Genomic DNA, 143,838 nt, shown 5'->3' with positions numbered 1-143,838 from the left:
ACTCCATAGCTCGGTTTTGTAACTAACTTGCTGACATGTAAATTATTAATTAGTTTAGTTTTCTGTTGTATTTATACCACCTGACACTAGTTAGTTATAAGCTACTAGCATTATTACTATATAATATATATTGTAGTAGCCGTAATTTAACTAAGTGAGATTCACCATTATAAATTTTCAGCTTTAAAAATCACAAGTTTTCCTTCCTCACTGTTCTTACTGTTTTGAGTTCTTCTCTTGCTGCTTATAGCTTGAATGTTTTTCACACAATTAATGTAGCATTACCCGACCAATATAATGCAAGATTGAATGGCTTGTGAATTGGGTGTCTAATTTCATGCGAATTCAAAGTGTACAGAGAATATAGAAAAAACAAAAATGAACAATAAGTTTTGTGAGTTCCATCACTTTTTCTTAAATCACCAAATATGCCAACACTATGTATATATTTGTTCTGTAGTGAGTATTGCCTTGTGAATTGAAGTTGTGATGCTTAAACTTATTTTGGTGAAGTTTTCAGTTTTTAAAAATAATTTATAAAAACTAATTTTTAAAATATAATTTTTTAAAAATTATTGTATTTATGTTTGATAAATTAAATTAATTTTTTTCAATAAATACAAGCAATAATAATTAAAAATATTATAATAGACATAAATGTAACAGTTAAATTTATAAATTAATTAAATATATAAAATTATATTAGACTTTTTAATTTTTTATAACTACAAGTCAATTTAAAAGTTTTATCTTTGATACTTTTAAAAGTACTTTATCTCTTAAAATATACAAACATTAGAATATAGTATTTTTTATTTGACAAATACAAAATAAGAAACTACTTATGCTTTTGAAAATGTACTTTCAAAAGATTTTACCAAATTGAACCTTAGGCTATATGGCGAATAAAATTCATCTCCTCTAATAGTTTGGTAATAAGATTTTTTTGGTTCTCTTCCATTTTTATAAAAATATGAAAAAATATTGAGAAATAACTTTTTGTAATTAGTCTATATTATTAGCCAACTTAGGGTCATGTTTATAATTTAAATTTTAAAATTAAAAATTTATGATTTAAGATCTAAAATTTAAAACAAATAAAATATTTTTTTTAAAAAATTGACTAATGTTAGCATAAAAAAGTTAGTTCTTTAATATATTATGATTAATTAATATTCATTAAAATTATTTAGCATTTTAGAGATTTATTATAAGATATTACATTTTTATAAAATCAAGCATGAAAAGATCAGAGAAAAAATCTAGATTGAAGATTAAACAAAAAGATGTAAAAGAAATCTATTATTGTTAATCACAAATATGAAAACAAAAAATGTATTTAAACAAGAGTCTAAAAGAAGTGCTACTAGCAAAATCTGTACTCTAACTACTACACTAGGATCACTTATAAACATTGTTAAGGGGATCAGTTGTGTGTGAAATTCCAGGTGAGTCGACCATGAATCGTAAAAGCTCTGATACCATATAAAATGAAGCACGAAGAGAGAGAAAATTTAAATTGAAGATTGAATAAAAAGATACAAAAATAATTCTATTATTGTTAATCACAAATATGGAAACAAATAAGACAACAGGAGATGTATTTATACAAGAATCTAAAAGAAGTGCTATTAGCAAATTCTGTACTCTAACTACTACACTAGGATCACTTATAAATATTGTTAATAGGATCATTGTGTGTGAAGTTTTAAGTGAGTCAACCATAAATCGTAAAAGCTCTGATACCATATGAAATGAAGCACGAAGAGAGAGAAAATCTATATTGAAGATTGAATAAAAAAGATGCAAAAATAATTCTATTACTATTAATTACAAATATGGAGCAAATATGACAACAGGGGATGCATTTATATAAGAGTCTAAAAGAAGTGCTACTCGTACAATCTACACTTTAGCTACTACATTAGGATATTTTAGTGATTCTTGCTCAATTAATTACATCTGTTATACCTTCCCCCTAAACTCATGGTGGCCTAAAATATCGTCTGGATTTGTTTCAAAAATTGTCGAACAACTGGGTTAAAATTGGTTTAATAAACACGTTTGTTATTTGTTCAAAAACAAGGAATGCATTTATAAGAATCTAAAAAAAACACTACTAACACAATATGCACTCTGACTACTACACTAGAATCACTTGTAAATATTGTTAATGGGATCACTTGTGTGTAAAATTTCAGGTGAATCGGCCATGGATCGTGAATGCTCTGATACCATATGAAATGAAGCACGAAGAGAGTGAAAATCTAAATTAGAGATTGAACGAAAAGATGCAAAAGTAATTCTATTATTATTAATAACAAATATGGAAACATAGAATGTATTTATACAATAGTCTAAAAGAAGTGTTACTAGCACAATTTGCACTCTAGCTACTATATTAGGATATTTTAGTATTTTTGCACACTAGTTAATTACATTTTTTATACCCTCCCCCAAACTCACAAGCCGCCTAAAATGCAGCCTGAGTTTGTTATGAAACTTGTCAAACAGGTGGATCAAAATTGGTTTTGTAAACACGTCTGCTATTTGTTCAGAAATAGAGAAAATATTTATACAAGAATCTAAAAGAAGTATTACTAGCACAATCTGTGTTCTAATAACTATCACACTAAGATCACTTATAAACATTATTAATGGGATTACTTGTGTATGAAATTTCAGGTGAGTCGGTCATGAATCGTAAATGTTCTGATACCATATGAAATGAAGCACGAAAAGAGAGAAAATATAAATTGGAGATTGCACAAAAAGATGCAAAAATAATTCTATTATTGTTAATCACAAATATAGAAACAGAGGATGTATTCATACAAAGTCTAAAAAAGTATTTCTAGCACAATCTACATTCTAGTTATTACATTAGAATATTTTAGTAATTTTGCTCACTAGTTAATTACATATATTATACCTTTTCCGGTCCAAACTCATGACGGCCTAAAATGCAGTCTGAGTTTGTTTTGAAATTTGTCAAATAACTGGATCGAAATTGGCTTAATATACACGTCTCTGCTATTTGTTCCAAAACAGGGAATATATTTATACAAAAATCTAAAAGAAGTGTTACTAGCACAATCTGTATTCTAACTACCACATTAGGATCATTTATAAACATTGTTAATGGGATCACATGTATATAAAATTTCAAGTGATTTGGCCATAGATCGTAAATAATCTGATACCATATGAAATGAAGCATGAAGAGAGAAAAATTTAAATTAGAAATTGAACAAAAATATATAAAAATCGTTCTATTATTGTTAATCACAAATATAAAAATAGAAGATGTATTTATATAAGAGTAGGAAAGAAGTGCTACTAGCACCATCTACACTCTAATTACTATACTAAAATATTTTAGTAATTTTTACTTACTAATTAATAATATTTATTATAATTTTTATTATTTTAATTCTCTTAACATCTATAAATATTTTTATATATTATCTCATTCTCACACAATTTAATTATACATACAATTTTTTTTATTACTCTTTTCTACTTTTCTAACAAATTTTATTAGTTATATAATATTATTCTTTATTTTTAGCCAATAATTAGTTAATGTTAATTGTTCTCATGTTAGTTGTTATCGCTTTGTCAATGTCACTACTTACAATTTGGCAATAGGAGTACAAATATCATAAAAGAAATAAAGAATACAATTCCTAATTTATATATAATTTCCAGAATTAATATATAAGAAGCCAATAATCAAGCTGTGACCGTTATTAATTAGCAATAGGGCTCTCCAACTGTTTTGAACAAGAGACGCAAGCTACCATTCATTGCATATGCAGCTAGCAATATAAATCTTTGTCTTAATTGTTAACTCCTTTAAGCATAAAGATATTTCTTTCCCTACAAGTATTTGTCATATATTTTTTAGATGACATTGGCTAGAAGATACACTGATTATATTATAGATCCATGTAGACAATACACTCGTTAGAATTTAAATTCTCTAAATTTTGAATTTTTATTTTAGAGAATAAAATATAATTTTTTATTTTTAAATAATTTTTTTATATATTTTTTTATCTCATCTACAAAATAAATAATAAAAAATCACATTTGACCTTCTAAAATAAATTTCAAAATTTAAAAAATATAAATCCATTAGATTATTATTAGTTGCTTGACAATTGTGTTTAGCATTTATTTTGAACATTTTCTCTTTTGGAAAATAGAATCTAAATAAAACATTTGGACCGTTAATTTACGCACAAATATATATATATATATATATATATATATATATATATATATATATATATATATATTCTGAAATTTTTTTTGTTATTAATTTTTAATAGTTAAAAAGTATTTTACTCTCAAAGATCATCAGATGAAACATCATAATAACTATAAAAGCTTAATTATAACACAGCTTTTAAGATGTTTCACTATACTAAAGATGAAGGTTGAGGCAAATTTTTTAAGGTCTAGCGGCAATTTTCAACATAATTAGAATAACCGCCTCAAAACTAATAAATTTAGGGTTATGTTAGGTAATTAATGATTTTTTTAACAATATGAACAACCATCAATTAAATAAAAATACACTACATCTTTAAATTATTCACCTAAATTTTTATATTAAAATAACTATCCGTACACCTAGTGAAATGAACATTCAATATATCTATTGTTCACATTGTTTAATATTTTCATTGTCTACTTATATTTTTTCATAAATTTATTTGTGACGGTTGACAACTAATATCTGATTAAAGCTAACTATATATATTAAAAAGAAAAAAGAAAAAAGAAGCAGCTAGCAAAAACTGCCGTAGACGCTTCTTCATTCCTTCTCATGAGTTTGTGCTTCATTTGATCCCGCCAGCTCTTTTGGGCTAATTCTCTTTCGTTGTTTGATATGCAATTGGTGCATCCATGACACTACCACATTATTTTTAGGATTTGATAGGAATTTAACACTAATCATGATTCATGAGAACAGTTTTTTGGCCTTGCTTTGCTTTCTTGAACTTCCTTATTAATAATAATTGATTATATTTAATTTCGGTTAATTCTTGAAATGGAAAGTCTTTTGTAGCGCAATTTTGTTCGGTTTTGTTTAATTAACACACGCCGTTACACATCAACCTCATAATTAATCACAACAATAATGTTAGTAGCTCCAAGATATTTTTGGGTTTTACTTGAACTTTATATATGAAAGTAACTCCATAACGACACATTGCATGTGCCATATCCTTGTATATTGTTGTGGTTACTTGACGGCCATATATACTTTTGTTAACAAGAATAATTTTCTTTATTTATATTTTAAACGTGAATATGTTAGTGGATACAATTAGGGAAAGACTCAATATTTATTATTTGTGATAAATATTTATTTATTCAATAAGGATTTCAACACAAAATGTGGATTTAGATGGTAAAAAATCATTCTTCTATTCGTAATATGAATATATGATCAAGCAAGTGATGCAATCAATTATACATTATATATCAATAAAGTTTTATTAAGTAAATAATTTAGTAAAATATATATCAATTTAGCAGGCAAGATATTACTCTATCGTGGATTGAGTTTTTTTTAGGAGTTTATCGTTAATTAATGAATAGTTATATATATAAAATGAAATTCAAACTCCTAAATTTTGTTTATTAGACAAATAAAATGACAACTCAATCTAGTTAATAGTTCTTTAATTTACGATAAGGGTGTATATCGGATTGGGTGAAAATTGAGTTTGCATTGATCTGGATCTGACTTTAAATAATGACTTTCAATCTATTTTTGAGATTCTTATTCAATCATAAATCCAACGAAATCACACTACTTTCAGATCATACTAAAATCGGATCTCAATCGAGTAAAGTCCGAATCTTAATAAATTTTATGTCAAAAAATTATGATTCACTCATTTATAAAGAAGAAAAAAAATACTTATTCTAAAAGAAGCTGACAATCATACTTAAACTTGAATTTGTCTATATTCTAATTTCATGCTTCTTTGATCTATTTCTTAATTCAACAAATATGATTAAAAATAAAATAATAAACTTATAATTAATATAACATAATATTAAAATTAATTTAAAATATATATACATTTTTTAGTCTCTCCAAGATGCACATGGATCGGGTGAAGCCGAATTCACCTTGACTTAAACTCAATCTTAAATAATAACCGGACCTATTTTTAAGCTTCTTATTCAATCTTAATCCAGTAAATTCACACTAAATTAATCTCAAAATATTTGAATCTAAAGCATATCTTCAAACCAAATCGAATCATGTACACCTCTAATTTACGAGGTGTCAAATAAGGTCCCAACAGCTTGAGGGGATATCGATTATTAGGTCAACATATATTCATATATAATCAATTTTCAATATTATGCTCAATCGGTGCTATGCATTATTGTTCCCCACTAGGGGAAGAAATAACTTCCAATTCTAAACCCCTTAGCTTGTTTAATTTTTGTCGAGGAATTTAATAATTAAGCATATATATGCCGAATATTGGAATCATATCCCTATAATAATAGAGCTAAAGATATTACAACAAACAAAATCATAGCAGAAAAATGTGATTATACATATATATGTATGTTTATTATTTATTCTCGGGAATATTGCACTATTCATCCATTTTATTGTGATTCTTGTGAGCTCACTCTAAGTAAGCACATACATCTCACACACACACATAATATATATATTATTCGTATTAGGCATGTAAGCTACAAACGGATAAATAATATTAACCCTAGATACCTGGAATAATACAAATAACCATTAGAATTTTTTTTCTTTTATTTTGTGGTGGAAAAAATTTGTTTAATTAAATATATATGACAAACTTGCTAGATCAATATTCGCATGAAATATATTCTCTTGGTTTGATTATTATTCCATACTCCTTGAATTTATATTGCACCAGATACTTATTAATGATGTTTATATGTATGGTTAATTAATGAGTACATCAAGCTTCAAATTAAAAATGTGAAAATGAAGCTGTTGAAAACTATCAAGAATATCAAATTAGCGAACATATGCATCCTACATCACAATTCTGAATTCTCTCACCTACTAGCTTGCATCATGATTTGATTATTATGGAGAAGATATAAAGAGAATGACCGATGAATAAAAATGAAAAGAAAAATTAAAGATGGTGTATTTTTTGTGTTTTTCACTATATAGACCAAGAACTTATTAATTAAGAAAATAATAAATCAATCCCCTGTGTATATATATATCAAAACCAAATAAATTTCATCTCCAATTCTCCATTGATAGGTTTTATTATCGGTTGGTTGGTTCACATTTTTTTCAATTATATATATATAGACCTAGCTAGGTTAGGGATAATGCAAGATCATGTCAACATATTTTATTCTTAAAAAAAAATTGAAAGAAGACGTTACATCAAGTACTAAAATTATCATAACTTAGTATTTCTATTGGGGCATGAAAACAAAAATAATTTGTCTAATTGCAAATCAGATAAAAAAAGTTTACGGAGTTTTGGATGATTATATATTGATAATATTATGAAGACAATATTTAAATTTGTTTTAATATAACATCCATAATTTTATAATATTATATTTATTATATTTAAAAGGTTTAATTATTCTATTGGTCTCTATAATTTTGCAAAATTTTCAATTAGGTCCCGATACTTTTTTTTCTTTTAATTGGGTTTCTGCACTAATTTTTTTCAATTAGGTCCCTCTTGGTAGTAATTAGAAACCCAATTAAACAAAAAATTGGTGCAGAGACTCAAATAAAAAGAAAAAAATGTAGAGACTCAATTGAAAAAAAATGGTACAGATATCCAATTAAAAAAAAGTATAAAAACTTAATTAAAAATTTTACAAAATTATAAAAACTAACAGAATAATTAAACCTATTTAAAATTATACATATTATTTTAACAAATAATTTTAGACCGTTTGAACCAAATTTTTTTATTGTTATATGTTCCATGTGATTGTGTAGAGTGGATGTCCCCACTGTATCACAACACGAAATCTGGGCCGTCCATGAGATCCATACTTCCCCTATTTATAGCATCACACTCTTTCATTTTCTTATGTAACATTACTACAATCAACTAATACCATACCTTCCTCCCTGCCCCCTCACTCTTCATTCCCCTGCATTTTTTTTTTAATCAAACTAAACTTGTTTGTGATCATCATATCAATCATATCAATGGCTTGCTTAGAGTTAGAGGTGAGTCTAAGTTTCATATAGAAAAAGCATAACATTATTTCAATTGATTCTTAAGAAACTTAATTAAAAGGTGTGTCTATATATTAAGGGAAAGTTGAATGATGATGAGGAGCAAGAAGAATTGACTCTTGATGGGAGTGTGGATTTGCATGGCCGTCCTGCTATCAGAACCAAATCTGGAACATGGCTTGCTGGAATTATCATTCTCTGTAAGCTTCACATTTATTTCATTATTTCTTCTTAATTAATTACTATTATTTAATTTGTTGAGAGGTAAATAATAATTAAAAAGCTACTTCCGACACATACAGTATAGTACACATGCAAATACAAATACATAACACGTATATGATAATAGTTTGTGATAAACGGATAAACCTTTATGCATATATAGATGAAGATACTTTTATATAAAGAGATCTTTATTTAAAAATGATAATTAAGATGATATATATTATGTTAGTAGTTTAATTAAATATGTTAAAATTTTTTAACAACTTTCAACTCATATAATTATGTTTATGTTTAGTTTAGTAAGAAAAGATGATAGTTGAAATATTAGTACATATTATATTAATTTAATTAAATATATTATAGATATGTTATCAGAAAATAAACAAGGGCTTAAGTGATCTTATCAGTTAGTGATAAGTACACTGTACTGAACATACTCATCATGGATGAGGAAGAGGATGAATGCAAAATCCAAAAGAACGTAACTGAGGGGGAGCGTGAGGCGAAGGAAGAAAGAGTAGTGATGTATTAAGTTAATTGATGGAGGCTTTTGTCTCCACGCTAAGTTTATGTGTTATTATAAACGATACAAATTAAAATAAGAGCAATACCATGAGTATGTTACTGACACGTAACCTTTGCCTGTCACCACGACTTTGCATGGGTTGTGTCCTTGCCACGTGTCTCGATGCATATGTGCACACTTATATTAGAAGCATACTCGAAAGGAGCACGTGAGTAACACTCAGATTATTATTACTATAGTGGCTAAGTAGTTTTGCTTTTTTATATAAGCCGTCCTTCTATATATCTACATGCAAGGATTCAAGGAAAATTGGCACAGGTCACAATCCTGCAACTAATGAATCCTAATTTTGGGTTAATTTTTACATTTTTTTTTTTACAATTGCTATTGCACGTCAGAAATCATTGCCTCTTGGGTTTATATTGATACTTTAATAAAATTGAATATTTATACAGATTTTAAATATATGATTCTTTTTTATTATATACCATTAGATAATAATGTAGAGAGACAAATCAATTAGGTACCTATGCCGGCAATTAATGTTCAAAATGATTTTTGGGTTTAGAAAATAGAAAGATTATGCACAAACGTGTTCTACTAGGAACAAGGTGACACATTCGTCGTCCACGACAGAAAGTAGGTTCATGAATCATAATATGAATATAACTTATAAAAGCACATATATCTTTTTGTAAAAGAAATTATTTCTTTTCACAAAACCAGCCTTCGAAGTGTTATATCGTCCATGAAGCGGTGAAGCCATTCATCACTAAGAACAAAGGCATGAGACTGCGTTTGGTTATAGATATAGGATATTAAATTATGAATATAAAAATATAAAATTATGTTTAGTAAATAAAATAAAAATAGAGATATTATATTTAAAAATATTAAATTAATATATTTTATATTTATTTTAACAAAAAATATAAATATATTAATAAAAAATATATTTTATTTTTTTATTATTTTTATCAAATTTTTATAATTATATTTTTATTATTATATATATATTTAAATTTTTTGTATAAAAAATAAAAATAAATTAAATTTTTATAATTTATTTTAATTTATTATCAAACAAAATATAAAAATTTTAATTTTTGTACTTCTAATTTTTGTATTTTATTTTTAGTGTTTTGTTTTGTCTTTAAAATCCAATGCAACCTAAAAGTGTCTGCTCTATAAAGACGAACCCTATATAACCCAAAATTATTATTATTTTATTATAATAAAATAATGTAATTTCTAATATACATTAACATGTTTGGCGGTGCTATATAATGCTTTATTGGTGGCAATGCAATAATCCTAGGAAAAGCTGATAGAGGTGCTAATGTGTTATCACAGTTGTTCTTGATCCATTTTAGAATAAGATTTCACGTGCACAGGATCAACTTCCCTGTTGCTATATACTGATGTGAAGTGATTCACGTTTCAGGAATCTTTACACATCATTTTCCACCATCTGTGAAGGGTCCTCACTCCAGTTGATTATTTATAACACACACTTTCAAATAACTATTAATTAAGTGAAACACTGAAACAGAACATCTAAATGGAGACAAAAATAAAAGTAATATCACTTTGGATTGAAATGTTAAAAAAAAAAATTAAAATAGAAGTGATAAACATGAATGTCAACTCAAAGTACAATTAATATTTAGAAAATCATGGTAAGGCATAACGATGTTATCTAAAAATGGGAAAGAAAAAAAAAACAATTTATATGTGCTGTGCAGGCTTTAATTATCAAAAGGAACTTCAGCTATTAGTGATCTTAAGTGATTTGATTCACTGCCTTTGTAGAAGTCCGTCGCTTTCGTGATAAGTTACACGAGAATCGAGGATACTGCCATAGATACTTATCATGAGTTTATATAATGCATGTACATAAGCATATAATTTGAAGGAATATGACCGTGACTGAGATTGTTGTATGTATCAGTGAACCAAGGTCTGGCAACCCTTGCATTCTTTGGAGTTGGAGTGAACCTGGTGCTGTTCCTGACAAGGGTGGTAGGACAAAACAATGCTGAAGCAGCAAACAATGTGAGCAAGTGGACTGGGACTGTTTACATCTTCTCTCTCGTGGGTGCTTTCCTAAGTGATTCTTACTGGGGAAGATACAAAACTTGTGCTGTTTTTCAAGTCATCTTTGTACTCGTAAGTATACCTACAAACTCTCTCTTGTTTTTCCTCTTCCTAGATATTAGTACATTCCTTGATCACAAAAAGAAAAATCTTCTTCTGGCTTGTTATAGGGTCTATCATCCTTATCCCTATCATCATACCTCTTCTTGGTTAAGCCTAAAGGTTGTGGGAATGAATTGGTTCAATGTGGGAAACATTCAAGGTTGGAGATGGGGATGTTCTACCTTTCAATCTATCTCATCGCCCTGGGCAATGGAGGCTATCAACCCAATATTGCCACATTTGGGGCAGATCAGTTTGATGAGGAGCACTCAAAGGAGGGTCCCTCAAAGGTGGCATTTTTTAGCTATTTCTACCTGGCTTTGAACCTTGGCTCCCTCTTCTCAAACACCATTCTAGGCTATTTTGAAGATGAAGGAATGTGGGCACTTGGGTTCTGGGTATCTGCAGGCTCTGCCTTAGCCGCACTTATTTTGTTCCTTGTAGGCACACCAAGGTATAGGCACTTCAAGCCCAGTGGCAACCCTCTCTCCAGATTTTGCCAAGTTCTTGTTGCTGCATCAAGGAAATGGAAAGTCCAAATGCCATCAAATGAAGAGGAGTTATATGATAAGCATACAATAGATTCTGCCACCAACAGCAACAGAAAGATTCTCTACACTCACGGGTTCAAGTAAGTAGTAGACTAGTACATTAGATACTATTGTTCATGGGTAGATGCTCATACTTTATACTTCGAATCTCCAAGTTTGCATGAATTCTTTTCCTGCATTCATGTAACCATTTTGCTAAGACCATGGCATAGGTTACTAAATAAAAAAGACTGTCAGTATGTCGTTCATGATTCTATTGAGAAATGACGATTTGATAAATTTGTCATTTCTCTGTATTGCAGGTTCTTGGATAGGGCAGCATATATATCCTCAAGAGATCTAGAGGACCAAAAGAATTCCCTTTACAACCCTTGGCACCTCTGTCCTATAAGTCAGGTTGAAGAAGTTAAATGCATACTGAGACTTCTTCCAATTTGGCTTTGCACCATAATATACTCAGTGGTTTTCACACAAATGGCTTCTCTTTTTGTGGAACAAGGTGCAGCCATGAAAACCACTATTTCTCATTTCAGAATACCACCGGCTAGCATGTCAAGCTTTGATATCCTCAGTGTAGCTGTCTTCATTTTCTTTTACCGTCGAGTTCTTGATCCGTTTGTGGGAAAACTTAAGAAGTCAGACTCTAAGGGTCTTACTGAACTTCAAAGAATGGGAGTCGGACTCGTCATAGCTGTACTAGCAATGGTTTCTGCCGGGTTAGTTGAATGCTATAGGCTTAGGTATGCCAAACCAGGATGCATCCACTGCAATGGCACAAGCTCTCTAAGCATCTTCTGGCAAATCCCTCAGTATGCATTTATAGGAGCTTCTGAAGTGTTTATGTATGTAGGCCAGTTAGAGTTCTTCAATGCTCAAACACCCGATGGCTTAAAGAGCTTTGGAAGTGCACTTTGCATGACATCCATCTCCCTTGGGAACTATGTCAGCAGCTTACTTGTAAGCATGGTTATGAAGATATCCACTGAGGATCACATGCCTGGGTGGATCCCTGGAAACCTCAACAGAGGCCACCTAGATAGGTTTTACTTTCTCTTAGCGGTCTTGACATCTATGGACTTGATCGCTTATATTGCATGTGCAAAGTGGTACAAGTGTATCCAACTGGAAGGGAAATGTGAAGAGCATGATGAGGCAAGTAGTTTCAAAGTCTAATTTTCCAGGGACATAATTCAAAGGCAATGGTAACAATATATGTTAATAAGAGAAAGAATGGAGAAACTAGTCTATATAACCTTGGTTATAGTTGCTACTTGCTACTGGAAGAAAAGTTTTGCTTGTTTGCAGTAAGAGAAGCCCTTCTAATCAGCACGCGAGTCTCCGACTCTAATACAATGGGAACTCGCTCTTTTATTGAACCCTACTGATTTTCAGTTCACTTTCTTGAAGCCATAGTTGTGTACAAACTAAACTTTTATGAGGCAATAGAGTGTTTTTGGGTCCTCAAAAGCTTCCCTTCTTTCTCATTTATATGTTCCATTGCTAAAGATGTAGTGACATGTATAATCTCAATTTTTGTCCTTAATGTCTGGAACTCGACTTTCAAACAATGGATAATCCACTAATTAAGGCAATAAAAAAGTTCAAAAGAGAGAAATTCCGTAAGGGCCTTCTAATACATTATAATTAGGCTAATTGAATGTACATGCATTATTTCAGGTTTGAACCATTTGGTACTGTACACAGCTCTTTCTAGATCATTTACAAAGAACAGAATAAAGCAACTTGTATTACTGGCTACAAATTTGACATATGCATAACCTATGATTCAAAGTAAACAGAACTAGATACAACTTACAAGATAGCCAAAACTTTTTGTCCAGTCTTGAGAACGAAAGAACCTGCAAAGAAAAATCTTATCCTTGAACCTTACGAACTTGTATGTGGTGCGTGGATTCCTCACGCCAGATTGGTTGTGCTCCACTTTGAACAAGGGTAACATGCTGTCCCTCGAGCAAATGACCCTTACTCTGAAACATGGAGATTTTTCAGCAACATTTGCAAGAAAACCTATCAATTATCATACATAAATGTGAGTGCAAATGATGGAGATATTCCTCACCAGGAGAAGCTTAATGGCTCTAGAGAAGGTCTCCTCTGCATCATTTGAAAATTGCATGAATATGGGCATGACCCCATGATAAAGTGCCAACCTCTGCTTAATCCGTTCTCTATGAATAACAGCAACCCCCCAAATACTCAATAAGTAGATAATTATTTTATCGGGGATTGAACAAGATTGATTGAACACTAAAAGAATATCATGGCAGATGAAAATTATACAAGATAAAACCTGGACCAAAATATTATCCTTATTTGTCATACAATGAAAATATGATATAACGCTTAGACTGAATGATATGTTCAGTACTTGAGAATTGAGATTGGGAAACAAGGATAGAGAGATGCTTGACCATTCTATTTTCAAAATCATTGAAAATTACTATCACTCCTGAAAGGACATCATGAATGCAACAGCAGAGTTCAACAAAAAATGAGCTCTGGTTATACGTATATATATGAAGTCCATATATTTTACCTATTTGAAATGGGGACAAAAAATTAAAATTAAATAAAGCAACATACACATGCTACTATTCTGTAATTACTCACTGATTTGTGAACGCAAAGATTGTCGAGTAAGGCCTATAATGGCTCAAAAGAATAGCCATGGATCCTGTTCTGGTAAAAACAATGATAGGAGCATTAAGAGTATTAGACATAGTTGTCGAGTGGAAAGCAAACATTTCTCCCATATGGCTCTGCAAAAAATTAAACATACATTAATTAAGAGTTAAGACTTTTGGACATGATTGATAAAATCTATAGCAATAAATCTTCTACAATATATGAAACTAAGCTCCAACTGTGCACACATAATTTACGAGGAGACTAATTTTTTTCCCCCGAAGAAAGCACATACTTTATGCGGACTTAAGTTTCCTGGATAAGCTTCACTATTCTGAATACTTGATTCAGTCCTTAAAGCCACCGAGTGCATAACTTTAACAGCTTTCAATGGATATCTGAAACAGCAGCAATCATCTTAAAACAGACATTATTAGACTAAAAATTTTGGACAACACAGGTACATCAAATGAAAAATGTTCAGCACAAAAGACAAAGAGCAATACCTTGTCATAAAATTTTAAAGACTTATGGGGGGAAAATCTTGATACAGAAAGGAGTTCTATAATATTTCCATAATCTACAAACATATAAACTGGATGAAAAGCATGGTTTTGTAGCCATCAAAGGTATTTTTCACATTCGAGGGCAGGGCTTAGCTTTTAGTATTGCCTTCCTAGTCTCTACAACCATTACACTTCACAAATGAATATTGAAATAAGTTCTAATAGCCAATCAAAAAAAATCAAGGAACCAAGATCAACAAAGGAATAGCACACTCACTTTCCATGAGCAGTTTCTCCAGAAAGCATGATGGCATCTGTACCTTCTCTTACAGCAATTGCAATGTCTGACACTTCTGCCCTTGTTGGTGTAGGATGAGCAATCATGCTTTCAAGCATATTTGTTGCCACAATAACCGGCTTTTGCATACCATGACATCTTCTTATGATATCCTCCTGTTTTATTGGCAAATAGGAATGAACAACATGGAAATCAGAAATAAACATAATCTTCACTTCCTAAATCAATAAAAAGAGAAAAATGTGGTCATTCTAGCAAAATATAGCCATATAGAACTTCCAAGCAGCAGCAGAAAGGCTTTCCTAATTGAAGCAAATGGCTAAAACTATTAGCATGAACAAACTGAAACTCGTAACACCTAGTGAAGTTGGTTTAATTTTATTAGGCTTTCCCACTTCCACTAAACACTGCATCTCTGAATAGATATATCATGCAACAAAGCAATAACTATTGTCATAGACAATATCCAGAAAAGCTAATGTACATCTCACAAACTTTGAGCAAAATGGCGTAAATATCATCTTTTTACCTGCAGTAAAGGAACTTCCTCAATTGGAAGTTCAGCTCCAAGGTCACCACGAGCAACCATGGCCTACAAAATAAAAATCATCGAAGATATTACACACACAAACAACATGGACAAAAAAAAAACAATAAATAAAAAGTGCAGGCAAATAAATGATCTCCAACATCACATAGATTTCAGTCCTTTTATCCGGAAGATATTATTAAAGATACGAAATCTCCACAATGGAAGTTCAGCCTTCAAGAAACAAACCCCATCTGAAGCTGAAAGTATTGAATGAAGATTTGGTATAGAATCCGCACTTTCAATTTTTACAATCACATGTATATCAGCATTATGACCTATACAAAAGGTTAAACAGTGATTTAGCTCATAAAGAGAAGCAATGCTACGCAGAGAAAGACAAAATGCATACACATAAATGCTCACACCTAGAGACAGGAGATAAGACAGGCAAGAAAAAGAAAAAATTACTTTTGAGGTAGTCTTTTAACTCATGAACCACTCTTGCATCCTTGACAAATGAGACAGCATAAAAGTCTACTTGATTGTCTACCCCAAACTTGATATCTTCCCAATCCTTCTCTGATGTTAAAGCACATGGCAAAGCAACATAAAATTTTGAAATGCATCCATCTTGTGAGTATCTACAAGTGAATAATAGAACAACTGAATTGTACCAGTTATGGAAGGAAGTGTTGCACTTTTTCCCCGGACATTCAAATGACGCCTAGATTTCAATTCTCCACCATCAATCACTTCACATTTAACAGAGTCATTTGTCTTTGACTTAACAGCAAGAGACATCATTCCCCCTAAAATTACAACCTGATGAGATCATAATCTTCTACGCAGTAACACTGACATATTGAAATAGGCAACCGGACTTGACTTACCATCAACGAGTAATATGTCTCCAACCTCAACATCATTGACAAAGTCATCATAATTGACACTGACAGTGTCTTCAGTGGAGACACCCCTCCTAATGGTGAAATTGAATGTTTGACCTTCCTTGAGTAAAATTGGCTGAGGTACATCCCCACTCCTAACTTCAGGACCCTGCTAACAAAAATCAGTTTGAGGGTTTGTTCCAAATTCAAAAACTAAATCCAATACACAAAAAAGCAATAACCTTGGTGTCAAGCATGATAGCTATAACATTGTCTTGAAACTGAGCATTGTATTCTTTAACGAAATCAATGGTCTTCTGGTGCGATGCATAGTCCCCATGGGACATATTCAATCGCGCCACGTTCATTCCAGTTTCGGCAAGCTTCCATATCATGTCACGGGAGCTGGTAGCGGGACCTATCGTGCACACTATCTTAGTTTTCCTGCGTGAATCGGAAGTCACCGCTCCCACGTGGACACCGTAATCAGCAGGGAGAACCTCAAAGGGAGAGTTTGACCTGTCGCTGTCTTCCTATTAAAAAAATAAATAAGTGGAAATGAATTAGTTGGTGATTTAGTAAGTGAATGAATGATTGAGAGGAATTGATTCGTAACAAGAGGTGGAAAGCCATTGGAGGAGGAAATTTGAGTGAAGCTCATTGATGCGGGTTGGTGGCAGAGTGGTCGCGATTTCCATATTGTTGGAGGCTTGGCGTGAAGGAGCACCACGTCGGCGATGTGTTTGGAAGAACACAGATCGGATTTGAAGACGGAGATGGAAGTTGAAAGATTAATAAAACTTCCCATTTGAATTTTGATGAGGAATTTGTGATTCAGTGAGCGAGTCAGAGAGGGAGAGGGATGGAACTTGGAAAGGTTGAAACCTGCTGAGAATATGCTGCGGTGTCAGTTTGTTACGAGAGGAAAAGTCTTCTTTGCCCCTGATACCAGATTCGTAACCGTAAGGCCCATACTCACCAACCTCATCATCTTTCTCAGTTTCTCTCTCCAACGGCACGGTGGTTGTGGTTCACCGTTAACTCTTTTGGTCTCAGCTCAGTCAACCATGAAGCTGTCCCTCAAGTTTCAGGGTCAAGATGAAAACCACCACCACATGACGGCCAAGTTACCCATCACCATCTTCAACCACCCATTCCTTTCTACCATCACCGCCTCCTCCTCCGCAACCGCCTCGGGTTCCGACTTTTGCTTCTCGCTCTCCACCAACTTCCCGTCAGGCCCGTCCCTCAAGGTCTCTTACTTCCCCACCGCCACCTCCACCGCCACGGCTTCCCTCCCGTTCTCTCTTTCCCTGAAATCCGGGTTGGGGCTGATGGGGTGCCCTCGCCACTCCCCTCTGGTGTTCTCTGCCAGCTTCACCCTCTCCCCTTCCTACGCCCCTCTTCCCTCTTTCTTCCTCCACCTCAAGCCCCAATTCGGTCATTTCTCCCTCAACAAAACCGTCTTCTCCGATGCTATTCCCCCTCCCGAACCTACCAAACCCTATTTCGCCACTGCTTCCCTCGATCGTAATGGTTCTTCTTCCGGTTGGCAAGAGATGAAACTGGAGCCTTTTGGTGCCAGGGACAACAACAACCACAATGATCGTATTAATGATACCCCTGGAACTGTGTTTGTTCCTGAGAGTGAGAAGAGGAACAACAGAAACGGTGAACGACGCGGCGTTTCAGCTGGTGTTGCGGTTATGGCTAGGACAGTGATGCCTGTGACGAAGGGGCTTCTGTTGAATATGCGTTGGGGAGTGAACTTTCCAGAGGATTTGGGGTTGAAGATGCCGTATTTGACAGTAAACAAGATTGGGTTAGAGAGGGTTGTTGAGGAATCTAAGCAAGAGAATGAATATGATAAGAAGGGAAGGGATTTGCAGATGCTGAAGGAAATGTGTTTGTGGATGAAGAAGGACTTGGAGGATGCAGAGAAGGAGAATAGGGAGATGAAGCAGTTGTTGGATGAGATCAGAGTTAGAAGCAATGGTGGTGGTAACGGTGGGAGGAAGGTGTCGCATTCGCAGCATTCTAGTCCAGGGTCTAGCGAGTTTGAACGTTGGAGAAGCAAGAAGAGTGTTAGAGAATCTAACGAGAAGAAAGAACCACCATCACCGCCACCACCAAAACAGAGTGTAGCGAGTGATGTGGAATCTGAATTGCAGAAAGCCATACAAGCAGCCGCCGCAGCTGCTGCTTCCTCTTAGCAAGAAGGAGGTCATTTACTCATTTTTATTCTGAATTTGCAGTGCTTTCAATGTACATAAATTCTGAGCTTCTGTTTCTTATTTGATATCAACAATTGATAAAATGGTACTACTTCTATATGAACTCTGAAGTCTACAACAACTATCTCTTTGGGTTGATGGAAGGAGAGGTATGGACTGGAATGAAATACATTACCAAAACTTGCATTGTTTGGATTTGAAAATTTTGAGATGCAATGCAAATAGAGATGGATCGGGAGAGGAATTGAATGGAATAGTGATCTTTGATTTTCTTTTATTCATTTACTATCTTTGTTACATTACCAATTTAGGCAATTATATTTGAGGAATGCTAGAAGGTCAAATTTATTATTTAACTATTAATATTTAAAATTATGGGTTAAAAGTATATTTAAAAATGCTAGTCTTTGAGTATTGTTTCGGCCCGGCCCAATTGGCACGATGCTCCGGCTCGGATGGCCGACCCGACGAGCACGTCGAATCCGAATCAGAAGGCCAACCCGACATCTCCATCCCTCCAGCAAGACACCTGACAGCTGGGGGAAAGGAAACTTTCTGGAAGGTGGGTCTGCTCCTGTGGGATCCGTCCTAGACACAGAGTATATAGGGGAGGGCCCTACCCCTCCCCGAGGTACGTCACTACACCCTCACTCTTACTGCCATCTGTACGGATCCTAACATGAGCGTCAGAGTCCCTTTTGCAACCATCCACAGCTCGGGAGTTTGCGAGGCTCCAACCATCCACCTTCAGACACGAACCCGGTGGCACATCCATTCACCAGCAGCCTAGGTCTAGATTCCCTTCACCACTCATGTCCGTTCCGTTCATCCAACCCGTTTGGCACCCGGTCAACTGAACATTGGCACCATCTGTAGAGACTCTGGCCTTAATGGACTTTCTGTTGGGACCAGTGGAACCAAAAGATGGAGGCGAGCCGAGTATGGAGGAATTGGTTCACCAAGCCAATAGGGTAGCCTCGTTGGCTTCCTCCCGCGAACGCACAAGATTCCCTCCTCGGCGAGACGAACATCCCTCTCGCTCCCAGGAAAGGCGTCCCTTTGGAGGAACGAGGAGCGACAGCGCAAGAATAATGCAGGAGCTGTGCTACAGGGTGCAGAACCTGGAGCGAGAGCTAGCACACAGAGAGCGTTACTAGCCCGGTCCGGGTCACTCTCGTTCCCGGTCTCCTCAACGGAGGGGGAAACCAGAGGAAGAAGCCCCCGGAGGGACCACTCCAGGCGCTCACGACCCCCCGAACCCAGTCAGAGGGCCAGGGGAAAAGCAGGGAAGTGCTGAGGAGACGGCAAGACCACATAATCTACACTCGACCTCCAGTGAGACACACAGAGGAGGAAAACCGAGAAAATAGCAGGGAGAGACCAAGAAGGCAACGACACCTCGTAATCATAAGGGCAACCCCTTTCCACCATTCCATTCTCGAAATCCGGCTACCGAAACATTTCGACAAGCCAACGGACATGAGATACGACGGAATTCAGGACCCCTTAGGAACATCTAACGGCCTTTGAGGCCAGGATGAATCTGGAAGGTGTGGGCGATGAAGAAAAATGTCGCGCCTTCCCCGTGACCTTGGCAGGACCGGCAATCCGCTGGTTCAACACCCTCCCCAAAGGCTCTATGACGACCTTTGCAGACATATCCGGCGCTTTTCTGGCTCAGATCACCATGCGCATCGCCAAAGCTAAGCACCCGATCAACTTGCTGGGGGTGACACAAAGAAGCAGGAACCGGCTAGGAAGTATCTGGACAGGTTCAATGACGAATGCCTAGAGATTGACGGCCTGACCGACTCGGTGGCCAGCTTGTGTTTAACAAATGGTTTGTTGATTGAAGACTTCAGGAAACACCTCACCACCAAACCTGTGTAGACAATGCAAGAAATCCAGAATGTGGCGAGAGAGTACATCAATGACGAGGAAGTTAGCTAAGTGGTGGCAGCCAACAAGCGGCAGCCCGCCTATCATCCTACTTGTCAGCCCGACAATGGAGAAAGGCCTAAGGAGCACTCCAAGGATGGAGTGCCGCCTAAAACCTTCAAGCCGTTTTCCCGGGTAGGGAAGTTCACTAACTACTCCCCCCTGATGGCCCCGATTGTTGAGGTGTATCAACAGATAGCCGATAAAGGCATCTTGTCGAAGCCTCGCCAGCTCAAGGATAGGACCGAAGGAAACAAGAACCTCTTCTGCGACTACCAGAAGGGTTTCGGCCATAAAACCCAAGATTGCTTCGATTTGAAGGACGCTCTGGAACAGGCGATTAGGGAACGTAAGCTAGCGGAGTTCTCCCACCTCATTAGAGAACCCAGGAGGCGAGAGCGCGACCAAGCTGACAATGACAGGAGCTGAGCCGTGAAGCCAAGGCAAGAGCCCGAAGAGGACAACGACCGTGGCCTCACCATCGTGAACGTCGTAGTCGAGAGGGATGTCGCACCAAGGTCTAAGTCGGCAACAAATAAGGATGTTAAGGTCCTGGCCATGTCATCAGCCAGCCAAGGGCTTTCCCCCAGGAGAACCCCAACGATGTCATTCAGACCGGAGGACCAATGGTTCCACGACCTGCCGGAGAACCCTCCCACGGTAATTACAGCGAGAGTGGGAACTAGCTTAGTTAGGCGAATCCTTGTCGACACCGGAGCCGACTCAAACATCATGTTCCGAAACGTGTTTGACGCCCTGTGTCTCCGAGAAGCCGGCTTAAGAACTCACCAACACGGTGTGGTCGGCTTAAGGGATAATTTCATCAAGCCTGATGGAATAATCTCCCTCCCGGTGTCTATAGGGGGAAGCCAAGGAAGAAGGTCGCTCTTGGCAGAATTTGTCGTTCTGAGAGACTCCACGGCTTACAACCTTATAACGATCAACGAGTTCGGGGTGGTAATATGTACCAAGATGCTAACAATGAAATTCGTAGCCAACGATGCGTCAGTGGGATCCGTCAGGGGAGATCTGAAAATGGCTGTCGCATGCAACAATGCCAGCTTCTCCCTGAGGAAGAAGTCAAAAGAGACATACGGAGTTTACCTAGCCGACCTGGACGCCATGATTGACGACAAACCAAAGTCAGAGCCTGAAGGAGACCTGGAAAAGTTTAGGGTCGGAGACTCGGAAGATAAGTTCACCTTTGTGAATAGAAACCTCCCCCACAACTTGAAAGAGCCTTTCATGGAGATGATATGGGCAAACAACGATCTGTTCGCCTGGAGATCGAGCCCCAGTTCATGTCACACCACTTGGCCGTGAAGGCAGAGGCCAAGCCTGTAGCCCAAAGACGAAGGAAGATGTCCCAGGAGAGAGCCAACGAAGTGGCAAAGCAGACGGCCAACTTGTTAGAAGCTGGATTCATCCAAGAGCTAGACTACTCGACCTGGTTGTCGAACGTAGTCCTGGTTAAGAAAGCAAACAGGAAGTGAAAGATGTGTGTAGATTACTCCGACCTCAACAAGGTATGCCCTAAGGACTCTTTCTCCCTCCCCAACATTGATGCTCTAGTAGACGGGGCCGCGGGATATCGCTTTTTGAGTTTCATGAACGCATACTCTGGTTATAACCATATCCCGATGCACCGACCAGACAAAGAAAAAACGGCGTTTATAATACCAAGTGGCACCTATTGTTACAAGGTAATGTCGTTCGAATTAAAGAACGCGGGAGCAACCTACCAAAGGCTAATTAGCAAAGTCTTCAGCGAACTTATTGGGAAGTCAGTAGAGGTGTATGTGGACGACATCCTGGTAAAGACTGGCAAGTCGGAAGACCTAATTGGTGACCTAGAGACTGTGTTCGCGTCCCTCCGGCGACACAACATGATACTTAACCCTCTCAAGTGTGCCTTTGCCATGGAGGCCGGAAAGTTCCAGGGATTTATGATAACTCAGAGAGAAATGGAGGCCAATCTTGAGAAAAGCGAAACAATTCTACAAATGAAGAGCCCAAGATGCGTCAAGGACGTACAGAGGCTAGCCGGAAGGCTTACAGCCCTATCCCGCTTCCTCGGAGCGTTGGCAGCTAAGGCCCTTCCATTCTTCAACTTGATGAAAAAAGGAATAGCGTTCGAGTGGACCCCAGCATGCGAAGAGGCATTCCACCATTTCAAAAGAATATTGTCGGCACCCCCCGTTCTCGGCAAACCCAAGGACTCTGAGGCGTTGTATCTGTACCTTGCTATAATCGACGAAGCCCTGGCGGCCGTCTTAATACGGGAAGAAGGGAAAACACAACAGCCGGTATATTTTGTTAGCAAAGCACTACAAGGGTCAGAGATGAGATACAGTAAGTTGGAAAAGTTAGCATATGCGCTATTAACCTCATCTCGAAGGCTACGACAATACTTCCAAGGTCATCGCGTTGTCGTCAGAACAGACCAAGCGATACGTCAAGTCTTGCAAAAACCCGACCTGGCTGGACGGATGATGACCTGTGCAATCGAGCTATCTTAATACGACCTGCAGTATGAGCCCAGACATGCAATCAAGGCCCAGGCCATAGCCGACTTCCTTGTGGAGGTCACGGGAGACCCTCACGAAACCCCGGGCACATAGTGGAAACTCCACGTTGACGGAGCTTCCAACCAAACGTCTGGAGGTGGAGGGATAATCCTCGATATCCAGACAAAGATAATATACGGACAGTCCATCAAGTTCGAGTTCCCAGTCTCCAACAACCAGGAGAAATACGAGGCCCTAATCGGTGGCCTGCTATTGTCAAAAGAAGTGGGGGTAACAAGGGTAGAGGTGAACAACGACTCTCAGGTCGTCACCTCCCAAATCAACGGTATGTATCAAGCCAAGGACCTCCTGCTACAAAAATACCTGGAATAGGTTAAGGGCTTGAGTAAGACGAATAACCATAGAAATACCTCCACAGAGGCTGGCAAATCTAGGTATTTGCAAACCATCTCAAAACACCGGATCGCGGCCCAACTGTTCGGGTGCAGCTCGGACGGAGCCACGTCGCACCGGTTGAGGAGAGCCATTTGGAAAGCGGAGAAGGGGATGCGAACACCCAAGAAGGTAAACATGGCTTTATACATCCAGATCCAGTCGGCAACACGGGGATTCTTAAGGTTAAGCTGGAATATACGCTCGTGGTCGGCGGGGACAAACACCTCATAGCGTCCCTCCTCGGGACCTCCCCCGCACAGTTGGTCGTAAAGGCGGAACTCCGTTAGCTCCTCTAAGGTTATTTGCGAAGGTGTATCCTTCACGTCTGTGGTGACCCAGGCGTATTTGTCAACACAGGACCTCGGAAGAGGAAGTTGTGCCATACCTACAGTGGGAACACCACTCAAGGTCAGACTATAAGGTCGGTAGGTCAGGAAAACAGGAACTAACGCTAAATGCTACAGTGAGCCTATCTACAGTTAAGCCAAGGCTAAATCTACAGCTAAATAAAGACCAAAAATCAGGAACCTAATCCAAATAGGCATGAACAGGGGAAAGCACATAAGCAACATGAGCACGCAACAAAGTTAAGAAGCAGGAAAGAAAGGAAAAACTTACCAAGATAATGATGATGATCGAAAGAAATTGGGGAGTATCGAGGAAAGATTGGACAAGTTAGGAGCGATTAGGAATGACGAGCTTCAGAGAATGTGGAAAGGGAAGGAAGAGTGTGTTATAGCAATTTGGGAGTGCGAAATTGGAACACAAAAGCATTGAAAAATGAACAGGTAACTAACGCCCAGAAGCAAGAAAGACAGAGGTAGAATAGACATTTCACTAAGGGTTCAAATCAGTGATTAAGAGCATTAAATGCCCAGCTCGGAGAACGAGGTGACAAATGACAATCCCTCGAGACGAGGAAACCCATTCGCACGTAGAAGGTACGCCCCAATCACGAGCGGACGACCCCGCGGTGATACCATTGAAGGAGATCAGAACACGCCAACAATGGCACTAACGACCATAGCTGGCGCGTTGGGGGCACTGTTCCGGCCCGGCCTAGCTAGCATGATGCCCCGGCCCGGGCAGCTGACCCGACGGGCACGTCGAACCCGAATCAGGAGGCCAACCCGACATCTCCACCCCTCCAGCAAGACACCTGACAGTTGGGGGAAAGAAAACTTCCTGGAAGGAGGGTCTGCTCTTGTGAGACCCGCCCTAGGTACAGAGTATATAGGGGGAGGGCCCTACCCCTCCCCGAGGTACGTCACTACACCCTCACTCTTACTGTTATCTATACGGATCCTGACTTGGGCGTTGGAGTCTCTTTTGCAGGTGGCTCCCCCCTCTTCAACTCCACAGCTCGGGAGATCGCGAGGCTCCATCCATCCACCTTCAGACATGAACCCGGTGGCACATCCATTCACCAGCAGCCTAGGTCCAGATTCCCTTCTCCACTCATATCTGTTCCGTTCATCCGACCTGTTTGGCAACCGGTCCACTGAACAGTATCTATTTTGGAATCCATTTATTTTATAAGAAGAAAACATATTTTAAATGGAATACTAAATTGGTGATCCAAAAATAATAAGTTTTTTTAATTTCAAATCCTATCGTCCCTATCTCGAACTAATACTTATCGTAGGAGAAATAATAAGGGATCAATTGAGACCAATTCAAATCAGAAATATATATATATATATATATATATATATATATATATATATATATATATATATATATATATATCAATATTTGTATATAGTATATGGTATATGCAAGTAAGATGTATTGGGTCACTTAAATTTTGATAATATTTTATTAATAAAATATTATTATGTTAATAAAAAAATAAATAATAAGCGCTTTTAATTCAGTTCGGTAGTGTGATTCCAAAATTATTGGGTAGAACGTGGGTTTCCAAAATTCTACGGAGTGTGATTCCATTTTTATTATATTGAGAATGATAATGAAATAATTAATCAATAGTTTAAAGGTTGAGTTTGACCTCCTAAATTACCTCGTCAGTATTGTAAAATCCTAGAAAAGAATCGTAGAACTCTAGAAAGTTAAGAATGAATCTAGAGTCATTTAAAACTGACGTGGCATCATGTTAAAAACTTAAGAAATTAAGAATAAATACAATAGTTATATTCAGTTCTATTATAATATATTACTAATTAATAGATAGATAGATTGTGCGAAGATAATGTAATTATTCGAGAAATATTTTTTTGTACCTAATAAAATGTTTCTACTATATTTTTTTGCTTTTATCTATTATTTTTTTCGCTGTACAACTTTTTGGATAAATAGTACACCAAAAACAGTAGAAATAATAGTTATTATGCACCGAAAACGATATTAATTTCTATTATTAATTAGATTATTTGTGAGAATAAAAACAACAAAATTATATGAAAACTTATTTACAATATCTATCCCAAATTATTGATGATTTTATATAAAAAATAGGATAAAAGTAACTTTTAGTTATTTATCTTAAAATCTTTTTTTATTGACCAATTAGAAATGCCTCCCTGGATCTATAATTGTCTCAAAAGGTCCAATATACATACATTATTGGACCTTTTTAATACCAGTCACAAAAACCTTATGAAAATAAAAGATTTTCGGATAGAAGATGTAAAACATATCTTGGACATTTTAAAAATTCAAAATTGAAAGAAAAGCATTTTGCATAAATTGGAAATCCATTAGGTTTTTTTCATCTTTTTTTTTCTTTCTTTTTTATAAAAAAGAAAGAAAAAAAGATAAAAATATGGAGTTTAAATCTTTATCTTTAGAAAAATTTAGAAAAAATCTACATACTGAGAGTAGGTTTAAAATAGGATAAAAGTAACCTTTAGTTATTTATCTCACTCTTGACCGTAATTATTTAACTATCAATTTGAATAAAATATTAAATTAGTTTTTTTTTGTAAAAAAAAAAAGAAGAGAGAGAATTAAAATTTAAAAATTTATCATTTTTATAAGAACAAAACAAAAAGAAAAGTTAACAAAAATGTCTTTCTTTTGATTGAGTTTTTTGTCATAATTTTTGGAGTGATAATTTTTTTTTTTGAGACTTTTGTCTATGTATTTATCTCTCTGTTTCTCATTTTAAGCACTTTTTATCTCTATTTTTTTTAATCTATATCTAAAGATACAATCCAAAAAAAGCCTCAAAAATAATTTTATTATTATTTTTATTAATTGCCATAGCATGTCTATAATTAAACATACAAATATCATGAGTTTAATTTCATTATGTTATTTTATTATTTATATTATTATTTAATTGAATCATTCTTTTTAATATAATTATGTATATTGATATTATATTAATACGATATTATGTAATTAAATATAAAAACAAATAATAGGTTTTTAAATTTTTTTTATGAGAACATATATATATAAATTGGAATTAAAATGAATCATTCATAGATTTTTAACTATTGAAAACTTAAGACAACTTATATACCTTAATTAAAAAACTTATGAATCTAAGGATACTGGATTTGGTGGTCCCAGAACGTTTGGACCATTAAATGGTTCTATAACAAAACATGTTTTTTAAGTTTTTTTAACAACTGCTAAATAGTTCTTTTCAAATTTTAATTACAAATTAATCCTATATATTTTATTTAATTATAAAAACTATTTTTTATTTTATAAATTATTATTTTATCATTCATCTATTATGTTTATTAACAATCAAAATAAAAAACAATAACGAATTAGATCTTCCATTGATCGTAATAAACTTTTTAGTCATTCCAATCGATTAAAAGTTTATATTTGATTTGTGACGTTCGTCAGGGCTGTGAAATCATGTTTATTTGAAAATCAATCGATTGAATTATCAAAATAATCGATTGAATTTCAGGTTTTCATAACTCAATCGATTGGACTACAGGTTATCACAAAACAATCGATTGAAAATTGTAAGGCAGCATGGTTTTTGCAAAAATCAATCGATTGGTCATATTACCCAATCAATTGAACGATGACTAAAATGTTGGTTTTTTAAAATTCAATCGATTTCTTGTACTACCCAATTGATTGAATGCTCCAAAGTAACTTGAGGTCTCACAATTCAATCGATTGGTTGTGTTACCCAATCGATTGAAGTCATCAAAGCAATATGGATTTGCCCAATTCAATCGATTGGTTATGTTACCCAATCGATTGAATTGTGTACTATGCCATTTTCAATTTTCTTGTCGTTTTTATAAATTATTATCTTATTATTCATCTATCTTAACTTTAAAATTCAATCTTCAATTTTTAAGACTTTATTTTGATTTAGATACTCTAATCTTATCTTTTCTTTAATATTAACATTGTAAATTGGTGAATAATCTATCACCAATTATTCAATCCCACCATTAGAATCGTGTATCAATCTCTTTATGTATCATGAGAGAGTGGTGCAGACTTATGACTCGATGCCTGGGTAGTTATAATGTCTTTTGACTTATCCTTTTTTGAAATCATGCATTGGCTGGTAATGAATGTTCTTATTTTTTACAGGGAATTCATTGCTTGAAATGTTCCTCCTTTTTGAGAAATTCATATCAAACACCCCCAACTGGAAATACCGGTGGTGCAGGAAATATCGGCGGTGCAAGAGATATTCAATATTTTCCTGTTTTAACTGCTTTTTATGTCTACTCAAATGTTTTGTATTGAAATTCAATTATCCTTTTGTGCTCTTCATCGTGCAGAATGGCAAATTGCCGAGTGATGCTGGTGTCATCTCCGGAGCTGTGAAATAGATGTTCGATATATTGGAGGCTCAGAATGCAGAGCACAACATGAAAGTAACGTTATTAGAGCTTTACAATGAGAAAATAACGGATTGTGTGCCTCCTACGGAAACTGTAAAATCTGAAGATGATAAGTCTAAAAGTCCTATCGCTCTAATGGAGGATTGGAAAGGGGGCTTTCATTGTTAATCTAGGAAGAATTGATTAAAAATTTGTAATATATATACTTCATATATGTCACTAGCAATATATGAACAGATTATTAAAATACTTTGATATATATTGCATAGTGTTTTTTTTTCTAGTCAAGATTCAATAAAGAGGACAAATCTTGAACAAATGAAAAGAACAAAATAGAATGCAAACAAATAAAAAGATATAGAATTTTTTTACAAATTAATTATATAAAATGAAATATAATTTACAAGACATAAAATTTGTATGACATTGTTGTTGAAATAATAAATGAAAATGACATTACTTCATCATAAAATATGATTTTTTTAAAATAAAATATGTCTATAGTGCATAGAAATAGAGAAAAATTGTAAAAGTCTTCGATCGATTGGGTAACACAACCAATCGATTGAATTGGGCAAATTCATATTGCTTTGAAGCTTTCAGTCGATTGGATAACATAACCAATCGATTGAATTGGACAAATCCATATTGTTTTGATGACTTCAATCGATTGGGTAACACAACCAATCGATTGAATTGTGAGACCTTAGATTGTTTTGAAGTATTCAATTGATTGGGTAGTATAAGCAATCGATTGAATTTTAAAAAAACCTACATTTTAGTCATCGTTCAATCGATTGGATAATATGACCAATCGATTGATTTTTGCAAAAACCATGCTGCCTTGCAATTTTCAATCGATTGTTTTGTGGTAACCTGTAGTCCAATCGATTGAGTTATGGGAACCTGAAATTCAATCGATTGTTTTGATAATCTAATCGATTAATTTTCAAAGAAACACGATTTCACAGTCCTGGACGAACGTTACGAATCAAATATAAACTTTTAATCGATTGGAATGGTCAAAAAATTTATAAAATAAAAAATAGTTTTTATAATTAAATAAAATATATGGGGTTAATTTGTAATTAAAATTAGAAAATGACTATTCAACAATTATTAAAAAAACTTAAAAAACATGTTTTGTTATGGGACCATTTAATGGTCCAAACGTTTTGGGACCATCAAATTCTTAGCCAACAGAGATTTATAGATAATTAAGTTTTGCTACAACATAGGTATCTTGAAATTAAATCAATAACTCATTTCTCATTTATTTTCTTTCTCTCCTTTTATAATCAGATTTTAAAAAAACAAAAATCCAATCAGTGGGCTACGTAAGTCTTCTCTTTGTGAAGATATTAATTTGGTAAAGTTGTAATCTTGAAAAACGGATACCCAATAAAGAGAAGATTGAGATTCTTGTCTTCTTTCTCTTATTTTATTCAATTTTTGTCAGATCTTTTATTTAATTATCATATATTTTATGTGTATCCTTGTAAAGCTAAGTTTTTAAATTAATGGGTGATTAAATAAAATGTTTATTCATATAAACTGCAATTAATTATTATTATTATTATTATTATCAATTTAAATAAATATTACATTTATCAATTTTGATCTTTGCAAAAGTTTGATAATATTTATATTTGTATTTTATTTTATTATTTTTTTACCTATATATGAGTTTAATTTTAATATAAAAAATTTTGTATAATTATCTAATTAATTAAATTCATGCATTTATATGTCTTGTTAAATAATAATTGTGAAAAGTAATTATTTTTATTAATATAATAATATATGATTAGTTATCAATAAATCATTTACACTAAAAAGAATAGAAGGATATAAGATTATATGAGGAGGGATAAAGAAATTGTGTAAAGTGAATGTTGATTTATATATAGAGATATAACAAAGAGTAAATATAAAATGTGAGAATAAATTAAAATTTAAGTCAATTTAAACTTATTAAAATTTTATATAGTAACCTATATAGAATTAAAGAATAAAAAAATATAAAAAATAATATTTAAAAAATCCTATTAATATTGAAAGTATAGAGTAATCTATATAAAATTAAAACACAAATAAAATTGATATATTACGTATCAATAACAATTTAAAAATGTGGATATAGTCGAACCGTTATCCATCCCTACCCTTACTCAAAAGAATCGACCCAATACGCCCCAGTTGTTCCAAAAAAACGCACCTCAAGATAAAAAAAAATTCAAAAAACTCTTTGGAAATGGAAAGATTTTTGGATAGATCTTTTCATAGAGCAATAAAAAATTATATTAGTTACATGACAGTTCCAAAGAAACGCATCTTAAGATCCAAAAAAAATAAAAAAACTCTTTAAAAAAAGAAAGATTTTTGGCTCTTCCAAAGAGACACACTTGATATCAAAAAAAAATTCAAAAAATTCAAGAAAAAGGAAAGGTTTTTTGGACAGATCTTTTTGTAGGGCAATAAAAAATTATATTAGTTGCATGGCAGTTTTAAAAAAACGCACTTCGAGATCGAAAAAAATTCAAAAATCTCTTTGGAAAAGGAAAGGTTTTTGGCAGTTTCAAAGAAACGCATCTCAAGATCCAAAAAAAAAAATAAAAAAAACTCTTTGAAAAAGGAAAGGTTTTTGGTTCTTTAAAAGAGACACACCTTGATATCCAAAAAAAATTCAAAAAACTCTGAAAAAGAAAAGGTTTTTTGGATAGATCTTTTCGTAGGGCAATAAAAAATTATATTAGTTGTATGACAGTTCCAAAGAAGCGCACTTCGAGATTCAAAAAAATTCAAAAAGCTCTTTGAAAAATGACAGAATTTTATTTTCTATACTGGGAGTAATATGGTGTATAACAAGGTTGTGGGGGTGCTAGGTGCTTCACCCGAATGTGACGGCCAGGATCTTCAAATCGGACGGTCCGTTTTCAATCAACTAATCGGACAGTCCGATTTTAAGTTGGGGAGGTACACAAATCAGACCGTCCGATTTGTGTCCCACCAACCACGCGTCGAGCATGCAAGTTGGCCCTCCTTCACTTTGTATACACCCGAAGCAATGGGATATGGTTTCCCTCTTTCACTTTCATTCAACAACACAACCCGATGACCTTCACTTTCACATTCTCCTCCATTGTTAACACCAATCCAAACTTCCAAAAAAGAAAAAAATTTGGACCATTGCCTGTTATGCCAAAAAGAACGAGAGTAAAAGATGTTAATCGTCCCGAATTTTACATTATTAATTATCTTGATCATCCTAATTATGTAAGTTTTATTTTTAAATATTTTAATTAAATAAAAATAATAATTATAATGTTAGAAATTAATAGTTTATTATAGTGATAATGTTAGAGATTAGATTAGTGTAGTAATAATAATTTTTAATAATTTTGATTTAACTAAAATAATAGTGATAATGTTAGATTAGTTGTTTATTAATGTTGATAATTAACGTAGTAATAATTTTTAAATATTTTAATTTAATTAAAATAATAGTGAGATTAGAGATTAGTAGTAAAATTGTAGTGAGATTAAAGTATTGTTTTTGTCCCCAACGTTTGGGGTAAATCTCAAAATTGTCCCTAACGTTTCAATCGTCCTATTTACGTCTCTAACGTTTTAAAATTGACTCAATGTTGTCCTGCCGTTAGGGATCCGTTAATAAAATTAACGGCGGGACAAAATTGAGACGATTTTGAAACGTTAGGGACGTAAATAGGACTAAAACGTTGGGGACAAAAACGATACATAGAAATAAAATTTAATTTTATTCTTCAATAATATCAATTTGTTACTGTACATAGTATTCAATTATTTTTAATCATATTTACACTTAATCACCTTATTTTCATTCTAAATAAATTTATTTTTTTAATTTTACACTTAAAGTAATGTATTTTTTATAAATAAATAAATTTTACACTTTTATTCTAAATAAATAATGTAATGTGATTAGAATGAAAGTGTAAAACTATAAAAAAATACAAGTAATGTGATTAAGTAATGAAAGTAAAATTACATTATTTATTTAGAATAAAAGAGATATAGCCAAATGTTGATTATATGAGAAGGGATAAAAAAAATTATATAAAGCGAATGTTGATTTATACAGTGATATAACCAAAAGTAAATATAAAATTTGAGAATGAATTAGAATTTAACTCAACTTATACCTATTAAAAAGAATTTATTAACATTGAAAGAATATAATAACTTATATAAAATTAAAGAATAAGAAAATATGAAAAGTAATATTTAAAAAATCCTATTAACATTAAAAGTATAGAGTAATCTATATAAAATTAAAACACAAATAAAATTGATATATTACGTATCAAATACAATTTAAAAATGCAAATATAGTCCAATAGTCAAATTTCTCTTTCCCAAGGAAAAGACGCGGATTCCATTCCCACTATCCACCCTTTCTCTTACTCAAAAGAAAATTCTGATTCTTTCTTAAACCCAATAAAAAACTATTTGTTGCATGGCAGTTCCAAAAAATCGAGTTTTCATTCCCAGTATCCACCCTTTCCCTTATTCAAAAAAAAATTCAGACTCTTTCTTAAACCCAATAAAAAACTATTTGTTACATGGAAGTTCTAAAAAATGCACATCGAGATCCAAAAAAATAAACTATATTAGATGCATGACAGTTTTAAAAAAACACACCCCGAAATAAAAAAAATCCAAAAACCTCTTTGGACAGCACAATCACTATCACTATATAGATGCATGACAGTTCCAAAGAAACATACCTCGAGATAAAAAAAATTCAAAAAATTCTTTATAAAAGGAAAGGTTTTTGGATAGCGCAATCACTATCATTATATTAGAAGCATGACAGTTCCAAAGAAATGCACCTTGAGATAAAAAAAAATATCCAAAAAACTCTTTATAAAAGGAAAGGTTTTTCAATAGTGCAACACTATCACTATATTAGATGCATGATAGTTCCAAAGAAATGCACCTCGAAATAAAAAAAAATATCCAAAAGACTGTTTGTAAAAGGAAAAGTTTTTAGACAGCGCAATCACTATCACTATATTAGATGCATGACAGTTCCAAACAAACACACCTCGAGATAACAAAAAAATCCAAAAAACTCTTTGTAAAAGGAAAAGTTTTTGGACAGCATTAAAAGCTTATTTATCAGCGCAATCACTATCACTATATTAGATGTATGATAGTTTCAAATAAACGCACCACGAGATTAAAAAAATCCAAAAAACTCTTTGAAATAGAAAAGGTTTTTGGACAGCATTGAAAGCTTATTCATCAACGCAATCAATTTCTACGAGAAATTTAAAAAGTTTTTTTGTATAAAAAATACAAGCGTTAGAATACTCTTATTTAGTTGGATTCTATTCTCTAAGGTAGCGTTTGGTGGAGAGACAGAGACGGAAAGACTGATACTGAGAGACAGAGACTAAGAGACAGGGATTAAAATAAATTTTAGTATTCTGTTTGGTGTAAAATGAGAGACAGGAATTGAAACAAGAATGAAATTCTAATTTAATTTGCACAAAGGGTGAAATTGGAATTAATTAATTGAAATGAAAGTATTTTAGGTATAAAATGTTATTAAAGTTTCAGTTTTCATCTCTAAAAATTTCAGTCCCCTGTGTCCCTACTTTTTGGAGGTACTGAAATACTGAAATTTTAGAGACAGAGACAGAAATTTTAGTACCAGTCTCTGAACTAACAAACACGATACTGAGTCTCAGTCTCTCAGTCTCTGTCTCAATACTTGAAAACAAATACTACCTAATAGAATATAAAATTTGTATAAATATTAACTAAAATAGTTTCAAATAGTGGTATTTTTTAATAAAATCAAAGAAATAGAATTTTAGAATTCTTTTTATTTAATTTTAAAAGAACCTTTAAATAAAAATAATTTTATTAAATAAAATTTTTTACTTATAACTCATATAAATATCTATTTTAAAATCTATTTATTTTATAAGAAAAATATTTTGAATGAAAACTAAATTAGTGATTCAAAAATAATAAAATTTTGAATTTAAAATTCTATCATCCCTATTTCTTACTAATATGTATGGTAGGAGAAGTAATAAGGGATCAATTGAGATCAATATATATATATATATATATATATATATATATATATATATATATATATATATATATATATATATATATATATATATGTGTGTGTGTGTGTGTGTGTGGGGTATATGCAGGCAAGATGTATTAGGGTCACTTAAAATTTAATAATATTTTATTAATATAATATTATTATGTTATTGAAAAAGATAAATAATAAGCGTTCTTAGTTCAGTTTAGTAGAACGTGGGTCTCCAAAATTCTACAAAACGCGTGATTCTATTCTTGTTATATTAAGAATGACAATGAAATAATTAAGCAACAGTTTAAAGGTTGAATTTGACCTCCTAAATCACTTTGTCGGTATTGTAAAATCCTAAAAAAAAATAGTAAAATTCTAAAAAGTTAAGAATAAATCTAGAGTCACTTAAAACTGACGTAGCATCATGTGAAATTAAAAACAAATATGGAAGTTACCGTTAGCTCTGTTATAATATATTACTAATAGATAAATAGATTGTGAGAAGATAATGTAATTATCCGAGGGATCTTTCTTTGTACCTAATAAAATGTTTTATTATATTTTCTTACTTTTATCTGTTATCTTTTTCTGTTATACAAGTTTTTGGATAAATAGTATACCAAAAACAATAGAGATAATAGTTATTATGCACTGAAAACAGTATTTTCTTTTAAAGTAAAGGGAGATTAACACAACGAAATGGAAATGGAGCAAGAAAAAGAAACCAACAAGCAACATCTGACAAATCAAAGTACAAACCAACTTCTAGTCATCTTCGGCATTGCCATCAATAACCAAAGGGCTCACCACCAATTTATTCATCAGAGAACGTAAATAATCTGTTCATAATTTTCACCATACCTGAGGCATGATTTATGAAGATTCTGTCATTCCTTTTTAATTAAATTGTTCAGATAATAGCAAAGAACCCAATGAAGCAGCTCTTTCTCTCATCCTTCCTAGCTGATATATTTGTTCAGCTTTCAAAGTGTTGCTTTAGTGTACCTGGAAAGGTCCATATCCTTCCAAGGGCGAGCAACCAAGCACACCACACCTGCTAAGTTAGCTCACAACCAACAAACAAATGAAAAGCAGTCTCCACACTTACAACATAAAACACACTTGTCATTCTGATCAATAACACATAATCTAAACAGTCTATCCTTAGTATTCACCCTGCCGACCAACACAAACCAAGAAAATAGCTCAATCTTCGGTGGGATGAAACCTTTTCAAATAGAATTAGTGAAACTATAGCTTGTGATTTCCTCCGATAAAATTTTTGCTTACAACACTTGCACAAAGAAGTTAGTCAAATAAATACCTATTTTATCAAATTTTTAGACTATTCTATCCTCTCTCTTAATTGTGAGTTTGACTGATTATAAGATCTCTCAATCTAACCCCATTTCAAAAATAATACAATCAAACCTAATTAAATCTTGTTCAGACACAATACTAGTATTACCATTCAATTTAAAACAAGAATAAATTACTTTTTTGGCCTTTATTCATTTATTTAAAGGACAAAATATCTTTTTTTTTTAATTTAAAAATCTTTAATTAATTTTCAATTATCCAAGTGACTAGTCTAAACGAATTCGGTAAAAGATGACATACTAATGTGTCAGGATCGCTTAGTCTAGTAATAGAGATTGTTTAGGCCAATTAATTGGATGGTTGGGAAATAGTTATAAAATTCCAAGTTATAAGAAAATGCTTGGTTGGGAAATAGTTATAAAATTCCAAGTTATAAGAAAATGCTTTGTCATTCAAACAAATAATCAAAGACGAAAAACAACATTTACTCTTAAAATAATGACCAGATGAGGCTCTCACCAAACCCACTAATCATGAGAAATAAATTTCAGCTTTGAATTACTGCAAACTCAAGCGTTAAGCTCATTGGCAGTAAATACGAGTAATATTATACTAACAAATTTTATCGAGTAACATCTAGAAAAAAAAAAAAGATCATTTTAAAATAAATCTCCATTTCTAACTACCAAAGATTTAATAACTACAAACAAATTAAATTAATACTATATTTATAAAAGATAAATTTTTTTAACAATATTATCTAATTGTTAAATTTAAAGTTGACTCTGTTAACTCTCATCTTTTCCATCCCATTCTTTTTAACCTCTTCATGCTTAGCTTTCATCCATGGATTTTCAAATATGTTTATTCTGTACAATTAATTAGAACAATTCTAGCATCCAAAAAATGAATAATAACTTAGCAGAAATCACAAAATTTACATATGCAAAAGTTCAATTGTTCAAATTGTTAATTTATATAAGCCACGATGTTCCTAAGGAGTATTTTCCCCCCAAATTATTTTTACGAATAAAACACTTCCAAATCCGTAAACAGAAAATAAAAATCTCAATAATACAAGTAGGGATTTTTTTCATAATAAATTATAAAAAATATTTATTTTCACCAAACTTAGTTTTTAACTTTATTTATCAAAATGCATGTTTTTTTTTGGACAAGTGCGGTCCAACGCGGAACTCTATAAAAATTAGCAAGTTTGCCTTACCTACCGGTGAACTCTATAAATTTTATAGAGTTTGCCTTATCATTCGGCGAACTCCACTTTAAATATATTAAATTGAATTTGAAAAATTAACAATGATAAGTGTTCATACCTGACCTAATACTATGGATCAGGCTCAAGTAAGCCTAAAAGATCCAACCCAAATATTGGCCTTCACCACTTACCCGACCTCATCAAAAGAGATCGGGTCCGACATAGGCTCCTCCCCAAAGAGGTCGGGCTTGACATGAGCTGGCAGATAACACTTACTCAAATAAGTAACTGTCCCCTAAAATCTCTCATCCACTTCCAGAAGTAATATCTCAACAACCCTAAAATAAAAGGACGGTTATCCACCTTCAGAAGTGGAACTATTTCAACGGTGGTTATTGGATCACCGCTATAAATGCACTGACACACTCAGGTAAAACTAAGTTCCAATACATTTTAAACCTGCTTATCCCCTTGCTAACTTAGGCATCGAAGTGTCTTTGCAGGTACCACCCCCATTCCTTCAATCACACAACTCGGACAGCGGCTCCCGAACGCGAACAAGTCGGAGACTACCCTCCATTAACGTTTGGGCCAATTCTTCAAGCCCAACCCACTTATCTCAAGTTACCCACGTAACATTGGCGCCGTCGTCGGGAGCTTGGGAGATCACCTTATAATGGCGGACGACAAGAATGAGGACGGACACACTGCATCAGAATTTGAGCAAGAACAGCAAGATGCAGTTAACAACGACAAGACAATAATCTCTATGCAGAGAGCGGACCAACAACACCGAGAAAGTCTCTCAGGTGTGAAAGACCCAAGGGGAATCTCCTCTGGGGCACACGAATCAAAGAAAGAGGGGCAACCTCATGTTGCCGATTTCATGAGATTGCTCCACAGCCACCAAGGACGGCTGGAGCAACTAGAACAAGAACTAGAGCGACAGTAAGAAGCAGAGAGAAACCTAAGAAGAGAGGTTGAACGACGACAAAAGCTTGAAGAAAAGTTCTTAAGATTGGAGTCCAATCTCCGAGGTAGAGGCCCTTGCGCTAACCGAGAAGATATCCCATTAGGGGGAGAAGATCCGTTTAGTGAAGATATTATGAGGGCAAAAGTTCCGAGGAATTTCAAAAGTTCTGACATGGATCTGTACGATGGGACTACCGACCCAAAGTATCACTTGAGCAACTTTAAAAGTCGGATGTATCTAGTCGACGCCTCTTATGCCACCCGCTGCAAAGCCTTTTCAACGACTTTGACAAAAGCGGTAATGAAGTGGTTCGACAACCTTCCCCCAAGGTCGATCATCAGCTTCGACGACCTCTCGCGCAAGTTCCTCATGCAGTTTTCAATCTAGAAGGACAAAGTCAAGCACGCGCCTAGTCTCTTGGGAGTAAAACAGGAGACCGGAGAACCTCCGAGAGACTATATTAAAAGGTTCAACAAGGCGTGCCTAGAAATTCAAATATCAATTATATTATATATACACTCTAAAATTTAATTACTAAATAAGTTTTTGTTTCCTTAAACAAAAGAGTTCAGCACAATAAAGTGGAGCGAGACAATAAGAAATACAAACACATCAAATAACAACCGAACAACATATCAACACAAAGATTTATCTCATTGTCATCTCCAATATTGTTATCAACAACAAAAGAGATTCACACCTTTCCATTCCTTGTAGTTAAAAAAGGACATGTTAATGATTTTCTCTAATGTTTTCTTTTATTCTGAAATATCCTTCTATTTCTTTTCATCTAGATGTTCCAAATGATTGCAAAAAAATATATCAACCATTTCTTGCGCTCCTTCTTTCTATTTATTACTCCTGTCTAACTTTGAAAATGTTCCTTCAAAGTACCCAAAAAATATCATTGTCTGCCAAAATCAGATATCTGTGCACATTACACTTGCCAAGTAAATTCAGAGCTAAGAAACAAGTGGTGAATACCTTCAACATCCTTATTATATAATACAATATATTATCTTTCTGATTAACCATCCCGATCCGACTCGGCCTTTTCTTTGTATTCACACTGCCTATCAAGACAAACTAAACAAACAGCTCCACTCTTGGTGGAACTAACCCTTTCCAAATAGTCCTAATAAAATTGTAATTTGTTCCGTCTTCCATAAGCATTTTCGCCTATAACAGCTTCTTGTGAATTTTGGGTCTGCATCATCTTGCTTTCATCTTCTGTTTTATCAATCTCTTTTTTTTTGAATAATTTTTTCATTCTGTGCTTAAAAAATTGCCACAATATCATCTTTTTCATTGTACAACATTGTTCTTGACTCCATTACTGATTTTCAAGTCCTTTTGTTTTTCAGTATCTGCTCCTCCAATTTTGAACACTGATTGTCACTGACCCCAACATCATTGTCATCCCCTTCTTCCCTATAACAACCTCTCCAACTCCATCCTCGTCATGCATCGAAGCCTCCCTCCCTCCCTTCGATCCAATTCTTATACCTCCATCAACAAATTCTTGATTGACCCACCATCTGTTTTCAAATTCAATACTATCATTGTTTGCATCATCAGTCCCATCGTTTGCATCATCATCCCGATAGTCCCATCATTCGAGTGCTCAGCGCCATGATCCCCATCATCATGAGCTTCTCTAATCATTCCATCCCCATCACCAACGATTGCATCGAAATATTGTTCCATGATTTTTCGCGTGTTGCTGGACACGTTACGCCGCCGCTTCCATCGTTCCCAACGTCCTCAACATAATCCACATTCTTCACAAATTCAGTGGAGTGTGGTTGGGCTTCAACGTGGTTCAACGGGCACTCTGAATCATCGCTTACACGGTTCGTATCTCGGCCACCTCTAACGTAGTGGTCTCCTTCTCCATGGGACAAATCAACGTCATCTCCTCCGTTATGGCTTGCAAAATGGGTGGGCATACTCTCTCTAAGAATCTTGTTACCCACCCGACCTGGTTATAGCGGACTCGGCCTAGATGCAATGCCTTCTTTAGTGTTGTTCACCCATGTTGTTGATGAACTTGGGCCCATGTGGCCTACTAACCCTTTTTTGTAATTTGTTTATATTACTGGTCCATACATTAGACAGACATTGATTTTTTTTATCCCTTATGGCCTCTTTTTTCAGCCCATTATGCCTACTGCTACAGCTCCATGTCAATGTTTTTCAAATTCTACTTCATTATTTATAACATCACATCCCACAAAATTAGCACTTCCTTCAATATCTCTATAATCTGATTGATATGATTCTATTTTTCTGTGATTATATTTTGAATGGTCATTAATCCGCTCATTTAAAATTAGTTTTGGAATTACCAATCTACCCTTCTCTTCTTCATCCTCCTTTAGCACCTCCATTATCACTTCTGCTGCTTGGTCTCCATAATCTAGCGGATTTGTTAGCCTTATCGACCTTACAACCATATATGTCCATTTACTCGCTGTACCATTCTTTCGTTGTTTGCAGCTTGTGCCACTTTTACCATCATTTTTCAGGTTACAATGCAATCTATATGCTTCACATCCCACCTCTTTTACCAATACATCGAAGTCACTAGTACCTATTGGGATATGAACCTATTCATTGATCACATCCATAACACATGTATCAATTTGCAGATGTCTGACACTGAAGGAGATGCACGATTCCATTACTTTATCACACCCAACTACTTCACCTCATTGACCTTCTATCGTCTTGAAAATATTCACTGACTAAGCATGCAATAGAACTCCAAAACATTCTAATCACACTCTTCGAATTTCACTTCTCTTCAAGTCTATACATCGTGAAACAATTGTAAAAAACTATTCATTTTAAAAGTGTATGTTTTTTCAACATTCAACACACAATCAAAAGTAAGAAGAGTTTTATACGCTCCCAGTTTCGGTACTTAGATGACTTGAGACAAGTTCTTCACAACCATTTCCTTCAAGGAGTTAAAATCAATAGCATTCACCGTATCACCTACTAAACTTCTCCATAGCTACTCCAAATATTCTTTCGACACAACTACTTTTACCTTTTTTGTCCACGCGTTTTCCATATGGATTTTGTTCTTTTTTCTGCTTCTTTAATTCTTTTACGTTTATAAGTGAGTTTATTTGGGCCTCTTCTCGTTGTGGCTGACGAATTATAGTGTTTTGATTGTCACTATTTTCTCTGTGTCCTCTCCATGTCTTTTCTATTCGACATTTTACTATATTTTGTTTCTCCCACAAAATAATCTTGTCTCTTAACTTCATTCATCATTTTTGTTATAGTCTTCAAGACCCTTCATTCACTGTATATTGTACGAACGCAAAAATTTATATATTATCATTTTTTTGTTTTCACGATAAATATATATCATTTATATGTCTAATTTAAAAGACTCATTTTCTAAATACTGATATTCTTTTTTATTTTAAATTCTAGAATCCTTAACCTATTTTTTAGTTCTACTAATATTTTTTGTGTTTCTCATCTACACTCTCTCTCTTTCTTTCTCGTTCTCTAACAATAATACTGTCTTAATTACTAAATAAATTATTCGTATAGAATATCATTCGAAAAAAATATTAATTAATATATACTCTTATAAAGATCATACATTAATAAAATGTCGATGTTTGTATGGATTTTGATGGTTGTTATATAAGACGTTAAAACATAGCATTGTTAGCGCTAACATTTGTAGTAATAATTTGCATATTTTGGAAATAAACTGAAAGAAAGAAAGAAAATAAGAACGGTGCATGAACAATAATATGAATGTACCAGACTACCAGTCAAGTTGTCTAGGTGCATGGAATTTTTTCTTCGCCTTGTATTTAAATCAGCATTAACCACGTTTCCATTTTTCTTATCATCTATTTTTTTTCTTTTTTTTTTTTTAATTCATGCTGCATTTGCTAATTACTAACCCTAATTTGGCAAAGAGCATAAACACCTTTGAAAAAAGAAATTGAAAGCTGGCAAGATAAAGACGAGCGCCTCTTTGAAACGACGTCGTAGAAGAACCCGTGCATGAACCGCACGCGAATACCGAATCCGGTGCTAAAGAAAGAACATAGACACCACCTTGAACACACTTGCACCGATAAGAGAAATATAAACAAAGCTTAGTTCCAAATTCAAAAGGAACTTCCTCTTTCTCCCACTCACAAGCATAAACCCTTAATCGGCGGCAAATGGCGCACACTCTCCTTCAGCCTCCACCGTTGTCGTCGTCTTCTTCTTCTTCTTCGGCCATGTCTTCCTCTTCCTCTCTCTTCCCTCGTGCCTTCGCTCTTCAATCTCTATCCTTTGATCATTCCCGCACTCCAACCTTCTCTCCCTTTACCTCCCTGGTAATTGCATTTACAATTAATAGTTTTAATTTTCTCATTTGTTCTTCCCACACACACTCATTTCCCAGTTTACATTCTTTTAATTTAAAAAATGGTCCTTTGTTGTGTTAGAAATGTGATATGGTCCAACCCCTAAACTGTGTCAAAGGCGAACCGGTAATTCCAGTTCTCAATGAACCCTCGCTTCCTAAGTTCCTTGAATTACCAAAGACTGGGAGAACAGTCAATAGGAACGGTAACAAGTTGAAGCTTTTCTCTGGCTCCGCCAATCCTGCACTTTCTCAGGTTAATTCCATTAACAAAATAAAAGTTTCTAGTTTGTTACTTAGCGTGAGTTATCTCTGAATTGGATAGTGTTGTTGTTTTTACTAATTTGCTATTTCCTTTCATTCTAGGAAATTGCTTGGTATATGGGCCAGCAGCTTGGGAAGATTGCTATAAAGCGATTTGCTGATGGCGAAATCTATATCCAGTTGCAAGAGAGTGTTAGAGGTTGTGATGTTTACCTTATTCAACCAACTTGCCCTCCTGCAAATGAGAATCTAATGGAGCTGCAAATAATGATTGATGCATGTCGTAGAGCTTCTGCCAAGAATATCACTGCTGTGATTCCTTATTTTGGATATGCCAGGGCTGATAGAAAGGCAAGTATTCCTTACCTTGAAGCTTATTCTCTTTGGAAGGATTTCATCTGTGTGGTTTGTGAGGTAGTGAAGCAGCTAGTCAATTGATTGTTCATTTTTCTTCTGTGCACATTGCAATGGAGAAATGATTTGTTTTCTCTTGAGTTTAAACCATCATTGAATCAGATGTTTGTGTTTTTATGTCTTATAAGATAGTGTTAAGCTGTCATTGAATATGATGTTTGTGTTTGTATGTTTATAGGATAGTGGCTGGTTAATATAATTTTTTTTTGTGTGGCAATATTATTGAAGAAGATTTTCAATCGTGGTTTGTTTGATTGATGAAGCAGTTGAAACTAACCAATGATTGGATTTTCTTGCTCTTCCCCATCTCAGACTCAAGGGCGTGAATCCATTGCAGCTAAACTTGTTGCAAATCTTATTACGAAAGCCGGTGCAGATCGTGTTCTTGCTTGTGACCTTCATTCGGGGCAATCCATGGGTTACTTTGATATTCCTGTGGATCATGTACATTGTCAAGTAAGTAAGATTTAAATGGCAGTGGTTAATTTTGACATTTGTTGACAGCTAGATGTTTTTTAACGGTGCCCTTCTATGCCCACTAGCCTGTCGTCCTTGATTATCTTGCCAGCAAGAGAATAAGTTCAAAAGACTTGGTGGTTGTTTCACCTGATGTTGGTGGCGTTGCAAGGGCACGAGCTTTTGCAAAGAAGTTATCTGATGCACCTTTGGCAATTGTCGACAAAAGGCGTCAGGGACATAATATAGCTGAGGTGATTGCTAGAACTAAATATGTGCATTATCAAGGTCATACTAAATTCCTTTTGGAAATGGCAGTTATTTTTTTGTTTCTTATGTTTGAGCTTTACTCTGCAGGTGATGAATCTGATTGGTGATGTAAAAGGAAAAGTTGCAGTTATGGTGGATGATATGATTGACACAGCTGGTATGGGATTAACTTTCACTTCCAATTTCAACATTTGATAGGCAGCAGACTATTGGTCCTGAACTTTTATTTGCTGGTTGTTTTTTCTTTTGGGAATGGCAAAGGGATGTGTAATGCTGCCAAAATGAGTTTTCACTAAATTGCTTCAAAAAAATATTTCTGTCAATTTGTTGGGGTTATACTAGTTTGAGTTCTAATTGTACTGCATTTCAGGGACCATTGCCAAAGGTGCTGCTCTGTTACATGAAGAGGGAGCCAAAGAAGTCTATGCATGCTGCACTCATGCTGTTTTCAGGTATTAAGTTGCTTGTGTCATAGATATTAGGAACTATCAAAAGTTTTGTAGGGTCGGTGTCTAACTGTGCAGTGTTATACCCTAATTGAATCATTAGTGCATCAATTTACACTAGTTGTGATATTTTACTCGGTAGAGCCTAGAGTGATATTTTACTATAGAAAGTTGGAAACCTCACAGCATAATTAGGTGTTATCACTTTAATTAAGTTGCATCTGAATTCTGAAGGAATATTATGTTTATGTTTATTGCTTGTTTTGTTTTATTGAAAAAATTATTACAGCCCTCCTGCAATTGAGAGGTTATCTGGTGGCTTATTTCAAGAAGTGATCATCACAAACACCATCCCAGTTGCAGACAAGAACTATTTCCCGCAGTTAACTATTCTTTCCGTAGCAAACCTGTTGGGTGAAACAATTTGGCGTATTCATGATGATAGTTCTGTCAGTAGCATTTTTCTATGATGAGTTCAGATTATTTATCATAGATGATAGATAGATAGGTAAATTAAATCAATACTTGTCTGGAACCCAAGATTTTCTTATTTTGTATCAATTTTACTGGGTTATCACTCAGTAGTTTTATATATATCCTTTTGGAATGTTCAACTTCATGCATTGTGATTAATCTGCCATGCCTATGACAGCAATTCTTCACAAACCCATACAACACGTTAGGCCTAAATTAACAATGCTTTCTGTTGGGCGAAAAAAAAGGGAATTCTTATTTGTATGGTTGCAACTTGATATATAAGGTGGAGAAAAACTTTGCATCCAAACTATATAGTAAAAGGGTTTGATACCTGATAGTAAATAAAAATTAACTAGAACTTTGATTAAATTCCAAGCAGCGAAATGATGGATCAAAGTCTAAACTTAAGAAGATTAATAGTTTTAAAACATGGGGACAGATAATGTCATATATCAAGTTAAGATTTGAGATCAATTAGACAATTACTAATGCTAATTCGTTTCCAAAAAAAATTCAAAAAAGAAGTAAAATGTAAAATGTGTAATACTCTGGTGAAATTTTTTTTATATCTTTATATTAAATATTCAAACTTTTATATGTGAAACTGTTATATTTTTATCCTTTTAAATATGAGTTTAATTTTGATGCATTGATAGTGTAAAACGTTTTACTTAGATAAATATTTTTACCGATGTGACGTTACGTAATTAGATGTACGTGTATATTACTTTATACTAACAATGCATTAAAATTAAATTCTTTAGATATTCCATTATAAAAAACTAATTAATTAGAATAAAAAATTATTTGATAAATTTAAATAATTTATATAAAATATAATAAATGTATAGTCTATCTATATATTAAGAAGTGCAACATTTTCTTAATTTAATACGCAGGGTAAAGAATATAGCTAAGATTAAAATGCAAAATATTCAAATTATGTATAACAATATTGTGGCTATTAGAATGGAATGGGCCTCAAAGCAAGTCCGGCTCAATCCAAATCAGCTGAAAACCCTAAAACCCTAATTGGTATTCTATAAATTCAGAAGGTTCCTCCATCTACTTCGATAAGGCGTAGCAGGTAAAGTTTCATGGATGAACTCTTCTCTTGCGAACACACCTGAAGTCATTAGAAGGATGAAATTGGTTGAGACTTGAGGCAGTGATGAACAAATAACTGTGCCAGAGGCGAGTTTCTTTCTTGAGCTCGTCGTTGATGGCGCAATCCTCTAAGAAGTTCTGAGCTCTCAACTTCATCGATTACATATCTCCCCTCCTTTTCTGTTACGTTTTTCAAAAAATCTATTCGTATTTTGGATGTGTGAATTTATTTTGGATTTCGAATTACTGATTGAAATTAGGGATAGGGTTTTGGATGAATGAAAGGAGAAAAAAAATGCGATGTGACGAAAGAAATTCATTGTCTGTCAATCCGCTGATACTTGCGTGATGTACACATGAATCTCGACAGGCTCTGATCGCTACTTTTACTTCCTCTTCATCGTCATGTAACACCTTTTTTCTTTTTCTTCTTTCTTCAGATTTTAAATTTTTATGCTCTATAATTTTGAAAACGAAACGATTTTTTTCCGTTATTTGCAAGCAAGGGAAGTAACGTTGGGCATGTGATGAAACTTATTTTGACAAATGGGTAATTTGCGTCTGAATTCTTTCATTGATGCTATACACCTTGGAGACCTGATGCCCTTACCCTTCCCATATCTCTCTGTTTAGATCTAAAAATTATTATGCATATAAGATCATTAATATAAAATATATATTAAAATATAAATTAAATTATCTATATTTAATTAAATTATATATATTTATATATAAATATATTAATAATTAATAATTAATTTTAATATATTAATAATATTTTAAAAAAATTATTGAATAAGGTTGAAATTTAAAAAGTTGTAGTTGTCTTTCTAATTTTTTAATTTACAAACTAAAGAAAACTACATTATTTTATCCCCAGTTCATTCAGCTTGTTATTAGAGATGTATATGGTCCAATCTAATTTGAAGATTTGGTATGGTCTGGTTCTAAATATCTTAATAGTTAATTTGGTGTGATTTTATTATATCTAAGTTTTAAAAATAGACTAAATTATTATTTTGGTCTAAGTCTAGGTCAAGATGAATTTGGTTTTACTCGATTATGTGTACTTTTAAAAAAATTAAAAAGGATATATATATGTTTTAAATTAATTTTAATATTATGTTATAATAATTATATGTTTATTGTTTTATTTTTAATTATACTTATTAAATTAGAAAATAGATTAAATAAGCATCAAATTAGAATTTATGAACAGATTTAAATTCATTTACGGATATTAATTTTTCGATAACAAATCTTTTCTTTATAAATAAGTGAGCATAAATAAGTATTTTTTATAAGTTATTATTAAAGTTTTAAAGAGTTAGTTTTTACTCGATTTGGACATATGAGTAATTTGAAAATGTTTAGGTTTTATCGAATTTAGGTTGGATTTAAAAAGTAAATATAAATTTGGTGTATATTTATTATTTAAGGTTGAGTCTGCATCATACAAACTTGATTTTACTTTACCCATAAACATTCTTATTTGCTATAATAAAATTGAAAGAAAATATTAATGTACGTCAATATTACTTAAATGTTTTAAACTAAATTGAATGTCTCAAACTAGAAAATGCAACTTCAAAGTCTCAAAACACATTTTTATATAAATTGAATTAGTTAAATTTGATTTAACGAAATAATACTAGTGAATCGAATAAAATAGAAAAACTTTATTGAATGAAAATTGAATCAAGGGATTGGATTTGAATTAGATAAAAAACGTTATTAAATAAATATCGAATCAAGTGGATAAATCGATTTATATAAAAATGTACTTTAAAATTTTGATGTTACATTTTTTAGTCTAGGCATTCAAATAATATTAACGTGCATTTGGTTTATTAAAGTGTTTTGTCCTAAAGATAAAATAGAAATTCACAAAGTCAAACTAAACATTGACGAACCTGCAATTTTGCCTAATTTGTCCTTCATTTCCGGTAAGTACATTAATATTCCCCATCTTGATCATGGATTTAGCAAACGACTTAAAGAAAAGGTCTTCATTGGAGGCATAAGCCCAAACCTGCTCCGTTATTCTGCCATCGTAATCTTGACTAATCAACACGTTATCAGAGCCTAACAAGCCATTCCCTTGTAGAATATTAATGAAGTAATGATTGTCAAACCTGTTTGGGGTTTCATAATCCAACGGTGCAAATTTGTTGTCCCTTCCAGTAATGGGGCACACGGACTGTAGGATCCTTCGGAAGCTTGTGTAACGCTTATAGTGATCATAGCCATAGTGATATTCCTGCTTCGGTTCATAGATTCTTTGCCTGAAGCTCACACATCTTGCTCTTCCAATGGTGTGGCTACCTGATAGAGCTACCAAGTCTCCTATGTCGAGTTCCTGCTGTGCAAAGTTGTTGATGAGAGCTTCCAAGGAGGAATTTGGAGCTGGGATCAACAAGTTTGCGCCGCTGAAACTCGATTCTAGAGAGTCTTTTCTTCCAAGCAACACGTCCCATCTCGGTCCCCCTCTCTAATAGTAGTAGATGTGATAATTAGACGATTATGTAAAATATTTTATATTGTTAATGCATAAAAATTATGCTGTACCAGTTGAACTGCATCGCGAGCTGCAAGTGCAAGAATATCAGCACAAGAAACTGTTAGGGGGCATTCCTCTTCAAGCAAGAACTTGATCTTGTCTATGATCTCAAATCCACGCAGTGAATCCTTGTTTGGTCCTGCTTCTTTTTCGCTTGCCATCCCTTCAATGCTGTCCAAAAGCACCGATGCGTCGCACCCCTACAACGCATTCACATGTACAAATATTTCATTGACTTTCTCTATACTTTTGTCTCGTATTTTTAAACATAAATAATTAACTGTTAGTCAAAAACAATAATTTCTGATAGCTATGTAACCTTCAACGTACAAAGAATAATGTATAGAGATGGTTTAGTTTAATTGATTACCATCACAAAACAATCATGAAAGTGTAGTCGCAGTAATGATGCTGCCAGACGAGGATCTTTCAACACTGCTACTTCAACATTGTGTCTCACTATCTCTTCAGCCAAGGGACACTTGTCTTGGTAGTACTCATGAACAAGAACATCATCGACGCTCCGAGTCAGACTTGGTGTGTTGAGCAGAACAGTTATTAAGATCAATAAGAGTTTCATATGCTCCATTGATGAAAAATGTACTGATCCTGTTGTTTCTCAATGTGTTGATTGATACTTAAGTAGCTAGCAACCACTCTGATAAAGATGTTTTCTTGTACCATTTGATTTCAATTTGTTTCTGCATTGTCAAACCAAACTCTTGCACTGCAGAATTTTTTCAGGTGCTTTCGGTTTAACCAAGAGTTGATGCAACTACCATCACCTAATTGCATTTTCTTAACTTCTGTTTTGGAGATTGTTTCTTTCTTTTTGAAACTGCCTTTGGTGAACTGCATATAAAGACAATGGATTTCCCTACTATTATTTGTCCATATAAAATACTTGACATTAATCAAAATTAATCTTTCTTTTGAATATAATCATGTTTCTAATTTCCCAAGCAATGTGGCATTAAGTAATTTTCAAGAACCAAGTCCATTGTATAAATCAATCTTTGGCTTACATAGAATGTGTCTACTAGTGTGTTTCAAAAAGAAAGAAAGAAAAAGGACCAAAACTTTATTGTCCAAGAACCAATAAATGGAGTGATTGTTTACCAAAGATAAAAAGAACCCCTCTTCATATATCAGCCTATTACTATGTACATATTTCTTTTTAGTGTAACAATTATATGGATAATGCTTCCATGTAACTCAGGTTTGCCATAGTGCTCCTTATAAATTTGTCACATGACTTCAAAGACAGCAGAGATCTCACACCCTGTAGAGAAGCAAGAAATCATGTTATCTCCATGCAAGTCAAATATAATTATATAGACACCATGTATACCCTTTCTAAGATATCAGAACACATTTATTTAAAGATGATATTAAAAAAAAAATCCCTTACCAAGTACATTGATATTGCTCCCTTTCTTGAAAGAATGCCTAATGTCTAATAATATGATTCTATTGCACCATCTTCATCAAGAAATATCTCAGGGTGTATTGCTGCACTATTGACATTTAAAACTCTCTTAAGTTTTCGGTGGTCAAATACTTCAACTTCAACCAAGAATATTGAACTAACAGGTCTATGATCTGAGAGCTTAATCTCTGCACGTTCATATTGAAGTTGCTTTATACCTTTTCCTAGCCACAATATACGGTCACACCTGCATAACCATACCCAGAATCAAACTCTGCATAACCATGCATATACCTTGATCCAAACAAAGATTTGGGCTTGTTTGTTTGTAGAATGTTGCACTTACCATGCTGGAGATCTCTTCTTTTCACCTTCTTTTGTGTTCTCACCAACATATCTATCAGAGTTAAATTCATACTTGTAAGTTGGTGGAAAGTTTATCAATCCCTCTCTCCATCCACTAAATACATGCCCCTCTCGCAATTCTTTGCTTAGCTGCAATACAAATTAAGTGGAAAAATTTAGAAATTATCTAAGATAAACCAAATTTGCATCCATTTAATTAGTAGTATATAAACAAACAAGTAAAGTTGAAAGATTTGATGATGATAAAAGGTACTAAGATAGCATTCTTACTTGATCATTATTCTTAAGTTGATCCCACTTCTTTAGAGCCACCAACTTTCGAACCTCGGTATCCAACATGTCAATACGATAATTCAAATCCCCGAACCAGAAAATTTGACTGTTACAGCAGGAAACAAGTCATGAATGACAATGAACACATAATCTGAAAGAACAATCTGCATAAAGCTTGAGGTTAATAAAGGCTTACTCATGAGATGGGATTGTTTGTGGTTGATCTGTATCAAAGATAGAAGAGGAAGAAAAGCAAGTTCTTCTTAGGATTTCGTGAACATCGGAGTTTCGCCTAGCTCCATCCTTTTGGCCGGAAGTAAGGTGGGAGCAAACGAAGCACAGGCGTGACTGATAGAGAGACATACTAACTGAAACAGAACCCTGCATCAGTGAGAATTGTGTTGGTCATAACTTCTACTCATGTTGGTCTAAATGAGCAAGTTTCTATGTGTAAATCCAAAAAAGACTAATGATGATGATCATAGAATGCATGATATTATCAATGATTGCTTACCTTGTTTCCCATGTAGCCCATGAAACCAACACCAACAGGAGAAACTTTCAAATTGTTAATGTGTCTTCTCAACTTCCTCTGCACCCAAACAGAGACATAGATCCCTACCATTTGCTTGCTGACAATCCGAACATACCTCGGCCGCGAATTCAAGGCACTTAATCCATCTTCATTGTCATGAACATGGCTTTCGGGTAACTCAACAAAAGCATCATCTTCCTCAGCTATTAACAGGTCAGTGACTTCATCTAAGGACTCAACTATTTCAGGTATCACTTTCTGCTCTTTCCACAACAATCCCAAGTTTCCAGAGCTATGGTGCGAGCTCTTCAATCCAGCACCATATATCAAAGAACTTTCATTCCTGTTAAATCCAATTCTTGCTGAGCTACTTAGTACTCTCCTCAACTTTGCATCTGAATCAACAATTTGTGGGATTGCATCTAGTGGTCTTTCAGGCCAATCTATTATCTTCTGAAGATCAAGGCCATAGATTTTTCTCAACTCCAAACTCTTGCTTATCCCAATTATATCTTTAGCTTCATTCTGCTGATGCAGATCATAATTGTCAGCTACAGTTCCTACATACTCCTCATTCATCACCATATCTATTGCATTACCATCTATATTCTCTGCTAGAAGAATATCATCAGCAGAAGTAGTTCTTAGCACCGGCGAAGGAGGCGCGCTGTAACTTTTGTGTATTCCATCAGGCTCATAAGACTTGTTTAGTGTTCTTCTAATGATTGCTTCCCATTTTCTGATTGGTGCATTGTCCTCTGCTCCTAGTACATTTCCAGCATTCAATGGAACTACCTCTTGAAACCTGTGGTACCAGAGTTATAATCAACTATGATTCAATAAAAGACAGTTCTTTGATCATAAAGCATTGGAATCTTGAGAAAGTGGTTACCCCAGAATGTAAATATCTGCTGGTTCTTGAGTAGAAAGCCATTCATCAATCCCAAGATCTTCACTTGGAGTTCTTCCAGCAACATTCCAAGTTCCAATTGTCACCCTGCAGAAAAAAAATGAACCATGTTCAAGATGCATATATATTTCATTGATTACTGAACTTGAATGTTGATTATGCAATGCATGATTATCATCACCACATACCTCACTTCCTTAGAATTTATGTACTGAGCGCGAAGTGTTTCTGATTTCCCTCTTCTGTGTCTTGTCTTGTTTCCCTTGCAAGCTGCATCTGAATCACAAATATCAAATCAAAGATTATGATCAATTTCCATGCAAACCATGCCAAGATGCTATAAATTTTTGTAACAAGTAAGAGAATTATTGCCTGATGATAAATGACTTTGGAATATGCATTGGTTCCCTTGAGTTCTAGGTGGATTATCTTGGAGCATTCGAGTTCTTGAATCCTTAACAGAACCTGAAACAAGAAGAGGAAACAATCAAAGATAAAAAATAGAAACAAAAAGCAATGAATACAATAATGAATGTAGTAGTAGTTAAACTCCAAATGCATACCATCATCTTCACTCTCAGTTTCAGTTTCGGTTTCAGTTTCAGCATCAACTTCATCTTCACTAAAATCATTGGCCTTAGGCTTAATATTCAGCCACTTTTTCATCACAATGGAAGGCCAAAAGGCCTGCTACAACAAAATGAAAAACCATGAAATCTAATCACATAATTAAGTGTCAAAGAATGATGTTAATTATCAATTTAATTACCTCTGAACGTTTTCCTCTCTTTGCCTTCATATGCATCTTCTCAGGTCAAAGACTACTACAACAACACAACAACACAAGCTTCTTAAATTAAATATATAGAAATAGAATCAATCACTGACATTCATTTGGTGCTATATGAATTGACATGTAACATATATATATATATATATATATATATATATATATATATATATTTTTTTTTTTAAATATCAGAGGCACTATATCTGACATTGGATTAATGAGAAGGAAGATTCGTACAAGGAGCAATGTTAGAAAATGACAGAAAATGTTAAAATGTGTGTGTGAACATACATTACAATTACATCCACAATCACAACTTGCAAAAGCAAAAATAATAACACTGCTGGTCCTCACAGCAAGACTCTCACCACGTCTCAATTTTCATATAATTAAAAAAACAACCACTATACTTATTCAATTCGAATTCCAAGACACAGAAACCATGTCACTTTCAGATGAAGACTTGTATGTTAATTAATTAATTTCTCATAATAATAAAGCCCCAACAAACACAAGAATGCTGAAAATATTAATGTTGATGACTAATATTTGCTTAGAATTTTGTCATAATCAATTAAGCAGGTAACTAGTTAACAATAATGCAAATAAAAATATCAGATAGAAACAAGTCCAAATTTACCAAGTGCCAGAAAAGTTAAAAGGGTGTAGCAAAAAAACATAAATACATACATATACTGATATACATATATATTTATATTATATGATCACCGTCAAGATGTGCAAAAAGGACCCCACAAAAATGGTAATATGTCTGTAACAAAGCAATGACCTTATGATTAAACAAAGCACTAGTTGACACTTTGACACTTACATTACATAAATTCTATACATAAAATAAGAATAAGAAAATGGTTGGTTCAAATGGACAAGTAGAAACTACACTATACTAAGGAATGCATGATTTAATAGACAGCTGTAGACCCATTGGTTTCTCAATAGATCTTGTATTCTATCTCCTATCTTTTTTCTGGCCCTTCTTTTTTCTCTCTTCACAAACCTACATCTATATATAAATAAATTATAATGAATAAATTAAAAAGGGTAAGACATTGACACAAAAATTGAAATATTATGAGGGATGGCAGATATGTAGGGCCACTACTAGTGAATGAAGATAAGAATTCTGTCATTCTGTGATTTTTCAACCCGGTCAAATGAACAGAACTGGTCTAAAGTTTAATTACTATTATCCATTTTTATATATTATGACGGTTCAGAATCTGGACAAGAAAAAAAAAAATTAATTCTATCTTTCTCACCCTTCTGTTTGAACTTTGAATGTTTGAATAAGATTACAAAAAGAATAATTTTAATAGACAGATAAAATTATTGGAAAAATTTTAAGTGTATTGAAAAATACCAATGTCCCAGTTGTTTTAATGGTTGATCTAAATTATAAAAAAATATATAATATATATTAATTAAAACCAACGGTTATAACAATTGGAACACCAATATTCTCGATACACTTAAAACTCTTCCAAAATTATTTTATATATATATTCAATTATATAACATTGTATTAATAAAAACTTATTTTTATATTAATTACATAAATAATTATCTAAAAAATAATTATAATTATATCTCTGTATAAAATAATTTATATTATCAATATATCAAAATTAAAATTAGATTAAACAAGACTAGACTATACACAAACACCTAAATTACTATTTTTGATGTGTTTATCTTTTCTCAAAGTGGATTAAGCCAGCAAAAGGAAGCTACCTTCTTTGTTTGTAAAAGTTGTAATAATGGCATGTGGACCATTGGGACTTGGTGAGGGACACCCTATCTTATCAGTGACCTATGTTAGCCTTCATAGCCATAAAATATGAGTTAAGACCCAATTCATCAAAAATTTTTTATTTGGTAATTTATAATATATTATTAGTAAGTATGCATGTGACTAATTCATTTTGATCTGATTAAAATTCTCTAAAAAATATAAAGATCTCTCAACAAAGAACTTTCATGTTTCTCAAAAATCTTTTATGTTACTTAGTATTGAAGTGACTTAATTGGAGATAATAATGTTGGTTTAGCCATAGCCAGCCTTAATTACGTGGTTTTATCTTTATGACGGATCTCAAGGAACACGATTCTGTGAAACTTTTTCCCATTAAAAGAAAATCTAAACCAAGAGATTAGTTGTATGTATATATATCAAGCAAGAATAATATTATTTTTGTTATTCAAATGCAATGTCGTCTATGTGATAAAGTACGAATGTACTACTTTAATTTGTGTCACAAAATTCAGGTTTGATGTATATTATTATACAAATAATCTTAGATGTACATAAAAAACATCAATCAAAATTAATTATTAGTGTAACATAAGTATTGAATATAAAATATATATTAAAAACAAATTAAATTATACATATAATTATATAAAAATACATAATAGATGATTTTAATAACTTTTTTTATAGATATCAAAGCATAAAATTAAAAATAATAATAATAAACAAAAATTATATTAAAAAAACAATCCCAATAAAGTCTGCATAAAAACAAAAAAAAAAACAAAAAAAAATGACATTCTAACTAAAATTTATATTTTTGTCATGCTAATTTATCTGTACAAACATTTATTTTTCAAAACTTATGAACGATGTTTTAATTATTTAGCCTATTACAACGATTTTTAATAGCTAAAATTAATAGTACATCTCCATGGTTTTTTGAAGGCAAAAATTTACTTTCTTTAAAATTCATTTTTATATAAATATTTATGTATCCAAAGTTTAAAGCTAACTAACTAAGTCTAACTTCAATAGAATACTTTGGAACTTTACTAAAATTATCGTATACTTACCTAATTTTAGTATATAAATAATATATTTATTTATCATAAAAGTCATTTAATTACAAGATTAATGATCACACGTTAATTTACGCAGAAAGACCTTATCTTTAGTTACTTTTCATTGAAAGGTATATTAAAATTTAAAACTGAACTTTTAAGCTACAAATTAAAAATCATATCTCATAATTTACAAAGGCTGCTTAAATTGATATATATGAAGAATAAGACGAAAAATTAACATAGAATATATATATAATTGCATCATAAGATGGACGGTGCAATTGAATGGTGTTGTTACATCGTATAGTTTGTCCCTATTTACAATCTCATAATACAAAAATGTATTGAACAATCGCATTCCCCGGGTAATGTCTATTAATAATGTGTCATATATAGTTACTTACAACTCACAAAACTTGATCATTAAGGTGGCTATATTCATGAATATATGTTTACGTCATGTGATATTAATAATAATCGGAAAAGTATATGGAACCAACTAATAATCAGTCAAAAATGGAACAACATAATTAATTATAATTAGTTTTATTAATTTATAATTTAATTTGTTTTTTAAATTATTGTTGACCACGTTCAAAACATGAGGGAAGATACCCGAGTGATAGGAGAGAATCACGGAACAGATGCTTTGATCATTCATTAGTTGGTTTCATATAATTAATTATGTTTTATTAATGCATAACACATGAAACATAAAAATCATATCCAAAACCATCCAATTTACAAGAAAAAGAAACATCTGTGTGTCTATCAGTAACAACATCCGGTTAAAGTCACCGGTGTCTCTGGTTTACTAGTTGGCTGATTCTTGACTTATATAGAGTTGGTTCCTAACATTCTTGATAATAATTTAGATATTAAACAGTTTACTTAAATATATTAAATCGTTCAAAAAATTTTAACTATTATATTTACTAAAAGATTTCAAACAAATAAACATGGATAATTAATTAAATCAAATAAAATTTTCATTTATTAACATCATAAAAGATTCTAAGAATAAAGGCATTATTATTAGGAAGCAGCACATGTATGATGCCTTTGCCATATACTTCAATAGTAAGCAAGCTGTCAACAGCAGAGATATATATAATCTCTATCATAATTGTTCTTTAATTTTCTGCCAAGATTCTATTTAATTTGAGAAGTGCAGTAGAAAAAAGATTGTAATCTCAGGAAGTTGCTATCAACTGAAAATTAATTAAACAAGGAAAAGGAAAGCGAAAATTATTTGGGAGTGGCTAAGATATGTCTAGCTACACATCAAGCTATTTGCGGTCGGAGATGTTGACTTCAACTCATGAAATTATTTTCAACTGTTAGCTAGATATATATTACAATTAATTATTAGTAAAAAATAAATGTAATTATTCTGTGGATTTTTATGATTTTATCAAATTTTTAATTAGATTGCTATAGTATAAAATTAGTTTCTAAGTTTAATGAAATATTCTATTAATTTTAATGATTTTGTCACGATAAAAACTTAATTACAAAATCTGATACGATATGATACGATATAAGTTAAAAATTCAATTGAAAAAAAAGTATAAAGATTTAATTAAAAATTCAATAAAATTATAAATAATTAAACCTATAAAATATATTATATATGTGAGAGTATAAAATATACATTAAAAATAAATTAAACAATACATGTAATGTACAACAAAAATATTTAATAACAAAAAAATTTAATCAAAATTAATCAAAATTTATTTTATTTAATATTTATTAATTACTAAATAATTAATAAATATTAAATATTAAATAAGATAAGCTCTAATTATTTTTTTGGATCTCCTTAATAGTATCGAATATATAAATACATTGTAATTAATTTTTGTGATTTTATTTTAATGTATGAATAATATTTTTAAATAATTTTATTCCGAAATTTCGAATCTAGCTCAAAAACCGTGTGCTGCTACCTATATATTCACTTTTTCCTTAGACTAAACGTCTTAACTTATTTTATTTTCCTCATCCAAAAAAAATTAGTATATATCTATATATACAGACCAATGGAGGAATATATTCAAAATACATGCCACCACTTTCAACTCTGCTATATAATATGAACCCGTCATTATTCAACTATAATTAAGTGTATTTCTTCTATTAATGAGTACTAATTGTTAGGTAAACAAGCATAATTAATTAGAATAAGTGACTTGTAATGTTTTTCTACAAAACAACTTGCCATTTGTAAATGTGAAAATGTTAAGCATTCATGTTAATCATTTATGTATTTTTAGTCTGCTATTTATATAATACATAAATTATTTTATATCTAATACCAAAATATAGTGACTAATTATTTCGTTATAAAATAATCTGATTAAAAATAAATAATTAATTATAGAATATTTTTCAGTAATATTAAAAAGACAAAAAAATTAAATTTATTTTAATTAATATTCATTAATTCTAATAATAATTAATAAATATTAAATAAAATAAATTTTAATTTTTTATTATTCTTTTTATTATCAAATATATTCGATGATATACATGATGCTATGCGTTGACATTTTGGTGAATCCCCTTTATCATGTAATAGTTTGACAAAACAGTTCACACTTAATACTGCTGCTGGGTTCCATATGCTGTTTAATTAAACCCGCAGCCAAAATGGAACGAAATTAAAATTGAAAGAAACGTACAAATTAAACTATATCTGCTACGAATATGACACAATATATATTACATTGAAAAGCCCATCAAAGCCAAAAAAATAAATAAATATGACAAGAGGTATTGGTCCCTTGGTATGTTCTTTCAGAAGTACGTCTGGATGCACCCCATGGTATCAGAGCCTAATGAACTAAAGCAAAGAGAAGGTATATTGGAGATAATAGAGAGTAAGAGAGACTTTGAAATATTCATGTCAAACCCTGAATCTAGCCAACCTATCTTTCATAATATAGAGCTTTCTCTTGATCGTTTACCACCATCTGTCCATAAAACCCTATCCAACAAGATAGAAAACCTTGTTGAAATCACCCATGTACCAGAAGACTCAAAAATCCCTGCTACTCAACAACCTCTCATAAATCCATACTCTTTCTACCACCGAAAAAAGCAGTTTAGTATTCGCCACCTCATAAGAAGAGAATCATCACCTCCTGTTAAGGAAGTGATTCAAACTTCCTGTTTACAACAGTGTGGTCTTCAAGCCACCTCTGCAGAACAGTATGTTACGATTGAGATCCCTCAAGAACTCATTCGTGAATACTTGTCACAAGGATATACTCACCTGCACCTTGGAGCTATAAGGATGATTCTGACCTTACATGGCAGAAAAGGACTACCTGTTACCGCAAAGATTGCACTTTTAGATATTACCTTCAAGGAATACCAACATGCACTTATTGGAGCACTTGTATCCACTCTCACTAATGGAAGTGTAATTCTTACAATCTCGCCAGATTTCACTATCAGGCTTACAGATCCGACCCTTTCCCAAAGGATCCGGATACAAATTCAGTTGATTGGTGTTACACAAGACGCCAGTGCTGAAGAGGCAACACTCCATCACCAGGTGTTGTACAGAATCCAAGATCATGCCTTGGATCTGAATCTTCCAAACACCACCCATGATGCTCTTTTGATGTTCACAGACAAGAACCATGGTCCGGCCATAGTTAATATTCCAAGGATGATTCCTCCAGATGAGCTAGCGGCCATAGTGCCACTAGAATGGATTACTAACTATGAGAGAGCTTTTCCACAAAGCACTCCTGATGTCCAAACAACATCACCACCAGTGGTCACGCGAGAGACTGACGGAACAGTCAGAACGGTTTTTCAAAGGCCAGGAACAGAACGACGACCATCCTTTTCTAGGCAGTCGTCCTCCAGGAGGATCTATATGATCTCTCCTCTCACTGTTCAACATACCAGCAATCAAGATGATCCCCCAATTCACTACTATGAGGAAGGAAAGCCAGTCTATGTCTCACACGTCAATGGCCATTTCATATGGGATGTTGATCACAATATGTGTGACTCAGATTGCGACTGTGACGCTTGGGGAGAATCAGAAGATGAGGACTACTACAAAAAGAAGAAGTCCAAGAAGAACAGGAAGCAGAGCTGTACTGCTCCTCCAAAGTTCTATCCACCAGATGAGCCGGAAGAACCACCAAAGTTTTATCTAAGGAAGAAGAAAAAGAAGATCCTTAGGCCCCAGTTCTCAGATCCTATTGCTGTACCATGCATAGCAACTCTCAAGCCTTATGAACAAGAGTTTCCTCCTCTACAGGTTTCCACTGACAGTCAAAGGATTACTCGACGGCCATACATAGCCCCAAGAGGAGTAACTCCACAAGGAGTCCAGTCAACTTCACCTCAAGATGAGGTCCTGAATTGGCAAACGGAAAATGCTGTTAGCCAAAACAAAGTCCTGTTGAGAATCGACCACACTTTGGAAACACTCGTTGAAAAGACAGACAACCTGTCCTCACAAGTGTACTCAGTCCAAACACAAGTTGAGGAGCTAAAAAATAGATTGACCACACAAGCCCAAAAACTCGACCAAGACCTAAAAGCTTACATCCAAACCCATTACTTTGGCCCAGAATTTCAAAAAAAGGACCAAGAGCTTACCCGTATCAAGGCCCAGATCAGACAGATTGAACAAGATCAAGCCAGACAACCCAAGCCACAAGCTTTGGCCACAGATCCATTAGCCTTATATCCACCACAGTATCCCATGTACACACCCACTTACATTCCTCCACAGCAGCCAACCATAAATGAGCCTGACTATGACAACATCTTTAAAACCCATTACCATCTTGCCCGACGACTTCACACAAAGCCTAAGCCACACCCGGTTCAACCTACAGGACCTTCACAAAAAAGGATGCATAATCCACCATGGTCAGAAAGAGAATTTCTCAGAGGAGAAATCTCTGGAGAAAAAACTGAGGCAATTTCCAAAGGAAAAGAAGAAGAGGTACCAGAAAAGAGGACAATCGGAATGATTAATGCAGACGTCACTTCAAGTGACTCGTTTGAAGAAGTAACGTCTGACTCGTCAAATTTTCGGTTGAAGAATCATCTGAAGAAGATCAAATTGCAGATCTTTCTGCAATAGCAATGGTTGATCAGGCTAACCCAACCTCAGAAGAAGAAGGAGAGGGAATAGTCGTAGAAGAAGAAGATGATGATCTCCCACATACTAAGCCCACTCAGACGAAAGCAGGCAACCATTATTTCACTTTCGATAACCTTCCTCCTCACAAATACAGAGAAAGGTTGAATGATTTTGGAGCCTGGATTGATACCAAGATGTCCATCCCTAATGCAGATATCCAGCAAGTACTCTCTGAGTTTGTCACCAGGATGACTGGCAATCTTAGAGAATGGATAAACACGCTAAGTGAGTATGAGCGTATGCAACTCACTGGTGGAAGTGCTGCTCAGTTTCTAGGAAGATTGCATAGAGAATTCCTAGGAGACATTGGGATTATCCAGCAGAGAAATTCCCAAGAATACTATGAGATGAAATGCTGTTCACTTAATAAGAAAGATCTGGAAAAACATTTCAAAAGAATGCAGGCCAAATACTACCCTCTTGGAGGACAGAGCAATTCAACACTTAAGGAAGTGTATCTTGCTTCATTCCCAAAAGAGCTCCTACCAGAGATACGAAGAACAATGGCCATTTACCAGAAGGATATTCCAACGATAACCTTTGGAGAAATCTATCAATTGGCTCTAGCAGCTCTTGACAAGCTCTGCAACCAGCAAGACTTGTTCAAACAGCTAGCCAAGAATTCCCTTAAACTAAAGGGAGCATGTAAAAAGTCTTATCTGCAGATCAAATGCAAGGATAAAGACTCATGTGATTGCCACACAAAAAAGAAGCACCACTACAGAAGAACCAGACGATCAGATTTCGATCAAAGCCATTTCGGCAGAAGAAGAAAGTTCAAAGGAAAGAAACGGTTCTTCAGAAAAAAGACTTTCAAGGACAAGCGAACTAACAAATGCTTTCTTTGTGGACAAACTGGGCACTTTGCCAAGAAATGTCCCAATAAGAAGCAGACAAGCAAAAGAGAAATCAAGATGCTTCAATCTTTACAAGATGCTGTCTTAACCCGAGATGATGAAGATCTTGAATCGATCCTTGAAGAACAGTCAGAAGCAGATGAGTACACGAAGTACATGCTTCATGATCCTGAAGATAGTTCTTCTGATGATGACTACAGACCAATCCACTATATGGCACCTGCTCCGCCTCAACAAAGGATGACAGAAGGAGGATGTCTAGGAAGCTTAGGTTCCAAAAGAATTGATGGAATCCAACGACCCCACTTCAAACTCAAACTTTTGGCATCCAAGTATGATGTGCCAAAAAAGGTCGTAGCACTGCTTGATACAGGATCTTGTGCAACTGTAGTCAGGCCCGATCTGTTACCTGATGAAATTTGGGCTCCTCATGACAAGATCTACACAACAGCCAGCCAAGGAAGATTTACCATTGACCATATTTCTAGAGGAAATGTTGGGCTACAAATATTTCCTGAAATGGTGATTTGGCTGAAGGTTCTGGGAAGCTACCTCCCTGAGAAAGATGTACTGTTTGGTTTTGATGCATATTACCAAACGCAGGAGATGTCAATATGGCCTGAAGGTCTGAAATTCAAAAGGAAGTTCTTGCCATTTCTCGAAAACAGAGGTATTTATGAAATTAGCAAGGCTCCTCCAGACTATGAGGCTATCCAAAACAGGTTACTAAAAGCTTGTTGTGACAGTCATGACAAGTTTGATCACCCTCTTCCTTTATGGAAGAATCAAGAGTTCTTCATTCAATTGCCTTTCAAGAAGAATGAAGATATCAACCCTACCAAGGCAACCCATTCAGGAATGAATCCTGAAGATTTGAAGTTAGCAAAGGAAGAATGCGCTTCGTTACTGAAGCAAGGTTTAATTGAACCAACAACTTCCAACTGGGCATGCCAAGCATTCTATGTGGAAAAGAGGTCTGAACAGATTAGAGGAAAGAAGAGATTGGTGATTGATTACAAACCCTTAAACCTCTTCTTGCAAGATGACAAGTTTCCACTACCAAGGATTGACGCCATAACTCCTCGCCTTAGTGAAGCTAAACTTTTCAGTAAGTTTGACCTTAAAGCAGGATTTTGGCAATTGGGTATTCACCCCAAAGACAGATACAAGACGGGCTTTTGCATACCTGATGCACAGTACCAATGGACTGTCATGCCATTTGGACTAAAGGTAGCCCCATCATTATTCCAAAAAACTATGATCAGAATCTTTGAGCCCATACTCCACTCAGCTCTCATCTACATAGATGACATCCTACTGTTCTCAAAGGACGGCCCAACTCATCAGGCCCTTCTGATTCAGTTTACTGAAATTGTGGAAAAATATGGAATAATGCTATCTCAAAAGAAAAGCCTTATTGGTCAAGCCCAAGTTGATTTTTTGGGAATGACTTTCAATAATGGGTTTTTCCAGCCTGGAGAGCACATCTCAAAGGAACTGTTAAACTTCCCTGATGACCACCTGACAACAAAACAAGTCCAACAGTTCTTAGGCATCATCAATTACATCCGTGACTTTATTCCGGATGTGACAAGACACACAAGCCAATTGTCAAAGCTACTAAAAAAGCAACCCCCACCTTGGGGTCCTGAACAGACGACAGCTGTCAAGCACCTGAAAGAAGTAGCACAGAAACCCCCACCATTAAAGATTCCTAGCAATGGACAACGCATCCTGCAAACTGATGCTAGTGACAACTACTGGGGAGCTGTTCTCCTTGAAGAGATTGATGAAACAAGACACTACTGTGCGCATGCTAGCGGACAGTTCAAGGAGTCAGAAAAACACTACCATGCTACATACAAGGAGATTCTTGCAGTCAAAAGAGGAATCGAGAAGTTCAGCTTTCACTTGAGTGCATATCACTTCATTGTGGAAATGGACAATACGTCTTTTCCATCCATGCTGGATACCAAAGGGAAGATACTACCAAACTCACAACTTCTAAGATGGAAAGATTGGTTTTCACGCTATAAATTCACAGTAAGACACATCAAAGGACACCACAACACCATAGCTGACTACCTTTCCAGACCAACCAAAGAACCTCCACCCAAAGTTCTTCACATCCTAGCCATGGATAGAGCTTCACCACCAACCTTCCCTCTTCCAGACTGCCCTCAAGACCACAAGTTCTATAGAAGAGAACCTGGACCTTTTCCTTTTTCCCTTCGACCTAGGACTGCTGCTGAGGTCAAGACCCTAGCTGAAGAATGCCTGTTTTACTGGTTACACAGGCTCCTTCTTGTTACCCAAATCACAGCAAAACCTCAACACTTTCACCCGAAAACACCTTATCATATCATACCCATCATCAAAGGTGAAATTCCTGAAGAAATGCTGTGGTTCATGTGGGCGCTCACTGTCCAGTATGATTGCGCCATCATAGTTCCTGGAATTGCTATGTACAGGTTTCTCTGTGACAAGAGCTTCTCAGGAACAAATCTTGAGAAACTTCTTAAGATGTTTGCACCTATTCCTTTTTGGAGAGGAAAACTCTTCAGTGCACTAACAGATCATGATGTTTGGAACATCCCTGATAGGCTGAAACACAGGTTTTATTATGCCTTTGTCTTAAGAAGGCTATTTGCCTATCGTAATGAGATCCTCTACACCAGAAATAACTTTAACATTGTTGGTTATTCAAAGATATGGCCAACAGATGAGAAACACTGTCTCAACAATCTGGCCAAACATCTCACCTTCCACAACAATCCTAATGTTGATGTTCTCACAAGAGCCATTGAAGGACTCTCACTTCCATCAGAAGAGGAAGCTTCCTCTTCCAGGACCATACAAGAAGAATTAAGAGAATTCCAATCCAATTTTCTTGCTTCATCTGTGATTTATCCTACCCCGCCACTCCACCAGAATGAACACCCATGGAATTCTCCTCTTGTAGATCAAACCACGTATGGCTATGGAAACATTGACGATGAAGAACCAGGATCAAGGGTCTATCCACTACTGCCAAGCCCTACATATGTGGATGCTGGAATTGAAGATGATGACACTGAGAATCAATACACAGAAGGACCACATAACCTTGTGGATAACATTGATGAACATGAGCCCATTACAAAATACAGTCCGTGAAGAATGGGACCCAGCAACAACTATGATGTCCAAAAATAATTATGGTATTTTGTCTTTTATAATCATGTAAAATATGGTGTGACATAAAGTAAGTTTGTCCTTTTATAATCATAAAAAGGAGTGATGTGAGATAAAGTTGTCATGATGTGACCAAAGATAAGATTCCTTCTTATCTCTTAGTAGTGCAGTCCATGTGTCTGTATTTGAGTAGTTTGCTTAAAGTTGTTTGTCTTGTTGTAATGATAAGATTCTTTCTTATCCTCCACTACCTAAGAGCCTCTATATATAGAGGGCTCTCCCATTGTAAAAATCAGAACTTGATCTTTCAATATAACCATTGTAAGATATTCACCATGAATACTCTCTAAATCTCTCTCTCTCTGAAATCTTGAGTCCCTAATATGCTTATCTTTGCTTACTAGTTTCACGTATGCTCTAGGCTTGCCTCGTTCTTGAGGATCCTGCCTATCAGAAATGAAACTGATCCGATCCATGAGAAGTTCCAGTATTGGAAAGAAAGAACATATCGGCATCCATGACACTCTTGTCATAAGGTCCCTTGAATCCCCAATTGAGATGAGTTTAGTGGGAAATCGGGATAGAGATGACAAGAGGTATTGGTCCCTTGGTATGTTCTTTCAGAAGTACGTCTGGATGCACCCCATGGAAATCGGGATAGAGATGACAAGAGGTATTGGTCCCTTGGTATGTTCTTTCAGAAGTACGTCTGGATGCACCCCATGGTATCAGAGCCTAATGAACTAAAGCAAAGAGAAGGTATATTGGAGATAATAGAGAGTAAGAGAGACTTTGAAATATTCATGTCAAACCCTGAATCTAGCCAACCTATCTTTCATAATATAGAGCTTTCTCTTGATCGTTTACCACCATCTGTCCATAAAACCCTATCCAACAAGATAGAAAACCTTGTTGAAATCACCCATGTACCAGAAGACTCAAAAATCCCTGCTACTCAACAACCTCTCATAAATCCATACTCTTTCTACCACCGAAAAAAGCAGTTTAGTATTCGCCACCTCATAAGAAGAGAATCATCACCTCCTGTTAAGGAAGTGATTCAAACTTCCTGTTTACAACAGTGTGGTCTTCAAGCCACCTCTGCAGAACAGTATGTTACGATTGAGATCCCTCAAGAACTCATTCGTGAATACTTGTCACAAGGATATACTCACCTGCACCTTGGAGCTATAAGGATGATTCTGACCTTACATGGCAGAAAAGGACTACCTGTTACCGCAAAGATTGCACTTTTAGATACTACCTTCAAGGAATACCAACATGCACTTATTGGAGCACTTGTATCCACTCTCACTAATGGAAGTGTAATTCTTACAATCTCGCCAGATTTCACTATCAGGCTTACAGATCCGACCCTTTCCCAAAGGATCCGGATACAAATTCAGTTGATTGGTGTTACACAAGACGCCAGTGCTGAAGAGGCAACACTCCATCACCAGGTGTTGTACAGAATCCAAGATCATGCCTTGGATCTGAATCTTCCAAACACCACCCATGATGCTCTTTTGATGTTCACAGACAAGAACCATGGTCCGGCCATAGTTAATATTCCAAGGATGATTCCTCCAGATGAGCTAGCGGCCATAGTGCCACTAGAATGGATTACTAACTATGAGAGAGCTTTTCCACAAAGCACTCCTGATGTCCAAACAACATCACCACCAGTGGTCACGCGAGAGACTGACGGAACAGTCAGAACGGTTTTTCAAAGGCCAGGAACAGAACGACGACCATCCTTTTCTAGGCAGTCGTCCTCCAGGAGGATCTATATGATCTCTCCTCTCACTGTTCAACATACCAGCAATCAAGATGATCCCCCAATTCACTACTATGAGGAAGGAAAGCCAGTCTATGTCTCACACGTCAATGGCCATTTCATATGGGATGTTGATCACAATATGTGTGACTCAGATTGCGACTGTGACGCTTGGGGAGAATCAGAAGATGAGGACTACTACAAAAAGAAGAAGTCCAAGAAGAACAGGAAGCAGAGCTGTACTGCTCCTCCAAAGTTCTATCCACCAGATGAGCCGGAAGAACCACCAAAGTTTTATCTAAGGAAGAAGAAAAAGAAGATCCTTAGGCCCCAGTTCTCAGATCCTATTGCTGTACCATGCATAGCAACTCTCAAGCCTTATGAACAAGAGTTTCCTCCTCTACAGGTTTCCACTGACAGTCAAAGGATTACTCGACGGCCATACATAGCCCCAAGAGGAGTAACTCCACAAGGAGTCCAGTCAACTTCACCTCAAGATGAGGTCCTGAATTGGCAAACGGAAAATGCTGTTAGCCAAAACAAAGTCCTGTTGAGAATCGACCACACTTTGGAAACACTCGTTGAAAAGACAGACAACCTGTCCTCACAAGTGTACTCAGTCCAAACACAAGTTGAGGAGCTAAAAAATAGATTGACCACACAAGCCCAAAAACTCGACCAAGACCTAAAAGCTTACATCCAAACCCATTACTTTGGCCCAGAATTTCAAAAAAAGGACCAAGAGCTTACCCGTATCAAGGCCCAGATCAGACAGATTGAACAAGATCAAGCCAGACAACCCAAGCCACAAGCTTTGGCCACAGATCCATTAGCCTTATATCCACCACAGTATCCCATGTACACACCCACTTACATTCCTCCACAGCAGCCAACCATAAATGAGCCTGACTATGACAACATCTTTAAAACCCATTACCATCTTGCCCGACGACTTCACACAAAGCCTAAGCCACACCCGGTTCAACCTACAGGACCTTCACAAAAAAGGATGCATAATCCACCATGGTCAGAAAGAGAATTTCTCAGAGGAGAAATCTCTGGAGAAAAAACTGAGGCAATTTCCAAAGGAAAAGAAGAAGAGGTACCAGAAAAGAGGACAATCGGAATGATTAATGCAGACGTCACTTCAAGTGACTCGTTTGAAGAAGTAACGTCTGACTCGTCAAACTTTTCGGTTGAAGAATCATCTGAAGAAGATCAAATTGCAGATCTTTCTGCAATAGCAATGGTTGATCAGGCTAACCCAACCTCAGAAGAAGAAGGAGAGGGAATAGTCGTAGAAGAAGAAGATGATGATCTCCCACAGACTAAGCCCACTCAGACGAAAGCAGGCAACCATTATTTCACTTTCGATAACCTTCCTCCTCACAAATACAGAGAAAGGTTGAATGATTTTGGAGCATGGATTGATACCAAGATGTCCATCCCTAATGCAGATATCCAGCAAGTACTCTCTGAGTTTGTCACCAGGATGACTGGCAATCTTAGAGAATGGATAAACACGCTAAGTGAGTATGAGCGTATGCAACTCACTGGTGGAAGTGCTGCTCAGTTTCTAGGAAGATTGCATAGAGAATTCCTAGGAGACATTGGGATTATCCAGCAGAGAAATTCCCAAGAATACTATGAGATGAAATGCTGTTCACTTAATAAGAAAGATCTGGAAAAACATTTCAAAAGAATGCAGGCCAAATACTACCCTCTTGGAGGACAGAGCAATTCAACACTTAAGGAAGTGTATCTTGCTTCACTCCCAAAAGAGCTCCTACCAGAGATACGAAGAACAATGGCCATTTACCAGAAGGATATTCCAACGATAACCTTTGGAGAAATCTATCAATTGGCTCTAGCAGCTCTTGACAAGCTCTGCAACCAGCAAGACTTGTTCAAACAGCTAGCCAAGAATTCCCTTAAACTAAAGGGAGCATGTAAAAAGTCTTATCTGCAGATCAAATGCAAGGATAAAGACTCATGTGATTGCCACACAAAAAAGAAGCACCACTACAGAAGAACCAGACGATCAGATTTCGATCAAAGCTATTTTGGCAGAAGAAGAAAGTTCAAAGGAAAGAAACGGTTCTTCAGAAAAAAGACTTTCAAGGACAAGCGAACTAACAAATGCTTTCTTTGTGGACAAACTGGGCACTTTGCCAAGAAATGTCCCAATAAGAAGCAGACAAGCAAAAGAGAAATCAAGATGCTTCAATCTTTACAAGATGCTGTCTTAACCCGAGATGATGAAGATCTTGAATCGATCCTTGAAGAACAGTCAGAAGCAGATGAGTACACGAAGTACATGCTTCATGATCCTGAAGATAGTTCTTCTGATGATGACTACAGACCAATCCACTATATGGCACCTGCTCCGCCTCAACAAAGGATGACAGAAGGAGGATGTCTAGGAAGCTTAGGTTCTAAAAGAATTGATGGAATCCAACGACCCCACTTCAAACTCAAACTTTTGGCATCCAAGTATGATGTGCCAAAAAAGGTCGTAGCACTGCTTGATACAGGATCTTGTGCAACTGTAGTCAGGCCCGATCTGTTACCTGATGAAATTTGGGCTCCTCATGACAAGATCTACACAACAGCCAGCCAAGGAAGATTTACCATTGACCATATTTCTAGAGGAAATGTTGGGCTACAAATATTTCCTGAAATGGTGATTTGGCTGAAGGTTCTGGGAAGCTACCTCCCTGAGAAAGATGTACTGTTTGGTTTTGATGCATATTACCAAACGCAGGAGATGTCAATATGGCCTGAAGGTCTGAAATTCAAAAGGAAGTTCTTGCCATTTCTCGAAAACAGAGGTATTTATGAAATTAGCAAGGCTCCTCCAGACTATGAGGCTATCCAAAACAGGTTACTAAAAGCTTGTTGTGACAGTCATGACAAGTTTGATCACCCTCTTCCTTTATGGAAGAATCAAGAGTTCTTCATTCAATTGCCTTTCAAGAAGAATGAAGACATCAACCCTACCAAGGCAACCCATTCAGGAATGAATCCTGAAGATTTGAAGTTAGCAAAGGAAGAATGCGCTTCGTTACTGAAGCAAGGTTTAATTGAACCAACAACTTCCAACTGGGCATGCCAAGCATTCTATGTGGAAAAGAGGTCTGAACAGATTAGAGGAAAGAAGAGATTGGTGATTGATTACAAACCCTTAAACCTCTTCTTGCAAGATGACAAGTTTCCACTACCAAGGATTGACGCCATAACTCCTCGCCTTAGTGAAGCTAAACTTTTCAGTAAGTTTGACCTTAAAGCAGGATTTTGGCAATTGGGTATTCACCCCAAAGACAGATACAAGACGGGCTTTTGCATACCTGATGCACAGTACCAATGGACTGTCATGCCATTTGGACTAAAGGTAGCCCCATCATTATTCCAAAAAACTATGATCAGAATCTTTGAGCCCATACTCCACTCAGCTCTCATCTACATAGATGACATCCTACTGTTCTCAAAGGACGGCCCAACTCATCAGGCCCTTCTGATTCAGTTTACTGAAATTGTGGAAAAATATGGAATAATGCTATCTCAAAAGAAAAGCCTTATTGGTCAAGCCCAAGTTGATTTTTTGGGAATGACTTTCAATAATGGGTTTTTCCAGCCTGGAGAGCACATCTCAAAGGAACTGTTAAACTTCCCTGATGACCACCTGACAACAAAACAAGTCCAACAGTTCTTAGGCATCATCAATTACATCCGTGACTTTATTCCGGATGTGACAAGACACACAAGCCAATTGTCAAAGCTACTAAAAAAGCAACCCCCACCTTGGGGTCCTGAACAGACGACAGCTGTCAAGCACCTGAAAGAAGTAGCACAGAAACCCCCACCATTAAAGATTCCTAGCAATGGACAACGCATCCTGCAAACTGATGCTAGTGACAACTACTGGGGAGCTGTTCTCCTTGAAGAGATTGATGAAACAAGACACTACTGTGCGCATGCTAGCGGACAGTTCAAGGAGTCAGAAAAACACTACCATGCTACATACAAGGAGATTCTTGCAGTCAAAAGAGGAATCGAGAAGTTCAGCTTTCACTTGAGTGCATATCACTTCATTGTGGAAATGGACAATACGTCTTTTCCATCCATGCTGGATACCAAAGGGAAGATACTACCAAACTCACAACTTCTAAGATGGAAAGATTGGTTTTCACGCTATAAATTCACAGTAAGACACATCAAAGGACACCACAACACCATAGCTGACTACCTTTCCAGACCAACCAAAGAACCTCCACCCAAAGTTCTTCACATCCTAGCCATGGATAGAGCTTCACCACCAACCTTCCCTCTTCCAGACTGCCCTCAAGACCACAAGTTCTATAGAAGAGAACCTGGACCTTTTCCTTTTTCCCTTCGACCTAGGACTGCTGCTGAGGTCAAGACCCTAGCTGAAGAATGCCTGTTTTACTGGTTACACAGGCTCCTCCTTGTTACCCAAATCACAGCAAAACCTCAACACTTTCACCCGAAAACACCTTATCATATCATACCCATCATCAAAGGTGAAATTCCTGAAGAAATGCTGTGGTTCATGTGGGCGCTCACTGTCCAGTATGATTGCGCCATCATAGTTCCTGGAATTGCTATGTACAGGTTTCTCTGTGACAAGAGCTTCTCAGGAACAAATCTTGAGAAACTTCTTAAGATGTTTGCACCTATTCCTTTTTGGAGAGGAAAACTCTTCAGTGCACTAACAGATCATGATGTTTGGAACATCCCTGATAGGCTGAAACACAGGTTTTATTATGCCTTTGTCTTAAGAAGGCTATTTGCCTATCGTAATGAGATCCTCTACACCAGAAATAACTTTAACATTGTTGGTTATTCAAAGATATGGCCAACAGATGAGAAACACTGTCTCAACAATCTGGCCAAACATCTCACCTTCCACAACAATCCTAATGTTGATGTTCTCACAGGAGCCATTGAAGGACTCTCACTTCCATCAGAAGAGGAAGCTTCCTCTTCCAGGACCATACAAGAAGAATTAAGAGAATTCCAATCCAATTTTCTTGCTTCATCTGTGATTTATCCTACCCCGCCACTCCACCAGAATGAACACCCATGGAATTCTCCTCTTGTAGATCAAACCACGTATGGCTATGAAAACATTGACGATGAAGAACCAGGATCAAGGGTCTATCCACTACTGCCAAGCCCTACATATGTGGATGCTGGAATTGAAGATGATGACACTGAGAATCAATACACAGAAGGACCACATAACCTTGTGGATAACATTGATGAACATGAGCCCATTACGAAATACAGTCCGTGAAGAATGGGACCCAGCAACAACTATGATGTCCAAAAATAATTATGGTATTTTGTCTTTTATAATCATGTAGAATATGGTGTGACATAAAGTAAGTTTGTCCTTTTATAATCATAAAAAGGAGTGATGTGAGATAAAGTTGTCATGATGTGACCAAAGATAAGATTCCTTCTTATCTCTTAGTAGTGCAGTCCATGTGTCTGTATTTGAGTAGTTTGCTTAAAGTTGTTTGTCTTGTTGTAATGATGGATAAGATTCTTTCTTATCCTCCACTACCTAAGAGCCTCTATATATAGAGGGCTCTCCCATTGTAAAAATCAGAACTTGATCTTTCAATATAACCATTGTAAGATATTCACCATGAATACTCTCTAAATCTCTCTCTCTCTGAAATCTTGAGTCCCCAATATGCTTATCTTTGCTTACTAGTTTCACGTATGCTCTAGGCTTGCCTCGTTCTTGAGGATCCTGCTTATCAGAAATGAAACTGATCCGATCCATGAGAAGTTCCAGTATTGGAAAGAAAGAACATATCGGCATCCATGACACTCTTGTCATAAGGTCCCTTGAATCCCCAATTGAGATGAGTTTAGTGGGAAATCGGGATAGAGATGACAAGAGGTATTGGTCCCTTGGTATGTTCTTTCAGAAGTACGTCTGGATGCACCCCATGGTATCAGAGCCTAATGAATACTCTCTAAATCTCTCTCTCTCTCTGAAATCTTGAGTCCCCAACATGCTTATCTTTGCTTACTAGTTTCACGTATGCTCTAGGCTTGCCTCGTTCTTGAGGATCCTGCCTATCAGAAATGAAACTGATCCGATCCATGAGAAGTTCCAGTATTGGAAAGAAAGAACATATCGGCATCCATGACACTCTTGTCATAAGGTCCCTTGAATCCCCAATTGAGATGAGTTTAGTGGGAAATCGGGATAGAGATGACAAGAGGTATTGGTCCCTTGGTATGTTCTTTCAGAAGTACGTCTGGATGCACCCCATGGTATCAGAGCCTAATGAACTAAAGCAAAGAGAAGGTATATTGGAGATAATAGAGAGTAAGAGAGACTTTGAAATATTCATGTCAAACCCTGAATCTAGCCAACCTATCTTTCATAATATAGAGCTTTCTCTTGATCGTTTACCACCATCTGTCCATAAAACCCTATCCAACAAGATAGAAAACCTTGTTGAAATCACCCATGTACCAGAAGACTCAAAAATCACTGCTACTCAACAACCTCTCATAAATCCATACTCTTTCTACCACCGAAAAAAGCAGTTTAGTATTCGCCACCTCATAAGAAGAGAATCATCACCTCCTGTTAAGGAAGTGATTCAAACTTCCCGTTTACAACAGTGTGGTCTTCAAGCCACCTCTGCAGAACAGTATGTTACGATTGAGATCCCTCAAGAACTCATTCGTGAATACTTGTCACAAGGATATACTCACCTGCACCTTGGAGCTATAAGGATGATTCTGACCTTACATGGCAGAAAAGGACTACCTGTTACCGCAAAGATTGCACTTTTAGATACTACCTTCAAGGAATACCAACATGCACTTATTGGAGCACTTGTATCCACTCTCACTAATGGAAGTGTAATTCTTACAATCTCGCCAGATTTCACTATCAGGCTTACAGATCCGACCCTTTCCCAAAGGATCCGGATACAAATTCAGTTGATTGGTGTTACACAAGACGCCAGTGCTGAAGAGGCAACACTCCATCACCAGGTGTTGTACAGAATCCAAGATCATGCCTTGGATCTGAATCTTCCAAACACCACCCATGATGCTCTTTTGATGTTCACAGACAAGAACCATGGTCCGGCCATAGTTAATATTCCAAGGATGATTCCTCCAGATGAGCTAGCGGCCATAGTGCCACTAGAATGGATTACTAACTATGAGAGAGCTTTTCCACAAAGCACTCCTGATGTCCAAACAACATCACCACCAGTGGTCACGCGAGAGACTGACGGAACAGTCAGAACGGTTTTTCAAAGGCCAGGAACAGAACGACGACCATCCTTTTCTAGGCAGTCATCCTCCAGGAGGATCTATATGATCTCTCCTCTCACTGTTCAACATACCAGCAATCAAGATGATCCCCCAATTCACTACTATGAGGAAGGAAAGCCAGTCTATGTCTCACACGTCAATGGCCATTTCATATGGGATGTTGATCACAATATGTGTGACTCAGATTGCGACTGTGACGCTTGGGGAGAATCAGAAGATGAGGACTACTACAAAAAGAAGAAGTCCAAGAAGAACAGGAAGCAGAGCTGTACTGCTCCTCCAAAGTTCTATCCACCAGATGAGCCGGAAGAACCACCAAAGTTTTATCTAAGGAAGAAGAAAAAGAAGATCCTTAGGCCCCAGTTCTCAGATCCTATTGCTGTACCATGCATAGCAACTCTCAAGCCTTATGAACAAGAGTTTCCTCCTCTACAGGTTTCCACTGACAGTCAAAGGATTACTCGACGGCCATACATAGCCCCAAGAGGAGTAACTCCACAAGGAGTCCAGTCAACTTCACCTCAAGATGAGGTCCTGAATTGGCAAACGGAAAATGCTGTTAGCCAAAACAAAGTCCTGTTGAGAATCGACCACACTTTGGAAACACTCGTTGAAAAGACAGACAACCTGTCCTCACAAGTGTACTCAGTCCAAACACAAGTTGAGGAGCTAAAAAATAGATTGACCACACAAGCCCAAAAACTCGACCAAGACCTAAAAGCTTACATCCAAACCCATTACTTTGGCCCAGAATTTCAAAAAAAGGACCAAGAGCTTACCCGTATCAAGGCCCAGATCAGACAGATTGAACAAGATCAAGCCAGACAACCCAAGCCACAAGCTTTGGCCACAGATCCATTAGCCTTATATCCACCACAGTATCCCATGTACACACCCACTTACATTCCTCCACAGCAGCCAACCATAAATGAGCCTGACTATGACAACATCTTTAAAACCCATTACCATCTTGCCCGACGACTTCACACAAAGCCTAAGCCACACCCGGTTCAACCTACAGGACCTTCACAAAAAAGGATGCATAATCCACCATGGTCAGAAAGAGAATTTCTCAGAGGAGAAATCTCTGGAGAAAAAACTGAGGCAATTTCCAAAGGAAAAGAAGAAGAGGTACCAGAAAAGAGGACAATCGGAATGATTAATGCAGACGTCACTTCAAGTGACTCGTTTGAAGAAGTAACGTCTGACTCGTCAAACTTTTCGGTTGAAGAATCATCTGAAGAAGATCAAATTGCAGATCTTTCTGCAATAGCAATGGTTGATCAGGCTAACCCAACCTCAGAAGAAGAAGGAGAGGGAATAGTCGTAGAAGAAGAAGATGATGATCTCCCACAGACTAAGCCCACTCAGACGAAAGCAGGCAACCATTATTTCACTTTCGATAACCTTCCTCCTCACAAATACAGAGAAAGGTTGAATGATTTTGGAGCATGGATTGATACCAAGATGTCCATCCCTAATGCAGATATCCAGCAAGTACTCTCTGAGTTTGTCACCAGGATGACTGGCAATCTTAGAGAATGGATAAACACGCTAAGTGAGTATGAGCGTATGCAACTCACTGGTGGAAGTGCTGCTCAGTTTCTAGGAAGATTGCATAGAGAATTCCTAGGAGACATTGGGATTATCCAGCAGAGAAATTCCCAAGAATACTATGAGATGAAATGCTGTTCACTTAATAAGAAAGATCTGGAAAAACATTTCAAAAGAATGCAGGCCAAATACTACCCTCTTGGAGGACAGAGCAATTCAACACTTAAGGAAGTGTATCTTGCTTCACTCCCAAAAGAGCTCCTACCAGAGATACGAAGAACAATGGCCATTTACCAGAAGGATATTCCAACGATAACCTTTGGAGAAATCTATCAATTGGCTCTAGCAGCTCTTGACAAGCTCTGCAACCAGCAAGACTTGTTCAAACAGCTAGCCAAGAATTCCCTTAAACTAAAGGGAGCATGTAAAAAGTCTTATCTGCAGATCAAATACAAGGATAAAGACTCATGTGATTGCCACACAAAAAAGAAGCACCACTACAGAAGAACCAGACGATCAGATTTCGATCAAAGCTATTTCGGCAGAAGAAGAAAGTTCAAAGGAAAGAAACGGTTCTTCAGAAAAAAGACTTTCAAGGACAAGCGAACTAACAAATGCTTTCTTTGTGGACAAACTGGGCACTTTGCCAAGAAATGTCCCAATAAGAAGCAGACAAGCAAAAGAGAAATCAAGATGCTTCAATCTTTACAAGATGCTGTCTTAACCCGAGATGATGAAGATCTTGAATCGATCCTTGAAGAACAGTCAGAAGCAGATGAGTACACGAAGTACATGCTTCATGATCCTGAAGATAGTTCTTCTGATGATGACTACAGACCAATCCACTATATGGCACCTGCTCCGCCTCAACAAAGGATGACAGAAGGAGGATGTCTAGGAAGCTTAGGTTCCAAAAGAATTGATGGAATCCAACGACCCCACTTCAAACTCAAACTTTTGGCATCCAAGTATGATGTGCCAAAAAAGGTCGTAGCACTGCTTGATACAGGATCTTGTGCAACTGTAGTCAGGCCCGATCTGTTACCTGATGAAATTTGGGCTCCTCATGACAAGATCTACACAACAGCCAGCCAAGGAAGATTTACCATTGACCATATTTCTAGAGGAAATGTTGGGCTACAAATATTTCCTGAAATGGTGATTTGGCTGAAGGTTCTGGGAAGCTACCTCCCTGAGAAAGATGTACTGTTTGGTTTTGATGCATATTACCAAACGCAGGAGATGTCAATATGGCCTGAAGGTCTGAAATTCAAAAGGAAGTTCTTGCCATTTCTCGAAAACAGAGGTATTTATGAAATTAGCAAGGCTCCTCCAGACTATGAGGCTATCCAAAACAGGTTACTAAAAGCTTGTTGTGACAGTCATGACAAGTTTGATCACCCTCTTCCTTTATGGAAGAATCAAGAGTTCTTCATTCAATTGCCTTTCAAGAAGAATGAAGACATCAACCCTACCAAGGCAACCCATTCAGGAATGAATCCTGAAGATTTGAAGTTAGCAAAGGAAGAATGCGCTTCGTTACTGAAGCAAGGTTTAATTGAACCAACAACTTCCAACTGGGCATGCCAAGCATTCTATGTGGAAAAGAGGTCTGAACAGATTAGAGGAAAGAAGAGATTGGTGATTGATTACAAACCCTTAAACCTCTTCTTGCAAGATGACAAGTTTCCACTACCAAGGATTGACGCCATAACTCCTCGCCTTAGTGAAGCTAAACTTTTCAGTAAGTTTGACCTTAAAGTAGGATTTTGGCAATTGGGTATTCACCCCAAAGACAGATACAAGACGGGCTTTTGCATACCTGATGCACAGTACCAATGGACTGTCATGCCATTTGGACTAAAGGTAGCCCCATCATTATTCCAAAAAACTATGATCAGAATCTTTGAGCCCATACTCCACTCAGCTCTCATCTACATAGATGACATCCTACTGTTCTCAAAGGACGGCCCAACTCATCAGGCCCTTCTGATTCAGTTTACTGAAATTGTGGAAAAATATGGAATAATGCTATCTCAAAAGAAAAGCCTTATTGGTCAAGCCCAAGTTGATTTTTTGGGAATGACTTTCAATAATGGGTTTTTCCAGCCTGGAGAGCACATCTCAAAGGAACTGTTAAACTTCCCTGATGACCACCTGACAACAAAACAAGTCCAACAGTTCTTAGGCATCATCAATTACATCCGTGACTTTATTCCGGATGTGACAAGACACACAAGCCAATTGTCAAAGCTACTAAAAAAGCAACCCCCACCTTGGGGTCCTGAACAGACGACAGCTGTCAAGCACCTGAAAGAAGTAGCACAGAAACCCCCACCATTAAAGATTCCTAGCAATGGACAACGCATCCTGCAAACTGATGCTAGTGACAACTACTGGGGAGCTGTTCTCCTTGAAGAGATTGATGAAACAAGACACTACTGTGCGCATGCTAGCGGACAGTTTAAGGAGTCAGAAAAACACTACCATGCTACATACAAGGAGATTCTTGCAGTCAAAAGAGGAATCGAGAAGTTCAGCTTTCACTTGAGTGCATATCACTTCATTGTGGAAATGGACAATACGTCTTTTCCATCCATGCTGGATACCAAAGGGAAGATACTACCAAACTCACAACTTCTAAGATGGAAAGATTGGTTTTCACGCTATAAATTCACAGTAAGACACATCAAAGGACACCACAACACCATAGCTGACTACCTTTCCAGACCAACCAAAGAACCTCCACCCAAAGTTCTTCACATCCTAGCCATGGATAGAGCTTCACCACCAACCTTCCCTCTTCCAGACTGCCCTCAAGACCACAAGTTCTATAGAAGAGAACCTGGACCTTTTCCTTTTTCCCTTCGACCTAGGACTGCTGCTGAGGTCAAGACCCTAGCTGAAGAATGCCTGTTTTACTGGTTACACAGGCTCCTCCTTGTTACCCAAATCACAGCAAAACCTCAACACTTTCACCCGAAAACACCTTATCATATCATACCCATCATCAAAGGTGAAATTCCTGAAGAAATGCTGTGGTTCATGTGGGCGCTCACTGTCCAGTATGATTGCGCCATCATAGTTCCTGGAATTGCTATGTACAGGTTTCTCTGTGACAAGAGCTTCTCAGGAACAAATCTTGAGAAACTTCTTAAGATGTTTGCACCTATTCCTTTTTGGAGAGGAAAACTCTTCAGTGCACTAACAGATCATGATGTTTGGAACATCCCTGATAGGTTGAAACACAGGTTTTATTATGCCTTTGTCTTAAGAAGGCTATTTGCCTATCGTAATGAGATCCTCTACACCAGAAATAACTTTAACATTGTTGGTTATTCAAAGATATGGCCAACAGATGAGAAACACTGTCTCAACAATCTGGCCAAACATCTCACCTTCCACAACAATCCTAATGTTGATGTTCTCACAGGACCCATTGAAGGACTCTCACTTCCATCAGAAGAGGAAGCTTCCTCTTCCAGGACCATACAAGAAGAATTAAGAGAATTCCAATCCAATTTTCTTGCTTCATCTGTGATTTATCCTACCCCGCCACTCCACCAGAATGAACACCCATGGAATTCTCCTCTTGTAGATCAAACCACGTATGGCTATGAAAACATTGACGATGAAGAACCAGGATCAAGGGTCTATCCACTACTGCCAAGCCCTACATATGTGGATGCTGGAATTGAAGATGATGACACTGAGAATCAATACACAGAAGGACCACATAACCTTGTGGATAACATTGATGAACATGAGCCCATTACGAAATACAGTCCGTGAAGAATGGGACCCAGCAACAACTATGATGTCCAAAAATAATTATGGTATTTTGTCTTTTATAATCATGTAGAATATGGTGTGACATAAAGTAAGTTTGTCCTTTTATAATCATAAAAAGGAGTGATGTGAGATAAAGTTGTCATGATGTGACCAAAGATAAGATTCCTTCTTATCTCTTAGTAGTGCAGTCCATGTGTCTGTATTTGAGTAGTTTGCTTAAAGTTGTTTGTCTTGTTGTAATGATGGATAAGATTCTTTCTTATCCTCCACTACCTAAGAGCCTCTATATATAGAGGGCTCTCCCATTGTAAAAATCAGAACTTGATCTTTCAATATAACCATTGTAAGATATTCACCATGAATACTCTCTAAATCTCTCTCTCTCTGAAATCTTGAGTCCCAAATATGCTTATCTTTGCTTACTAGTTTCACGTATGCTCTAGGCTTGCCTCGTTCTTGAGGATCCTGCCTATCAGAAATGAAACTGATCCGATCCATGAGAAGTTCCAGTATTGGAAAGAAAGAACATATCGGCATCCATGACACTCTTGTCATAAGGTCCCTTGAATCCCCAATTGAGATGAGTTTAGTGGGAAATCGGGATAGAGATGACAAGAGGTATTGGTCCCTTGGTATGTTCTTTCAGAAGTACGTCTGGATGCACCCCATGCTTTCTTAAAATTTCAAATTATTATTTATCATATTGTGTTATATATTTACCATCAATACAGTTACTAAATTAGTTACTTATATAAAATATATCTTAAATTAAAATATGTAAAACATCATAAATAAATAAATATATTTTTATATTGACTAATTTTTATATTTACATAATATTTTTTATGAGATAATTTTTATACATCTTTAAAAAATAATAATGTATATTGGAATTATTATATAAAAATTTAATTATAATATGTCCTAAAAATATATTAAAATTATTAAAAGAAATTTTTCATTAAAAATATAGAATATTTAAATTTTTAATGTATTTATTTTATATTTATTAAAAAAATAAATAAAATCTTTCACCGCGCATATATTGGCATGTGTGAGAGAGAAAACGAGTGTAATTATTGGAATTTGTAGAAAAAGTCAACTGTCTTAAAATGCATGGTTTAATGAAATTAAAACAGTGTGGACTCCTCCGACTTAAGCCACTTCTGAACATCGTACTTATCAACTCAATAATCACTATCAATCAACTAAACCATCCACTATTGCAAAGAAAAAAGCTAAATTGCTTTTTATATATCAATTAAACACATGTGATTATCATCAATAATCTACGTGGTTGTTGCATAGTTCTTGCAAAGGGTGGTCTTATCTACATTTATATTATTAAAACCCAACCGACATATATATAGCTCCTACAATTATTTATATATCTTTTCAGTTTATTTTTTTTAAATTAAATAATATTATAATATAATATTAAAATTTTTATGATTACAAAATTTAATTAGAGTTTGATTTTTGTTAAATTTTAAAATAAAAAATTAGCATAAAGTAATTAAAAAATTTATATAAAAATTTAATTAAATCCAAAAAAATACTCTCACTTAAAAAACATATTAAAAATATAAATAGATAAACATATAACCATGTATATATCTCACAATTTTTTAAACTTATCATACAATATTTACTTAAAAAACACATAAATAATTATATTTTTAACTCACTTTTACATACCAGTTACTTTTTAAAAATTTTACGAAAATCAAATTTTAAATACTTTTTTCTTTAAAATTTACATACTATATCACAGAAATATCATATCACAAAATTATTTATCTGAAATTTAAATTAATAAAAAATATATAAATAATTATATCTGTTAAGACTATTAAATAGTCATTATTAAAATTATTATTTTTGAATAATTAATTAGTACTACTAGTGTATAACCAACACGTGATTAGTTAGAGTGACATATACTTCTTCTCTTTAACGTTTTAAATTCTAATTCTAGATATAAAAAAGAAAAATCAACGTTTGGAAGAGTTTTATACAACTTAATAAGTATACAGAATACAAAATTTATCATCATTAATAAAAATTTAATTTTGATATATTGAAAATACAAAAAATCATTCAATCAAATTTATAAATATAAATAATTTTATTACTAATATGGTAATATAGAATTAATTATATGCCTAAAACTCTTATAATAAATATTACATTGACTGTAGTAATATACAATAATAAACATATATATATATATATATATATATATATATATATAGTTGTCCACAATATTTTTAGTTTGGCTGATTAATGACTAATCTATTATGGATTTTTGCAGATATGAGCTTTATTTAAGAATAGTCTGTTGTTAATCAATGGATTGTTGTATGAACAAAATAGAATTAAAACTCCCCACACTTACTTAAATAAACGAGTGAATTGACCACTCGACCAACCCAAATTAATTAATATATATTGTTTTAAAAAGCCTTAACCAACACAACCTCCTCTCTTAGCCTTTAACCTTTGTAAAAAGACTAACAAATGATGATTCTCCAAATAGTAGATGAGGAACACGAACACGCATTCATCCAAATAAAGAAGAAATAGTTGATGGAAGCAATGAATGAATGAATGAAATGATATTCATAAGCATAGGCATAGAAAAGGAAAAGGACATGCACTTAGTTCAACCCAATAATTATGAAAATGAGTACACATTCATCAACTTTTTTGACAAAAAATTTAGAGATTCAAACACTTGTGTGGAGGAGATATATAACCATTCAACTATTACTTCTTTCAGTTCAACACAAAATTAATTAATTGTTTTATACAATTAATCAAGATTAGTGCACAAAAAATGCTTAATAAAAAAAACTCATCAAGATATTTGCATGCATAAGCCCAACTCAGTCTTCACAATCAAATCAACTATGCACTAATAATAAACTACTGAATTAGTTGTCTCCTATATTTTTATTTTGCCAAATTTCATTTTTATTTTATTTTATTATTATCTTTTGTCTTGAAAATAAAATAGAAGAAATTGCGTTCCACTTGTTCGTGTATTTGGTGCTAGCTGGCAATGGCAAGCCACAAACGTACAGAATAATGATCCAGTTGACATGTTTCTTATAGTAGTCACAAAAATTAAGAAACAAAAATGTTATAAGGTACGGATATTTTTTAAATTTATTGTATTTATGTCAAACATATTTTAAATATAATATTTATTTGATATGTGTGTCTTTTATGTTTAATCATATCTTAATAAAAATTAAATTTTTTTTAAACACATTTGAACACACCTAAATATCATCACGTATTATTTAAATGAATTTAAAAATAATATATTATTAATTATTAAAATAAAAAATATTTTAAATACTTTATATAATTAAAAAATACATTAAAAATAATTTAAAAATTAATTTATATTTTAATATAAAAAGTATCAAAATATTATTATAAGAATATAAAATAAAAAGACACCACATCCAATTCAAAATCTTAAAATATTAAGTTAATGGACTTCTTATCTTAAAAACTCCCCATTTTTCTTTGTTTTCTTCGACGTAGGCCTAACTTTATACATTCTTCACACTTGCAATATTAACACGTATTTTGTAGGAATTTCAAATTTGTATATCTACGTATTTTGTGTTGTGTTGTGTTGTATCCGTACATCATACTAAAAATAAAGCTACAAAATAAAATATATATTATTATATTTGAAAAAGAAATGATGAAAATTAAAGCCAAGTCGCCATTACTCTGCAAAATTAAACCACACACTAAAAGTAAAGCTAAGGAAAAAGTTGTGTTATGTCTTCATCATCACACGCTTAACCAAAAAATGTTGACGATATCTATCCCTAAGGGAAAAAAATCTAATAACATACATGTCAAATAATAATAATAATATTGCTGTCATATGATTCAAAAGCTTGGGTTGCGTATGATTTATTTATAACTTAAGCAACAAATAATCTATATTACAATAATACATTATGCATGTCATTGACATAATATTAATGTTCATGCAAAAGTTTAATTGGGGTTTGACAACGAAACGTTCCGCTAAGTGGATAATAATCTGAACCATTATTATCTAACATTAATGATGTGCATATATATAATAAGCTTTCTTCTAGAAGACGTACACGGAAACTGAGGAGGTTTGAAGCTTAGACTATATAAAATAATAATAATAATGAGTAACACATTAAAATAAAGGTTCGAGAGCTTTCTCATTAAAATAATATCATCATATATGGTATTATATTAATGCACAAAAATGATCCTTAATTATATGACGGTAGGACGTCTCAAACGTTCTTTTTTCTTCTTTTATATGAACTATCATTTTTCTTCTTAATTGATTATGCTAATGATTCTCTTCATTATTAACTAACTAATTAAGAAGTTAATTAGATATCGAACATCTACGCTTCACTTCATCTATATTTAGACATATCAGAACAAGTACGCTTTGCTTCATTTATATATATGAAATTTTGTTAGATATATTATAATAATATTTTTATATTTTTATTGTTATTAATGTGTAAACTAATTATTTTTAATTATATAAAATAGTTAGATAATTTATTATTAATAATTAATAAGTATATTATTGTGAAACTTATTATGAGAACATATATATAGAATTATAGATCAAAAATAAAATTAGATATACTAACACAATTTTATTTACATAAGTTTTAATATGCCTAAATAAATATTTTTATTTTTATTAAAATAAAATTAAATATAAGAAGTGTGTATATCAAAAGAATATAAATTGAATATCCTATTTAAAATGTATCTATTACTCAACAAAAATGTCTGTTATATATATAAAGGACTTAAAAAAGGAAACATGGAAGTTGGTGAGAGAATGAGGTTTAAACGCACACCAATTACAAAGCTTGATGGGTCTCAACCTAATTGGCATGATGAATGTACAAGTGTTGTTCCTCGTACGAATGTGTACAATGATTGGAGCCACTTCATAGTTAACGAAATCCAGCTAGGCCCCTAGGCGTGTGTGCAAAACAAGTGACTCTACATTGATTTAACCAAACACATCACAAATGAGTCAGTGCAATTTCCCACCATTTTTCTTTTTAGTTCAAGTTAGACTAAATTAATTTCATATGTAGATCATACATTATATACTATATAATAGCACCAAAAAATGTAAAGCAACTCGTATTTCTATGGATGATTTTTTTTATATTCATACAACATAATTATACTTTTTAACTTCATCAATTATAATTTAAATGACATAATTTTTCTATTCTAACTAGAAATCTTGAATTCGAATTTCACTTCTAATTAAAAAAAAACATAATTATACTTGTATATATATATATATATAATTATATTATAAATTTGTCAATAATCAATCAGTCATATAAAAATATAGAATGATGTTAAAGTTATATTTAAAATTAAATTAAACATTATAAACAATATAATAAAATAACATAAATGACATAATCAAAGTTAATTTATATTTAAACTAAACTACAAATAAAAATAAAAAAATATTTTGATATTCTTAAAAATTTATTATTTTATTGCAAAAAAATTAATTATTCTAATTGGTTTGATAATTATTATTCTACTATAAAATTTATATATATATATATATTTATATATATTTTTGTTATTAGCTACCGATCTTTTAAAGTTACATAAATACAAATATATAAATCTATAGTTGATTCATATATTTGTATCTACGCAACTTTAAAGTATACGGGAAGCTAGTAGATACAAATAAATTGATATAATTTTCAAAAAATAATGTAATCTTAGACCACGATAGTTTTTTTCATTTGTTTACATCTATTCAACTTTAAAGGTTACGGATAGTTAGTAGATATAATTAAATTCTAAAGACGTACCTGAAATATCATACTTAAATAAATTACTATATATTTGTATATATTTACATGTAATATTTTAAAACTTTAAATGTACATTCCGTGCTTTAATATGTATTTTATATAAATAATTAATTGTTAGTTAAATTTGGTGTACATGATTCATATAATTTTCAAAGAATAATATAACCTTAGGCTAAATCGAGAGAAATTCTTACATGTTTTAAGAGGAAATCAAGTAATTTATTGTTTGACTTGTCAATAAGGAGAAGTTATTTTTTATTTTAATTTTAATTTAAAAAATGTCTATTAAGAAAATCCATAATTTTAAAAATGTATTTAATAAATATAACAATTTATATTATTTTTATGTGAAACAATTAATGATTCAGTGATTAACTCACTAGCCCATTTAAGTAAGTGATGAGAGTTCAAATTTCGTCTTATTTATGCAATAACCCATTGATCAACAAATCTTTCAATGAAGTTTCAATCCACAACAGATTCGTTCTTTACAAGTCTCATTGAGAAATACCGTAAACAACAAAAAAGAATAAATAATTTAAATTGCTCCCATAGAACATACCATATTAGTAATCCTTGCTCTCAGAAAAAAAAAAAAGTATTTGAGTCAAATCCAGACGGAGTTGTATACGAAAAACCTTCTAAAGCCCACATCGCCTAAAGTAAAAAAAGAGGAAGGCGCCATAAAGCGATGCCCAACAAATATAATCATCACCTTGTGTTACCAAACAAAAAAAATCACCTTCTAAATTGTCAGATACAAAGGAAACTAGTGCAGATAAGATAACAAAAGAACCCCTGACCAAAAAAAAAAAGATAACAAAAGAACCACGTCCAAAATTAAAAAAAAAAACAAAAGAACAATAATTAAGAGAAGTTAATACCCCACAAATCGTATAAATATATGCAAACTTCATAGCTAAAATGAAACGTAGAAGCATCGTTTTTTGTTTTCCCCAGCATACTAATTAATAATTAATAATTAATAAAATAGATCAACCGGTCAAGTAGGATGAAATGTGAACTTGGGAGATGACAATAAGCTTGGTGCGTATCAGAAAACCTACTCAATCAAAAAACAATTTAGTTTAAATTTTATCAAAAAATCATTTCAAAATAATTAAAGCATTTTTCTACCTCATAAATAACCAAGAAAGATCTTACTCACAATATAAATAAATACTTGGGCCATAACATACAACAAAAATAGAAACAAGTAATCTGTGGGATTGAAATCAGTGATGGGCACCTCATGAGCAAAGTGAACCCCACAAGTTATGATGTCATCACAACAATACACACAAGAAGAAAAAGATAATGTTGCAAGGTCCTAGAGTGATTTTGTAACCTGTAATTGTACACAAACTCTGCAAACGAAAGATATTTCTCTTAGAACCTTCTACACCAACCTGCCATAGCTTTGGTACACCATCCACAAAGTGAGATCACATGATGGTGCAGCGGCTCCTCTCTTCCGTTGGCTGTGAGTTTGGTTGCTGGAATCGGTTTGACTCCGATGGGTTGTATGTAAATTCCGATGTATCAAGCCCATACTGAACAAGGAGCACTTGGTGTCAAACACTACAAACCACATACAATTCCCTCCAAAACACTAGTACAAGCAATTTTATTTTATTTTATTCATTTCAAAATTCCATCCAATAATATTATATTCAGGAAACTCATTGAAATGCCGAAAGATATTACCACTAAAATAATATATACTTGGTTAGAACAGCAGTAGTAATAAGAATATGTAATTAACAGTTTAGCCATTAATGATGACATGATTTCAACAGAATGATCCTGGTTACAATACTTTAAAAGTCTCGTACAAGGTTCTATCAACAATGCACTACACATGCTCTATTGTTTCGAAAATACAATATAATCAGGATAATCATTAGAATGCTCAAAAAATTCAGACTGAAAGAAACTACAATGAAAATGATATAATTGGTTGTCAGTTGGAACAGTAGTAAAATTCTAGTTTAAAGAACCTATATTGGCTTTCAACAATGTTCTAGCAGCACAAACCATTATCCAAGTCAGGGAAGCTACAATATGAGTGTGCACAAGTGTGTATCTATGTGTAGGAAGAAGTTTGGTAACCAATTGCACCGGATAATCACAAAAGTTAGCATCAAGGAGCCCTAGTCGCATAGCAAGAATATTAGATAAGGCGAACTTTCAGAGATAATTATTGTACCTTCTCCCTCATGCGTGTACTCCATGCATCATTTCTGCTTGGACGATGGTCAAGGGTCCCAGCAACTGGTACCCCTGTTGCTGGGCCTGCTGTTCTGTTGAGCAATGGTTGTCGAGCTTGGTGCCTTGGGTTAATGAACTCCTCGTCACTATCATAATCTGCTGGTCTATTTGCAGCCTTAACAACAAGTACTAACAAGAAAAGAAGGGCCTGCAATTCCATACACAATTGTTATTCACCAAACAAACAGACAGACACATTACGTTGAATGCATGCATAAATCTTCTTTTTTTTTTTAGATCCCTACCCTCTCCCTTTGTTGGCAGGTAAGTAGGGTAGGAGAGGACATTTAAAAGCATGCTTGAGAATTGGAAGTACCATATCAGAAATGAGATATTACTTCTTACCATCCTTACTAAATAGACGTTTAATAGTTTAATCATAGTCTCAGCTACTATTTTTCTGTGGATATAACGTATATGTAGCATACACAAGGAGATATGCATGTCTGGCTGCAAAATCATATTGCTTTCATATCAATATCAATCATATGACTTCTTGCTTACCTCAAAGATAACAATTCCAAGTGCAACCCATTTCACAATGCTCCAATTCTCTCTCAAAAATTCATATATCATATCAAAATCTCCAGTTTTATCAGTTGGAATTTCCTGAGCAAAATACAGTTGTAAGATGACAAATATATTTTCTATAATTTCAGATTCACAAGTTAACCACAGACAATTTTTACTTACTTCTTTCCAGCTTTTGTCAAAGAAAATAAAGGCTGCACATCCCAGCTCTATCAAGATCAGTAGTACCAACAAAACTGAGTACTTTGTTGAGTTAAGGAAACTAATAATAATTCCTTTATTATTTCATGCATGCACGCACAAGCAGCTGGACATACATATAGAGAAGAGTAGAAGAAAGACTTCAACTCAAGCTATTTGTATGTTAGTGCAAATTTTTTGAGTCCGTGAAATACTTTTGGATGTATCATAAAGATGTTCTATAAGGATACACAGCTAAGGCAGCATCCGTTTCGCATTGACGTTGCAATACAACCAAAACAAGAAATAGCAAAGAGAACTACTCCAATGCCAATGAATATATAAATGAACCTGCCAAACATGAAATACACAATTAGATTCAGACAGTACCAAGACAGAAATGGTTTCGGAAACTTCATCCAGAAGTAACAAAATCTGCCTATAAAAAGATATTGCCATCACCTATTACACAGCATTTCAGAAATTCAAACATGCATCTTCCATGGGATGTGAATAACACCAAACCGATTAACAGATTGATTACTAGACATAAGTGTAAGTAGCAGACGATCACCGCAGTACTTCACTCATAACTTTCCAGAATTCCTCTTTTATAAACTCAACTGTGAGATGTTTCTTATACAGTACTTGGAAATTTTTATTAAACAAAAGTGTTCGCACAATTATAACTTAGGGATAAACCAAATAAATCATACCAAAACACCAAATTGATCCAGCAAAATATAGCCAAAAGCAAAGTCTTTTGCAAGTCAACACTACACATCACTCAATCAAGATAACTCAAAGTTGGCCGGGAAAGAAACATACCAAGCCTTAGGCAAATCATCAAAGAAGCTGTTCGATAGAGACACAGCCGTAAGCATGGGTCGACCAAGTTGAATCAGAGAACTATCATCACTGACAGGGGAAACTGCATCATCCGGAGCTTGAAGGAATTCAACCAACAGATAGATCCCATAGCCAACCATGGCCAGACCGGTGAGGGTCAGGAAGAAGTTCAAAAGCTTCAAAAGGCACTCCCAGAATCCCCTACACGCCATCCTCTACAGGCTACACCTACAAATTGTAGTTCAACCCCTAAACCAGAATTCCAAGAGGGAGGTCAATGCCCCCAATATCTTCTCTGCAGAGAAAAAACCAAAAAAACAAAAGCATTTTTCAACAAAGTGTTAGATTAGTAGTACACAGAAAACACTATCACAGCAACAATAAGACCTGCACTTCAAGTTTAATTATAAAGGATTATGCTAACTTATACTCCTTAAAGTTTACTCTATCTAAAAAGACAAAAACTAACAATATTGATGATAAATTCATCCTTTGATTTACACTAAAATTTAACCCTGTGATCATCATATTAAACATTTTGAAAATAAAGAAAAGAAAACTATTTCCGTCTGGCGAGGTCAATTTTGCTGCAAATGTTGAAGTTCCTAATTTCATCGTGTAAGTCAATCTTATTTTCAACGGGAAAAAACCGAAAAAGGTTCCTAACTTGGAGACAACAACTAAGAATATTCAATGCAACCGACCCCAATTCCCAACCACAAGAAAAAAAATCTCAGCTTTAACAATTCATTGGAAGGAACAAGAAATAAAGAATCAAGAAAGGGTTTTGAGTTGGGAGCAGTAAACTTACAGAAGGAAATTAACGATCTTGTACAGCTAGCAATTTTGGACCTGCAAAGCTTTCAAGTCTTTGAAAAATGAATTGAAGTTGGGATCAACCCACAGCCCACAGGAATAGACATAGACACACAGTACAATCATAATTAACCCCTTAATTAATTAATTTATCATCAAAGTGAAAAAAAAAAATGAAAAAGCGAAGAAAGAAGAACAGAAAATGGGTGAAAACTGTTTTTAAATAAAATTGATAATTACATAATAATTTAATCAAATTTATTAAATTTTTTAATAATTTGTTACTACTAATTTTACATAAACAAGTCTTTACCCTATTAATATTCAGTAAACCTGCCACCCTGGCATTTTCACTTTAGCAAGGCCCACAGAGCACAGAGGCCCAGACATAAAGAAAGGGCATCCAGGTCATTTTGACTTTTGGTCAACGGTAATTTTAACAACTTCTGTATCAGGCGATTTTATCCTCTCTTAATTTTCTTTCAGATATAGCAACCGGTCAACAACTTTAGACTTCCGGTTCCGGAAATTTCTATTGTCAACAACATATTTTGTTTCTAGTTTCTCTCTTTTTTTTTTAGTAAAATCTAGTTTCTCTTTTTTGTTCTTGCGGTTACTTGTTTACAACGTCAAGCTTCTAGTTGGGCTTGAAACTTTAAATCTGGGCTAATTATTAACATAGTGTTCTTATTTGGGCCTGTCATTGTTCATTTCATTTACGCAACCTGTACTTGGTAATTCTCATTTTTCTCTCCAGATTCAGCCCACACTTTAAAGATGTACATGTTTTAGGGTTGGCCCAAGTATTTTATAAAAATCAAGACTTAAATATATCTGAACTTATATGACCAAAAAAAAAAAAATCAGAACTTGTTTGCTAAATAAATTATTAAAACAGAAGATTTGGTAAAGAGATAGAAGAATGACAAGAAATAACAAAGAGGACCCAGGTCGTTGGAGTATTTTACCAACGCAAGTTGGCACAGATAGACTAGGGTTTGTGTCCCTTAACCATCTCTCCCGGATTTGATACTTATCGAAGGATGGGAATGGAGCTTGCTTGCTTGGGAGGGTCGCCCACTTTGTGTGCCTCTGCAGTATCCGAAGGATTAGTCATTAGGCTTTCGACTTGATGGATACCCTGATGCAAACAAAAATAAAAAAACAGAAGTATTTAGCCATTTTTAATATATTTTGCATAATGATAAGATATAATACAAATTACTTGTAATTAGAAATAATTAAATTATTTTACAAAAAGTTGTTATATTTTTATCAACTTCATATAATTTTTTATACTATAGAATAGCCATTATAACCGTTAAATAAAGGTTTTCATATAAAATAAAAATAATTATAATATAAAAACATATATGAAAGTTAAAAGAGTAATAAAGATAATTTTGATATGGCATCAATTTAATTTTATAAAATTCAATATCAAGACACAAACTCAATATACTAAATCAACATTGTTTGAGTAGTTTTCGTCAGATTTGAACAAATTTAGTTGACAAAAATATTTAGATGTATAATGGAACCGAATTAAATATTATGTTCTCCGGGTTAAGCATAAATAGTTATATAGGAAGTATAAGGATATTAAAATAGAAAAAGTAAAGAAAAAAAATGTGTAGAACGCTATATTATGGCCAAGTTGATATAAAAAAAAAAACATAAATGACACAATTTAATAAAGAACCTTACGAGTATAATTGATGATAAAAATTTAAAGTTTGATGACTAGAATTATCTTAAAAAATAGCATTGGTTAGTTTTGTAGGGATATGTACATAGAATAGATGTCAATATAAATGAAAGCATTTTAATTTAATCACATTGAAAATTGAATAGAAAGAAAATTAAAAAATCTTGATGAGAATTAGAAATAATTAATGATAATAATTTGATCAATTTATATATTTAAGGCGTTTTATTTTAGAAAAAAGTTGAATAAAAGAGATTATAATATCTCACTCTAATAAATTTGGTGTGTTTGTTTTTTGGATTTTTTTATGGTGAATCTAATAAACTTGGTTAGAAAGACTTTTAGTATATTAAATCCTAAATCCTATAACAAAAGTTCATCTTAATTAAGCCACAAAATGGACCCTTTAAAAAACTAACAGTGTAACACAATAAGCAATACAATTAAAAAATTATGAGGTAAACATTAAAAGAAAAAGTCATATAACAAAAAGTCAACCACCTTATTCATTCATATAGGTAGGCAAAACAATTTAATGAACAGTTAATTGAAGCGAATTCAAGGTCTCACAAGTCACAAAATTGTAAAACAAAATAAATCCACAATACCAACATCAAAGTATTTCATGAATGTTGTCCAAACCCCAAAAAACGAGCTTCCTTAACACATCCCTTTAAACAAACTTGAGTATTATATTCTTAAGAAGCCACGCTTTTAAGATTTAACCATATATGGTAACCTTAATTGCATGCACAACTCATTTTCAAAGTTGTGAAAACTATAAATGAGGAAAAAACAGCATAGCCCCAAAATCCTTTTTCTCACTTTTTCATTTTTGTTTAATTTTAATACAAAGACCTTAGCAACACGTCTCTTTTTTTGTTGTCCTTAGTATTAAGAAAAGTATAGATAGACAATGAAAATATTAAATAATATGAACAATGAATATATCAGATGTTCAATTTACTAAGTATACAGATGATTATCCTAATATTAAAATTTAGGTGGATAATTTGAGATATAGTATATTTTTATTTTATTGGACCAATTTTAAAACTCATTATTCATATTATTTACAAAAACCATTATCTACCTAGTAAAGTCCCATCCAATACGATAGATCAATAACTAATTCGTCTTAAATCTAAATTTCATTTAAGAGTTAATTAATTATTGCATGCACAAAGCAGACCACTCGATCAACCTAAGTTGGTTTTCGCAACACGTCTTTTAACATATTCAATTTAGTTTTGCATACAAACAAGAAAGGTAGAATCATGCGTCAAAGCTTGGACTTTTATTATCATTCACATTAAACATTATCCTATCCTATGAAAATGATATGAACCCCACTTTTACTTTATTAGGTACCTCTGTTCATGAGGCCCCGGATACCCAACTACACCAACATACACACTACTTATCACCATAATAATAAAAACCTTATGGCCCCATGAAGTGTACATTTCACAAATCAGAAACTCTCACCACTTCTCCATCAATGTCATCATTATTGTTAGATTTATCAGCAGCCATAAGGGTCTATTTACAACCACAGACATCTTCAACAAACGTGGCCAGTTCACATCTTCAACATACACCTTTTTTCTGTGTTCTTCTTGTACGCGTGGAGTCTCACATACAATTGTCTTCTTATAAAGTTGATAATTGAAAATCGTTAGATAATAATTTAGTCAAACTTGTCAAATCATCTAACATTTCCAACTATCAACTTCACATGAATACAACTGCATGTAAGGTTTTACCTACTCATCATTGGTTAAAACTATGTTTACAAAGATTCATTCTAGATCATGAAAATCTACATACAATAAAAACATGACCAGAAATCTTCACTTGAGAGGTTCCATTCCCAACATGCTTTGCCAAGTGGCATATGGTGTTGTATGACCCGACTTCATCGACCAACAACTCGGGGAGGGAGACAACTCCATGGATAAGGGGTAGGTGCTGTGCCGGGACCACGATACATGGTTCCAACTTGCAGCCATTATACAAGGGCAGTTGAGAACACCTTGGAGATAAAACTTGCCAAAAGAAACACAGAATAACTAGACCAATCAACTTGGGAACTTGAATTTGATATCCTTGGTCCATATCTAAAGGGGACTCATTCAAGGACACTACTCACCAAAGAATTTAAATGCTCCCAAAAGAATAAAAAAGTTATTAACCTAAATTATTCAATACTCCACATTTCAATAATAACTAAAATGTTAAGCATTGAATAGCATGAGCAATATCTTTTTTTCTTATTAGTACTTTTTTTTATCTTTTACTTTTGAGAGCATTTGAAAATTTCTCCTATCTAGTGGGGTCTGTCAAGTGATTACACATGTCAGCAGGGTTTAGAGCCCTTAGAGTCAAGAGGGATGGGGGATATGCCTTGCCTGGAGAGCTCGGCCAACACGCTGTCCGTGGAAGGAGGCTTGAGGCCCAAGGGTAACGGTAGCCACGGCTTGCTTATTGCTTCCTTTACAACTTTGTCAACAACTTCATCTGCCTGCATGCATGCAAATAACACACACTGTGAGGGAAGAGTTCATATTAGCTGAGATATTTGATATTCAAGCATTGATTGCATGGTTGCTTTCATGTGAAGACATTTATGTACACAACCCAAACATCAATTGGAAAGTCGATACTAGAACTCACGTGATTCCGAACTAAATGAACACCCTAAAAAGTATTTTGAAAGATGGCTACATGCTTTATAAGACAACCATACATGTGTTTTTGCTACAAGAGACAGTGTCATCACAACATGATTCATAACATGCAACGAGTAAAAGATGCATTATTACCGGATAATGCTCAAATGAACTTGGTGGCATGCCATATCTATAATCCACTGATTTACCATTGTGCAATCCAGCCATATGCTATGTTAAATGAAAAGATGTAATTAGAAGTACAAAGAAAATTATGCAGATATGGTTACCTTAGTAACATTCAGTAATATCATTGGAAAAAAAAAACAGTAAATATATTCACTTCACTAGTACTCACTTGAGTGTAAGAAAGGTAAGGAGCTTGAGTAGCTGGCAACACTGGACAACCCCATGCATCCACATGCACCTGCAATACCAAGTTTTCCAGTATCAAACTGCATCCATAATTTCTTATAACCCACACCAACCAAGAAAGTAAATAAATTACCCCTGGAAAAGGCTTCCAGTGCCAATTTTCTGTAGGCTGCAACCAGGTATAACCAGGAGGTCCCCAAAACTGTGCACCGGTTGTTTGAGTTCCGGATTGTCCCCACATTGGATATACAGGAGGTGGAGACAGGCCATGATTATAATGATGTGGAGGATAGGCCATAACTGGCCTTTTCCAGCGCACCGTATCTCTTTGATTTTGCCATCTTCGATCTTCTTCCTTGGGCATCATTTGCCTCTTATGTAGTCTGTATTTCTGTTCAACAAAGAATTGCTAATAAATCTTACAGTGGATGGTATAAATATTTAATATTCTTTCCTTTTATCTTTTTTATTCTTTATTATCCAAAAAGAAATGAACATATTTGCAGCTCTGGAAAAGAGTATGATACTTATTACCAGCAACAAAATTAATGACCTGAAGATGGCTTGCCACATTATGCCTAGTCAAGCCCTCCACTTTCATCAGCTCCAGTACGCGAGAAGGAATGGCTTGATCAATACCTAGTTGTTCCACTGCCTGCACAAACTTTTTGTGCAATGCAGGAGTCCAGTCTACCTGAAATCAAAACCAAGTAACTAACAGTTCATTCGCATGATACGGTTAAAAAACTTGAAGAGCTTGATAACTAACTATGCCTTTTTTGTCCAATTAAGTGTAATAATTCTCTATGGATGTATACATCATTAACTACTTTGAGCTCCAAATCTTCCAAGGAATGTCACCTTCACAAGGACAATTAAATTTATTTAAAACATGGAAATGAGATTCAATTATTCAAAGATATCAGTCTGAAATGTGATCAGAAGATTCTTACTTACCATCAAAGAGCAGTTCATATTTAACAATTCTGTGTTTCCATTATAAACCTTTTCCTCAAAATGGACATATGTTGTGCACATGATCTTATTTGAATGACTAAGAGATAAAGATTCAACATATCCAGATTACTGACAATTAAACAAAAGTTATCACAGTCATAAAAATGTTGGGAAAAACTTAGTCACAGTGCCACTTACTTTCAACTTCTTCCGGTTAGCTTTGTTTTGACATGTATCACTAAGGACCACTGCTTTATTTGGAGATGTTATATTTCCATTGGTGCTTCTAAGAGACCTTCTATCATGAGGATTCAAAGGAACAGTACTTTCACCATTGGAACCATCAGCAACAAAATCCTCTTCCTGTTTAATTAGAGTCTCTTTTTCAGGTTTCTGTGGTTGAGTACCTTCATTCAAATTCTCACTTGATGCTTCAACAGATTTAGATTCCCCTTCATGTTCCCCACTTTCTTTTTCATTCGAGCAATTTGTATGCTCTTGGCAATCACCATCATCCAGTAACCTTGCTCCCTGTTTTAATTGAGGCGTCGAAGGAGCCGGATATTTATCACTTCCGGCAGACTGCTCATGGTAATTATCACTAAACCTTGATATATTCTCTAAATCAATGGAAATTTTACTCTCATGATGTCCATTTTCTGTTTGCAGCTGCAACATGGATTCTACAGACTCTTTAACCGGTTTTAGTGATTCGGACAAGACACTTGCCCCAGCATTGAATGCCTGCTTGAGATCAAGCACATCAGAAACCATTTCAATCATATTATGGTAAGAAACTTACATGAAAACATTAACAGACCTTATGAACCACATGCTGCCAGATATTTCTGAGTTTGTCCTCAGAGAGTGGTTTACATAGGAACTCAACAGCGCCAAGCTTAAAATATAAAATGGATCAGAGTCAAGAGGCATGAATACATCATCTGTGTCTGATTTGAATGATTTAAAATATATTGAACTAAAGAACAATTGACAACATGAGTCAACTAAAGATAATACTTAGTTAGCTCAACCAAAAGTATATATTTCCCATGAATAATTGTGACGAATAAAAAGCAACGTCTTACCGCAATGCACTTCATCATAGTGCTCAAGCACTGAGTATCTGAAGTCACTACATAAAACAGTGGATGTATTAATTGTTAGAAAATTGCAAATAAACATTTCCTGATATTTCATGTTCCCTTTATTTGTGGGACAAAGGGTAGTTATAACTTATAAATAATTACATGAAATCGAGAAGTTAAATCGGTAATGTTGGTTGCAGTTTAATACTTACTGATGGTTGGCAAGTCCTTGGCACTCTCAAGAAATTTAAAGCCTCTCTGGCTGCTACTTGTACTCACCTGAAATGAAGATGGATCCATAGTTATACATATAAGTCATCACTTATTGCTAGCATTTCGCAAAATCCAATATAATGAAATTGACTACTTTGGTGGAAGTATGTTTTACAGCCTAAAGATTGCAAGCATCCTATTGGTTATTTTCTTTTCTAATTTTACATATTCAAATTATTTTCAGTTATTAGGTGATGATTTGTTATTTATACCAAAGGAATGGAGAAATCTTAGTACCTCCACAATGGCCACATGGAATCCTTCGAGCCTATTTGAAATTTCTGACAATGCTTCATTCTCATCGTAGAAGGTAGAAACTGTACAGAAACTTCGAATGTTACTTATGAAATTAAAGAAAAGAAACAAGCATGAAGGAAGCCAAAGCAGGGAGAGGGTATGTGAGTATAAGAAGATAACACTATCTGATAGTGAAACACTCAAGGTTGGTTCTTAACACAAAATTCCAATTCAAATTAGTTGATCGAATGATTTTGATGAGACTTAGTTTCTGGGAACTTTTTATTTCCCATAGCAAATTCCCATCTTCTGCAGCCAACAAAAATGGAATAGATTCAGTAGTTCATAAAATCTGGTTACCAAGAATTTCTTTATCATTGTTACCTTTCATATTTGGACCACAATAGCATATGGTTGTGCAGCTTTAGCTGCTTTATGCCAGATGTGGTAACATCAATCATCAAAAGTTGTTCTACTCAAATTTTTCCAACCTTATATGCAACTAAACCACAATTTCCGGAAGAATCATATAAGGACCATCTAAATTCTAAAGCAATGTCACTTTACAAGATGCCATTATTCGACATCAAGATAGGGCCAAATTCTCCCACCAATTGATGAAAATGGAAGCTGCTATGCAAAACCTCAAGTAAATGAATAAGTGAGGGCATGCCTACTAGAAAAAGAGGGGATCCATAAAAATGTCTCACCGTGATAGTCCATGGCCTCAAGTTTGGCTCTTATCTCAGAAGCAGAAGTGCTGTCTCTTTCAAGGAGAAGAACCCTAAGACCCTTTGGAAAGTCCTTCCAACCATGTAAATCATTGGCAGTGCAAACCATAGCTGGTTTGGCATCATCACTCAATCCCCTAAACACAAGTACCACATATAAGTACTGTTCATTGAAGAAAACATGCCAATTCGTTTTGCAAGATCCATCAGATTCAAAAGCTTAATAGTTCAAGGAGCTAAAATTTAATATTAAATACAGAACATAGATGATAAATAAGATCACGAAGCAGAAACTTCCATTGAAAACTTTGAAAAATTAAAAAAAGTTTCTTTTTTCAACCACCCAAAAGAAAATCTAATAGGTAGGAGATAATAATGTAGAATACTAACATGCCCTCTGAAGTCTGAAGAAGAAGATCATCAACCAAAACAAGGTTCAGTTTAAGTATCATAAGTTCTTATCATGCAACAAACAGCTCGTGAATCACAAAAGTAAAATCATTTCCTCAACAACTAAAAATAGAAAACAAGACCAGTACAACAAAGAGACAAGGATCTCATTTGTTGACAATAGTATCACAGAACAGCAAAGAGACAAAGACGAACCCAGGTAAGATCTAACCAAGAGAAAGAAGAAAAACTTCAAAATTCAGAACCTTGAAGCCAGAAAAAAAAAGAGAGAGAATGAAGCAGCTCAAGGTGGCACATTTAACATGCCATGCACACAACCATAACACCCCTTAAAAAAAGGGACAGAAAAAAAAGGAGCAGAGTCCAAAAATGAAGACTTGAAGAGAGAGGGATAACGAGCATGCAAATGGGAGAGTGGAAAAACTAGAAAGGTTCATTTTTTACGCGTTGTTAGAAGATACCTTGGATGAAAAGAAAATGCCCCACCAATTCTGCAGCAACAAGTTTTACTCTTTCTTTCTCCTCTAACTTATTGCATTGATATTAACAAGGAGAGACAGAGATTAGAGAAGAAGAGACTACAGAGGGGAAGAGAGAGAGAGAGAAGGAGAAGAGAGAGGTTTAACTGCGGTCGTTGAAGTGTGTCTGTGACTGATTACTGAACAGTTCCCATCGGTTCTTAAATCACCACACAATCAGAATACTCAAATTTAAATGCTAAATAAAAGTCCTCTTTATTATTCCCAACTTGCCCTTACATTTTACCATCTTTCTTTAATTTGTAAGATTTAATTATGTATTTTTACATGTACCTTAAAAATATCAATTATATTAAATATACATTAAAAATTAATTATTAAATTAGTTATTTATAAAATATATATTCAAATATAAAAATATATCTAAAATCAATTAAATCATATATTTTTAAATAAATACATAGTGTCTGATTTTTTGTCTATACATAATATTTTTATAAAAATATATGTTAAGAATATTATAATTTATAAACAACAATTTTTTAATTTTTTATTTTAATAAATAAAGGATAAATGTATAAATAAATTAAATTTATATTTTATAAAAAATTTATAATTAATAAATTTAATATGTATTTTTAACATAGATATTATATAGATCTTTTTTGTATTATTCATTAAATAATTATGTTATATATTAAAAATTAATCAGTAAATTAATTTTTTTAAATATAAAATATATATAAAAAAGTTGTAAAATAATATATATAGATATGCTAACTATTTTTTTTTCATATACATAATATTTTTATTTATTAAATAATAATTGTTGATTCTTAAAGAAGGAGATGCCGTTTTTTCTTCAGTAACCCAATCAATAAATGGCAATATGGCATGGTGACTATTAAAGATTGATTATGTCCAATAAAATACATTAATATTTTAGTAAGTGGAAATCATTTGTGTATTTTTTCTAGCTTCTTTTAAAAGGCCATGTTAATAAATGTTCTGAAAATATTAGTTAGAGATATTATAAGTGAAATTCTTTTATAGAAAAATATAAATTAAGTATTAAGTTTTTAATATATGTTGAATGCATTAGAAAAATTAAAATTTCTCTTTTTGACTCTTTAATCAATATTGTTGTGGGCTTTTTAGCACTTTTTCACCGAATTTTTTAAAAAATATTTAGAAATTATTTAAAAATACATTAAAATAACTATAATAAAAAATATTTAGATTTTTTTGCTTTTATTATTTAGAATATTTACTAGGGTGTTCATAAATCGAGTTAGTTCGAATTTGAGATAAAATGAAAACCGAATTAATTGAATTATAATTAATTCATTCGAGTAATTGGATACCCGATGAAATATAAATTAAAAAGAATTAAAAAATGAAATTTTTTTTAAATCATATAAATATGATAAACATGTAATATCAATTAATAGAACAATGATATTCTAACAATAACAAAATACTCATAAATCTACTATTATAATAAAATTAGGTTTAATATTATATATATATATATATATATATATATATATACAAAATTAAAATTTATATTTTTTTATTTAATAAAAAGGTGACGGACTTCACGAGTTTATTCGTTCTTCCCAAAATTAATATTCAGACCAATTATGATTGAATAGCATCAAATCATATCTAATTATATTCGATTACTAATTGATTTTAGAACTAATTTAATTAGTTTAAATTTGGATTACCCAAACCCATGAACACCCTAAGATTCACATTAAAAACTGAAAACAACCATGAAATTCCAAAAGACTCTTTTATTTCATTGCAAAATATTAACATTGATATAGATATTTCGAGTGTACATAGACATGTCAAAATTTTTGAAGATGAATAAAAAGATAACCAATTTTAGTGTTATTGGATTAATTGGTTCATCCTTCACATAACATGAAAGCACTAAAAAAATTCGATAACAATAACGTTCCTACTAATCTTATGTTCAAATCCAAAATCTTTGGTCATATGAACACATTATTAAATTAGGATGCCTATTTGACTAAAGAGAAAACATAAGGTTAATAAATAATATCTGTCTAATTTACCTATAATTTTACCTTTTTATAATAAATTATAATATAAAGTTAAATAAGTGGAAATCACCTCCTAATAACGTTTCTCTTTTTAGTATATCGTCTTTTGGATGCCAAACACACAGAATTAGAGAATTGATTATATTAATTAGTGTTCATGTGCTTTTCTAAGAATTTAATTTTGCCACGCCCACAAAAAAGTTGAAAAAAAAATTTTCGCCCAGTGAAAGTGGCCTCCACAAAAAGCTCAAAAAAGGAGAGCAATCAGTAAATTCTTTCTACAAAATCAATGTGACAATAATTGCTAGATATTTTTTATAAAAAATAAAAAATAAAAAATTGATATGACTTTTGACCAAAATTAATAATTTTGCCTAAATAATTTGAATTAGTCAAGTAGTGCTCGTTTAAATAAATATTGAAAATTCGAATCTTATCTTATATATATAAAAATACATTAACCGAGAATAAACTTTTAAATAAAACTTAATTCCGTCACGAAAAAAGAAAAAAGGTTGCCTTATTTTGTTTTACCTCATTGCCAATTATCACTTAGCATAGTAATTGCTAAAGAGGCACTGCCAATTAAGGGACTTTCACTTTCCTCACAAAATACCAACAGACTTTTCTTAAAGTCTAATAATGCTAATCACATCTGAAAACATTATCAATTTAATTAAGAAATTGACTATCTTGGGTATACATTACTTTTTCACCATCTGCCACAAGTCAAGAAGTTGATGTGTGCTAGAAGCCTAGAATTAGATAAATATGGCAAAAAAATAAACAAAAGGGTAATTTTGGATAAATGATTTGTCACGATAATAAACATTCCATATATATGGGTGGATTAAAGTCCAATACAATGGGAAAGTATTCATCGAACTTGTTAATTGCGTGTTTAGATTAGCATTGACAAATTGACGTTGGTGTTAACTTATTATTGTAAAATTAATTTTGATCAAAACTAAATTGTGAGTTGTGTCCATATACTTTTTTAAGATATAATGAATTTGTTTGGATAATCTTCTAAAAAAATATTTTTTTGAGTTATTTTTTTTAAAAGATTTTGTATAAAAATAAAAGTTATTTTATATTTGAGTATTTCGTACAAAAATTTTTTTTTTTATCTATCAATTATATTTGGATATAATAATATAAAAGTATTTTTTTGTTTATTTATTATATGAAAAACATCTTTTTTTTAGAAAAAAAAATCTTTTAAAAAAAATATGTAAATTACAACTTTTCAAAAAGATATTTTTTATTTTTTTAGTATTTTTACTTATTACTCAAAATTTGTCAAATACGTTAAAAAATAAAAAAAAATATATTTTTTCATTGAAAAAAGATATTTTTTATCAAAATAATAGCACTCAAACAAGCACAATACTAAAGAAAAGATATCGTATAAATAATATAAATCAAAATCACATTTCGATATAAAATTTCTAAAAAAAGGCATAATATATATTATTCAGTTATTATTATTACTTTCTATTATGTTTTTCAATATACTACAATAAATTATTTATTATCCAAAAATATACATTAATATTAATGAAAAGTTATATAGGTTATAATTTTGAGATGTTAATTAGAAAAATAAAAATCCTAAACTATATAGATATTATTTTATCATAATAATAATACTAATAATAATAATTTTATATATAAGTTTGTACAAACCCTGGTCACAAACTCTAGTCCACAAAATTATAATATTTGATACATAAATATTATAAATACTTTTTTTTTTGTGTGAATAACATACTTATACATATAAAATACTAAAATATTATTTTTGTCTCAAAGGTTAAGTATAAATATCAGTATTGTGATTTCTAACTTTTTTTTGTCATCCTATATATGTCCTATTATATTATCCTCACTTTAATCTCACAAAAAAATTCTAACAGATCATGCCTATACTCTCAAACTTTAGGGTAATAAGTTACCAAAATATAATATCTATACATTAAAAACGCAAATCAATTTTTTTTTATTTTTATAGAAATCGCAATAAAAGTATGGGAAATTATGATTTAGACGTAAATCGTAATATAAATGTTGCGTGTGAGAAGAAACTATGAAAAGGGTATAATAATTTCTTCTCACACGTAAACGATTCTCAATTTTAAAAATATAAATATAAATAATTATAATTTATTTTATAAATTAAAATTTTTTATTTTTAAAAATTATTTTATTAAAAGTAATTAAATAAATTTATAACTATTTGAATTGAATTAAATCATATTTTTATATATTTTTGTTATGATAAAATATTTTACATAATTAAAATTATAATTTTAATAATTTATAAATAATAAAAAATATATATTTTAATTTGAGTAATTAATATTTTTAATTTAAAGATAAAAAATAAAAAATAATAGAATTTAATTAATAATAATATTATCGAACTCGATATTCGCCGATATGAGTAAATATTAGTATTTTTTGGTGAACTTAGTTTTGCTAATGCTTCATTGTATATCTTTTGTCATTATGTTACTAATATTATTTATATTAGTAACATATATATTATTATTTGTGTTTTGATATATCCAGTTTTTATAATTATCCGTTTAGGATATTTACTACAATATATTATTGATATTAAGTATGTGAATATGTGTTGTTTGTAGGCTCAATATTAAATAGACAATAAAAGAGATTAAGTTAGTAATGCCTTATTTTTTGTACAATCATGAAATGCTAAAAATTAAAGTGTTACATATACCGCAATTTATGTTTAAATCATAATTCACCATACCCTATCGTAATTTCTATAAGAACTAAAAAATAAAAAAATACATTTGCGTCCTTAATGTATAAATATTATATTCTGGTAATATGAAAAGACAAATAATTTATTTTAGTAACTTGCCCCAAACTTTATTTTGTTAATTATATTTTACATTTATTCATAAAGGTAATATTATAAGAGTTTGTCCTATGCAATATTTACTATATATATTATCACCTTTCTAGTAAATTTTTATTGATTTAATGATGAGATAATATTGAGTCATAATTAAATTTTTTTAACATAAATAACAAAAAAAATTAAAATAACATTTTTTGGTGAAAAAGAAAACATTAATAGTTACCTCATCAAATACTTTAGATAACAATGATACTGTAGATGAAAATTATGAAAGTAAGACATGTATAATAATATAAAAAGAAAGGATAGCTAATAAGAATATGATATTTTAATTTAGATATTAAAGCCAACTTGAAAAATTAAACGTATAAGCAACAAATAATTGCTTTGAGTTGAACCGAAATTGACACTTTAAATCTGATTATATTACCCAAACACTTCTATCTACTAAAAGTAAATTTAGTTAATTAATTTTAAGGGTAAACTAAACACACCCTTAAAAATTAATAATTTATATATTTAGAATATATTAAAGTTATTCTTAATAAAAAAATTTAAATTTTTATTTTAATAAATATATTAAAATAAGTTTTATATTTTTTAACAAATTTCTAAAATATATGTTAACTAAACTCTTAAAGAAACCCTTATTGGTACTTAAAATATGTGACAACTACCCCAAACTTGAAGAGTTTATCTTAAGCATGTCTTAGCTAGGGTTTGTTAATTATAATGTAAGTTAATTGTAAAATGTGGCAATCAGCCAATCACAGACTCCGGTTCCACTTCACTTAGTAACCACTCACAACAAAGCTTAAACTTGTTATAACCAACAAATGAAAAGAGTTTGGTCAAGTAATGCTTCATCATTCATTATATTCTTTTAAAATAAAGTTTAATAGTTTGATGAATGTATCAAGGAGGCTGTGGAACAAGGAACCCACCAGACAAAGACAAAATGATACAAACTTTACAGAGGTGTTATTTTCACTATTCTTTTGACATATTTTTATATATATGTAATTTTTTATATAAAAAGTGATAATATAATAAAAAAATAAATCCAATAAATTTGATTTCCAAAAAAAAACAAGCTGTGCACTTTAATAAGGCGTACCAAAAAATAGTATAAATGGTTATTATTATTATTATTATTATTATTATTATTATTATTATTATTATTATATGCTTTTTGGTAATAATAGCAATATTGCTACTTTTACTATATGATTTTTGGCACATGAGTCATGTGTACTATATATAGGTCGGTGAATATATGAAAACGGAAGGTGGGAATTTTCAGACTAGGTTCCAATTAATGCATGCAGATCCTATCCTTACAGTTTCAAGTTTAATTATTTCTCATCACCAGATTTATTTCTTAACATTTTCCTAACCTATGAATTACACGAATATTATTTAATCGTTAATATTGAGAAAGAAATAATAATAAATGATTGTTTGATTTATGAACTTAATCTTAAAATTTAGTATATTAACAATATAAATTAAATTCTTTATCATATGTATGTATGTAACGTATATAAATTATTTCACTCATATTAAATCTTTGAATCTGAAATTAGTTGTCCAGTTATAAATACACACATACATGAATTAAAACAAAAAAATAATAATTATGTATATCAATTAGATAAAAGTATAATTTTTATATATGTTGTACAACATTATTCTCTTGATATAACATTTTTAGTTTTTACTCTATTTTTTCTACTATTTTCTATTCTTTATTTTTTTTACCGGAAGTAATATAATTAACTCTTAATTTATATATTCCTTTAAGTTAGAAGGTGATAGTTAATAACTTGTTTAAGATAGTTAAATGTACACACCAACCTACAAGCTAGAAGTTTGGCTCCACATAATCAAACATTAAACCTGAGTTTCTTCACCAAACTTAGAATCAGTCATATGACAAAGAAGTAAATGCATGATGAGGAGTAAAGGAAAATAAACACATAAATCCAGTAAAAGACTAAAGAAAAACAGAGAATATGCCGCACGGAAAGGTCTAGGCCAGCAATTATATTGAAATCTGGTCAGCACTTAATCAGTAAAAGCAAAGTGAATGATTTTCTACTTTTGGATGAAATATCATACCATTAAAATCACCAATAATAGCTAATTGATGGTTACAAATTACAAAACTTCCTGCTCCCTAGCACTCCTCTATGCCGAACTATGGAGACATCATTAACATTTTGTACACATGTAAATATCTTAATAAATTTTATTATTCTCAAAATTGTCAAAATTATTTTTGTCACATGTAAATCTCTTTGTCTATTTTAATATAACTTGTAATATATTTATCAGATAAATAAATTTTATTATAAAATAATTAAATCTTTAATTTGTTTTCTTATAAAGATATTAATCTATTTAAAAAAAAATTAAAATACTAATAAAAATAAAAATTTAAAATTATTTGAAAACCAATTTAATATGCAGGCTCCAATTTTGAATAAAAAGAAAAAAAGAAAAATCATTTCATAGCTTATTAGCTATCTTTGAAGAAAGTGGAAGTCCCACAAATGCATACATTATCACCATTCCATAGATCTCTGTCTCCTCCATCCTATAATTATTCTCAGCTATCTTTCTTCGTTGTTTTCAAAAGGCTCCATCATTTCATATATAGTAATTACTATTTTTTAATTTTGACACCTTGGAGAGCATTATTCTAGTAGCTACTAGCTAGCATAACAAGCACACCACATATTAATACTATAATAGACCTATTATTCAAAATACCACAGTGCCTAATTAAGGAAAGTGTCCTTGTCCTGCTATAGTTAATACAATTTTGTTTGGTATACTTTACTGCAATACCATTACTTCTCTTGTTTCTAATGTCATATATATTTTTGTTGCCCTACTTTCATAATCACACATTATTGACCTAATTAATTGACCTGGTGTGTATATTTTCACTTTTGAGTTTGGTTTTGCTTTTGTTTGTTTCTTCTATTTAGAAATACAGAATTGTCACTGTTGAGCCCTTAAATTATAATCAATGCTGCTTTAATTTCATGATACTAATGAATAATGTTGGTATAAGGTAATAGTCATGGCAGGTTTTCTCTCCTTATCTTTTGCAACTCAAGAAAGTTTCACCCCTCGTCTGTCTAATAGAAGAATACATAAAGTCAAAATTAAAAAATCTGATGAAAACATACCTAGGTAATGAACACTGCCAAAAGAAAATAAATAATGTTATGAAATTGAAACCTATGCATGTTTAATTTTTATTGTAGGCCGCAGTAAACCAATTGAAGTGTTGTCGGTTACATTGGAGGCATACAACTTGTTAGGTAACAAAATTAACAAAATATAAACGCCCACCGTGGGGCTCGAACCCACGATCACAAGGTTAAGAGCCTTGCGCTCTACCGACTGAGCTAGACGGGCAGATGTTAATATGATTCATGCTTTTCTTTATTATATGCACATTACCATCATCATATTCCCCTCTAAATCTCACATAGAATTAGGTTGTACAGCCCAACATTAGTTTCTTTCAAATGGTCATTGTATTGGACTTTAATTACGGCTTGGTTCACGTGATGTGATTTCCAGTATATTTGCATCAAACGATTTAGTTTAAATTCTTCGTCACAACAAACTATTCCTTTGCATTATCTATTAACGCTGTAAAAACCATCATTACTTCCATTAGTGTGCGTTGCCGATCGTGGTCTTAACTAGAAAGCAAGCTAAAAGTAAGAAACAATCTTATATAAAACGTTAACTAAATTTAGCTAGGGAAGCATTACATTATCGTAGAAGACAAATTTACAAGGTTGCAAGTATTTTTAGTATGCATATTAAACCATATCTAGATCTTTTAAAATAAGAAAAAACAAGAACAATCCAGATGCCAATCTATATGTCCATACAACATTTGTCTATATAAAATTAACATGCGGGAGAGAACATTAAACGTTTTTTTTGGGATCAATTGAGAGTAATGGAGTCTAATGCTAAAAAGGCCCTGACCTTATGATGCAAATTCCTCAAAATCTACCTTCACTAATCACTACACTGGACTCTTCCATATTATATGATGCCATTCTTCCAGAAGAGCTATATCTAAATTCGTATGTCTCGATATGTTTAAGAAAAGCTATATCCTACAAACAAGGTCTTCCAGGATAAAAATGCCCAGTTGAATTTATCTAAGACCCGCGAGGGTCACACAGTTTCAGACTTTCAGGGACTTGAATACTTGATTTCTCTTCCTCAGTTATCAGCAGTCAGCACATACCATACAAATTGTAAGTGCTTTGGAACTGCATGAACGAAACACACACAACAATGCCGCACATTTGCCCCATGTTTTGCTGTAAAGAATATACAACGTATCTTATACAACCTTCTATTGTACAAAGTACAAGCAATACTTTGTATCAAAACAGTGGCTCCTTATGCTCTGCATCAAGTTAATAGCACAACAAAATCATTCCAACCGTAATAAGAAAACAAGCATGATTACAAAACATGCTAACGACGTAATTACTGACCCGCTTTCATAATGGGCTGGTTTTGATAGTTAAGGTTCATGCCTTCTTTGACCGCCGTTTTGCTTGCATCTCTTTTATTCTTCATCTTTGAGGCACTCAAAGAGCCTTCAACTGTAAATTATGGGGAAGGAAAAGGTATAATTAGTAATACAAAAAAAAAAAAAAGAAGAGAAGGGGGGGGGGGGGGAATCAGAATCGTCAATCAGAATACAGCTTTAGGCAGACCAGTGCAATGAATTAAACTTCTATCAGGATAATGTCCAGCTCATCATACTGGAAGGAATATTTTCAGTATGTTGTCTAATAAATCCATATTACTAGAAGTGGGATGAATAATGAAAGAAACTTGGCTAGTAATAATCAATTCTTAATTTATTTTTATTTGGAACATCTTGTTTGCATTGACAACTCAAATAAGTATCCTGATTTACCTTGCCATTCCCAAACCTCTTTTGATTCACCCTTCACCAACTTGGGATAGCGATCTACTCGCGAATCTTCTTGAACCAATTCTTCTACCTGCAATTAAAATAAAGTTATAATAAACTAATTATTCATTAACGAATTGTTAAACTCCATCAAATAAAAATATATTAATTTGATAACAGGACAAAAGCAAGCAGATGACCAAAAAAAAAATATTAGTGAACAGAAGCTATACAAAGATTGCAATATTGCATCCTATGTCAATAGAATGAGGAGCGAAAGAAAATGACACAATCAGAATTAATATTGCTTCCAATGAACAAGGTCAATTTGTGAACCAGTATCCGCTGAAGCATGGAGGCAACTGGATACATACAAATGAATCAGTTTGATCCATGTTGCTATTTTTGTAATAATTATTCTAATAATATCGGATACAAAACAACCACATGAAAACAACTCTAAAAGACCAAATAAATCCATAACTACCTTTTTCCATAATAGAGGGTCCTTCCGCTCTCTAGGCAAAAGCAGGTGATCCCGTAGCCTAGAAGCAACAACCCAGGGTTCACGTTCATCATTCGCACTCTTTGCCGTCAATGCATTATCTTCAAGTATTTCACAGACCTATTAAATCAATACAGGTGTTTATACAGAGATGAGATCAGAAAAAGGTCACAACTAGTCCTCTATATAGCACATAAGAGACTATATAAACCATAATTACAATTACAAAGGACAGAAACCATATAGATATATTTATAAATTTAATCCATCATAACTATACGATAGAATTGTTTTTCCATCTGAACCAGTGGCAAACTGCATTACCCAGAAATCTATGTTTAACAAAAATCAGGATACAAGGATAATTTTGCACTCATCTAAGCCTACAGTACTGTAATACATATCAAACTGTTCAAGTGGAGAATAAATGAATAATCCTATTGTAATCAAACACGGAACTTCCCTCTAACTAATACCATACTATTACAAGAACTCTAGCTAACCTGAAATTCTATTCAAATATATTTATCTGATACCTTAAATTTTCAATTAAGATTATTGCTCATTACAACTAAAAAGTCACACTTATAAAAACAGAAGCAAATGGAAATTCGTTCCTAAAACATGAAATAATCACAAAAAGGAAAGAAAACTCCACTATACCTGGTTGTAAAGCTCCTCCACTCTTTTTGAAATGCGTAGTTTCCGCCGGACATTCCAGAACAGAGTTGTCAATAAAACAAGCTGTTTGATCTCAATATTGTTAACATGTTTACTCATTGATAACAGAAATACATGCATTTAATCATGCGTTTAAGAGATGGATACCATGGCAAAAACAGGCAAAACAAGTAGAATGTGCCGTAGTATCCACTGACGAAGGCGACAGGCATATGGCTTGTAATGCTCCGCCAACGAATCTGGACACTTGTACTCCTTCATCCTACATGAGACGCAAGTACTATCCTCAGCAAAAGTCTTAAGAAAAATATGACTGAAGTCACAAAGCAGCTATGACTTAAGAGGTTAATGAAAATTCACACAAGCAATAAAATGGATGATATATATACCCATGAGAATTTAACCTCAGCTCCAATGATTTACCAATTGACTCAATTGCCTTCTCTTTCGTGAAATTATAAAGCGCATTGTCCGAGGAGACATCCCCAAATGGCTCCAAACGATTCCACAATTCATCCTCTGAAACCTGAGATGCGAATATAGAAAGGAATTTGAAACCAGCCAAGTTCAGCTACAATTCAGACAGTAATAAATACAGAAACGTACCATAAATCCAAGTTAACTGCACAATCCAGGGGTTTACTTAAAGTGACAGAACTAACCCAAATTGATCCAGTTTCATAGCACATAAACTGAGCATATTCTTCACAAAGGTGAAACTCTACTCTCTCCACCTGTGGTCCAAATGTCCAATCATACACGATCAAATTGGCAATAAAAAAGGGAAAAAAAAAACAATTTGCAGAGACATACAATTTTGCGAGCTGATTCACTAATTTCACTGTCTTCTACGCATAAATTACGATGCTTGCGGTAACCCTTGAAACATTCGAGCATGCCAGCGTAGCATTCTCCATGAGTTGGGCAAGGTTCACAATCATCTGTAAGAAATGATTCCAATAAACAAGGTATTAGTACACAGCCTACAGAAAAGGAAGAAAACAAAGCGATGCAATTGTAGAGAGAGACCGGAAAATGAATGTGAGGAGTGGATGAAGTTGGAATCGCAGAAGGGTTTGGTAGGGGGATTAACGAAAGAGGTGAAGAAGAGGTTGCAGAAGCAAGCAACGAGGGTGGAGATGGCGAGAACGAGGAGGAGCTTGGGGAAGTCGTGCTTGGAGGGAAGCAAATCGCGAGGAGGTTCGATTCCCATTGGAATCAGCGACGGTGACGATGTCTTCGACTTCCTCTCCCTTGCACGGTTCATGCTTCCCCTGCACGGCTACACCACCGACTCTAATTCTCTTCACTCACACCTTTCAGCCTTCAGCTTCAAACTTGCCACTGCAAGTCTGCAATGTACAATTTTCAAATCAATCAATTTTTCCGCAGAAGATGAGGTTTGTAAGTTTTATATATATTTTTTTGGAGTAAATGGTCCACTTTTTATTTTTAACATTGGGTTCACAATCGTAATTTTTTTTATTTGTGTATTTTTTATAATTTTAAAAAATATAAAAAATTATAATATTTGAGTATATCATTTATTTCTCTTTCATAAAAAAAATAGATAAAATATTATTTTGGTTCTCAATGTTTGAAACAAATTTTAATTTGATTCTTAAAATTTCAAACGTCCTATTTTTGTTTAAAATTTGACATAAATAATTAACGGAATGAGTAACGTGAATGTTAATAACATAAAACGCGTGATGGAGAAGTATCCACACCTTTATAAGGTATGCTTCGTTTCCCTCTCTAACCAATATGGACCTTACAGTCATAGTTTATTATATGACATGTTAAGTGATATTAGTATATCACACTACATACTTGAAAATTCTAATTAAGTGCAAACATGATAAGTTTATGAAATTATATTAAATCAATTCTAAATGAAGAGATTTTATTGTTTCAAAGTTATATTTTAATTTAGAGTTAATTTGATCTAATTACGTAGACGTATTATATTAATAGTCAATTAGCACTATCAAAAATATATTATAATCAATATAATATTATTTTATGTACTAGCAAATTTTGACATCTTTATAGAAGTGACAAAAATACTAATTTAACTATTTACTTTTATTTTATTGATGTGATAATAAATAATTAGTTATTTAGATAATTATACAATACAAGATTGATTATATGGGTAAAATTTTCATTCCAACTTTAGTTAATATTGACTCAATTGTAAGCCAAATAAAAAAAATACCACTAATATTTGTTTTAAAATAGAGAGTAATCTAAAAACAATGGCACCAAAAAATTTAGGGAAAAAGATAAATAGGTTCTTGACTTTTCAAATTTTTGACAAATACATCTCTAACAAAATTTAAATACAAAAAAGTCCCTGACTTTAACAAACGGAGGATAATTTAGTCCTTCCGTCTATTTGCCTCTCATACACTTAACGGAACTGGCAGACGTGGCTGAAACGGTGTCCAAATGTTCGTTACGGTGCCACGTTGGAAGGAGAAAAAAGTTCGAAGGACAAATAAGTCTTTGACGTCATTTTACAAATAAAGTTCGAAGGACAAATAGGTCCTTGAGAATTTTTTTTTTCAAAATTAATAAACTCATTTCCTAAATTCTCTCATCTACCTCTCTCCATTTTTATATTTCTCTCTACTATTTTTACTCTATATATGATTATATTTTATATTAATAATTTGACAAATCAAAATATGTCATTTGATATTTTTTTACAATTAAAATATTTTAAATGTAAAATTATACACATTAAATTATTTTAAATTTTAGATAACGAATGTTAAAATTAATTACTAATAAAAAAAATTAGACTTTTTCATATAAAAATAATAACTAAAAATCTTATTATTTAATTTTTTATCTGCAGATATCTTGGTCTTCTTAGTAAAAAACTTTTGTCAACTTACGACTTTTTTGTAAAGGTAGTTTGATTTTATAAATCTTTTGTGTCATGTATAATTTATACTGTTAGAACAAAGTGAACTATAATTTAAAAAAATATATTCTCGTAATGTTATTATGCATAAAAATACTAGTTCTAATATAATACACAAATGCACTAATGCTAACTTAATACATGAATGATGCACAAATGAACTAATGCTAACGTGATGCATAAATGAACTGATGCTAACTAATGCCACTAGTATGATGAAAACTGAACTAATGCAATTTAACAAATTCTAATATAATACACAAATGTACTAAAACTAAACTAATGCAATTTAAGAAAAAGAGTAGAAACATAACAAGCCCAATTTCAATAATTTTAATACAAATAATTTAAATTGTAGAATAAAACAAGTTAACTAGATTTCAAAATACAAGCATAATTTAATCAGAAATTATTTTTAATATGAAAAGAAAATTGGTATTTTGGTTGAATATTGACATTTGAAGTGTATTACAGCATTGTGGAAATTATTCAACACGCCCCCACGTGTTGCCTAAGATGCTGCCACGTGTTCAACACGCCCCCCACGTGTTGGCCAGAATGATGCCATGTGTTCACAACGCCTCCCACGTGTTGCACCACGTCCCCACGTGTTGACTTCCCACAAAAAAATCCACTCATCTATAATTACACCACATTCTCCCATTTTCAACAAAAATACCAATATTTTTTCCATACAAAAAAAAATTAGCCTAATTTTATAAACTAAATTCTCATAATAGAAGTATAATGAAAAAAAAATTCTCAAGAACCTATTTGTCCTTCGAACTTTATTTGTAAAATGACGTTAAGGACTTATTTGTCCTTCGAACTTTTTTCCCCTTTCAACGTGGCACCGTAACGGACACCTGTATACCGTTTCAGCCACGTCAGCCAGTTCCGTTAGGTATATGAGAGGCAAATAGACGAAAGGACTAAATTATCCTCCGTTTGTTAAAATCAGGAACCTTTTTATATTTAAATTTTGTCAGAAATATATTTATCAAAAGTTTGAAAAGTTAGAGACCTATTTATCTTTTTTTCAAAAATTTAAGCCTAACAACGCTTTTTGGTTTAGGAAGAATAGCCAAAAATATACATGGCTAATCACACGATGAATAAAAAGTATATACCAATAATTTAACGAGCTAAATGTACACATAAATATCATGTTCTATTAATTACATTAATATTTTTATTCTCTTTTCTGTCATTTCATTAACGTTTTCATTAGTTAGGATTAATAGGCGACACGTTCTATGCTATGAAGATAATTATTTCAATGTTAAACTAAAATTCGAAAGTAATCACAAATTTTTGTTATAAAGAATATTAAACATTGCAAACATAGTAAAATATCTTTTTCTTCTCTTAGAACAAATTTAAATTTACTTATGTATTTAAAAGTTCTTGCATAAATAACTATCATCGTTTAATATAATCTTAAATATCTTGGAGATCCAACTAAGTAACCAAACCATCAAGAAAAGAAAAACAAAAAATAACACTACAAAAAGGGAGTTATAACTTATAACATGATTAAAGAATTATTAAAAGTTAAAATAGAAAATAAAAATCAGACAAAAACCATTAACATAAAAGGAAGAAAAGGCGTAAAAAAAGAGAAGAGAATAAAAGAGAAAAAGGAGGACTATCGCTGATTTTAGGAGTTGCAGGTGACAACAATAATTTTTCAAAAAAAAAATCTACAAATTTTCTTTTGAAAACGAAAAAAAGACAGAAATCATGTGTGAATTTTAATTTCTGAAAAATTTGGTTAGAAGAAAAAAAATATTATTTTTATTCCAAAAATAAGTGTTAATATTATTTTATTTATTTCTAACAATCTTTTCGATCTATTTATATATCAAATGTTTTAAAGTAATTCAATTTTATCTTATCATTAACTCAAAAAAGGTAAAAATAAAAAAAAGATAAAATTAATTTATAATTTTTTTTTTGGATAGGATAGCCTTTCTTTTGTAACTCAATGTCAACAACAAATTCTTATATCCATATAAATCATGATTTTTTTAATTAAATTATAGAAAAATTAAAATTTGAAAAAAAATATTCTATTAGTATTTTTAACAATATTTAAGATAAAAATAATATTAAATTAATTTTAACATATTTAAAATATAAATAAAAAAATTCATATACAATTAATTTTATATAAAATTGTCAAAAAATTATAATTCAAATATCATATTTTTTTTATTCTCATATAAAGATTTTAGATTTAAATCTCATTTTTAACTTTAAAAAAATTTCATACAAAATTATAATTAAAAATTATTAAAAAATAATTTAATAACATATGAAATTATTTAATTAATAAGGCCAAAGAACGAAGTTAACTGGTTCCACCATCTTAATATTTATTCGAGAAAAAAAATTGGGGAAAAGAATGTTACTTTGTCGAAAGAACAACAAGGCGTGGAACTGCGGAAGGGTGTGCTGGCTGGTAGCTGAGTCAGAGTGGCAGGTCATTGCCGTTGCCGCTGAACCCTGAAGGCTATTGAACCTTCCGTACACATCAACCTCACCGAACCGTATATCTCCTTTCAGTTACAACCAAAAATTCTACTTCGTTCTAAGCACTTCACTCTTCAGGTACGAGTTTCCTAATCTCCCTCTCAATTTGTGTTATTCTGCAACTTTTTCCACATCTCTTATCAATTTCTGGTTTTATCGGAGTTTATTGTTCTCCCAGATTGGATTCCGCTTTGCTTATGTAGTTCCCAATCGCATGCACTTATTTGCAGGCTGAACCCTCTCCCTTCAATTTAGGGATTATAGTGTATCATCTTTTCTGATTCTACTTTGCTGATTGTTAGTTCCTTGCTCTCTTTTATCTGAGAGAACAAAATTGCCGTTACTCCTGTGCTTATTCGTAGGAATTGCTTCCATGGCCTTTGCCTTTAGCTCTGTGTTTTCGTATCCGTGAATTTAGTTATATTTGAACATACTGTCATCTAGACCAGATTGTTGTATGGATTCTGTGTATCAATCAATCATTTGGCTAATGCAACTTTGGTCTTGTTGATTTTAGGGTAAAAAATATGTGGGATTGGGTTTTTGATATTTAGGTACTATAATATGTTTAAAACATTTCAGATATGCAAAGGCTTGTTTGTGAAAATGTGTGGAAATGTCATTCACTTGTTCAGTACTAAAGAGAAGTGATATCTTGTATGGCAAATTGTGATTGAAACAATGTAATGTCTATTAGGTGAATTAGGTTTGAAGCCTTTGTTCTCTTCGTTATGTCATTAATTTACATAGCTGCTGCTGTTTTTGTTGTTTTATATTGCATTGGACTTACCTGATGCTGATCTCAAATCACTAGATTTTCTTTCTCTGTGCTTATGCAGCAGGCACTGTGATAGAATAAAACCAAACTTTTGAATATCACTGTGGTTGGTTTGACCTTCATCTTATCTATGACAGATTTGTTAGAAATGAGAATTGGTTTTGATTTAGTATTTTCTTCTGATTTAATATCCATATAGCATTATGGTAATGAGATTTCTTGCTCCAGCCCTTTTTCCGTGTAACATGAGGTGAGTTGGAGATGGCAGACTTACCAGGATATTTGCGTTCTTGCCTGAGCATGGGAAAACTTGCCTTTTTGGCAATCTTGGTCTCTGGGGGAATTGTCTTGCAAATTTTGGTCCGTGTTCTTCTCATTGTTAATAAATGCATCACATCTTATTGGTAACGAAGTAATTGTTGCTTACCTAGTTGCATCTGTGTTATGTGACAGGCGTGTGCTTTGTATAATAATTGGTGGCCGATGCTAAGTGGTGAGATAAAGCATCTCTGTATTTATTTCTTGAAGATTTAAGGGAATGAGATGTTAATGTAACCGTAACATTCCTGGTTTCTTATTACATTTGGTGTTTTGTTCTCTTGCAGCTATAACATATGTTCTACTCCCAATGCCTCTGCTGTTCTTTGCGGGGTCTAATGGTTCTTCTGTATTTTCTGAATCTGAGAGCAGGTAAACTGTTATTATTCAAGCATTAATTGAAAAACAAAATTAAAAAAGAAAAAAGATAAGATTGTATACCGAGCCAAGGTTATTAATCATTCAACTTTTTGTTTTGTGGTCTGATGAATGATGGAGCAGCTGGGTGAATTTAGCCAAGTTCTTGACTGGATTCTCAACTATTGGAAGCATTGCCATTCCAAGCATTCTAAAGCATTCTGGTGTTATTGGTTGGGGAGCCTTTGCAATGGAGCTTTCATCTTTCTTCGTGTTTGTATTAGCCATATTGTGTTTCATGGGGATGAATGATGAAGATGACTATTACAGTATGATATGAGATGGAAGTCTACCAGGCATAATTTCATGTGTAAAAATGGATTTATTCTTTGTGTGCGCTATTGGTTCTCTTGCTTTTATAAGCTTTCACCTAGACATTTTCTCCGTTTCGAACCATTGAAATTGAATGCTATTACCATGTTGCTGAAAATGATTTCCAAACCTCGGCAACTGTAGGCGAGCTTTCGGCCAAAACATATGGGAACTTGACGTACCTTGTATATGTATGTATGATTTACCGGCAGTTGAGGAATGAGGCAACAGTATTATTATCATAATTGAGTTACACTTGTTTAGATAGTGGATTGCCACTTCAATACAATCGTGAATTATTTTTTTGGCAACAGAATTTAATCAATTTATCATAATTACGGTGCCCCAAGTTTTTCTTACAGAATTGTTAAGGCTAATGATATTTTCGTTGAACTTGATTGAGAAATTGGATTGATATTCTAATAATAGTTTATGAAGGAACTTGTTAATGCTGGATGAAGTAAGGATAAAGAATTTTTTTTTGGTGTAAGGATAAAGATTAAGAACGTGTTTGGAAAGCATAAAATTAGAATTTTCTTAAGAATTGAATTCTCTTTCTTGCTTTAAAATATAAAAATTACATGAATTTAAACTCTTTTGAGAATTTTAATTCTCATATTCAAGTAAAAAATAAATCACAAATCCAACCTAATGAAATTTGAATTTGAAATTAAAACATCTAAACTAACCCTAACATAATTTGATTTTTCAAATATTCCCATTTCTCTTTTCTTTTCTCCCTTCCCTCTTATTCAGGGTAACATAGTAATATTACATATATTTTTACCATTCCTTTTCCATTTAATTCTTTTTATTCCAAATTTAAGAAGTGCTGTGAGAATTGAATTGCAAGTCAATTCTTTCTAGAATTCAATTCAATTCCATCTCATTAAAGTTTCCAAACATACTCCAGTTACAGTGCAAATTCTGAAACAAAGCAGCATTCGCAATAGCCACCAAAGGGTTCAAGAGGACCGATCACATGAATGTTAGTACAACCAAGGAATTCATTTGCCCATGCCAGCAAATCTCTCTTAAGTCTCTAGACTAAGAAAATCACTAACAAAAACAGAATTTTCTGACCCAATCACCTTGAAAAGACATGAGCATGACCAAACAACTCAGAACATATGCTTAATCTTGTAGTGCTCTTTTTTCACTTTCTTCTCTATTCCGCATTCTGCAAAACATTTCCAAGTAGCATTCAAAAAATGCAGTATGAAAAGAATAGGACCTCCACAACCCAAACAACCACAGATTAGAGCCTCTGAATGGATGAACAATTCTAATTATTGACATCAAGATTCACATCAATTGTATTCCCCATTTCCCCATTTAAAAAAGCACAATACTTTTGTTCTTTGTTCACAACCAAACCACATATCCATTGCACTGCACATTAATTAGGGAAAGATTAACACATCGCACGCCCAAGTCAACTAAGAATCTAAGATATATTGTACAAAGTCAAAAAATTGTCTCAGAATCAGAATCTACAGAGTGATAGTGAATAATGCAAAGTACATAGTTCATTCACAGTCGCAGTTAAAAAGAACAACAATTAGAAATACTGAAATTCAACATTGAAAGGAGCTAAATTTCGTTTGAAGCAGAACCTCTAACCCCAAAAATCACATAAATTCTCAATCTTTTTTCGAGCTTACGGTGTCAGAAGACAACGCGAAACTGCGGCGCGTTGGATTCAACGGCGGGGAGGAACTCCCATCGGCAGGGCTCGAGCTCTTCGGAGACGGGGCAGTATCCAGCGAGGGTGACCCTGTCGTTGGTGGCGGCCACCGAACCGAACTCGAAAATCGAAACGGTGGCGTCTGGAGGGCGAGGGACCTCGACGGCGCCGTTCATGCCGGGAACCTCGGTGGGTTTACCTGCACCATTGGCTTTCAGCTGAACCGAAGAAGAAGAGTTGGAGTTTGGTGGTTCGGGTTCTGACTTTTTGCCCTTCCACCATGACAACAAACCCATAGCTCAAGGTTGAAGGCTCGAGCTTTTTCTGTGTCGGGAATATCGCAGTGCTATTGTTAGGGATTTGGAGATAGATATACACTTGATTATGCTACTGTCTTGGATTATCTATCAAATTAAATTATAGAAACGTTTTTTTATTTTAGTTTTTATGATTAACTTTGATCCTGAAATATCAATTTCAGAAAAGTTTCACGGCTAATAATTTTAATTTATATTAGTGAGTAACCTAATTTTCAGTTTAACAATCTAATATCCTATTTAGTCAATATTTTTTAAAATATTAAGAACTAATTATAAAACAAAAATAATAAATTTTATTAATTTTATAATATTATTCTATTAATTTTACATATAATTATTTTCAATTTATTTTAAATGGGCTTTCTTTGTATGGCATTTAGAAAATAATATGTGTCTAAATATATTTATTAATGTAATTTCAAAATATTGTTGTATAGTTTTCTATAAATTACTAAGTTAGGATTACTAACTTAGAATTTATTTAGATGAGTTTTTATGAAAATAGTTTTTTTAAACGATATTATTTTATGAAAAAATTTTAGAAAAATAAAAAAATTTATATTTTGATATTTTATGTAAAAATATTTTTTATTTAATAATTATATTTGAATATAATAATATAAAAATATTTTTTAAAATAAAAAATTCACAAAAAATATAAATAATAAATTTTAAAAAAATATTTTTATTTTTCTACTAAAATTTTGTTAGACATACTAAAAATTAAAAAAAAATTTCATTAAAATAAAATTTCTAACAATTTAACAACACCAAAATAAATAATGTCACAAAAATGTTCAGGAATTAAGTTGGTGTTATATTACATGTATTCTTTAATAAAATATTATTAATTATATTAAAAAATAAATAAAATACCACTTTAAAAGCTTTTTTTTCTTTTTTTTTCTGGCTGCAAAATATTGTTGTTTTGGTTTGTTTAGTGACAAAAAAAATATACATATACGAGTTTCTATCCATTATAGAAAAAATTATTTCACTTATCACAGAATAATAACAAATTTTTGTACTTTGAGTTTTTAAAAAAGTAAAATAATATATATTTCTATTTACTAAAAAAAACTAAAAGTCACATTATTTATGCAAAGTAGTCTCTTTTATAAAAGTTTTAGCTTCTGCATTGCTCCATCTTTAATACTTTAACAAATAAAATAAAGAGTAAAATGCTAGTAGGTTCTTAATAATTTTTTAAAAAAAAATATTAATTTAGTCCTTTAAAATAATAAATAATAGATATATTATATTTTTTATTAATTCATCACATAAAATTTAATAACCGTGTTTATAAAATTCATCGCATAAGTAATAATTTTTGGAACTAAATTTTTTTAATTTTAATAGAATTTACAATAAATAAAAAACGATTAATAAATATTATATAAAAATTCAAAAAATAACAAATATTTTACCGTCTAAAATTATCCTGTATTCAGGTGATAAATACATGGACACTCTGTATAATTTTTCACTATTTATTAATAGTATAATACATATATATCCACAGAGTTTACTATTCTTAATTGATATTTTTCTTTTAAAGATTTACTCTAAAGTTAATTTATTACTGTCAAAATTCAAAAAACAAAAAGCATTCATTTCTTAATGATTTTACATCGTTGGTTAAACTCCAGCTTAAGGGTTTGTTTGGGTGAACTTATAAGAAAAGATCTTTTTTTGAGTTATCTTTTTTTAAAAGATCTTATAGAGAAGTAAAAGTAATTTTATGTTTGGATATCTCATGTAAAAAGGTATTTTTATCTATCAATTATGTTTGGGTATAACAATATAAAAATACTTTTTTGTTTATTTATTACATGAAAAACATCTTTTTTTTAAGGAAAAAATATCTTTTAAAAAAAGATGTAAATTACACATTCTCAAAAAAGATCTTTTTTTGATTTTACTAGTGCTTTTACTTTTAGTATTAGAAATTTGTCAAACACGTTAAAAAATAAAAAAAAGATCTTTTTCATTGAAAAAAGATTTATTTTAAACAAAATAATAGCACCCAAACATGCACTAAGCAAGATACAGTGATTTTAGTGGTGGCAGATTCAGCGGATCCAGGAGCAGAGTTGTAATTCATACACCTCCGGCCATGAACGAACAACAACAGTCTCTGATTCTCGAATCTTCCTCTCGCTTCTTGCCACCACAAGGAGTCAAGCTGTCGTACGGCACAGCTGGGTTCAGGGCCGATGCATCGCTGCTCCAATCGACGGTTTACAGGGTCGGAATTTTGGCGGCTCTCAGATCGCTGAAGACGCAGTCGGTGATCGGCGTCATGATCACTGCTTCCCACAACAAAGTCTCCGACAACGGCGTCAAAATCGCTGACCCCAACGGAGGAATGCTTTCTCAGCATTGGGAACCCTTCGCTGATGCCCTCGCCAATGCTCCTTCTCCACAAGAACTGATCCGGGTTCGCACAAATTTCTCTCTTTTATTTTTGAAGTAATATATAAAGTTTATTTTTTTGTAAAGAAAAAAACCAATAAAAAATGATGAAGTCTATGTAAGTTTAAAAGAAAAGTAGTTCAATTTAATATGGTTCCATATTGATATTGCCCACAGTTGATAAATGAATTTGTCAAGAAAGAGGATATTCAGTTTGATGGAGTTAAGCATGCTGAAATACTTTTGGGGAGAGACACCAGACCCAGCGGAGAAGCTTTGCTTGAAGCTGCTAAAGAAGTATGGTTTCCTTAAGTAAATGCTGAGCTTATTGTGTTCTGTTTCTGTTGTTTAAATCATGTATAACTGGATAAAATTGAAGGGCGTCGCGTCGATTGTTGGAGCGGTTGCAATGGACTTGGGGATTTTGACAACTCCTCAGTTACATTGGATGGTTTGGGCTAGGAATAAGGGCATGAAGGCCTCAGAGCAGGATTACGTTGAACAGCTTTCGAGCTCATTCAGGTTAGTCCAATCTCGTCCAAGTATTGCTATGATGGATGTAGCTCTTGTTGTTCCTTCGACATAATGTGATTATGATCATCACTGATCACATCCTTTTAGGATCATTGTGTGATTGGATCAGGTGCTTAATGGATTTGATTCCAAGTCAAAGGAGCAAGTTCGATGGGACGAATGACAAATTGGTTGTGGATGGAGCTAATGGTGTAGGTGGACTGAAACTAAAAGTTCTAGAGAAATTGTTGAATGGTTTGCTTATTGAGGTTCGGAATAGCAGTGAAGATGGAGGCGTACTGAATGAAGGAGTTGGCGCTGATTATGTGCAGAAAGAGAAGGTTGCTCCACATGGCTTTGGTTCTAGTGATGCTGGGATAAGGTCGGTCTGTTCATTAAGCTAAAAGTGAAGTTGCTATGGCATGCTGCTCGATTTTTCATAACAATATGATATGAAGTGTATATTGGCCGCTCTCAATTTTTTTTCCCTTCACTAAAACAGATAGCATAATGTTTCTAGTTGGAGATTACAAATAATTGAATCAATCAGGATATTTAATGCAAGTTAATCAAAATTTTAAAGGGAAGATATTCATTTTATTGAAAATTATAAATTTGTAACCTGGAATTGATAAAAACAAAATAAAATAAAAATTGGTTTACATAATCCTTAAAATTATTCTTATGATAATAAAATAAAAATTGATATTTACCCAGCCCTATCATTTGATTTAATGGATGGATTCCTTTGAGCATTGCTATTTTGATGTTGTTTATGATAACTAATGGAGTTAGTTCTAGTTTGCAGGTGTGCTAGCTTGGATGGAGATGCTGATAGACTTGTTTATTTTACTGTACATCCAGAAAGCAGTGGAGCAATTGATCTTGTTGATGGGGATAAGATACTTTCTCTGTTTGCCTTGTTTATTCGAGAGCAACTAAGCATTCTTAATGAGAGAGAAGGCACAAAGAACAATCACCAAGCCCGTCTTGGTATAGTGCAGACCGCTTATGCAAATGGAGCATCTACTAATTACCTTAAACAGTTGGGACTTGAAATCAATTTGACTCCAACTGGAGTAAAATACTTGCATGAAAAAGCTGCTGAATTTGATATTGGCATATATTTTGAGGCAAATGGCCATGGAACTGTCCTATTTTCTGAATCTTTCGTAGGGTGGTTAGAGGCCACTACAAATGAGCTCTCTGCAAGATCTAAAGGTTTAATTCAGTAGTTCTTGTCATTCTCTCACTTTGCTTTTGAGATTAATCTGCAAAACAAAAATGAAATATTTTTGGTGTCTGTTTCAGGTTCAGATGCAGAAAAGGCGGCTTTGAGATTATTGGCTACCAGTAGGTTGATCAACCAAGCAGTTGGAGATGCCTTGAGTGGAGTGCTCTTGGTGGAAGTCATATTGCAGCACATGGGATGGTCCATACACAGATGGAATGAACTTTATCATGATTTGCCCAGCAGGCAGCTTAAGGTTAGTGCTAATTAGAATGACAAACTATTTGATCTCAGAGTTGTCTAAAATTAGGTAGCTTGAAGGTTTTCCTTTGACATGTGTTAGGTCCAAATTATGCCTTATTATTTTGTGTTGACTGCTAGCATTTGGAGTCAGGTGGCTATGCTTTGGTCACAAAACTTTACCTCTCACCTTGGTTTTGAAGTTACTTATTCAACTTAAACATCATCATTTTTCTTCATTTCTTTTTTTACTATTGTTATTGCAGGTATTTGCCTTGTAATCAAGGGATTTACATGTGCTTATTTTTGTGTGTAATATTAGTTGCTTCTTTAAATTCTGAAATGATGCATTGATTTTTTACTAAAACCCCAGGTGAAAGTTGCTGATAGGACTGCAGTGATTACAACAAATGCAGAAACTGTAGTTGTGAGTCCCCCTGGTCTACAAGAAGCAATCAACAACGAAACCGGTATCTCTTTGCTTCCTCTCTTTTTCTTTTTAATTTTTTGGCCATGATATGTTTGTTTGCAACAAGTGAAACCTGTCAAGACTTCACTTACCACTGTATTGCACTATTGCAGCTTTGTCATCATTTTCCTTTTTCTTGTGTGTTTATAGGAAAGTATTCTCAAGGTCGATGCTTTGTGCGACCATCTGGCACGGAGGATGTTGTTCGTGTATATGCCGAGGCATCTTCACAAGAAGCAGCAGATAGCCTAGCCAACTCCGTGGCTAAACTTGTGGACCAATTCTTGGGTTGACATGCCTATTCTCAGCATCAATCATATATACAAAACAGCTTGGCTTTTCAAAGTTTTGTAATCTTGAAGAGAAAAAAAATTCTTAAGCATTTTACTTTATAGAGCATTTTACCAATTTTTTAGATGACTCTAATTCAAATGATTATCCACTATCTTACATGGACATATTAGATCTGATTTTTCAATCCTTTGGATTTGGAAAAAAAAATTCCATTCCGATATATTAGAACCGGCTGAATTGATCACAGATTAGCAACATTAAGCTTATTTGACAGTTTCAGTACAAAGATGATTGTTGAAGAGATTGTGAAAAACGTAACTATAGTCTATCTAATTACTTCAGAGAATTGTAAATTATTCATAAGATACTTTATGAATTTGTATTTGCAAATATGGGTTCACCAGCGTATTCATGGCCAATGATAGTACATAATGCTACCAGAATATAACCTTAAGTGTTTGCTTTCTGCTTAAAAGCAACATTGGTTATGTACTATGTGTTATTGTAATATGGCCCCCTAAACAGAATTCAAATGTGCTACTTGCACAAGTAATTCATACTCAACGAGCACCAGCCTTGTCAAGTTCATCCAAAGCTGCCCACAGTTTTGGATCATCATAATCCTTAATCAGAAAGGTAGGCTTTGCTTCCATCAGTAAATGCTCGGCATTCCGGTTGGTTATACCTATAACAGGCATCCCAGCAGCAACTCCAGCTTTGATCCCCGAGACAGAATCCTATGACAACAAAGTAGAATGAAAGTCAAATGCAGAAGCAGAATTATCGATACCACAATCCAATAACATTTAGGTAAAGAACAGTGCAGACCTCAAATATAAATGTGTGATCCTTTGATGCTTTGAGAGCTTCAAGACCTTTAAGGTAGGGATCTGGATGAGGCTTGCCATGTTCACATTCGCTACCGATAATGACAGCATCAAAGAAATCTGAGAGGCCAAGCTTTGAGATCATGAGCTCTGCATTCGGTCTTGGAGCATTGGTCACTGCAGCGCGCTTCAGGCTACGATCTTCAACCCATTTAATCACTTTATCGAGGCCATTTAAAGGCTTTAGTTGATCTTTTGCCCATCTGTAAATCCATCAAGGGAATAAATAATCATTTTAAGCTTTGAAAAACTACAAGGGGAAAAAAAAGGAAAGAAAGGAAGATTTACTTCCGGAACATGGCTTCCTTATCTTCTACGAACTTCAAACCCCGTTCCCGGTCGTCAGGAAAGAGAAACAAGGCAGCATCCTCATCGTGTGTGCCAGAAATATTCTCACTAGAATTCCTCTGTTATAGGAGTACCTCCATTGTAACCAATCTGACAACCACCAAAGTTTCTGTCAGATTATATAATAGCTATTGATCATGTGTTTTGTCAAGGTGACTCAAAATATGCTAAATGGAACATTCAGTTGAAACCCAATGTTCTCTCCATTTAATAAATATTTTTGCATAGAATGTTCTACTAATCTTGAATTTTGTATGGAGACGAAATTGAGAGATAAAAAAACACAAATCAAATATTCAAAGATTGAAAATTTCTACCCCAATTTTCACTCCATAACAAACTCACCCAGCAAAAACAAACACACTACCTCTTGGAGCATTTCGCGGAAAGCATAGTAATGGAGCAGATCAGAGTCACAGAGAGTTCCATCTACATCAAAGAGCACTGCCTCAAGGGGAGCTAGTTTAGCAAGAGAACCCTTGCTGCCACAAAAAATGAAGGAAATAACTACATGACAAAGTGTGATAAACCATAAAATTGGGTTGAATCTACATATGCCTACATTCATAAAGTTTCTATGATAAAATTTGTCATGTCCCAAACTGCCATTATTCTTTGCATCTTAGCAGTTAAACAAGTTTAAAGCAAGTATAAAATTAAAGGCTACTAAACTCAATACTAATAATCAAAGCATGAAGCAGAACCTGCTTCACTGCAGATGACAAAACCAGCTAGATCTTCAAGAAGCAATTCAATGGCTTAGGAGAAACCTTACCTTTCGACGCAGGTATCAGAAGAAGTCGTCATGGTTCACAGAATGGCGAAAGAAAAGTTTGGCTAGTGGTGTGTGGAATACTGAGAAAGTGTTACATAAGAAGCGGAAAGGGCACGTTTTAAGTGGTGCAACACATTTTTGGGTCCATAATGGACCCACTCTTTAATTTACCAAACTCTCCTTGTACGACAAAAGCCATACAACCTCATTCACAGGAACATGAAAACAAAGTCATAATTTTGATACAGACCCAGAATTTATAACCAGGAAAATAGTTCAAAAAACATGGTTATATGAGATATGGAGGCAAATGAAATAGAAAATCATACTGTGGGAGGAACAGGGTTACCTGCAGCGTAGGTGAGCTGAACGAGAATTGGGTCTTGGGCTGTTGGTTCTGTTGATCGATAAAACAAATGGAATGGAAGAGGATGATGAATAGTAAAGGTTACTCGGAGAATCAGTTTGAACGCAAGGCGGTAAGAGAGGCCGGAATTGGAGAGTGCAAGCGGCACCGGCCATGTGACGTGGCAGAGGTGGAGCACCGAAGCTGGAAGGGGAAACTGTTAGGGACAGATGTGTAATTTGAAATGCTTTTAATTTTATAAGTTCATTCTAATTTACGAGTTTAATTTTGATGCCTGATTAATTGTATTTTTTATAATTATTACCAGGATTTATATAAATGGTAATTATTTTTAATAATATAATATTATATAATTAAATGTATATATAAAATTATTTTATAGTTAAAAGTATAAAATTAAAAATTGTTATTTTGTGTTGAATATAGGTTATATATACTATTAAAAAAATGTTTTATTGTCACTTATTCTAAAATATTTTTTTTTAGTTTTCAATGCATAAAATTAATAAATAATATTAAAAAAAATTTTATGATATACTTAACTTATATCTTTAGAACTCAGGATAACAAAATCTTAAAATTAAATTTTTATTATTATATAACCACCTTTATTTTTCATGACTAACCCACATTGTTTGAGGGTGGTTAGTTTCCTGTTCTTTGTATCAACATACTAAAAGCCTAAAAGACACCTAATCTTAATTGAAGCAAAATTGGATGCTTCCACCGTATGGATTTTGTACCATCAAATGATATTGGTAGATAGAAAGATGAATTATTAAACTAATAAAGGTCAATGATGAATAATTGAATATGACGGAGAGAATAATTAACTGGGAGAAGTGATGCTCTGCACTTCCTTCTTTAAATTACAAAAATATATTTTACCTATAGAAATAGAAATAACCTATAAATTATATAATAAATAACTATTACCATATGAGAACACTGAATATATCATCATCATATTAAAAAGGAAGAAAGAAACAAGGTTTATAGGCTTACTCATATCCTCTTACCCACTAGAATTTTCCTCATTTCTTTTTCCAATGGGATCTTTAAAAACAGTCATGTTGAACAAGAAAAAAGATTTACATCCAATTTATTTACATTAATTTTATCTAAATTGTAAACCCTGCGATAATATGTGGTCATTTACTCATTTTCTTGATATGGATGTATATTTCTCTTTTTAAGAAAAACTGATATATTCCAGAGACTGATTCAAACATACAGTATAGGCATTAGGCAATAAGTGCCCACATTAAAATTTGGGACTTAGTTAAGAAGCAGAAGAATTTATATATATTTTGTCCATGTTACTTTATTATGTTTGTCTTCACACTCAAGACAAAATATACCAACTTCTAAATTCTGTTTGATCAAAAGACCAAGGCTAAAGCAGGCAGAAAACGTTAAAAACATTGTGAGAAATCTGAACTAAAATTTTTTTTTTGGGGGGTGGGGGGGGGGGGGTGGGATGTAAATTATTGATAGGAGAATTTCTGTGTTTGTATTGTATGCAATCTTGGGCTATCCCACTTATTTGTGGCCAATGAAATTACAAAATATAAATAGAAGACAAGTGTTTGCTCTCTGTTCCAAAGCAAGAATGAGAAACTAGTACTATAATATTGGACCGTCATCTTTTAAAGTGAGTATGATTATAAACTGAAAAAATGAGAGATTGCTTGTTTTTGGATCAATAACTTCCAGCCATGCAACATTGCCCTCTAAACAAAATTATAGAGGTAATCATGTGAGCTTATTAGATCAAACCAGCTACTTGAATTTACCAATATATTCTTTCAGTTGGACTCTTCATACTTTTTTAGTACCAGCCTTGTCAAGTTCTTCCAAAGCTTCCCACAATTTTGGGTCTGCATAATCCTTAATCAGAAAGGCAGGCTTTGCTTCCATCAGTAGATGCTCCGGGTTTCGAGTAGCTAAACCTACAACAGGCATCCCAGCTGCCACTCCAGCTTTGATCCCAGAAACAGAATCCTATGATAACAAAACAGAATTTGTGTCATTATCATTTAGATTCAATAACAGCAATAAAGTCTTCTCCCAATTAGTTAAGGGAATAAACATTGCAGACCTCAAATACAAATGAGTGATCCTTTGATGCTTTCAGAGCTTCAAGACCTTTCAAGTAGGGGTCTGGATGAGGCTTGGCATGTTCACATTCTCCACCAATAATGACAGCATGAAAAAAGTCTGAGAGACCAAGCAATGAGATCATGAGTTCTGCATTAGCTCTTGGAGCATTGGTCACTGCCGCTCGCTTCAGCCCATGACTTTCAATCCATTCCCTCACTTTATCAAGGCCATTCAATGGCTTTACTTGCTCTTTTGCCAATCTGTACAGTCCATCAAGTGAATTATACTATGAATTTTAAAATAAACAACAATGAGAAGGAAAATTACATTAGCAGAGTATATACTTCCGGAACATGTCTTCCTTGTCATCTACAAACTTTAAGCCTCGTTCAAGATCACCAGGAAAGAGAGCCAAGGCAATATCATCATTGTGCTTGCCGGCAACAGTCTCAATGAAAAATTCCTCTGTTATAGGAACACCTCCATTGAAACCAATCTGAAAACCACAATAGTTTCTGTTGGTTTTTCTAAAATTTGTGATGTGTTTTGTCAAGGTGTATGTATAATTTATAATATGATGATGATAAAAGTAATATTCAATTAGAAAACTATACAGTCTCTATGTTCTAAGTATTTTTCACCCCTAAATATTTTCTATCAAGAAATCAAATGCTACCTCTTTGAGCATTTCACGGAAAGCGTAGTAGTGGAGTGGATCAGAGTCACAGAGAGTTCCATCTATATCAAAGAGCACTGCCTCAAGTGGAGCTAGTTGGGTGAGAGAATTCTTGCTGCCACAGAATAAGACAGACAAGTGTGGCAAGATAAGTTTATAGTCTATATTAACTAATAAGATTTTTAGCATATACTTTGACATTTCTATATGCATGCCATCCCCTAAAAATTAACAAGAAGATAGCATTGTCACACTTTATGAAAAAGATTGCTACATAAAAAACTGTTGACAGATCCTTCATCATAAATGGCAAAGAATAGTTACTCATTGCAGATTCCTTAAATTGGCAACGGCTTCAATAATATAGGAGATTCATCAATTTGGGATTTATGAAAAAAGTCAAAAAACATAAATCAAATCTCCTTGCTTCATCCTTGTGGCTCAAAATTAATTTCATCAGCAAAAAAAATGAACTTGGTATTCAATTCCAAAACACAAAACAAAGCTAAATAGTAAATAATAATCAATTATGTGTGCACAACTTGAACCACATCCTCTCCCTTTTGTTCTATATGAACTTGATCTCAGCTACAAAAAACAGAGCAGTGGCAGCAATTCACAATTTATCATTATTATTTTATTTTATTTTATTTATTCATTTGCATGCAAGGAGAACAATTTCTCATTAATGAAAATATAGAGTGATTTAATCAATAAATGAACACGAAAAGGGATTAACTTTCGACTTCCGTATAGAAACTCTACATTGAGGAAGCATAAACATGTAACATTAAAAAATGTGAAATCTTGAGCAACTTCAGAAGCAGAAGAGCACAAACAATAAAAGAATGAAGAGATTAACAGAGATACCCGATTTCCACGAATTGTGGAACAAATGAACTGATCAACAAGGTTGCAAATGAAACGTTGGAATGAAAAATGTTACCTTTCAGAGGAGACGGTCATGGTTGTAAGAATCAGAAAGGCAATAGAAAAGTTTGTTGGAAGTGAGAAAAAAACGGGAACGGATCAATGAGAAGAAGAAGAAGAAGAAGAAGAAGAAGAAGAATGTTAATTGGAATCTGCCAAGAGAATCAAAATCGCATGGCAGAGATGCTCTACACTTATTTTATTTTATTTTGTATAGTCATGCTTATATTTTCTCAAATTTTTAAATATATCTTAAGAATTTGTTATATTCTGGCAGAAACTCACCTGCAGTCGACTGCAGGTGAAGTTGCTTCTAGACGGTTGACACGTGTTACTATATGGTTTAAAAAAATCGATTTATTTTATATAAATGATTTATTTAAAAAAATCGGTTTGAATTGGACCAAGCAGTTACTTTTATTCCCTCTTTCTTCGTTTCGCACGTAAAATTCGTTCTCTTTCAATCCCTTTTTCAGAACTAATATGAAACTTTCAATTAGGTATGTTCCTTTTATTTATATTTCTTAATCAAATTTATTATTTCAAATGTATTTCTTAATTTATGTTTTTATTCATTCCTCTGTGAATGATGAAAATTATTTATAAATACGTACATATTTATGTCATCATACCATTTTGATGTTCAGGATCATAAATGCCAAGATAATTCATGGCAATTTCATGTGATGGAAGACAAAAATGTAATTATGGTATAACGTAGACTAGTTGATAGCATGAGCATTGTTGAAATTTTGGCATGATCTCTTTCATATTTGTTATATGTCTCTTTAGTTGGTGATGTTATAGTTTATTGTGATAATATGATGGTAGTTTAATTGTATGAGTTAGGTCCTTTTTATTTGGTTGGATTTTTTCTATGGCTATCCTATTCTTGATGGCAATGTCAAAATAAATATTTTCATTAGTTGTTCTTTTTTTTCTCTATTTTTGAATCAATTTTATTTTTAAAAAAAACTATTAAAAATTTTTGTTGTAGACAAAATTAATAATATTATGTTCAATTATTTAAGGAGACCAAATTAATATTTTGATTAGATACTTTTGTTTTATTGAAAATAAATTCTAATTTCATTAAAAAATAAATTCTAGTTGATAAGTAAAAACACAAACCATAAAATTTAATTTAACGATAAATTTGCAATTGAACATATTTTTACAGTTTAATTTAAAATCTGTTTACAGCTTAATTTAAAAGCAACTGAAAATGTAAGTTATGGGAAACAAAACAAAACTCATCAAGAAAATAGAAACAGAGACAAAAAAAAGGACAGATGACATCATTTATGTCATTCCTATAAAAAAAACTGTGAATTTTGTTTTTTTTTTTCAAAATACTAAATTTTACTTTTTCAAACAATTTGTATACATATATTTGACAAAAATTAAATAAAAAAAAAGTTTCAGATAAATTTAAAGAAAAATTGGTCAATATGAATGAAGAAAAAGAACATATCAAATTCATCTGTTAGGAATTTAGGAATAATACGCAGAAAGAATTTAAATTATTTTAAATGTAGTTATTTGATCTATTCAAACCGATTTTTTTAAATAAACCATTTGTATAAAATAAATCAGTTTTTTTTAAACTATACAGTAACACGTGTCAACAATCCAGAAACAACTTCACCTGCAGTCGACTGCAGGTGAGGTTCCACCTTATATTCTACTAACTTAAATTGCTAATTGGTTTGCAAAATCAAGTGTGGCAAAAGAAGCCCCAAGTTTGATGCTCAATTATTTTATATTATTATTTTTTTTGGGTGACTATTTTATATTAGAACAATGTTAGGAGCCAGCAATATTTATGATTGGTAGCCATTAACTAACCATCAATAATGATTTGATGGTGTGAGATTTTATCCAATAGCTCATCTTTCTCTGTTGGTCACATGCTGGCCAAAATGCAATAAAATTGTTGGCTCCTTAGACTTTTTATTTATATTATTATAATATTATTTGATTACATATTTTTGTTTGAAAAATTTTAAAAATTTAATATTTAGACCATAAATAATTTCAATTTGTAAAAAAATTGGATAATATTAGGTGTATTGGTAGATTGGATGGGATCGAATTGGATGGCTAAAATTTTAATCGAAAAATTTCGATTCAATTCGCATTAAAATTATCGGATTCAATATCTATATTTTTTGGAGTTAGATTCGATCTTATGCATACATTTGCATATCAAATTAGATATAGAGTATATCTACAAAAATTGAAAAAAAACAAAAATTAATTAAAAAATTAAAAAATAATAATAATAAAACTCAAGAGAAACTTAACAAAAAATTAATAAATTTAATAAAAAAATAAAAAATTATACTATTTATATTTTTATTTATTTTTTTATGGATCTATAGATCTACAAATATCTATATAAAATTTGTAATCTGATTCTATAAATGTGCAGATCTAATGATGGACTTACAAATAAAAAATAAATATTGTGTATTTGTATATTAGATCTATTCATAAACACTGTTAAATAAGATATGAATTGGTCTAACCTAAATTATAATAATTTGAATAAAATTAAATAAAAAAATAAATTTAAATTTATACCATACAAAATTTTTTAATAAAGTTGGATTAGATTAAAAAATAAAAGTTAAACAAATACAATTTTATTCAATTAATTATACCGATTTTATCCTATAATTAATCTAAACTATACTCATTTTAAATATTTTGTTCCGCAGAAAAGTAATTTATTTAATACTCTGGAACTAGAATTTGATTTCGCTACCACCTTTGTTAATTTTGGCAACTTTTCTCGACCTTTTTCAAAGCAAAACGTATGACGTGGAAACAAAGCAGAAGGCTGTCCCATCAATCCATGTGGTCAACCTTTTTGTGAACCTTGTGGTCAATTATAGCCTCCCATCTTCGTGCGTCTAGTGTTGGGTATATGAAGATGGTAAGATGATAAGATGACAAAATCTTATATTTGTGTAGTGGTTTCAAGGCACGATTAGATCGCTTTTTTTAGAGAGATATTTGTCCCCACACTTAGTTGCTATAGGGTTGATGACAATACTCTCCCAGGATACAATGAAACCTAAGAATTTCTTAATTAGCAATAGTAAGAAATTCTCAATTCTCTTGAACAAAGAAAATCTCTTAATAGTAGTGTAAATTGTACGCTTAGTACTTTTTTTCTGAAATAGTGGACAAGGACTTATTTATACATATTGCACGTAGCAATTATGATTAGTTACGTATACAAATGGTTGTGTCATTTCTATTGCCAATAGATACAATGTTTTGAACATATACAACTCTTAAAGAGTTGTGTCCCTTTAGCGAATAGACCCAATGTTTTGAACATACACAATCCTTAAAAGGTTGTGTCCCTTCAACCAAATGGTACAAAACGGTTAGTAACCGTTTATTAATATTAATAATATTAATAATAATATTAATAATATTAATTAATCAAATTTGTAAATACCCTTCAATCCCCCACTATTTACAAAATTTAAATGCCATACAAGTATATGCATAAAGAATGTGTCACTAAGATTAAACATTCTTTTAGTGTAAATTTTAAAGTTCTAACGAAGTAATAGGTGTCTAATCGATTAAACCTATACTCCATATGCTAGTACCAAAAATCACACACATTACTTATACCCTCCAAGTTCAAGAGTTTACAATTTTAAGCACTTATATGGCCTTGTGCTCATCCTGGTTTCATGAATATTTACGAGAATAAAACCTCTAAAATTCTCGATTAGAGCGGCACCACTCTTATATTCATATAGGTGAAATCTTTTGATAGATAATATTATCATTCCATTAAGAGTTTAAACTCACCCTCCTAGTTTATTGTAAATAGCACTAAATCCTATACCTTAGTGCTCCAATTGCTAAATAACTTGTTATTACCCATTAAACCTTGAAACTAGTGGTCTACTAGAATAAGGTTGGGTTCCCATCATTTAGCAATAATAGGTTTTAATCCCATTTTAGCAGCAGTTTCTTTGATTTTATCCCTTGACAAACCTTTAGTTAAAGGGTCTGCTAAATTTTCTTGAGATCTTACATAAGTGATGGTAATTACACCATCATCTATTAGTTGCCTCACAAATTCATGTCTCAAACTTATATGTCTAGACTTTCCATTATAAACCTTATTATATGCTCAAGACATGGTTGATTCACTATCACAGAAGATTGAAATGGCTGTCGTCTGCTGTGGCCACAGCTTTATATCATATAACAAATTTCTTAACCATTCCGCTTCTTTACCTGCGGCTGATAAAGCTACAAACTCAGCCTCCATAGTAGAATGTGTAATACATGTTTGTTTCTTTGAGGCCCAACTTATTGCTCCACCACCTATGGTGAAAATCCATCCTGAAGTGGATTTGTTATCACTAAGATTTGTAATCCAACTTGCGTCGGAATAACCTTCTAAAACTGCGGGATAATCACTATAATGTAATCCCAAGTTTATGGTTTTCTTGAGATAACCAAGAACTCTTGTTATAGCTTTCCAATGTTGATTGCTAGGCTTTCCTGTAAACCTTGATAGTTTGCACACAGCAAATGCTATATCAGGTCTAGTACAATGCATTGCATACATTAAACTTCCTATAGCACTAGCATATTCTAATTGTGCTATAGGTCTTCCCATGTTTCCTTCTAATTTAAGATTAGGATCATACGGCGTATTGGATTCTTTAATTGTGAGATGATCAAACTTTTCCAATACCTTTTTAATATAATGAGATTGACTTAAAGTAAAGCCAACTTCATTCTTATGCACCTTTATGCCTAATATTGTATCAACTTCATTCAAATCCTTCATCTTGAATTTAGAAGTTAGATACTCCTTCGTTATACGAATTCCTTCTAAATTTGTTCCGATGATTAACATATCATCAACATATAAACAAATGATTACTCCATAATCTTTAGTAAATTTTGAGTAAATACATTTATCCGCACTATTATGTGAGAAGCCATTTGATAACACCACTGAATCAAACTTCTCATGCCATTGTTTAGGCGCTTGTTTTAGCCCATACAAAGACTTAATTAATTTGAAAACTTTCTTTTCATTTTCGGGTAGCACATAGCTTTTCGGTTGCTCCATATATATTTCTTGTGAAACATTAGTATCATTTTGGGGATATTCTAAATTAGAAGTTGAATAATTGATAAATTTATTTTCAATAAATTCTATCTCTCTTGATTCAACAACTACATTAGACACTAAGTCTAATATAATATTTATATGCTTTAGAATTTTAAGCATATCCTATAAAAGTGCCTTTTATGCCTCTTGGCCCCAATTTGGTTCTCTTTTGATAAGGAACTCAATAAAAGGCTAAACACCCCCACACTTTAAGATAATATAAATTAGGTTTCCTTTCTTTCCAAATTTCATAAGGAGAAACATTTCTATGTCTTGATGATATCCTATTATGGATATGACATGATGTCAATAATGTTTCACCCCACAAATTGTAAGGCAATTTTGCATTTAGTAACATTGAATTAACCATATCCACTAAGGTACGGTTTTCCTTTCCGCCAAACCATTTTTGTTGCGGAGTATATGAAGCGGAAGATTCATGCACAATACTATGTAATTCACAAAAGTGATCAAATTCATTAGAAAAATATTCTTCACCTTATAATGATTCAAGGATCACCACTTGTAGATCACGAAGTCTACTTACAAGGATTTGTAATTCATGAATTTGATCAATAATATCATTTATAATAAATTCAAAATATTTCATCATAGTAAACTTATCTGTTCCTTGTCGTTTAGTATTGTACTTTTCTTCCAAATATTTCCAAATCTCCAACGGTGATTGAACTAACATATGACCTCGACATACAATAGTATCTGCATCATGTTTCTTCTTCAATTCAACAATCTTTTCTTCCTCTTCCATTGTGGAACTTCCAGCAGCATTGACAATTGGTGGAGTTTTTTCGGTCAATCACATATGCAAGATTGAGAACCGAAAGAAGAAACATCATCTTGTCTTTCCAACGGTTGAAGTTCGTTCCATCAAAGCGATCTAATTTGACAAACTCTTGATTCATGACCTTGAACGTAGTGTTTTGATCTTGTGCCATCTTCAAGAAATATCTCTCTAAAATTGTTGGGTATATGAAGATGGTAAGATGATAAGATGACAAAATCTTATATTTGTGTAGTGGTTTCAAGGCACGATTAGATCGCTTTCTTTAGAGAGATATTTGTCCCCACACTTAGTTGCTATAGGGTTGATGACAATACTCTCCCAGGATACAATGAAACCTAAGAATTTCTTAATTAGCAATAGTAAGAAATTCTCAACTCTCTTGAACAAAGAAAATCTCTTAATAGTAGTGTAAATTGTACGCTTAGTATTTTTTTTCTGAAATAGTGGACAAGGACTTATTTATACATATTGCACGTAGCAATTATGATTAGTTACGTATACAAATGGTTGTGTCATTTCTATTGCCAATAGATACAATGTTTTGAACATATACAACTCTTAAAGAGTTGTGTCCCTTTAGCGAATAGACCCAATGTTTTGAACATACACAATCCTTAAAAGGTTGTGTCCCTTCAACCAAATGGTACAAAACGGTTAGTAACCATTTATTAATATTAATAATATTAATAATAATATTAATAATATTAATTAATCAAATTTGTAAATACCCTTCATCTAGTACCATTTATACACCTAGCTACCTCTTCTACACATCAAACTCAACTTGGCCACTTTTTTTTTTTAATTTACATAATATTTTTTTCTATATATATATTTACACATTGTCGTGGAACAGTTGAAGTTCCCCCCTCTTTGTGGAGCCGAAGAAGAAGATAGAGTGAGTATTTAATTTGGTTCCGAAAAATTTTAGGTCAGGGGTTTCAAAATTTCAACACATTTTTATTCTCTAAGAATATTTGAGAATTACTTTTACTAGTCTTTAAGTCATTTTGAATTAATTTTTTTATATGTATATAAGTATATTAGACAAATAAATTCTTAACAAATTTTATTATAAAAAAATTAGGTCATATTCTGAGAATTATCTGAAATCAATATAATTTGGCTTGGATGTGAAATCTGAACATTTAAAATAAATTTAAATGAATTAGAATTGAAAAATACTTGTATTTAATGGGATATTTATATATATGAAGTGATGGCTCTAAAACTGCTCCACCTATAATGGTGAGAAGTTATTTTCTCATGTTTAAAAAATGATTGTTATTCCACCTTTTAAATAATGAGAGAATTTATAGACCTGTAGATTAGTGTAATTAAGAGGTATTTCTTGCTGTGAGTCGAATTTGGACCAGAGGATTCACCGTCCGAATGAATCAGGTAACTTGGTAAAGTAAATTTTTGGGACTCTTATTGGATTTTATAAAATTTGGCTTATTCATTTTGGTTCTGGTTTTGATTCTGGCTCAGAATTTAAACAGATATTTAAAAAATTATTTAAAATAAAATTAGTCTCTCTTTAAAATAATACAAAAATTAATCTGTCTGACAAAAATAATTTTAAAAACTTTTTTAGAATAAAAATATATCGAGTACCAAGATGTCCGATTGAAAATTTTAAAAAAATTAATTCGAGTATTTATTTAAGAAAATAAGTTTATCACTTATGATTATGAGCCCAAAAACAGATGGGGAATGTTTTTGATGGGCTGAAAGGGGGGGGGGTTTAAAAATATTTTGTAAAACCGTAGGAAACCAAAAAGAAAAAAACTTTTGTAAAGATGAATCATATGATGACAAAAATCAAGTTGGGTTGGTTTAGTGGTTTGCTCACTAGTCCGCTTAAGCAGGTGGTTGGGGGTTCGAATCCCACCTTGTGCATGCAGCAAAGGATGTGTATACCTCTCCTTAGCATGACGCATTTTGACTAGTCTTTGGCCTGCCAGGTTGAGAGATACCTGGGAAACAAAAGTTTAGAGAACCAAGTATGTGTTTAATCAACTTGAACTTTTTAAAATCATTCTATTTTTTTAATTCTAAAAATTAGGATTAATTCTAAAGGATTTGGATTCTCTAAATTTTAAATTTTACTTTAAAGAGTAAAGTGTGATTTTTCACTATTTATTTTATAGAAGGAACGAAAAAAATATGAGAAAGAAACCATTTAAGAGTGAGAGATTACACTTTACTCTTGAACTTTTTAAAATCATTCTATTTTTTTAATTCTAAAAATTAGGATTAATTCTAAAGGATTTGGATTTTCTAAATTTTAAATTTTACTTTAGAAAGTAAAATGTGATTTCTCACCATTTATTTTATAGATGAAACGAAAAAAAATATGAAAAAAAAACCATTTAAAAATAAGAGATTACATTTTACTCTATAAAATAAAAATTCTAAATTTAGAATATCCAAATTCAATTCTAAAAATTAGAATTACACCCGTCAGTAAAAAATCAACCCGTATAACGGCTTCTCCCACCAACGACACCACATCATCCCTCTCTTCGCTGCGTCATTCCCCTCCTCATCCAATCGTGTTCGTTCCAATACGAGCAATTTTCCGTGCAGCACTTCTCCCTTGTCGCCGCGTCGCTGTTTAGTTCCGCATCCAATCCTGATCGCTGCGACGTGTGCAGTTCTCCATGCCACATCACCGGCCGCTCGACGTTGATCAACTAACCGCCAGTCCTGTAAACTAAGCCTTTACAAGGCCCTAGAAAAGAAATATCCCCCAATCCAAAAAAAAAAACACATCTGAATGAGTCAAAAAGAAATATCCACTAAAGCACAAAAGAAACATACAAATGAGTCTCAAAGATATCTTCGATTCCACCTCAACTCAGAAATATTTGAATACCTCTCAAACAGTCATCCGATAACGGAAAAATATTCGAAACGGACACAAGCAGCGTTACCTTGTTATTGCAATAGGCAATGAAGGGCTTTTTGTGCACCTTTTACGGCAAACGAATCGCATAGGTAGGGACCGGGAAAGGGCCGATTGAGGGCGTGGGTGGGCGAGGTGCAGTGACGACACTCTGGAGACTTCCTCATGGGGGCTGTGGACGTCGTCTTCGGGGTGGATGTGGCTCCTTGCGGCAGTGGAAAATGTCCGTCACCAGTTCGAGGGCAGGGGTCGGGCTACGCAATGTAGTGACGGAGTTCCAGAGCTCCTGTCGTGGGGGTTGGGGTCGTCATCTTCGGCAGGAGGAGACGCGGCTTTTTGTTGTGACGGAGAGTGATCGGCACCGGTGAGGGGCATCGGAACGACGTGATTGGAACGGGAGAGGAAGGAGAGAGTGAACGACGTGAAGGAGAGTTGGAGAAGAAGGGTGAATTACGTGAAAATATAGTTAAGTTTGGGTAAGGTTGTGGGATGTTTTTTTGTGTTATTGGACCTTCATTTTGTTATGGCTCACATCTTAGTTGGTATTCTAGTTGATTAGCTAATAAAATTGTAATAATAATAACAACAACAATAATGACTCATTTAAATTGATCGAATAATTAGTTTATTCGTTTATTTAAACAAGTATTAAGAATTTAAATTTCATGTTATATATGAATAAAGTGTGAGTTATTTTGATTAAAATACATGAGGTAGATATTTATAAGTGACTTGGAAATGAATAATTGTAGAAGAGAATATCTCATAATAAGTCATGGGACAATTATCATAATAAAAAAACAGTATTGTTTGAGTAATGGAAGGGTGTAGTTCTGCTTAGCTCGTGGAACTCTCGAGAGTGGGAAGTTATCTAAGTGCTCTTGTGGTTCAAGTATAAAGATTTCATTTTTATGGGAATTAAAGATACCCAAAGAGAAAGATGGAAATTGAAATGATGTTATTTTAATTTTCTAAAATCAAATTTATTTAGGAATAGCTTTTTAAATTTTGAGTCAAACATAAAAATATGATATTCTCACCTTAAAATTCTTAAGAATTATTTATAATTCTTCCAACCACACTCATCTAGAGAAAATATATAACCCTAATCTTCTGGGTCTAAATTGGGGTAAAGCGTTGCTTTGGATCTATATTGGATCTTTTTCTAACTTTAGTCTTAGGGGGTGATGTAGGCACTAGGCATAGAGTAATAAATTTGTATATTAAAAAGTGTTGTTAAAATTAAAGCAATATTTTTTATTATTTATCAAAGTTTTTAAAAAAACGTGATTAAAAAAACGGTTACTAAAATACAATAAAAAAATGTCATTTCAATTTTAACAATATTTACATATTTAATGTAGCCACCAACTTCTACTGAATAATGAATACAAAGCAAGCAGGGAATCTTGAATTTAGCATTACATATATAGCTAATGTTCAACATATCTAAAAATGATAATAATTGATAATTGCCATGCTGGGGCAAAAGGCCTCCAAAGTGGTTTCCATGTCATAGCTGATGTGGTTGAAGAGAATTCCTTCATGACTGTCATGTCTTAATTTGTAAGCACACTTATATGTATCAATATGTATGGCCTTCAAATTGCATGTGGCACAGTTTAATTATGAAGAAATAAAATTTTCTAAATTTGATGGATAATTATTATTTTCTCATGCACCATTCCCCGGTTGTTTCCTCAATTATATCTGTGATTATTATTTTGGCCAAGTGGGAACACTAGAAGATGCCTACACAGAAAGGTTTATTCTCATCATCAAAGTGCACAAGGGCCTAACTTTTAATTATTCCATGCTACTAATAATACTACTACAAAGTCTCATATTCAAAATATTTGATGAATCTATGGATTTCTCAACCTCCCTCTTAATTAGTGTTAGGTGAGCAAGGTCAATTGGAATTTGGTTCTTAACATTGATATCTTGAAGAGAGTTGCTTTAAGAAACCATTTGTCTGAAATTTTAGAAATAATTAATCCACGAAAATGTGTGAAAATTGAATTCATCATGCATACACCATGCATAATTTCACCTTAAACACAATGACACAAAGTAAAAATTATGTAAGATATATCATTTCTGTTGATGAGGCAACTAATAAATTAATCAGATGTGAATTATATGGTACAGATGTAAATTTACAGATATTTCCTTTAATAGAATAAAAGAGAGATTGATAAAGGTAGGACCCACATTTTGAATAACAATAAAATAATAAAAATTAACTATAAAAAGAATTATATTCTCTCTCTATACCACTTTAATCTGTACAGTAGAGTGCCCCTTAATCAGATCATCCTATCAAAGACAAAAAGTAATACTATAGTTCTAAATAGTGACATTATTTAAATGACATAAAATATACCAACAAATAAAATTTCACACCAAAATTTGAAAGTGGTAAATAATATATAGAATAATATCCAAATGCCAAAAGACACATTTTCTAATTTTGAAATTAGGGGTGTGCATGGATCGGGTAAAATCAGGTTTGATGTGATCTAAATCTGGACCGAAATATATATCGAGTCTATTTGTTAGACCCAAACCCGACCCTAAACCCGATGAAATCTATACACTTTCGGGCCACGATCATACCGGATGAAAGTCGGGCCGTTAACATTACATTACATTACCTTAATACCTTCTTGTAAGTTAGCATATGAAAATATCCAAAATTTTAAGACTCCATTAATTATTTGACATGGTAAAATTCACTTAGAAAAATATAACAAGAACCAATTATTCTCTAAAATTAAAGCATAACCATAATCAATACTAATATTGTCTAATAACACCCAAGTAACCAAATATTTAAATCAATACAAATAACATAGTATTATACATTATTCAAAAGTCTTATGCATTTTAAACATAAAATATTAACTTATAGTCTTATAATGACTAATAATACAAAATATTAAGCTTTACAATACTTAAATTCTACATAAGAATAGCCATCATTCATCATTAATAACACAAAATATTAATTGTGTATGATGACCGGACTACCGGGCCGAGTTCGGGTTAATCGAAGTATGGCCTAAACCCGACTCGAAATAATGTTTGGATTTATTTTTGAGACCTTTACCTGGTTCTAGACCCGGTGAAATCACACCAAATTAATCTCTAAAATGTTCGGATCTGGACAAGATCTTCGGTTCGGGACGGGCGATGCTCACCCCTATTTGAAATGTCAAAGTGGTTTGAAGTTCAACATTATAATGGAGGAGTATACATCTTGTAGCTAGCCTAAGTAGTAGGTATAGCTGAATAATAAACAATGGTAATAGAACTCCACTCATTCATATTATGATCTTTTTTCAAACATCATGGTGGAATGTCAAAGTTGGTGACATAGACCAATTTCTCTATAAATAGGATAGAGAAATCTGATTCACTACTTCATTCATATTAGTTTAATTTATTACTATAAGCATAATCTTCATTTTGTCATTTTGCCACCAATAATTCCCATTTTGTCCTGCATGGCGCTCCATATTTTGTGTGGATTTTTTCTTACCACCTTTGTTTTCATGCAAACACTGGCAGATACTTCTTCATCGTGCACCGATTGCTTTGTAAATTCAAGGGCAACATATTACCCCCATTCTGAACAAAATGGGACAGCCAGTAAGTAAAAATATGAACTCGATGTCTAGTATTTATAAATAAATTCCATATCTCACAATGGTTTTGCTTTTGAATACATGAATTATAGACGGTGCATGCGGCTTTGGTTCCTTTGGTGCTATGGTGAATGGCGGCGACGTATCTGCCGCTTCTAGTCTTTATCGAAATGGCGTTGGATGTGGCGCCTGTTACCAGGTAAATGTTAAAAGGGTAAAATATTAAATTGGTGTAATTCTTGTTTAGTTTTTAAGGTTTAAAGTGTAATATTTAAATGTAAAAAAGTTTTATTTAGTTTCAATGTAATCCTGCCGTAAAGTCAATATTAAATAATTAATGGCACTCAATTTTTAGATATAGAAAACTTATATAACCAAACTCTTCTATTGACGAGAGGAGTTCTCATGGTAGAAGTCCTTTTTCTCATTGTCACCGGCAAACTTTTCCGCGAAAAGTGAGTTCTCAAAAATATTTTCCATGTGCTTGATGAACAGTTGAACTAAGGCTAGTGGCTCACGGTGATGCTTCTGCTGCTGATGTTGTATCTCTCGAGTTTGTTTGTACCTCTTTTTTAGGGAAGGACATTAAAGTTTGGTAGGATATTGACATTAATTATTTAATATTGACTTTCCAGTATAACTACATTGAAAATAAATAATACTTTTTTAGATTTAAATATGACAATTTAAACTTTAAAGACCAAAATAAGATTAGACCCAAATGTAAGAGACCAATTTAATACTTTGCCCATTTTAAAATTATACAGATGACATATTTA

The 143,838-nt window shown here is 33.2% G+C and overlaps 13 protein-coding genes, 2 long non-coding RNA genes, 4 other non-coding genes and 1 pseudogene across 32 annotated transcripts in view; 9 read left to right on the top strand and 11 right to left on the bottom strand.

The window, feature by feature from the left end:
* The first annotated feature begins 8,094 nt into the window (after positions 1–8,094).
* On the top strand, positions 8,095–13,378 carry LOC112800415 (protein NRT1/ PTR FAMILY 7.3-like). 2 transcript variants are annotated; one of them, XM_025842681.3, is made up of 5 exons: positions 8,095–8,245; positions 8,334–8,454; positions 10,957–11,174; positions 11,273–11,835; positions 12,058–13,378. In XM_025842681.3, the coding sequence occupies exons 1-5, from the start codon at positions 8,225–8,227 to the stop codon at positions 12,926–12,928; spliced, it is 1,794 nt and encodes a 597-aa protein (XP_025698466.1). In that variant the 5' UTR covers positions 8,095–8,224; the 3' UTR covers positions 12,929–13,378. The 2 variants fall into 2 exon arrangements, with proteins under 2 accessions (XP_025698466.1, XP_025698467.1); XM_025842682.3 differs by having other exon boundaries at positions 8,102–8,245; positions 8,340–8,454.
* LOC112800416 (pyruvate kinase isozyme G, chloroplastic-like) lies at positions 13,371–17,456 on the bottom strand. Its single transcript, XM_025842683.3, has 12 exons — positions 17,241–17,456; positions 16,867–17,157; positions 16,628–16,793; positions 16,412–16,546; positions 16,206–16,316; positions 15,984–16,072; positions 15,735–15,797; positions 15,185–15,360; positions 14,697–14,799; positions 14,387–14,535; positions 13,836–13,944; positions 13,371–13,743 (listed from the first exon to the last, which is right to left on the bottom strand). The coding sequence occupies exons 1-12, from the start codon at positions 17,430–17,432 to the stop codon at positions 13,630–13,632; spliced, it is 1,698 nt and encodes a 565-aa protein (XP_025698468.1). The 5' UTR covers positions 17,433–17,456; the 3' UTR covers positions 13,371–13,629.
* A 64-nt stretch (positions 17,457–17,520) lies between these two features.
* On the top strand, positions 17,521–19,139 carry LOC112800417 (uncharacterized). The gene has a single exon (XM_025842684.2). It carries the CDS (start codon positions 17,521–17,523, stop codon positions 18,835–18,837), a length of 1,317 nt encoding a protein of 438 aa, XP_025698469.1. The 3' UTR covers positions 18,838–19,139.
* A 22,854-nt stretch (positions 19,140–41,993) lies between these two features.
* On the top strand, positions 41,994–45,029 carry LOC112800414 (ribose-phosphate pyrophosphokinase 1-like). The gene is made up of 8 exons (XM_025842680.3): positions 41,994–42,531; positions 42,643–42,816; positions 42,927–43,175; positions 43,551–43,694; positions 43,781–43,948; positions 44,052–44,121; positions 44,335–44,416; positions 44,700–45,029. The coding sequence occupies exons 1-8, from the start codon at positions 42,373–42,375 to the stop codon at positions 44,878–44,880; spliced, it is 1,227 nt and encodes a 408-aa protein (XP_025698465.1). The 5' UTR covers positions 41,994–42,372; the 3' UTR covers positions 44,881–45,029.
* A 759-nt stretch (positions 45,030–45,788) lies between these two features.
* Positions 45,789–53,001, bottom strand: LOC112800412 (peroxidase 20-like). 10 transcript variants are annotated; one of them, XR_011861858.1, is made up of 11 exons: positions 52,837–53,001; positions 52,631–52,754; positions 52,440–52,532; positions 52,256–52,343; positions 52,050–52,154; positions 51,137–51,962; positions 50,819–50,990; positions 50,620–50,728; positions 50,330–50,478; positions 49,966–50,230; positions 49,536–49,836 (listed from the first exon to the last, which is right to left on the bottom strand). XR_011861858.1 is itself a non-coding variant. In XM_025842674.2 (11 exons), the coding sequence occupies exons 1-10, from the start codon at positions 52,870–52,872 to the stop codon at positions 50,011–50,013; spliced, it is 1,935 nt and encodes a 644-aa protein (XP_025698459.1). In that variant the 5' UTR covers positions 52,873–53,001; the 3' UTR covers positions 49,536–49,836; positions 49,966–50,010. The 10 variants fall into 10 exon arrangements, 6 of the variants coding, with proteins under 6 accessions (XP_072052429.1, XP_072052426.1, XP_072052427.1 ...); XR_011861859.1 differs by having other exon boundaries at positions 52,256–52,337; XM_025842674.2 differs by having other exon boundaries at positions 50,819–51,003.
* LOC112804647 (small nucleolar RNA U61) lies at positions 46,051–46,140 on the top strand. The gene has a single exon (XR_003203261.1). It is a non-coding gene; the product is annotated as a small nucleolar RNA U61 (small nucleolar RNA).
* On the top strand, positions 46,292–46,375 carry LOC112804649 (small nucleolar RNA snoR14). Its single transcript, XR_003203263.1, has one exon. It is a non-coding gene; the product is annotated as a small nucleolar RNA snoR14 (small nucleolar RNA).
* LOC112804645 (small nucleolar RNA Z101) lies at positions 46,510–46,603 on the top strand. Its single transcript, XR_003203258.1, has one exon. It is a non-coding gene; the product is annotated as a small nucleolar RNA Z101 (small nucleolar RNA).
* Positions 53,002–86,417: 33,416 nt separating the features above from the next.
* LOC112800411 (tobamovirus multiplication protein 2A-like) lies at positions 86,418–92,381 on the bottom strand. The gene is made up of 8 exons (XM_025842673.2): positions 92,240–92,381; positions 89,915–91,060; positions 89,083–89,398; positions 88,506–88,605; positions 88,237–88,317; positions 88,048–88,152; positions 87,482–87,691; positions 86,418–86,825 (listed from the first exon to the last, which is right to left on the bottom strand). Exons 3-8 carry the CDS (start codon positions 89,313–89,315, stop codon positions 86,718–86,720), a joined length of 837 nt encoding a protein of 278 aa, XP_025698458.1. The 5' UTR covers positions 89,316–89,398; positions 89,915–91,060; positions 92,240–92,381; the 3' UTR covers positions 86,418–86,717.
* Positions 92,382–92,905: 524 nt separating this feature from the next.
* On the bottom strand, positions 92,906–99,064 carry LOC112800410 (two-component response regulator-like APRR2). Of its 4 annotated transcripts, none has more exons than XM_025842671.3 (12): positions 98,833–99,064; positions 97,940–98,097; positions 97,230–97,309; positions 96,932–96,998; positions 96,720–96,766; positions 96,452–96,529; positions 95,830–96,375; positions 95,228–95,368; positions 94,808–95,065; positions 94,658–94,726; positions 94,453–94,530; positions 92,906–94,151 (listed from the first exon to the last, which is right to left on the bottom strand). In XM_025842671.3, the coding sequence occupies exons 2-12, from the start codon at positions 98,067–98,069 to the stop codon at positions 93,987–93,989; spliced, it is 1,659 nt and encodes a 552-aa protein (XP_025698456.1). In that variant the 5' UTR covers positions 98,070–98,097; positions 98,833–99,064; the 3' UTR covers positions 92,906–93,986. The 4 variants fall into 4 exon arrangements, with proteins under 4 accessions (XP_025698456.1, XP_025698454.1, XP_072052425.1 ...); XM_025842669.3 differs by having other exon boundaries at positions 98,351–99,024; XM_072196324.1 differs by lacking the exon at positions 94,453–94,530.
* Positions 99,065–107,177: 8,113 nt separating this feature from the next.
* Positions 107,178–107,250, bottom strand: TRNAK-CUU (transfer RNA lysine (anticodon CUU)). The gene has a single exon. It is a non-coding gene; the product is annotated as a tRNA-Lys (tRNA).
* A 479-nt stretch (positions 107,251–107,729) lies between these two features.
* LOC112800409 (uncharacterized) lies at positions 107,730–111,395 on the bottom strand. The gene is made up of 10 exons (XM_025842668.3): positions 111,006–111,395; positions 110,790–110,917; positions 110,639–110,710; positions 110,366–110,502; positions 110,124–110,238; positions 109,959–110,039; positions 109,278–109,415; positions 108,794–108,881; positions 108,363–108,473; positions 107,730–108,271 (listed from the first exon to the last, which is right to left on the bottom strand). The coding sequence occupies exons 1-10, from the start codon at positions 111,241–111,243 to the stop codon at positions 108,249–108,251; spliced, it is 1,131 nt and encodes a 376-aa protein (XP_025698453.1). The 5' UTR covers positions 111,244–111,395; the 3' UTR covers positions 107,730–108,248.
* Positions 111,396–115,266: 3,871 nt separating this feature from the next.
* Positions 115,267–117,582, top strand: LOC112800407 (vacuolar protein sorting-associated protein 55 homolog). The gene is made up of 5 exons (XM_025842665.2): positions 115,267–115,524; positions 116,453–116,584; positions 116,678–116,717; positions 116,830–116,914; positions 117,044–117,582. Exons 2-5 carry the CDS (start codon positions 116,486–116,488, stop codon positions 117,237–117,239), a joined length of 420 nt encoding a protein of 139 aa, XP_025698450.1. The 5' UTR covers positions 115,267–115,524; positions 116,453–116,485; the 3' UTR covers positions 117,240–117,582.
* A 549-nt stretch (positions 117,583–118,131) lies between these two features.
* Positions 118,132–119,398, bottom strand: LOC112800408 (uncharacterized). Its single transcript, XR_011861856.1, has 2 exons — positions 118,936–119,398; positions 118,132–118,451 (listed from the first exon to the last, which is right to left on the bottom strand). It is a non-coding gene; the product is annotated as an uncharacterized lncRNA (long non-coding RNA).
* A 1,872-nt stretch (positions 119,399–121,270) lies between these two features.
* LOC112800405 (phosphoacetylglucosamine mutase-like) lies at positions 121,271–124,830 on the top strand. The gene is made up of 8 exons (XM_025842664.2): positions 121,271–121,718; positions 121,871–121,990; positions 122,073–122,215; positions 122,337–122,588; positions 123,015–123,427; positions 123,518–123,693; positions 124,051–124,147; positions 124,297–124,830. The coding sequence occupies exons 1-8, from the start codon at positions 121,395–121,397 to the stop codon at positions 124,437–124,439; spliced, it is 1,668 nt and encodes a 555-aa protein (XP_025698449.1). The 5' UTR covers positions 121,271–121,394; the 3' UTR covers positions 124,440–124,830.
* On the bottom strand, positions 124,787–126,632 carry LOC112800406 (haloacid dehalogenase-like hydrolase domain-containing protein Sgpp; annotated as a pseudogene).
* Positions 126,633–128,304: 1,672 nt separating this feature from the next.
* LOC112803177 (haloacid dehalogenase-like hydrolase domain-containing protein Sgpp) lies at positions 128,305–130,761 on the bottom strand. The gene is made up of 5 exons (XM_025846691.2): positions 130,543–130,761; positions 129,597–129,711; positions 129,265–129,416; positions 128,919–129,180; positions 128,305–128,821 (listed from the first exon to the last, which is right to left on the bottom strand). Exons 1-5 carry the CDS (start codon positions 130,560–130,562, stop codon positions 128,639–128,641), a joined length of 732 nt encoding a protein of 243 aa, XP_025702476.2. The 5' UTR covers positions 130,563–130,761; the 3' UTR covers positions 128,305–128,638.
* A 3,933-nt stretch (positions 130,762–134,694) lies between these two features.
* LOC140184788 (secreted RxLR effector protein 161-like) lies at positions 134,695–136,462 on the bottom strand. The gene is made up of 2 exons (XM_072237960.1): positions 136,406–136,462; positions 134,695–135,267 (listed from the first exon to the last, which is right to left on the bottom strand). The coding sequence occupies exons 1-2, from the start codon at positions 136,460–136,462 to the stop codon at positions 134,695–134,697; spliced, it is 630 nt and encodes a 209-aa protein (XP_072094061.1).
* A 2,400-nt stretch (positions 136,463–138,862) lies between these two features.
* LOC140184546 (uncharacterized) lies at positions 138,863–140,101 on the bottom strand. The gene is made up of 2 exons (XR_011881611.1): positions 139,438–140,101; positions 138,863–139,235 (listed from the first exon to the last, which is right to left on the bottom strand). It is a non-coding gene; the product is annotated as an uncharacterized lncRNA (long non-coding RNA).
* A 2,737-nt stretch (positions 140,102–142,838) lies between these two features.
* Positions 142,839–143,838, top strand: part of LOC112804091 (expansin-like B1) — a 2,522-nt gene continuing 1,522 nt past the window's right edge. The window contains exons 1-2 of the mRNA XM_025847515.3: positions 142,839–143,063; positions 143,152–143,258. Coding sequence (XP_025703300.1) covers positions 142,919–143,063; positions 143,152–143,258 — 252 coding nt within the window. The 5' untranslated portion in view covers positions 142,839–142,918. The remainder of the gene's footprint in view (positions 143,064–143,151; positions 143,259–143,838) is intronic.

The sequence above is a fragment of the Arachis hypogaea genome, chromosome 5 (assembly GCF_003086295.3).
Source record: "Arachis hypogaea cultivar Tifrunner chromosome 5, arahy.Tifrunner.gnm2.J5K5, whole genome shotgun sequence".
NCBI classification, from domain to species: domain Eukaryota; kingdom Viridiplantae; phylum Streptophyta; class Magnoliopsida; order Fabales; family Fabaceae; genus Arachis; species Arachis hypogaea.
Note: the sequence above shows the minus strand (reverse complement) of the source record. Positions and strands in the feature narration are given on the sequence as shown.

Coding starts and splice junctions, on each gene's coding strand:
- LOC112800415 (XM_025842681.3), top strand. CDS start 8,225: ATGGCTTGCTTAGAGTTAGAG. Junction 8,455..10,956: donor TGCTGGAATTATCATTCTCT/GTAAGCTTCACA, acceptor TGTATGTATCAG/TGAACCAAGGTCTGGCAACC. Junction 11,175..11,272: donor TTCAAGTCATCTTTGTACTC/GTAAGTATACCT, acceptor GGCTTGTTATAG/GGTCTATCATCCTTATCCCT.
- LOC112800416 (XM_025842683.3), bottom strand. CDS start 17,432: ATGGGAAGTTTTATTAATCTTTCAACTTCCATCTCCGTCTTCAAATCC. Junction 13,945..14,386: donor ATCTTTGCGTTCACAAATCA/GTGAGTAATTAC, acceptor TGTTATTCATAG/AGAACGGATTAAGCAGAGGT. Junction 13,744..13,835: donor GAGCCATTAAGCTTCTCCTG/GTGAGGAATATC, acceptor TCCATGTTTCAG/AGTAAGGGTCATTTGCTCGA.
- LOC112800417 (XM_025842684.2), top strand. CDS start 17,521: ATGCTGCGGTGTCAGTTTGTTACGAGAGGAAAAGTCTTCTTTGCCCCT.
- LOC112800414 (XM_025842680.3), top strand. CDS start 42,373: ATGGCGCACACTCTCCTTCAGCCTCCACCGTTGTCGTCGTCTTCTTCT. Junction 43,176..43,550: donor ATGCCAGGGCTGATAGAAAG/GCAAGTATTCCT, acceptor TCCCCATCTCAG/ACTCAAGGGCGTGAATCCAT. Junction 43,695..43,780: donor TGGATCATGTACATTGTCAA/GTAAGTAAGATT, acceptor TATGCCCACTAG/CCTGTCGTCCTTGATTATCT.
- LOC112800412 (XM_025842674.2), bottom strand. CDS start 52,872: ATGCATATGAAGGCAAAGAGAGGAAAACGTTCAGAG. Junction 52,533..52,630: donor AACTGAGAGTGAAGATGATG/GTATGCATTTGG, acceptor TTCTTGTTTCAG/GTTCTGTTAAGGATTCAAGA. Junction 51,004..51,136: donor TGGGCTACATGGGAAACAAG/GTAAGCAATCAT, acceptor TCACTGATGCAG/GGTTCTGTTTCAGTTAGTAT.
- LOC112800411 (XM_025842673.2), bottom strand. CDS start 89,315: ATGGCGTGTAGGGGATTCTGGGAGTGCCTTTTGAAGCTTTTGAACTTC. Junction 88,606..89,082: donor GATGATTTGCCTAAGGCTTG/GTATGTTTCTTT, acceptor CATGTTTGGCAG/GTTCATTTATATATTCATTG. Junction 86,826..87,481: donor GTACACGCATGAGGGAGAAG/GTACAATAATTA, acceptor CTCCTTGTTCAG/TATGGGCTTGATACATCGGA.
- LOC112800410 (XM_025842669.3), bottom strand. CDS start 98,412: ATGATACTTAAACTGAACCTTGTTTTGGTTGATGATCTTCTTCTTCAG. Junction 95,066..95,227: donor ATGTGGCAAGCCATCTTCAG/GTCATTAATTTT, acceptor TTTGTTGAACAG/AAATACAGACTACATAAGAG. Junction 94,727..94,807: donor ACTGGAAGCCTTTTCCAGGG/GTAATTTATTTA, acceptor TTGGTATTGCAG/GTGCATGTGGATGCATGGGG.
- LOC112800409 (XM_025842668.3), bottom strand. CDS start 111,243: ATGAACCGTGCAAGGGAGAGGAAGTCGAAGACATCGTCACCGTCGCTG. Junction 110,711..110,789: donor GTGAATCAGCTCGCAAAATT/GTATGTCTCTGC, acceptor TTTGGACCACAG/GTGGAGAGAGTAGAGTTTCA. Junction 110,503..110,638: donor ATGAAACTGGATCAATTTGG/GTTAGTTCTGTC, acceptor TTCGCATCTCAG/GTTTCAGAGGATGAATTGTG.
- LOC112800407 (XM_025842665.2), top strand. CDS start 116,486: ATGGCAGACTTACCAGGATATTTGCGTTCTTGCCTGAGCATGGGAAAA. Junction 116,585..116,677: donor GAATTGTCTTGCAAATTTTG/GTCCGTGTTCTT, acceptor GTTATGTGACAG/GCGTGTGCTTTGTATAATAA. Junction 116,915..117,043: donor TTTTCTGAATCTGAGAGCAG/GTAAACTGTTAT, acceptor ATGATGGAGCAG/CTGGGTGAATTTAGCCAAGT.
- LOC112800405 (XM_025842664.2), top strand. CDS start 121,395: ATGAACGAACAACAACAGTCTCTGATTCTCGAATCTTCCTCTCGCTTC. Junction 121,991..122,072: donor TGCTTGAAGCTGCTAAAGAA/GTATGGTTTCCT, acceptor ATAAAATTGAAG/GGCGTCGCGTCGATTGTTGG. Junction 123,428..123,517: donor GCTCTCTGCAAGATCTAAAG/GTTTAATTCAGT, acceptor TGTCTGTTTCAG/GTTCAGATGCAGAAAAGGCG.
- LOC112803177 (XM_025846691.2), bottom strand. CDS start 130,562: ATGACCGTCTCCTCTGAAAG. Junction 129,712..130,542: donor ATGACCGTCTCCTCTGAAAG/GTAACATTTTTC, acceptor ATTCTGTGGCAG/CAAGAATTCTCTCACCCAAC. Junction 128,822..128,918: donor ATCACTCATTTGTATTTGAG/GTCTGCAATGTT, acceptor TTGTTATCATAG/GATTCTGTTTCTGGGATCAA.
- LOC140184788 (XM_072237960.1), bottom strand. CDS start 136,462: ATGGAAGAGGAAGAAAAGATTGTTGAATTGAAGAAGAAACATGATGCA. Junction 135,268..136,405: donor AACATGATGCAGATACTATT/GTATGTCGAGGT, acceptor TATATTAAAAAG/GTATTGGAAAAGTTTGATCA.